The sequence below is a fragment of the Euleptes europaea genome, chromosome 7 (assembly GCF_029931775.1).
Source record: "Euleptes europaea isolate rEulEur1 chromosome 7, rEulEur1.hap1, whole genome shotgun sequence".
In the NCBI taxonomy this organism is placed as follows: Eukaryota; Metazoa; Chordata; class Lepidosauria; order Squamata; family Sphaerodactylidae; genus Euleptes; species Euleptes europaea.
The window spans coordinates 29115886-29229370 of NC_079318.1; the positions used below are offsets into that span (position 1 = coordinate 29115886).

Below are 113485 nucleotides of genomic sequence, written 5' to 3' on the forward strand. Positions count from 1 at the left end.
GCAAAACCTCCCATGCATAAATGGCATCTGCCTTGGATTTGCTACTCTATAGATGCACTTTCCCCCCATGAAATATTCTCACAACTCAACAATAAGCCCCCAATGCAGAGTTTTGAGCATTCGGATGGGAAAAACGCGCATCTACAGAGCGGCAAACCCAAGGCAAAACCTCCCATGCATAAATGGCATCTGCCTTGGATTTGCCCCTCTGTAGATGCGCATTTCCCCCATCCGAATGCTGAAAACTCTGCACGGGGGGGCTTATGGTTGAGTTGTGAGAATTCGGATGGGGGGAAACGCGCATCTACAGAGGGGCAAACCCAAGGCAAAACCTCCCGTGCATCAACGGCCCCGCTCTGCGACGGGAGGCCGGCCCCGCGCGAGCCCCAGCCGCCGCCGCCGCCGGGAGGCCCCGCCAAGGCCGGCGCTGCCCCTGCCCCGAGGCCCCCCCGCCGCCCCGCCGCGCCCTTACCGAAGAGGCTGTGGCTGCCGCCGTCCCAGGCGCAGGCGGCGCCGTCCCGCGCCCCGCGGCGGCGGAGGCAGGCGAGGAAGGGGAAGGCGGCGCCCCAGAGCGAGACGAGCAGGTCGCTGAGGCTGAGGTTGGCCAGCAAGAGGGTGGTGGGCGAGCGCAGCCGCTGGAAGCGCCCGTAGAGCACCAGCACCAGCAGGTTGTTGCACGAGCCCAGCGCGCCCAGGCTGGCCGCCAGCAGCGCCAGCAGCTCGGAGGTGCCGCCGCTGAACGGCGGGGACGCCTCCTCCGCCCGCTCGCCCGCCCGTCCCGACGCCTTCGGGGGGCTCCCGCCGCCGCCGCCGCCGCCGCCGCCGTGCCCCGAGTACATGGCACCGCCCGGGAAGCGCCGCGGCACCAGCGCTGCGCCCAGCCCCGCGCGGCCAGAGGCGGCGGCGGCTCTTGGAGCCAAGGGCGGAGCCAGCGGCCGGGGAGGGCTGCGGACAGGGTCGTCTGAACGGCGTCGCAGCCCCCCCCCACTCCCCCAGGCAAAGCGGGGCTGCTGGGGCCCTTCCCTGCGCGACCGCTCGCGGGAATCCAAATGCACAGTCTGATGCTACGACTAAAGATCGATTGGTGGGTGTGGGTGTGTGTTAAGTGCCGTCAAGTCGCTTCCGACTCATGGCGACCCTATGAATGAAAGTCCTCCAAAGTGTCCTGTCTTTGACAGCCTTGCTCAGATCTTGCAAATTGAAGGCTGTGGCTTCCTTTATTGAGCCCATCCATCTCTTGTTGGGTTTTCCTCTTTTCCTGCTGCCCTCTACTTTTCCTAACATGACGGTCTTTTCCAGTGAATTGGGGGGTGCTTCCAGCAAAATCCGTGTTTAGCCAAAGACCATTCGCGGCGGGGCGCCGTGTCGGTCTGTCTGCAGTAGTAGGGAAGGGCAAGAGTCCAGCAGCACCTTCAAGACTAACAGGAATATTTTCTGGTAGGGTGTGAGCTTTCGTGAGCCACAGCTCCCTTCTTCAGATACTGACTATTTTCTGGCAGGGGATGAGCTTTCGAGAGGCACAGCTCACTTCTTCAGATGCAGCTGGAATGTGAATCCGTCTGTCTTTAAGTAGAGGAGAGTGAATTCAGACAAGCATTCGTATGTAAATGGTAACAGTATGTCAATGTGAATAGCAGGCGTGATGGGATGAGGTGTGGTCTGCAGAAGAGCCTGTGATGTCCAGGGGAGAAATGGGTGTGGAGAAATCAGCATTGGTAATGAGCCATGAATGCAAGGTCTTTATTCAGCCCAGGTAAATGCATTGACTTTAGTTTGAATATTGGTAATGAGCCATGAATGCAAGGTCTTTATTCAGCCCAGGTAAATGCATTGACTTTAGTTTGAATATCAACTGTAATTCAGCAGTTTCTCTGAATTTCTCCACACCCATCTCCACATTTACATACTAATGCTTGTCTGAATTCACTCTCCTCTACTTAAAGACAGATGGATTCACATTCTAGCTGTATCTGAAGAAGTGAGCTGTGGCTCACAAAAGCTCATACCCTGCCAGAAAATATTCTTGTTAGTCTTGAAGGTGCTACTGGACTCTTGCACTTTTCTACTACTGCAGACAGACTAACACGGCTACCCACTGTGAATTATCTTCATCTCTCTTTAAGTAGAGGAGAGTGAATTCAGACAAGCATTAGTATGTCAATGGTAACAGTATGTAAATGTGAATAGCAGGCGTGATGGGATTAGGTGTGGTATGCAGAAGAGTCTGTGATGTCCAGGGGAGAGATGGGTGTGGAGAAATCAGCATTGGTAATGAGCCATGAATGCAAGGTCTTTATTCAGGTAAATGCATTGACTTTAGTTTGAATATCAACTGTAATACAGCAGTTTCTCTTTCCAATCTCCCTTTGAAATTCCTTTGTAAGAGAACTGCTACTCTTAAATCTGCAACAGAATGTCCTGGAAGGTTGAAATGTTCTCCCACTGGTTTTTGAATATTGTGGTTTCTGATGTCAGACTTATGTCCATTTAATCTTTGTCTAAGAGACTGACCTGTTTGTCCAATGTAGATTGTGGAAGGGCGTTGCTGGCATGTGATGGCATAAATCACATTAGAAGATGAGCAGGAGTATGAACCTGAGATAGTATGGCTGACATTGGTGGGTCCAGAGATGATGTTCCTAGAATCTATATGAGGGCAAAGTTGGCACCTTGGTTTGTTGCAGGCCTTGGTGCCAGAGTCCATGTTCCTGTTAAGTAGTTTATCATCATGGGTGAGAAGTTGTTTTAGGTTAGCCTAAAAATGTACATGTTTGCTAAAATTAAAGATCTATTTCTTGGTACTTCTGAAGTGCCCTGGTTGCCTTATAGAGTCCAATGAAGACAACTAGGAGGAGGTTAAAAAGAGCAACAGTTCTTTATTTAGCTAAACACAGACCTGGGGGTGAAAGAACCCACACATAAGATGCAGAGTTACTCCCCCGAGAAACAAAGGAAAGTCAGTATCATTTATTCATTCGTATGGGGCAGGCCCATGGCTGCTGACAAGCAGATTGATACACAAAAGCACCAATGCAAATTAAGTGTCTACTTCACTCTAATTAGCATAACCTATAGATATTGGCCGAAGGCGTCACTTAGTGAGTGCCTGATCTTGTGAGCTCGGTAACCAGAAACCACATTCCTGAAGATGAACGTAATTCGGAGCTCTCTACTGGTGAAAGGCCGTACCAAGCACAGAGAGCATGATTTGTTGGTTCATGGCTCCCGGATGCCAACTTCCCAAAGCTTCCATGTGTGTGCGTATGAATATATAGTGTTCTAAACCAGCCCTTATATCTGGGCATTACACTTCCAGCAAAATCAGTGTTTAGTAAAAGACATGCAGCGTGGTACCCCTTTCCTCCATGAATATGTCCACTCCCCTCTTAAAGCCCTCCAAGCTGGCAGCCATCACCACATCCTGGGGCAGGGAGTTCCACAATTTAACGATGTGTTGTGTGAAAAAATATTTCCTTTTATCTGTTTTGAATCTCTCACCCTCCAGCTTCAGCAGATGACCCCATGTTCTAGTATGGGAGAGGGAGAAACTGAGCCCCAGCCCCTCACATGAAGCTGCCTTCTATTGAACCAGACCCTTGGTCCATTGAAGTCAGTATTGTCTATTCAGGCCGGCAGCGGCTCTCCAGGGTCTCAGGCAGGGGTCTTTTACATCACCCACCTTTGGCCACTGAGCCATGGCCCCTCCCCAAATGTCAATCAATCAATCAATCAATCAGTCGACCTTTATTGGCATATTCTCAGAAATATAGCATAGACGGTAGACAAGAATCCTCAATCCATACATTTCTCATATAAACCCTCCCCAAATGTTCACATGAAGCTGCCTTCTACTGAATCAGACCCTTGGTCCATCGAGGTCAGTATTGTCTACTCAGGCCCGCAGTGGCTCTCCAGGGTCTCCGGCAGGGATCTTTTACATCACCCACCTTCTGCCACTGAGCCACAGCCCCTCCCCAAGTGTACTCATGAAGCTGCCTTCTACTGAACCAGACCCTTGGCCCATCGAGGTCAGTATTGTCTACTCAGGCCGGCAGCGGCTCTCCAGGGTCTCAGGCAGTGGTCTTTCACATCACCCACCTTCGGCCACTGAGCCTCAGCCCCTCCCCAAATGTACCCATGAAGCTGCCTTCTACTGAACCAGACCCTTGGCCTATCGAGGTCAGTATTGTCTACTCAGGCTGGCAGTGGCTCTCCAGGGTCTCAGGCAGGGGTCTTTCACATCACCCACCTTCTGCCACTGAGCCACAGCCCCTCCCCAGATGTACACATGAAGCTGCCTTCTACTGAATTCTACTGAATATTTTAATCCAAGCCTTCTTCCAAGAAGTTTAGGCATGCATTATTATTCTTCCCCTTCCCTCATACAACAACCTTGCAAGATAAGGAAGTCTGGCTGAGAGAGTGGCACAATTCACACATTGTCAACTTCCCACATAGGGATGCCAGCATCCCGTAGCATCTGGGGATCCCCTGGAATTACAGCTCATCTCCAGACTATAGAGATCAGTTCCCCTGGAGAAAATGGATACTTTGGAAGTGGCATTGTACCCTACTGAGGTCCCTGTCCTCCCCAGGCTTCCCCCACCCCAAATTTCCAGGTGTTTCCCAACCTGGAGCTGGCAATCTTACCCCCCATCCCCCGCCAGTGGCCCGGAAGGGCCTGGCAGCCCTATCCCCACATGGAATATAGGATGCCCCTATACAATGTTGTGCTCATCCCAGGATCAAAGGAAAAACCCTTTGATCTGATTCAAAGGAGGAAGTGCAAGGTGGCTGTAGGTAGATGCAACCAATCTGGGGACAGAGTGGAGCTAAGCTCCACCTTCCAAAATGGCAGAGCTAAGCTTTGTATTCCCTCCTCCCCTTTTAGACATGTAGGGGTTTTTTTCAGTCCCCAGCTGAACTGAGGTGTAGCTTTCACCTCCACTCAGGAGGAAAGGGGGGACTGCCAGACCATTGTGGGGGGCGGGGAGCCAGCTTGGTGTAGTGGTTAGGAACGGTGGTTTGGAGCGGTGGTCTCTAATCTGGAGAACCAGGTTTGATTCCTCACTCCTCCACATCAGGGGCAGACGCTAATCTGGTGAACCAGGTTGGTTTCGTCACTCCTACACATGAAGCCAACTGCGTGACCTTGGGCTAGTCACAGCTGTCTCAGCCCCACCTACCTCACAGGATGTCTGTTGTGGAGAGGGGAAGGGAAGGTGATTGTAAGCCGGTTTGAGTCTCCCTTAAGTGGTAGAGAAGGTCGGCATATAAAAACCAACTCTTCTTCTTCTTTACCACTCTTATCGTGTCAAAGGTTCTGCATCAATGTCACGGGGCAGGGATCAGGGGGCAGGGAATAGCAGCAAGGAGCACAGGGACGAGATGTAGAGGGCTGGGGAGGAGTGTCAACACTTTCTCAAAATCACAAATGGATTTCAATTATTTTGGTTCCCCGGTCATTGCATTTAGCTGTCCTCAGCATTTTTATCAAATTAATTGGAAAATTATTATATAACTCACAAAGATTGACGAAATGCCCTGGGACAATCTTTTTTGGCATGGCATCCGTTTAGAAACTACCATCTATTTTGATTGACAAAATGGGACAATGAAGTTTTAGGACATTAATTGAAATAAATGTTCAGGATGCTTTAAAAAAATGCTCCTGAAACAGATTATTTAAATGGGGCTTGACTTTCTAAATTGATTTTGTATGCATGAGTGAAGAGTAATACCAGTTTCTTTTCTGTCTGCTTAATGGACTTGTTAGAAGAGGGAGGAATAGCGAAACATTTTCGGCCACTAAAAAGTCTCTGGTCCGCTACCAATAAGTATTATGCATTCATTCTTCATTCACAAATTCCTGTAAGTCAATTAAAAGATCAGTTTCCTGGAAATCTGCAATGACTCCCAATTTGTAGAATCAACAAATGCTCATCTCTCTGCTTGCTCAGCAGACAGCTGGATTCATTCACATGAGAATTTATTTTAATGAGTTCTGTGTGTATTTGTGCCACTGAGTTTTCTGAATAGAGTGGTCAAGGCCCTGATAATTTCAAAGATAACAGTAAGATTCATAGAGAGCAAAACCCCTCAATTTGAAAACCAAAAGTTGTTCTTTAAACACTTATTAGTATGGATGATCTATATAAAATATTCTGAACCACTCTTGTTTGGTGAGTGACTGAAACTCAAATCAGAGCCCACATATTGTTTAATTTCTCATGGGGCTGGCTAATGATTTACAATAAATCACTGAAATTCTCCTATGGAACATCAGTCATATTTTTAAAAGATATTGTAATTTGATTATCTGGTTTTTAAAACTGATTTATAATTGACTTATAGCTGACTTCTTATTACTCAGAGACCATGCATGACACCTTTTGTTCTTCACCAAGCAGGGCAGGCCACAAGAATATTTCTTCATATCATCATAGAATTGTTAAATTTGAAGGAAATTTCCTATTCTAACTCCATTCTTAACCCCATCAATTCTCAGTTGTGGATTACAACAAACTCTTAGCTTATTCTGTTTGACTTGATATTTTGTGTTAGCCTACTTATCTGTAAAATAGGAATAATGGGATATAGGGTTGCCAGGTCCCTCTTCGCCACCGGCGAGAGGTTTTTGCGGCGGAGCCTGAGGAGGGCGAGGTTTGGGGAGGGAGGGACTTCAATGCCATAGAGTCCAATTGCCAGAGTGGCCATTTTTCTCCAAGGGAACTGATCTCCATCATCTGGAGATCAGTTGTAATAGCTGGAGATCTCCAGCAATTACCTGGAGGTTGACAACCCTTAAGGGTATAACATATATCACATGTATTTAATCCAGGTTTAAAATCCCATGAAGGGGGACCTTAATTTGGGCTTGCTAGCATCACAGGTAACCGGAGTTAGTTTCTCGGCAGGATTCTGTGTGCAGCAGGAGAGACGATTGAATCGTCCATGGTTCATACACATCCTGACAGTGTTGGTTAAAAGTGATATCTGGATGTAGCCCTTGTCTTTATGACCCAGGTTCAGCAGTGTGTGTGTGTGTGTGTGTGTAAAGTGCCTTCAAGTCGCAACCGACTTATGGCGACCCCTTTTGGGGTTTTCATGGCAAGAGACTAACAGAGGTGGTACAGATTATAAAAATGCACCACACTGTACCATCAGTTGTTTGGAAAGGGAGGAGTTAAATCTATTCCACCTACACCCCGTTCTCCCTTGCAAAAATCCAAAATCACTGCTTCTGTAAGAGGACCTTGGCAGCTACATCCAGGAGAGGAACCATGCGCAGTATTCATTTGCACACATTTATCTTCCAGCGAGAGAAATGCACTCAGAAGCCTGTACCAACACAGGTATTGCCCGTCATTGGGTCTGGAGAACAAGAAAATAGAGATAAACTATGTATTATGCACAACTATAACAAATCTAAAAATATTAGATGGATGTGATTTCTTTATACTTCTACATAATTTCTCTTGAAAAAGAGTCAGCATGAATCACATGAATGTCATATCTAGTAGCGGACAATGGAGGTGTCAGTTTGGATGATAATATTGTGGATTAATACGCAATTTTATTTGTAATTCCACTGAAATCCCACCTTTGGCCATCTCAAGGAGCCCGAGGTAACGTAAACAAGACTCCCAACCAGGCACTGATCGAACCCCCGATCTTATTTAACTTGGTTAATTTTGCTGTATCATGAGCTTTCTAGCACTGGCCTCAGGTTTTTGACATTAAAATTAGAAGAGAAGTTGGCTCCTCTGTTATTCCCATCACTTTGTGGAACTGTTTCCTATTGATTTCAGTAGCTTTAAGCATGTCTAAATGTCTGCTAGAATGTAACCAAGATGTATTTGTTCACATACTATATTCCTGTACTGTACCTTCTTAAAATTCCCAGTAAGGAATACATACAGAGTAGACGTGCTCGCATAGGCATTTCTTTTAATATTCATTTTCTTTGCGATTGGTTTCAGAAAAGCAAACAGTGGGGTGGGAGGGGAGCATATTTGTACCAGATAGAAGGGCCGATCCTCTTTTGCCTTGCTTTCAGCCATGATGAAACACATTTCTCGTTTCATAATTCATTTTGGATAGTCATGGTTGAATGCCCTGAGCAATACACCAAAATGGAATTTCTTTAATATTCATCTAAATATTTATGGGTTTTTATTGAAAACCTCATTTCTCAAAGAAGTAGACGTGAATGTACGCTTGTGAAATTGCTCTTACAGCAGATGTTCATTTTGAGGCCCCTCACTTTGGGTAAAATTGGTAGCTCAGTGATAGAGCATCTGCTTGGTGCAGAAAGGTACATGGTGCAATGCCTGGCATCTCCTGTCGAAAGGTAGTAAGTGATGCCAAAGACCTGAATGAGACCCTGGAGAGCCACTGCCAATCAGAGTAGATAGTACTGGCCTTGGTAGACTAATAATCTGACTCCATATAAGGCAGCTCCATGTGCTCATGTGTAAAGAACCTCTGGATATTGGTTGTAGCCTCAAGGTTACTATTCCCAGCCTCTTGTCCTGAAATTACAGTTGTTTATGCATAGGAGTTTTACCTGAGGTTCATTGCTTGCTGGACCCACAGTTTCCTGTTGGGAATCTATGCACCAGCAGTCTGCAAACTCAAATCAAGTCCCTGCCCCTTTAAATGCTGCTTTGTAATTGGCTTACTTTGTAGAGCTTACTGTGAGCGGAAATTCCCCCTCCAAAACCCAATTGCTGCATAAAAAAGCATTTTAAGAACAAAAAAAACATAAAAACAGAGCAATCTGAAAGGGAGGGGAGAAATCCAAGCCTAGGTTTTAAAATGCCTTTCTTCTGCTCAGAAAGGCCAATTATGCATGCTCACTTTACCCTTCTTTATTCCCCATTTCAGCCAGGATCAAAGCAACCTGGGTTGGGGAAAACTGTATGCATTGGCTTGAATGATCAGGGAATAAACTGTGTGCAAATCGGGGGCATGAATACAGGAAAGCAAGTCCCACCCCTTTAATTGCTGGTCTGTGATTGGCTCACCTCGTGAGAGAACATTTCCTTCCCCCCATGCCCAACTGCTGCATAAAAAAGCATTTTAAGAACAAAAAACAAAAAAATGGAGCCATTTGAAAGAAGGGGGGGCAAAACCCAAGCCTTATTTTAAAAAAGCCTTTCTTTCTCTCAGAAAGAGCTCCCAGGAAGCAGGAAGCATTTGAATCCCTGCCTCTTTACATGATGCTTTGCAATTGGCTATGAGAGAAACCAAGCTTGCATGTCCCGTGCTTTGCCTTATGCACAGAGATTTCACCCAGGCTGAGCTTAGGGGAGAGGGAAGAATCGGGTTAACAGAGGAATGGGAAGTTTCGGGATTTGTGAGGGCTGGCAGCGAGGTCATCTCTAACGGTCAGAAAACTCATGCATAACTCCAAGGAACAACCAAGATAAACCGGGAGCAAATGTGAGTGAAAGTACCCATGCATAAACGACCTACAACACTTTTTGCTCAGGGCATTCAACCATGACTATCCTTAGAAGGGTGCTTAGGATTGCACTATTATTCACCTGTCATCTGGGCTTTCTTCTCCCTGGCCTCAATTTTTTGGGTGTCCATCTTGTGGCTTTCCATTTCTCAATGTTTTCCTTCTCCCAGGCAGCACACACATACTTCCAGGGCCATAGCTTGCAGGGGGGGGGGGTGGCAAGGAGGGCAGCCGCTGCCCCTGTGGCATGCAGAGAGGGCGGCAGAACAGCCTCTCCTACAGGAGAAGTGGGCCGGGTAGGAGAGGCAGTACATGCAGGCTAGTACATGCAGCTAACTGGCTTTTTTTTTTTGCCAAGTTGCCTCACAGTGCTCATTGGAAGGACATGCGATCCGCCTTAATGAGCCGTGGAAAAGCACAAGATGGGCACAACATATTGAGGCTAGGGAGAGAAAGGCAAGATGATAGATTTTGATCATTATCAGGTCATGAAGGCCAAGAAAATGAGGAACTATTCTTCACCTGTCACTCCACCCATCACAAACAACTGTCCCCTTCCATTTATATAATTTATCCTGAGTAACCTGATAAGAACCTCTAGTCTTGCTAGTGATTACTAATTCCCGTTTAAATTGCATCAGCATCTGATTCGTGTCTTAAATACGTTCAAGGCTGAAGTGAATTCAGGGGTTCTTATCACAGGAGAACTGCTCACATAGGGTGTTTCAGAAATAGAGAAACACAAGAATACCTCTGCAGTGCTGGGTCCCTCTCTGGTCCTCCTCATCTCCTTTCCTGAGGATTCAGGTTCACTGGGCTGGAAAGAGGAGGTCACGACACTCTTTCCCTTTATGAAGTGTTTGGGTTTCATGGGCACTAAATCCAGAAGTGATAATCCAAATATAAACACTGAGATATAAAAATTTTCACATGCAGCCATATGTTGAACACATGCCCTTTATTCCTTTTAGAAAACTAACATAAGATTAAATATAAAATGCCCAGTAGCCTAGGGAGCAATCCTAAATAGCTGCACTCAGTATTAAACCCCAGGTTATTCAGTGGGCTTTATTTCAGGAAAGTGTCTTTAGGATTGCAGCTGTAGTGTATTCAGTACGGTTCCAGTTGTCCCATCTCTAAAGCATGACTGTAAACCTAGACAAGGGGCAGAAAAGGGCAAAGGGAGTGCTGTTAGGAAAACATCTAAAGCTTTTCAGATCAGGAAAAGGAAGACTGAGGAAGGGCATAGTAAAGGTTTATAAAATTGTGAATGGTCAGGCAGAAGTGGAGAGATAATTTCCCCCCCTCCATTCCCCATAATACAAGCACCAGTAAACTGGTCTAGCAGCAGATTCACAACAGGCAAGATTAAAAAAAAATCATACATCACATTAATTTACAGGGAATTTGCTGCCCCAGGCATCCTTATGGCTGTAAGCAAGCTGTTCTTTCAATTTGTTTCATGTCCCTTTTCTCCCGCCCTCAGGGTCAGACTAAGTAAGACTGCAAACACAGATCTTCCTATGTCTTTGAAAATAACTTTCAGGCATATGTGGCCCTGATTCGTATTGGGGCTGTGGGAAGAAGGGAGGTGTTTAACCCTTCCATCCCTGTATGAGTCAGTTCATTGCAATTTTTTCGTTAAAAGGGGGAAAAAAGACTTGCATCTTTTTGCCCCTTGTTTTTCATTAAAGGGCTAATAACTGCATGGGGATGCAGTTCCAGTTACCAAAAACGTCTGTGACCGGTGGAAGTAGGGTTGCCAGGTCCCTCTTTGCCACCGGCTAGAGGTTTTCGGGGCGGAGCCTGAGGAAGGCGGGGTTTGGGGAGGGGCTTCAATGCCCTAGAGTCCAATTGCCAAAGTGGCCATTTTCTCTAGGTGAACTGATCTCTATTGGCTGGAGATCAGTTGTAATAGCAGGAGATCTCCAGCTAGTACCTGGAGGTTGGCAGCTCTAGGTGGAAGAGCTAAACCCTCTCAACACTCCCATGTGGCTCTGAACTTCCGGTGCTGAGCTGGGCTGAGTGCTGCGTCTTCCCAGGGGCTCCTGGGGAGTATCCAAGTTTGCGTGTGATTTGGGGTGTTTTATTGCACCCCAACCCAGCCCTTGCAAGTGGGCTGAGAGGCAGGAATTCCCTGCAGCCATATATGCGGTTTGACCTCCTGAATACTCTGAGGTAGCTTTAATAAGCCCCCCGGAGTTTCAGACGTTTGGTCCCGTGGGCACGAAGGGATTGAAATCGCCAGCGCGCAACTTCGGCTTTAGACTCTACCCTCCAGCACCCTATAAACATCATAAGGACTACATTAAGATTAAAGCCTCACCTCCGGGCGCCCAAGTGAGTAGATAAGAATCCTTCGTCTTTCACTGGCGTCATCGAATAACAGGGGGTTGAAGAAAATATTCCTGGTAACCGTTTTTCTCCCTTAATTGAACTGGATGATTTTGTTGTATGAGATCCATCAGATAAAGCAGCAGGAGCCTTATCAAACTGATCAACTTAAATTAAAACAACGAGCTTGAATGATTGATGTAAGATCTGCCAATCCGACGCGTTCTTAAAGGAAGGGGAGGGAGGAACTTTTGAGAAGTTACATGAGGGGAAAAAAGGTCCTCCAGCCACGTGTACAACAAAGAGGATCCTTTGACCGGAAGACTCTGTGCTTTACCTCTCCACTGCTCTACAAATCAACAGGAAGAAGGTCGTAAGACCGGAAATTCGTCTTACTCGTGTTACACCAAAACCACTCCTGAAGGTAATAACCATAGAGAAGAGACGATAGAAGGTCTACGATTAGGTAATCCCTGGAATACTTCCTGGCTCAGCCGATCTAGAGCGTCTGGTAAAACTCGTTGGTATTTTTAACTTTAAAAAGTTTTTTTAAGTTTAAATACTTATTTTTTCAACCCGAAAAAGATATTAAGTTGGACAATAAAGTATTTTCTATTAACTACATGCTGGATTCCTGCTAGATGACCATCAAATTTTTAATAAAGTTACATACTCTGGAGCCTCTCCCTGATCTGGCTAACATAGCCCTGCTCTTATGAAATCAAAGGGAATTCTACTGAATTCAATCATGGAAAAAAAAGTACAGGACATGTTTGCTAAATATTCTGAGGCGACAATTAAACAATTAAAACAGATTTCTACACAGATGGCTCAATTGATTTCAGTGATGATGACTCTTGACCAATCATCACTGGTATGTAATCAGAAGTTGAATCTGGTTACAGAAGACATAAAAGTCTTGAAAATTCAAATGATGACTACAAATATGGACTTACAAGCAATGGATTCTTCTGCCCAAAAAGTTACGGAAGAATATCAGGATATAAAGAAGAAGACAGAAGTTCAAGAAAGTAACCAGCCGGCGACAAAGAGACCAGACATACAAGAAATGGACTTTTCATTTAAAAAAGACATGGAAGGACGTGTGGATACAAGGAAGAAGAGAGCAGATCAAGGAACACAGATTGAAGCCACGATGGGGATTAAGCCCAGAAAGAATTATTTTTGGATATGCACCTTGCCTGAGGAAATGAGAGAAAACAAAGAAATCTTGTTCCCATACCTGATTGACTTATTTCAGTTACAGAAGGAAGTATTAGACCATGGTTAAAGGATTGACTTAAATATGATTGCTGGATTGGAAGGCTTTGACAGTGTGGACGGGTGGCATGGCTATTTTAAATTTATGTTAAATGGAAAGGGACAAAGGTTTCAGAATAAAGGGATTAAATCATTTTAACGCTAGAACTGGTGGAGTTGGAGAAACTGGGGAAAAGGGGAGTATTGAAGGAATCATTGTGATAATGTACAAGATCTGGGAATAATGGAAGGCTACTTTTTATTTTGATCCAGAATGTAAAACTTTATAAAACATGAAACTTTAGAATGAAATTAATGTTAGGATCAGTATATGTTAACGAAGGCTAATAATACTTTATTAAGAGGTAGATGGAGGTGATGGGGAAGTTGTCATATTTTTTATGTTTAATGGTAATTAAGACAACAATCAATATAATTGCGATTGTGATATTATTTTTACGCTGTTGTCAAAATTATGGAGAATTTATAGCTTTAAAAAATCAATAAAAATTTATAAAAAAAAAAAAAAACACTCCCATGTGGCTCTGATCTGAATTGCAATTGTTCAAGTCTGAAGTTGCTGTTTTAAAAATTCTGGGACGATCCAATAAACAGCTGTTCGGGGTCTCCTGTGTCTCCTGTCTGAGGTCTCCTGTGTTTTGACCCTTATTTTCCTTTAAAAAGGTAAAGGTCCCCTGTGCAAGCACCGAGTCATTCCTGACCCAGGGGTGACATCACATCCCGATGTTTACTAGGCAGACTTTGTTTGCGGGTTGGTTTGCCAGTGCCTTCCCCAGTCATCTTTTCTTTACCCCCAGCAAGCTGGGTACTCATTTTACCGACCTCGGAAGGATGGAAGGCTGAGTCAACCTGGAGCCGGCTACCTGAAACCAACTTCCGTTGGGATCGAACTCAGGTCGTGAGCAGAGCTTGGACTGCAGGACTGTAGCTTACCACTCTGTGCCACGGGGCTGTATTTTCCTTTAGGTTTCCCTTAAAACTTCCCCAGAAATTCTAAGAGACAGTTACCACATTAAGAAAGTCTCAGGAATGAAGGCAGTGAGATGCAACTAGAGATTCACTGCAGAGCTCCCTCAGATGAATCAGACAGAGCTGGTTTGTCAGCTGGGTGATGCGAATTCTAAAATGCCATGATCAGCCACTGATCTTGATTCTTTGTGGCATCTGTTCCAAAGCAAAAAAATAGGCCCTGAGCTCCTTAACCATGGCTTGAACATTTAACATTTTGCTTTTCTCTTTTGTACGGTTAGCTTTTTGTTAGCCTTCAAGGCAGATAACAATCACCAACTCGGCTCTGCATCTATATATAGCTGAACCACATCAGACCTTTAAGGGAAAATGGAGGGTTTTTTTTTTTTTTTTTTTGGTGCGTTCTGTTACTGCCAAATCCTATGCGTTTTCTTTCTGCAAGTTGCTCCTATTGCGAACACATCGGCTCTATGGATTCAATAGGGGTGGAGTTATAATTATAGAAGTTAATTGGGCAAATGTGGAGACGAGTAGTTTTGTCTGCAACTGTGCAATTAAGCCCCATTGTGGGGGAAAATTGATTTCAAGGTTCTGAATCATCAGCGGCTGTGTCTTCTAGGCTAACTGGGGAACCTGTGATGTATCACCACAGAGACAGTTTGGAAATCCAGCCACCTCAATCTCCCCACTGAAGATTTTTTAATCTCATCAGGGTTTAAGAAGGCTAATTTCTTTTCCCCCATTTCCCCCCATTTTACTAAGGTCTGATTTACACATCATGCTGGCAAAGCAAAATCACTTACCCATTGGGTTGCCAACCTCCAGGTAGTAGCTGGAGATCTCCTGCTATTACAACTGATCTCCAGCCGACAGAGATCAGTTCCCCTGGAGAAAAATGGCCGCTCTGGCAATTGGACTCTATGGCATTGAAGTCCCTTCCCTCTCCAAACCCCGCTCTCCTAAAGCTCTGCCCCAAAAACCTCCCGCCGGTGGTGAAGAGGGCCCTGGCAACCCTACTTACCCAAAGGAACTTTGCATTTACCCTTCATCTCATTAAAACTGATCTGCAATCCACAGAAAGCTATGCATGCTTAATTAACATGCCAGTGGTCCATAAGTCAGGCTGGTGTTTAGGGTTTCCAACCTCCAGGTACTACTAGCTGGAGATCTCCTGCTGTTACAACTGATCTCCAGCTGATAGAGATCAGTTCCCCTGGAGAAAATGCCGCTTTGGCAATTGGACTCTATGGCATTGAAGTCCCTCCCCTCCCCAAACCCTGCCCTCCTCAGGCTCCGCCCCAAAAACCTCCCTCCGGTGTCAAAGAGGGACCTGGCAACCCTACTGCTGTTGCACTGGCATGCTAATTAAGCATATGTAGCTGATTTGCAGGGATAGCATCCCAGTTTAAATAAGATGCTGAGTGAGTGCAAAGTTCTGTAGTTCTGTTCCACCACTAACATATTTAAATCAGGACTGACAGTCAGCCACTCTCAACATTCTGTCCTTTACAGAGCATATTTATCCCCCATCATATCTGGGGAGTCCACCCACATAGGTAGAGACTCTTGCCTTCTCTGTTGGTGGCCGCCTTATGCGGCTTTCAGAATCTGCTAAAAACCAGCCATTTTATATGATGATTGAAGACGTCGTTGAAGTCAGAGAAGACCTCTTTGAAGTCACATTTGTGATTGGAAGAACTAAGTATTTACCCAAAGGTTTCCACACTCCTGCTGTTATAAGGATGATAGCAGTGTTAAGTCACAGAGTTTGCGACTATGTGCCATAAAATTCGCTTCAGGATCTGACCGCTTTTATTGGATTGGGAACTACATGAAGGATGTTCTGAAAGCCTTGGATTTTGAGGCTGCTAAGGATGGGTGACCACAAATTGTGGCCAGGTTTGGTAGCCATTTGTTGTTTTCTGCTAGCCAGCTGTAAAATCCAGTCCCACCACAAGACCACCTCTAACAATAAAATAATTCCTAGACTGATCAGACCTTATAATAACTGTGTTAATAACAGGGAACCAGTTCTTTAAATGTCTGGTCAGGCTCAAGTTATCCAATACCTCTCATTTTCTCTTTTTCAGAATCTGTGATTCCAATCCTAGTGAGTTTTGCAGCTTTAATATCTCCTGGAAGCTCAGGCAGTTGTGATGTGTCTGCTCCTACCTGCTTCCAGGTTTTGGACCATTTCCTGCCTTTTCCTGCATATGCATCAGTTCTTCATAGCCTAACTGGAATGCCAGCTTTTGTATCATTCCCTTGTCCCTTTACCAGCAATTTGCAGGTGATCGTATTTAGCTCCACGTCATGAAAACATGTCCATTTCTGCATATCAAGTAAAGGGACAGGAACAGGTTAAGTTTCTTTTTCTTGGCCAGTTGGCAACCCTGTGGACTCAGGCTCCTCTCTGTGGCTATAATCTTTTCTTCCTTTCGTGCATGTATATATTGTGTTGAAATGAAATGCACAATTTTTTCTACTTTGCTTTGAGCTGTGGCTCAATGGCGTGCAGAAGGTCCCAGGTTCAATCCCCGGCATCTCCAGTTAAAGGGACTAGGCAAGTAGGTGACATGAAGGACCTCCGCATGAGACCCTGGAGAGCCGCTGCCGGTCTGAGTAGACAATACTGACTTTGATGGACCAATGTTCTGATTCAGTTTAAGGCAACTTCATGTGTTCATGTGTGTGTTCCTCATTCTTTTTGCGGTTTTGTGCAACTGGTGTCCTATTTCACAGATCCAGCTGAGAACAGAACAAAAAGGAATGTCGCTCCCATGCAGTTGGATGGAGGAAGAAGACTGGGATCCCTGTATGTCCATTTCACCCCATGCCAATAGGTGTTCTGAGTCTCATTTGCAACAGCATTTCCTTTCCACCTTGTACCACCTTTTCTGAAGGCAAATGAATCCAGCAGCTTGCCGATGATGCTGGTTTGTGATCTAGGCTCAGTCCATGACCAATGAGACTCAATGAGGAGTTGTGACATCAGGCATTTGCTGGCACACCAGCCTGCTAGAGATGTCTTGCAGGTTAGTCCAGAGACCACTTTCCATTCACCTAAGCAACACTTCAGGTCATGCAGCCGCCATCTCCTCAACATCCACATCAAAGGGTGCAACTAAAAGAAGGCACACAAATAAAAGTAACTGTGTACAGAAAGAAGAACTTGCTGACTTTCATCCATCGCATCAAATAGCTGAATGTCTAGGAGAAAGATTCAAGAAGATGAAGACCGCCCTGACATTCCTGATGGAGTCCATTTTAAAAATTCCTTGAAGGAATTTCAAAGACTTGTTGACAAAATAGTAGTTCAGAAGAAAGAGGAAAGACTAGGATTGTACACAAAAGATGCTGGTAAGGAAAAATCTTTTTTCAGTGTCAATGTGTGTAATTTGAGGAAAGAAAGGAGAGTTGCAGTCTACATTTTCTCCCTCCTTACTTGCTCTACATTTAAAAAATATATTTCTTTTGGGGGACTGGGAAACCAGTTTCAGGAATAGGAATCTTGCTCAATCACAGAGAACCCACTTTGCTTGCAAAGGATTGTGGGTTTAAATCCCTGTGTTTATTAGGCTAGATGGCCATCTGTCAGCAATGCTGATTCTATAACCGTAGGCAGATCATGAGAGGGAGGGAACCCTTGGCCATCTTCTGGACATGAAGTATGGGTCACTGGGGTGTGTGTGTGTGGGGGAGGTAGTTCAGAATTTCCTGCATTGTGCAGGGGGTTGGACTAGATGACCTTGGTGGTCCCTTCCAACTCTATGATTCTAAGTAAGCAGGAGTTGGGAAAGGCTGTTTTGCATCTGAGACCCCGGGGAGCTGCTGCCAATCTGAATAGACAATACTGAGCTAGATGAACCAATAGTCTTAATCTATATAAGGCAGCTTCTTCAGAGCCAGTGTGGTGTAGTGGTTAAGAGTGGCAGACTCTAATCTGGATAACCAGTTTTGATTTCCCCACTCCTCGGGTGACCTTGGGCCAGTCACAGTTCTCTCAGAACTCTCTCAGCCTCACCTGCCTCACAAGATGCCTGTTGTGGGTGCGGGGAGGGAAGGTGATAGTAAGCCGCTTTGAGACTCCTCTCGGTAGAGAAAAGCGGGGTATAAAAACCAACTCTTCTTCTTCCTATGTTCACAATTTGCGGCTATATCCTTTTGAAAAGAAATGCTGAGATTTTCATACATAAAAATGTCAGTGTGAAAACAAAGTAGAAAATGAAATCACAAACTCTATGAAAATTGAGCAGAGAAGAGGGGAAGGAAAAAGGAAATGGGGACTCCTAGAATCAATATTTTGTTAGATTTGCATTTACATTCTGCGAGGTTGACTTTTATTTCATTGCAGAGGAAATGGATTATGATAAATTCTATGCTGCAGTCCAGGCTCTGTTTGGTCCAGAAGTGAAGTCTCAAGATGTTAAAACCTTCTATAGGAAGATCGGTAACAACCCAGATGTGCAGACAGAATGGTGTGAGGTACATTGGTTTGCTTGTTATGGTATGCTAGCATGCCTCAACCACACCAAAAATAAACCACCTAAGCTGTTTTCAGACATCTCATTAGGGTAGGGTTGCTAAGTACCTTTGCTCCACCGGCGGGAGCTTTGCGGGGGTGTGGCTGGGGGAGTGTGATACCCGTGCACACCCTGCACAACATGCATGTGCACCCCACACAACGCTCCAACGTCACTTACGGGTTTACCTGGAAGCAACGCGGACACTCCACCAATCTGCACCGAAATGCTATGGTTTTCATAGAGTTTCGCTAGAGGTTGCTAGAGCATCCATATCACTTCCAGATGTCAGTGCAGTGCGCAGGTTGCGTGCATGCACATCGCGCACCTCCCCCTCTACCTAGCTCTCTTTTGCCTGCCGACCCTCAGCTGGTTGGCGAGCAGCCCGGTGGATTGGTGGGCTTTGGCCCGCCCCCATCGGGCAATTGATAAGACCACATTAAGGGCCCGCTTATGCAAAGTTTGACACTGATGTGCTTACCAGCACCAGAACCACCTTTATTTACCACCAAAGTGTTAAGAGCAAGATTACAAGGCCCCTGACTGAGGGGTGTGTGGATGTGTGTGAATGTTACCTTCTCACACAGGGGGCAACTAAGGTTTGACCCTGCATCCTCTGATTTGGCAACCATGGAACAGGAAGTGTCCAGGGAGGATAGTTAGGGTTGCCAACCTCCAGGTACAACTAGCTGGAGATCTTCGGCTATTCCAACTGATATCCAGCCGATAGAGCTAAGCTCACCTGGAGAAAATGGCCGCTTTGGCACTTAGACTGTATGGCATTGAAGTCCCTCCCCTCCCCAAACCCTGGCCTCCTCAGGCTCCGCCCCAAAAATCTCCAGGTATTTCTCAACCCAGAGCTGGCAACCTTAAGGATAGTAGCTCTTCATTTATAACTGCAGCATAGGATTAAGGTGTCACCGAACTAGGGATGCTAGCCTCCAGCTCAGACCTGGGGATCCCGCAGAATTACAGCTCATCTCCAGAACACAGAGATCAGTTCCCCTGAAGAAAATGGATGCTTTGGAGGGTGGACTGTATGGCATTGTACCCCACTGAGGTCCCTGTCCTCCCCAGGCTCCATCCCCAAATCTCCAGAAGTTTCCCAACTTGGATCTGGCAACCCTATCTCCCCATCCCCTCCAGTGGCCGGGGGGGGGGGGTCAACCCTACACAGAACACATGTGTTTACACTTGTAGATAATTTGCCTGTATAATAGTAGTAATGCTTAATGAATTCTGGAATAATATGAAAATGTTTTGACTCCTTTGGGAGAATGAACTGGGCTCTGTACTATGAGAATGAGAAGTACTATCATCCAAAAGGTATGGGCTGCTGCATAAAATATGACCCTTTTCTGCTATTCTTGGAAAGACCACGATTATGACCGACAATGGCAGTTCTCAGGATACAGCAGTCGTTCAGCAAACTGTGCCATCAGCTTTGAAGGATCCATATGCATCACGATTAGGAAGCGTGGGTTCCCATGGCATTGCCATGAAGGAGCAGCGCTCCTTTAACAACTTCAGTATGGTACAACGTCCATGAGAATCTTCTGATGAAGATGTTCAGTTGAAACAGGATAAACTCTATCGGAAACCTGTTAAGGAATTTGAAGAGAATATTATGCATGGACATGTACTCTTGATATGTTAAATAACTGGATACTTACCTGACACCACGTGGAACTGAATTACCTCTGTGGTGACATGCCCTAAGTGGATGCATATGGAAACAATTGTACTATTGTGTCACATGTAACTTTATTGTTAAATTTATGTCTTTGGTATTATTATATTATTATAGTATTATGGTTGTGGTGCAGAGTGGTAAGCTGCAGTACTGCAGTCCAAGCTCTGCTCACTACCTGAGTTCGATCCCAACAGAAGTTGGTTTCAGGTAGCCGGCTCAAGGTCGACTCAGCTTTCATCCTTCCGAGGTCGGTAAAATGACTACCCAGCTTGCTGGGGGTAAAGGGAAGATGACTGGGGAAGGCACTGTCAAACCACCCCGTAAACAAAGTCTGCCTAGTAAATGTTGGGATGTGACGTCACCCCATGGGTCAGGAATGACCAGGTGCTTGCAGAGGGGACCTTTACCTTTTTTATGGTTGTTTAATTCTAATGAAACTCTATACATTGTTGAATTTGCCTGGGTTGCTTTGTTTTTGATAGCCTTGTACATTAAGCAGCTAAAGTTCCACTCCCTTTTTTTACGATCAGCTTTGGAGAGCAAGCCATGTTCTTAAAAAAAAAAAAAATGTCCTAGTGACCCCAAAGTGAATATATACGTACTCGGTCATGCTGTAAATCTAAAAAGCTGGTGCCTAAGAATAAGAATTCAGAAATCCTTTTCTGCAGTGCTCCCTGGGGTATCTTGTGCTGTTTAAATTTTTAAAGGCTACTTACCAATGGTCAGGAATTATAAATAACACAGGCATTTCAACTATGAGTTGTTCTGACAGAATGTAGATTTTTGCACTCCGGGGTCTTCCATTCACTCCCATTTGAGGTGATACAACCAGTTTTTGTGTTTAAAGTATTATGTTTCTGTAGCAATAAATGTTCGGGCCATTTTCAGCAGCACTTCATTTTGCTGCTCTTCATACAGTAGCTAGATAGGCATTCAGGTTCCAAGCGGCCCTCTTCAGATGAATGTACTACTGATTACAAAGCCTTTTCCACCAACTATATCAGTAGACCATAGCTTTATATATGACACTATTCACATTTGGAAAGTTGGTCTTAAATAGTTTTTTTCCCTTCTCTTCCTCTTTTCTCTAGCTAAGAGACTTTAAATGGACACTTGTCTTTGTTCTCCATAAAAGCCTTGTAGTAATAGGAAAAGAAAGAAAAAATGAGAAAAAATGGAGAAATGGGAGGCTATACCTCCCGTGTCTGTCTCCGTTTGGTATAGCCTTGAGCAGTTTAGCAGGAAAGGCATCGTATAAGAACAACTCTGGTGCAGCGTGGTGTAGTTAGGGTTGCCAACAGCCAGGTAGTAGCAGGAGATCTGCTAATTCAACTGATCGCCAGCCGATAGAGATCAGATCACCTGGAGAAAAATGGCCACTTTGGCAATTGAACTCTATGGCATTGAAGACCCTCCCCTCCCCAAACCTCGCCCTCCTCAGGCTCCACCCCAAAAATCTCCTGCTGGTTGCGAAGAGGGACCTGGCAACCCTAGGTGTAGTGGTTATTGTACTGTTATTGCCGAGATGTTCTGCCAGCATAGCTGAGATGGAGTACCTGTTCGGATTCTGAGCAGAGTAGGATTAACAAGGTGCCTCATCAATATTTGTTCCACTCCTTGCTTGATTGTGCAGTGTGCTCCCTTTTTGTGCAAAGCTCCTATTACCAAAGTCTCTCTGTATGTATTCTAAGGGCGAAAACGCAAGGTCGCTTTATCCTCCTTTAATCCCTGTTTCAGCCAGGATTCAGCCAGGATTGAACACATGCGTTTCGCCTAGTGTGCGTTCGATCCTGGCTAAAACAGGGATTAAAGGAGGATAAAGCGACCATGCGTTTTCGCCCTAAGTGTGCGTGACATGAGGCCAGAGAGATGTAGCCCACACCACCTGTCCTCATCTCTGATACATGGTGTTTAGAATAGCTGCGACTGGCGTGAGGCTTGGTTGGCGGCCTAAACCATGTGTGGCTGTTTAAGCGTGGTGTAAAGCAGGCAGTGCGGATTTGCTTTTCATTCTTTTTGAGTTCAAAGGGAGAATTTGTACTTAGGCCAGTACTGGTGCCAAAGGAAAAAATGTGGGCTGAGGGTGTATAGGACATTGAGTAAGCCCTGCTCCTCCCCTGGCACTGCCCATTTCTAGCCCCTATGCCACACAGTGTACTGCTGCCAGGTTTATGCCAGAATGGCATCAGTTGGATGCTACACTAATGTATCTCCACTTTATTCTGCTGTGGGGCTTAGTACCATCCTAAGCAGTTTCTGTTGGCTTTAGGGTTTCTCAGTAAGGGTACTGCCTGCTCCCTTGCTGAGCAGAAATTTTGGGCACTCTCATATCCCTGTTGGACATGAACCAGAATGAGATTCTTATTTATTTTAGGTGTACCTAAAATATTCCTAAAGTTGTCTAGAAAAGATTATGCTGCCTCTGGTTTGAGGGAATCCAATTTCGTATTTTTAGTTCTGGATTTTAAAAGTTTTCAGAATGGGCAGACAGATCACCCTAACTTTGTCTCCAAGAACAGCATTCTTTCTGTTTTCTGGGAATATAAAACAGAATATATTGTGAAGTTCATTTGTTTTTTCCATCCATTTTTTGGAGTTGACATCAGTCTGTAGTGGCGAAAAAGGCATTTGGAGGTGAAATGCCTGGTTGTCTTATAGTGTCCAATGATAGACAACAAGGAGGAGGTTAAGTTAAAAGCAACAGTTCTTTATTTAGCTAAACACAGACCTGGGGTGAAATAACCACAGATCAGATGCAGGGTTACTCACCAACAAACAAAGGAAAGTCAGTATTATTTATGCATTCGAATGGGGCAGGCCCATAGCTGCTGACAAGCAGATTGATACACAAAAGCACCAATACACATTAGGTGTCTACTGCACATTAATTAGCATAGCCTATAGATATTGCCCGAAGGCGTCACTAAGTGAGTGCTTGATCTTGTGAGCTTAGTAACCAGAAACCACATTCCTGAGGATTGAGGTAATTCAGAGCTCTCTACTGGTACGAGACAGTACCAGGCAAGCAAGTGTAAGCTGGTGGCAACCCACAGTCGTGGATGCCAACGTTCCCAAAGCTTCCATGTGTGTGCATATGAGTACATAGTATTTTATACCAGCCCTTATATCTGGGCATTACAGAGGTAGATTTAAAGATGTCTTGGTGCAACTTGAGCTACCTTGCTTCCAAAAGTTAAATCTTCCTCTTGATATGACATCTGAAATTCAGTCATGATTATGAACAGAGTTCACCAAATTTCCCATCAGAAGGGCTCTGACCAGACTGAGATTTCAGCCTTCTGTAGTTTTAGATAGTCATTTTAGGGATATGCATTTTAATCTAAGATTTTGAGGCAAATGAAGTTAAGGATTTGCCCTTTTACTTATTGAGTTGTATTGTTTGCAAGGAACATAGGCTCCTCAAACATATTCTTGCTGATACATCTATTTTGATCAAATTGACAAAAAATTTAATTCTGCTTGCCAGCAGCCAATCTGTAATTGAAAGGAAATGTGGAACAGTCTTGTTCTTCCTTTTTTGCTCTCCTCTTCTATTTCTTTTCACTGGTTTTCATAATTGTTCTCTATGGTTGGTTATGTATGCAGGTTTGTCTCACGATTCTCCCACAATTGCCCTGGTTCTCTGTCAGGGTTATGCATGACGTTCTCCTCCCTGTGGACTCAGCTCACTTCCATCCTGCAACTTCCCTGGGTTTTCCAATCCCTGTTTTATCCTGAAATTAAGTTATGTTCTGAGCTTATCTCGGATGTGAGAAGGTGCATAGTTCAGCCTCGAGTCACTCTTTCCACATCCCTACACACCCCCATTCTCCAACTACTACTCCTCCTTCATCATCAAATCACCCAAAATACTATTCAAAATCGCAGAGAGAGGTGGCGGAGGCTAGGATCGTACGTTCGCTCCCCCTCTGCCCCACTTTTTAGATATGACATAACGGGGGTGAGCAAATGCATGATCCTAGGCTCTGCTGGCTCTCTCTACCATTTTGATTAGTTTTGGGGTGATTTGATGATATATCGATATTATATCAGAGCAGCAGAAAAAAATTAAAAACCTGGTGAGAGGGTCCAGAGAAGGAGGCTTTTGTGTGTGCAACCATGGAGGGCTTTTCTCCGGCCTATGGAGCTGAGGCAGCCCCGCTCCTTCCTCCCCCATCCCTTTCTGGGCTTCCTGGGCTGCCGACGGCACCGCTAGCCCAGTGAGCCACCCTCTTCCATCTTTTATTTAACAGTGTTATTGTTTTGAACCATCTATTCTAGTCAGTTTCAGCAGTGTGTGTGCCACCAAAAACTCCTCCCATACACCCATTTTCTTTAGTGGATGCAAATCTGCACTCCATTTTGCGAGAATGATTGTGAAACGGCCACTCAAGGTGGGGAAGGGGGCTGGGTGACGTTTTTGTCAGAGTAAGCACTACTGCCAATGACAATGCAGTGTTTAAAGGGGCGGGGACTCAGGCACTTCCTGATTTGTGGTTATGCTTTGCTCCTGAGAATCCTAGGACTTTCTTTGCAACGAGCAACACCCATGCATAAGGTTTTCCAATCTCGAGGTATAAAAGTGTGAGACAAGAGAGGGATGAACCAGAGACATACGAACCAAACATAAATGACCTTTGTCTCTACATGCCAGTTATTGAAACACTGCATTTCTGATTCTATTTCTGTCACCTTTGACTTTTGCTTCTCATCTATCTTTAGTAATTTTAAGAGTTTCATTGGCCATTCATCAAAGCTTTTCATTTCTTTTGGCTACAGGAATAGTCTTTGCACATTCTTCCATAATATCTGTTCTTCCATAGCTCTTCCAGTTCCCATTCACTAGAACTTAGTATTACAAATATGTTCTTTACATGGTCTTTAAACACCTCAGCAATGTTATTTACAATTGCATTTTGGCAGCTGAATGTTTTGGTGTATTTCTTCAGCTTCATTCTAATTTTCAATATTAGCAATTCACTGTCTGTACCACCATCAGCTCCTGGTCTTGTTTTTGCAGAGAGAATAGATTATTTTCCAGCTTCTGCTTCCAATTATGTAATCAATTTGATGGTCTGACAAGGTGGTCTTGTCAAACATACATATATATAAACATTTGGCATGCTGTAGTCTTTTGAGCATTCAGGCTTTCAAAATCTTTTTTGGTATAATAATTCTGTGCTTTTTTGTTTTGTTTTTAGATTTTTGGCTATTTCGTAGTGGAAGGTGATGCTCTTGCTGCCCAACTTGATGAAGAAAACATGGTTTTCCTGGTATCCAAAAGGCAGCGGATTACAAAAAAAGGTTGGCTGTTTAGTTCCAAATAAAATATCTGTGTAATTTCTCATTAATATGGGTAGCACAATTGCGTTCAGATAGCTACTTTTGTTCTCGCACTGACCCATGTGTGTGTAAAGTGCCATCAAGTCACAGCTGACTTATAGTGACCCCAGCAAGGGTCTCTCAAGGCAAGTGACAAGCAGATGTGGTTTGTTATTGTCTTCCTCTGCAGAGTCTTCCTCAATGGCTTCCCTTCCAAGTCCCTACCCTGCTTAGCATCCAAGATCTGATGAGCTCGGGCTACACCATGCTGCCTTCCCTCCCTCTCATTGCCATGTGCTCCATTAAAAATGTCCTTTTAATCCTGGTTTCCCTCCATGATTAAGTAGTCATTCTTCCCAAATGAGTGGAACAGGTGATGCCCTTTGTCTCAGTTTCTTTATCCAAAATCCATGCCAAACTGTTGTTAACTTTACTTAAGATATTTCAATTAAGTGTCCTAAATTATTTTTATTATTTATTTTAATTAAAATTTGTATCTTGTCTTTTGCCCATCACCACAACAGCTTACAGGCGTTACTGAAACAAGATATAAAATTACATAAAAGCAAAAAAAGTATCAAAATACCAGTAGCAGCAAGAATGGTTAAAACAAATCCTTATCATGTACAATTAATAGGTCAGGCAAATAAAACTGTTTTTACTGAAGCCTAAAGTTCTTTTTCTTTATCACGGGCAGACATGTAAAAGGAAGAAGCGGCACACACAGCCCCTTCTCTGTAATGGTGCCTCATCCCTGGTTAGGGTTGCCAGGTCCCTCATTGCCATCGGCGGGAAGTTTTTGGGGCAGAGCCTGAGGAGGGTGGGGTTTGGGGAGGGACTTCAATGCCATAGAGTCCAGTTGCCAAAGCCGCTATTGTCTCCAGGGGAACTGATCTCTATCGGCTGGAGATCAATTCTAATAGCAGGAGATCGCCAGCCGCCACCTGGAGGTTGGCAACCCTGTCCCTGGTGCCACCCACCTAACCTCAGAAAGTGGGAACATCCAGAGTAGGGCCTCTAAGGAACGGTCAGGCAGGTTCATGTGGGAGCAGGCAGTCCTTCAGACATCCTGGTGGCAGGCCATTTAGTGCTTTATAGGTAGGGTTGCCAACTTCCAGGTACTAACTGGAGATCTCCTGCTGTTACAACTGATCTCCAGCCAATCGAGATCAGTTCGCCTGGAGAAAATGGCCACTTTGGCAGTTGGACTCCATGGCATTGAAGTCCCTCCCTTCCCCAAACCACACCCTCCTCAGGTTCTGCCCCCAAAACCTCCCACTGGTGGCAAAGAGGGGTCTGGCTACTCTATTTATAGGTCAACACCGGCACTTAGAGTTATGATTGCAAACAAGCTGGGAACCAAGACAGGTCTTGTACACAATCAATTCAACCCAATTAGCCATGATAGGGCAACAATAATTTAGTTATTTGGGGGGGGGGAATAGCCTTCATAAATAGTTTATGTAAACACACCTGCACACAACCAGATTTTTAAGAGCCAAAGTGCCTCATGGCAAAACGTCTCTCTTATGAAATGATCAGCCGGAGCTCCATTGATAGCAACAAGGTAGCACTCAAGAAAGTCCCAGAAGCAGAAGTGCTCAAGCTTTAATTAATTAACGTTTAATTAATTAATGTTCTTTAACCTCTAAAGACACTGCTGTATTAGCTGGAAAATGCACTGTATAACCCTGCTGCAAGACACAGAAAATGAACATCATCCACCTGCTCCTTTTTACATATTGATTCCTGTTTTCACATCTTTAAGCTTCTCTTTTCATAGACTCATAGAGTTGGAAGGGGCCCCAGAGGCCATCTAGTCCGACCCCCTGATCAATGCAGGATCAGCCTAGAGCCTCCCTGACAAGCGTTTGTCCAGCCTCTGCTTAAAGACTGGAGGAGTCCTCATAAAGCTGCTGTATCCCCAATGAAATGTCTGAAAGCTCCCATTCTGCTGTTAAATCCATGCCTTGAGCTCACTGCAGTGATAAACGGAAGGCAATGGTAAACCACCTCTGCTTAATCACTTGCCTAGAAAACCCTATGGGGTCACCTTAAGTTGGCTGTGATTTGTTGGTGCACCAGAGAGAGCAATGGAGTATCCTTTCTCTATGTAGAAAAATAAGTAACATGGCTGAATAAATAAGTTAAGTTACTGAAACCAGTGGTGCAGATTTGTTTCGGAGAGACCAGATACATAATACCGGGAAGCATTTTTAAGTGCCCTGAAGAGATACAAGCCCTCCAGATAACCCACCAGGTTATCCCGACAACCTGGTAAATGTTTACCACTACATTTGCCAACCATGGGAAGGGGGGGACTGAGGGGCAGGGTCATGGGTGGGTGGCAGTCAGCGATACTATGACATTGCTTCTGGGAAAACTCAAAAAGTGCTGTCACACCTCTCTAGGAATTGCCAGAAGCTCTATAGTAAAACCATAGCGTTTCCAGCAATTCCTAGAGAGGACAGATGTCATGTTTGAGTTTTCCCCGAAAGTGACATCGCTCCATCGGACCGGTGGTCATTTAAAAAAAATTCTCCTGCTGCCACGAGACGTGGGAAACAGAAGCTGGGGTGGGATATTCCCTGCCCTCATTTGGGACCTGGCAACCCTGTTTACCACAGAGTAGAAAAATATCACAGGTACTAACTGCATTAGCCATTGTTAATGTTAGATGTTTTCCGCCTTGTGTGAAACCCTTATTCCGGTTCTGGGGGTTATGAAGCACAACGTCTTCTGCCATGACAAGCAATTTTTTTGTGTGGTACATTTTCTACCCCAGGGTACATTGGAGTGTGGCTTGGGATATTAAAGTTTTTTTTTTTTTTTTGTTTCCAAACTGGGTTAAATCACAGGTGAGAGCTCCAATAATGGAAACAAGCATGGTGAGGTGAGGGCTATACTAGTTTCCTGACATGTCCATTCTAAATGGAGGGAATTTGATTTTGTATGAAGCTGAATTCAGTCATGTGATCCGTACCTGTGATCAGAAGTTTTAATTAAGCTTAATTAAGCCTCAGTTGCTGCAAAATCCTCCAAAATCATTAAGACGCTTAACGATATCCTGACAACGCCTACTATTGCCCTTGGCATTAAATCTGTTTAAATATAAGTACTTCAGTCTACCTGGTTAGGGTTCAGAGTGCCATATACTTAGTATCTATCTCAGTTTTATCTTTCCCTTTCTCCAAAAAGCACAGGGCAGCATATAGTAGGGTTGCCAACTTCCAGATAGGGCCTCGAGTTTTCCCTGAATTACTAATCATCTTTCAGATTTTCCCCTGGAGGAAATGACAGTTTCAGCAGGCAGACTCTTTAGTAAACCATAGAGTCAGGAAGAAACTAAAGTCCTAGATTAGTTACAAAAGGGTGGATGGCCTAGGACATCCAGTTCTCCTGTGGTTTACCATAGAGACTAGGTGAAACTGATCCTTGCTTGTAAAAGCCACTAAAGGCCAGAGGCCATCTGAAGATTAAGAGAAGAATGGGGCTGATGCTGGCTAGTATCTTCCAAGGTGCCTTCAAAGTGGATTTTCCTCCTTGACAAAACAATGATGACGATATTGAGAGGTTTTTTAGGTTGAGTGGAATGTATCTGGATAGTCACAGATTATACAAGTAAAAATATTTTGGATCAAAGAATTAGTATGACATACAGAACATATACCGTATATACTCAAGTATAAGCCGACCCGAGTATAAGCCAAGGCACCAAATTTTGCCTCAGAAAAGGGAAACCTGTATTGACCCGAGTATAAGCCGAGGGTCAATACTGCAGCACTCTCTCCATTTTAGAGCGGGAGGACGATCTCACCCCTGCCCCAGGTCGCCCTCCCGCCTGGGCTCCCGGGCCCTCAAGACCCACCCGACCCCAGCGCCATCCTACAGGGGGAGGGGGAAGAGCCCCTACTCACTGGGAGAGGCGATGCGCAGCAAGCCCGCTGATCGGCTGGCGAGCGGGAGGACCGGCCCTGGCCCCCGGGCTGGCCAGCCAGCCAGGACCGCGGGGAAAGGTGGGACGCGGCGTGGGGGGGAGAAACCGCCGCCGCTGCCACCACGCAGAAGGCGCGCTGGGCTGGGCTGGGGTGGGGGGTAAAGAAACTGCCGCCGCGCAGAAGGCATGCTGGGGTGGGGTGGGGGGAACGAAGCCGCCGCCGCGCAGAAGGTGCGCTGGGATGGGGTGGGGTGGGGGGGAAAGAAACCACCGCCGCTGCCGCCATGCAGAAGGCGCACTGGGGTGGGGTGGGGGATAAAGAAACTGCTGCTGCCGCCGCGCAGAAGGCACGCTGGGATGGGATGGGATGGGGTGGGGTGGTGGGGAACAAAGCCGCCACCGCCACGCAGAAGGCTCGCTGGGATGGGGTGGGGGAAAAAAAAACCGCCGCCGCTGCTGCCGCGCAGAAGGCGGGATGGGATGGGGTGGGGGGAAAAGAAGCTGCCGCTGCAGCTGCGGTAAGTCCCCCCTCCCTCCACCTACCGTATTGACCTGCATATAAGCCGAGTTGGGCTTTTTCAGCCCTTTTTTTGGGCTGAAAAACTCGGCTTATATGGGAGTATATACGGTACATACAGAACATATACATAAGAATCGACGAACGTGCGTTCGATCCTGGCTGAATCTTGGCTGAAACAGGGAATAAAGGAGGCGAATAAGGGCGAAAACGCACGGTCGCTTTAGCCTCCTTTATTTCCTGTTTCAGCCAGGATTCAGCCAGGATCGAACACACGTTTGGCAAAACGCATGCGTTCGATCCTGGCTGAATCCTGGCTGAAACAGGGAATAAAGGAGGCGAATAAGGGCAAAAACGCATGGTCACTTTAGTCTCCTTTATTCCCTATTTCAGCGAGGAATCAGCCAGGATTGAACGCATGTTTGGCAAAACGCATGCATTCGATCCAGGCTGAATCCTGGCTGAAACAGGGAATAAAGGAGGCTAAAGCGACCATGCGTTTTCGCCCTAAAGCGGCCATGCGTTTTCGCCCTAAGGGTTTAGACTGGGGGAGACCCAGATCCTAGTCCAGCACTCCAACCCTTATACCAGTCTGGCTCTGTGTATGAGCTTGGATATTTTTGTGAACTACTGTCCTACAGCTTCCCGTCCTTTCTTACATTGGTTGCCGCCCACACACTGCTCTGTGAGACTCTTTTCTTTCTTTCTGATAACTGCTTTTATGTTGTGGTGAGTCTAAGGTATTGTGAGTAACCAGAAGCCATGAATCACGGTGACAAAACATACAGGGAAATCTATCTTCCTATCATGCCCTGCATAAATTACTGGGATAATGGGCAGTTTAAATGGATAAACTGTGCCTACAGAATATCTCCCTTGATACAGACGTGGTGGTCTTGATAGCTGTAGTTTGGACCACAGCAGAAGCCAGATTAGAGTCAGGTGCATGTGTCAATCATAAAATTGACACATGCATACGTAATCATAAAAATGGAAGAAATATGCTTTTTTCCTTAGGACTATTTTTCATATAAGCACACATTTACAGATTTAATGGTTTAATCAATTAAAACTCATTAGTCAACTAAGATTCTATAATTAGGTGCCAGACTCAGGAAATAACTAACTATAAATCAACGTGTAAGTGTTTGATCCAGTGTTAGACTTTCTATTTATTCTCCTTTGTGATGAGTTAGGTCATCTAGAACTAGTCTAGGGACCACACTCTCTTTTTTTGAAGGGGCAATAATGTGAGTCTGACAAGCTTGGTCACAGTGACTGAGTTGTCAGAGACAAAAGAATGTTGAAGTATCTTAATGAGCATAGATTATTCCTAAATGGCCAATGCACATCAGCAAATTGCAGTTGGAATAGAGGAAAGGAATGGGAGTTTCTAGTTGGAGTTAGCTGGAGCTGGGGTGCAACTCGGGGTGGGGGGGAGGTCCAAGTTGCACTATTGTCCGTGGTCTTCTTGCAGCAGGAGTGCTTGAGGGTCTCCATTCTTGAACAGCTTGTATGTAAAGCAAATATTGGAAAGGCATCTTGAATGTCTACTGCTCTTCCATCCAAAGGAAACTGAATTCGGTAGAGCTGCTCATGGGACATCTCGCTAGGGATGCTACTATGTATGTGTTCAACATTGCCCTGGGCCTGTTATCTAAGGGTAATCTTCCTTCCTATATGGATTCTCTGGTTAGTCCAAAGTTATGTAGAATCTTTTTGCATTCAAAATTTAATTGCCCTTTTTCAATGGCTTGGCTGGGCCGTATGCTAAAGATCCCTTTTTCAGACCGGCTGTGTCCCTGCCCTCTTCAGACAGTGGACTCCTTGGTACATATCCTTTTGCACTGCCTTACATATACCAAATTAGGCTAAAATGGATGATACCATGTTTTAACAAATGGTCCACATCTTCTTGAGCAAATTTGGAGCAAAAGGTTCAATTCCTTAGAGGACTCTGACCCTCAGCGTACTTATTTTGTTGCTTGTTTTTTGGAGGCTGCAGAGAAGAGACGAAGGGAGGTGTTTTTAGAAATGGCTCTTATTTAAGTTTTATAATTTTATTGTTCAAGACATTAGTCTAAGGACAGGGGGAAAGAAAAAAAAAAGAATGTGTTCAACAGTCAAACTTACCGTGTTTGAAGGTGATAATTCATATAGCCAAGCATCCAACCTCTTCCGTTCTCATCAAACAACCATGAATGCCTGTCAAACAAGTTTGCCTCAGCGTTAAGGCTAAATTGATGAATATTGTCAATAAAAGACTGATGGAAGAATTTTGAGAGAATTGGAAATTATATTATGAATATGTGTTCAATTAAATATTGTGAAATAAACCTATAGAAGGGAAGCTTTTGTTAGCATACTAGAATACTAAATCACCTATTAACGGTAGTTCATCAATAGTGCAAAGCAGTGATATGTTATCTTTTCTGATTGAGGGATACTATATATGTACAATTGATTATTTGCTAGCCTTTATAGCAGCTGATATAGTAGCTGATAATTAAAAGTATTAAAAATGAAATGCTCCACGGATAATTTTGTATGAGGGGGAATATACTATTATAGAATGTAGTATTTTTGCTCATAGGGATGCAAAGGGAGATCTATTTAGGTTTGGGATAATATGCCACACATATGATTATGAAGTGTATAGTATAATGTGTGTGTGTATTGTTATGTTGGTTGTTTAAAGTAATAAAAATTTAATTTTAAAAATGTTTGTTTCAGAGATTTGGCAAAACTGCATGCACAAATTACTGATTCAGAGTGATTGGCAGCCATTAGCGTCCTTAGGGGCTACTTAGATGAACACCGTTTTATGAAAACACAACATTTATTTGTGATTTAAATTATTTGTAATTGTCTATTTAGATGGTAAGGATGGGAGGATAGTAGAACTCAGAACTCAGAATCAGACTTTATTTGTAGTCATAGACCATCAAATATGCCAAAAAATTGTAATTAAATATATACATAAATAGTTATGAACTAATAATACAAAAGACAAAGATGTAGTGGAAATTAAAAACTGGAATAAAGGTATTAAATCTTCCAAAGTATACATAAAACAGTAGAGATTCTAACTATAGATTGGTTATTCTAGAGCCTTAAGTGTATTTTGTCTTATTTTAGTTGCCAGCCAGGCAGATAGTAGAACTCAATCGGGCTGTGTGAGAGTGTTCACGCACGAAAAGCTATTTGTGCCATACTGTGTGGCCAGGAAGGAATGCAGTGAAGCAACCTACCAAACAGCCACAAAGGAATCAATTAGTGAAACCAATCATGGAAAAATCAGCTCCCTGTTTGTGACCGGTGAACTGGATATGAGCCCAATTTGTGGGTTATCAAGCATCACAACTACCATTGCTCAAGGGAATGAGGCACATTTTCACAACAAAATAAGTAGATCTGCTTAGAGCAGTCATATTATTTTAATCATTGGGAAATGACATATATAGAGAAGAAGAAACCATGTATGCCATCCTGGGCTCATTGGAAGAAGGGCAGGATAACAATGTGCTAGATACAAACAGCCCATTCCTGAAATAATGGTGTGTGGAGTCGGCAGGGAAGAGGCGCAGCTGCACCTCTTCCTAAGCTGATTCGCGCACGCTGTAAAACAAACAACAAAAAAGCCGTTTTGCAGCTTTTTTGTTTTACTGGGGCTCAGGGAAGGATATGCCCTATTGGAGGGCTGTCCAAGCAGCCTCCTCCCAAGTGGCAGAGGATCACTGAGTGGCTCACGTGCAGGTGTAACCCGTGTTCTGCCATCTCCATGCTACTCCAGCGGGTATCCTGGGAGTAGGTTGACATCAGGAGCATTGGGGTCAAATGATGTCACTGCTTCAGCCCACAGGCTGCACCAATGCATTTCAGCTGTGGCCAAAATTTCTCCAAAATAAAATCTTTCATTCAAATAAATTGTTCTGTCTAATGTTTTAATGTCACGTTGTTTAAAGCATCAATTGCTATTCCAAGTGTTGCCGACCTTGTCCCCCTCCCCACACTAAGCCCTGGAGTGGCAATTGCGCGATTACACACACTTATGCTGACAGCGGGGTCACGCCGCCTCAAAAAGACTTTCGCCCCCCCTTTCAGGAATGGGCTGATAGTATATTATTTGGCTGTGATTCCTTATTAATGTATATTCGGTGCACATTGATGTGTATATGTAACAATCTTATCAGACATACTAGTGGCAGCAGAAAACTCATATTCAAGTAACCGATTTTAGTAAAATGGAATTATATTGTTGTAAACCATTTTTATCACCTTGCACGAGCCTCTAAGTTAGATGATTTGTCTATTATTTTTAGTTGTTACCTAATTCCTTGACATTCTATTGTGTATTAAAAAAACCCAATCATTTTGTCTTTGGCAGGAGTCAAGAGACGTGATGTGATAAAGTGCATGGTAAAGATATCACAGCTGGACTTTTTGATAACAGCATCTCAGAAAGGAACACTGTCTATTTTTAACAGCCAGGTAATTTTGAAGCAACTTTCCATTTTCTTTATTGTGGTAACCTTTCCTAATATGCAAAGAAAGTGCAAGTGTTTCCTCCCACACTGAGCATAATTTTTGCTGACCTTCAGCTTGTTCTCTCTAATAGGCACCAGGCCATTATGCTTTCTGTTCCTAGAGAAATTAAATAGGCTATTCTCAGACAGGAATGGCACTTCCTTATGCTCGGGGAACTTCCCCAGGAATGCAAACAAAACAACTCATGAATTTTTAAAAAGACACACACCCCAAAAACCATAAGAACCTAAGAAAGGCCATGCTGGATCAGACCAAGACCCATCAAGTCCAGCAGTCTGTTCACATAGTGGCCAACCAGGTGCCTCTAGGAAGCCCACAAGCAAGACGACTGCATAAGCATTATCCTGTCTGTGTTCCACAGCACCTAATATAATAGGCATGCTCCTCTGATACTAGAGAGAATAGGTATGCATCATGACTAGTATTCATCCTCCATGAACATGTCCACTCCCCTCTTAAAGCCTTCCAAATTGGCAGCCATTACCACATCCTGGGGCAGGGAGTCCCACAATTTAACTATGTGTTGTGTGAAGATATACTTCCTTTTATCGGTTTTGAATCTCTCACCCTCCAACGTCAGCAGATGACCCCACATTCTAGTATTATGAGAGAGGGAGAACATCTCATCCCTGCCCACTCTCTCCATACCATGCATAATATATAATGTAACCTCTTAACTACCAGAGTACCTCTGAGCAGCTAGTGCTATCTTTCTCCACTGCTGGGAGATTCTTAAGTGCTAGGTTTCGACAGTGGTATGCCCCCATTCCACCACCTTATTTGGCTGCATATGTTGAGCCAACCTTGAACACAAAAAACTCTTACATCTGCAGAGCCTTAATGTCATTGTCCTGGGCAAGCTGTATTGTGATTTTAAAATAAAACAATTTTAATGATGAATTTATTCCACTTCCTAAAGAAATTGCCTGCTTCCCTGGAGCATGGGGCAGGAGCCATGACGAACAGTGCTCAGAAGAGCCACATGTGGCTCCCAAGCCACAGAGAACCACTGTTCTAGTATCTGGTGATTTGCAGAAAAATATACAGACCAGTTACAAAATCAGATTCCAAATACAAAAATCTTCATCGTGTATGCACTATGGTATGCAGGCAACACAGCGGCTTCTGCTGATGCCTGATCTCCCAAGGGCAACATGGTAATATCACATCCCCCCCCCACACACACACACTTTTGCATGAGTAGAAAACATTCCATTAAAGTTGACACTACTCACAAGAAAGCCCCAGGTATTTTCTCTTCATGCAGATCTACAAAGGAACAAGCTGCTCACATGACAATATAGTAAGGTGGTAAGTAGATATGCCCAAAGCAAAAGCATCATGTTCAGTGCATTTCCTGTAAGGAAGAGTGTGCAAGCATGCAAAGCAGAATATGTGTCCAGGTGTCAGTGTGAATGAAAGTATGCATATGCAAGCTTGTGGCAGCACACGCATGTAGGCGTATGAGAGTGAGTGTGAGACTATGCAAGTGTTCAAGTGTGCAATAATGTATATATACTTATGTATTGCGCTTGTGCTGGTTTGGCTTATGTCCTATTCACTGGTTATGAACAGGAAGTTGATCTTTCATTAAGCTGTTTGGATGTGTCCAAATGAATTTGGGTCATTACACAATTACAGTGATTTCTCATAGCAGTCACTTTCCCTTCCCTCACCACTTGTCCTCTGCCACTTCCAGTTTAAAAGGCAGACAATTAAAATGGAAAAATACATTTTAATTTAGACTTACTATTTAGATGTCTCTGTATGTCTTCAGTGTCTTCTCATTATTATCATGAGTTCATTTCTCCCTCCATTTACTGATACTGGAGAAGTGTACCACCTTAGCTAATTTTTTTTAAAGTTTGAGACAATGAACACTGTTGTGCCATGACATCAGAAATATGGCAGAAAGGGTGTAATAGTGTAATACTATTACATTTAAAAAGGTTTAATGGCAACTGGAGCAAGCCATTCAGAGGTTGACAAGTGGAACTGCAGCTGTAACAAACTGTGCTTGTACGATAAGTGACTATGACATAGGCACAAAACTCCTCAACACAGACTTTGAAAATGGTCTTCAGAGCGATCTGATCATTTTTGGCCAAGGGTGTTAAGAGAGTAAAAAAGTGCAGCATTCCTAGTTTTAATATTACTTTTGGTAACCAGTTTGCGAGTGATTTTGATACCAGGTGCTTTGGGGGGGGGAGAGAGAGAGAGAGAGAAGCCACGCTAATGAATCCCCTTGTTTACCATGTTATCTTTTAAAATGCTCAGCTCTGGTATAAGGCAGTCACAGCATACAAATATGAGCCCTCTGTGCCCGCTGTAACTTTACACATCTGTATCTCTAATATAAACTGCCTATTGACATTTGTGAAAGTGCAGTTATATTTCAAAGCAGCAATAACACACTCCGGGGTTTGATTTAAGGAGGCCATAAAGCGCATGATATGAGTATACAAAGTGGCGGTTCTTGTGGGTGGTTAAGCCGAACTGAGGAATTACTGAAGAAATGTATGGGGAAAGCAATTCCTCTGTCAGCAAGCATACCCTCCTTCTTGTGCACCAAGAGAAGTTGACATTCTTCAAAGTAGAGCTCTAAAAAATAAATTCCCCAAGTAGTTCAGACAGATCTTTGCTGCTTCTGTTTGCCTCAGACTTTCCACTGATGTCATGTTGACATCAGTGCCTCTGTTTCATTGCCAGTTTATTACCTTGTGCTTTGAAAGCTTCACGCAGAAGCGTTGAGTCATGCTAGCACAAACCTACCCGCTGTTTTGGAAATGATTAGGGCGCCACTGTAGCTAATCCTTTGGCAATCAATTACAGGCATTCTGAGCTGTGATTGTTGTTCATGTCTGGGAGAAAGTAGAAGAAGGGGATCTGGGGTGTGAACGAGCATCAGGTCTGACTGATGGGGAAGGCAGTGTGAGTCTGTGCCTGGCATCACTGCCCTTGGCTGGGTCCAAGCCAAGCAGGCCCTGCAGGAGGGCCAGCACTGCTGGGGCTTAGCTTGACTTGCTTCTGGCTGGCAACAATCCTTCAGGGTAGCAGCCCACAGGGAACTTTGCCAGCGAGTCAAAGGGTCAATCTGTCCCTTTGTGTGTATTGGGGAACAGACAGACTATTTATGGTTGGTTGTTAGCCACATGATCCAAGTGGAACTGCTCTGCGGCTTTTTTTGAGTTATTCATTATTGTTCCTCCGTTCAGGAGTCACCCCGCAGCCACTGCACACTTATCCCACATTTTCAAGAACCTCTTTTATCTTGATTTTTAATTTTGCCTCTATTTCAAAGTGAAGCTAATCAAGGGAATTCCTCTGAATAATTGTAGCTCTGGGTTTATCTTCTCTACCCCCTCCTGCCCCCATTCCTCTTTCTCCTTCCAGTCCTCCTCCTCCTTCCCAGCCCTAAGCTGGAGAAAACAAGATTGCTTTCGGGGAGTTTGACTGCAGCAGGATGCAGAACTGAAGGCTGGGCTTTCTCCAGCGCTGTATTTTTAGGTTCAGGTTTATAAACCCAAATTTTTCACACACAAAAATCCAGGAAAATCCAAATTAAGTATTTGGCTTTTTTTAGATTTTTCAAAAATTTCTGGGTCTAATAAACCCAAACCCGAAAAATACTGAATACAAAATTGTTGTACACCCCTACACTCAATAGCACTTCGTAAGAACATTTCTAGACCGCCTTGACATAAGACCATGCCAAGGCAGCCCACAACAAAAACACAACTACAGCCATAACTGTTGACATTGACATTTGAAAACATTTAAAAGATTAATATCAGCATTTAAAACCAGACATAAGTTTTAAATTAGATGTCCTTCTGAAATTAAACAAGTCCTTAACTGGCATTGAGAGGTCTGCGGGAGAAGGGGGGCAAGAAAAGCTTCAGCATGTAGGGAGGTCTTTGCATGGGTCCCAACCACATGTAACCTCAGAGAACATGCGTTTTGCAGCATAGCTGAGTCTCAGAGTACAGACAGGTGTTGGGCTGTACATTTGGCATATAGACACTCATCTGATAGCACATTGTTGTTTCCTACTGTCTTGCTTAGAAAAAAAAAAGATCAGCAGGGAGAACATTCCTTCATATTTTCTTGAGTTGAGCAGGCTGAAGAAATATAAGTTTTATTTCCAGCTACTTATTGCTGTGTTTTCTTTCCATTTTTCCAGATGAGAGTGATGACGACTACCAGCATTCCAGTAAGTCCTTTCTAACAAATTCAATTAAAATTAGAAGTTAATTAACTGAAATACTGAAAATGTTTTTTCAGTCTTTTAATTTCCCCCTGACATTGCATAGTGAAATGTTTGCTATTTGTCATTTGAGTATGATGATATAGTATAAACGTTTAGGTCTAAGGATGGATAAGAAAATGATATTACATAAAATATAACACGCCAACACACATTATTTCCTTATTCCCCTTTTAATCTTTGAGTTGTAGTAAGTGGTATTAAAGATCACTTCAGTAATCAGGTTTCTAAAATTAAAAAGTATATATGCCAATAAAGGCTGATTAATTGAAATTTTTTTAAAATAACACTAAAGTAAGTACAGGTTCAGCCAAATTCTGAAGTGGGGGGTAGATCAGCAGCGGCCAGGAGTGGCAGAACTATGCTGCCTCCTCAAAGGTTTCCCAGCTGCTGCAGAGATAAAAAAAGAGAGGTTTAAAAATAAAAATACTAAAAATGGGGGAAATGCCCCATTGAACAAAGTGAGGCTGCACCACCCAAAAAGGTGGCGCAGCCCTGCTGCAGCTCAACAGGGTGTTCCCTGGGCAAATGGGGTTAGGAAGCTGCCTAAAGGCAGCTCCGTCCCCAGGAAATGGTGCGGGCTTTCCGTTCAGGAAAAGCCCTGCCGGAGTGGCTGTGCTGGCAGTGGGGGCCAGTGGCTCCCGGACGTCAGCATGTTTGCCCCTGCGCCGGTGCAGATATTCCATAAGGTGGCACCTACGCCGGCGCGGGGTCACATCTGCTCCTAAGGACCTTCGCCCCCCCTTCAGAAATGGGCTGCCTGACTCTTTCTAATTGAATTGTGGTTTACTGACTAAAGCGCATCAATATATTAGCAATGCAATCCTAAACAGAGTTGCTCCCTCCTAAAATGATTGACTTTAGTGCCCTCAACTCATGTGTGGAGGTAATAGCCTCAAACTCTTGAACTGGGGGGGTTTTAGGTCGGTGTCTTAAATGCATCTGAAAAATAAACTGCAAGAATGATTGTGGAAGACTTTCAGCCCAAGGTCAATCCACTGTGGGGTTTCCAGGAGGTGGAATGAAACAATACAATAATGGGTCTCATCTGGCATTTCTATATTTTTGAGCATATAAAGCAAGGTTCTGATATGAAAAAGCTCATGTGGCTGAACAGTTTGTATAATGGAGTTCTGTCCCTCTGTTCTGAAAGTATGCCATCAGGTTTCATAAGCCCAGGTTTTGCTGACCTCTTTGTAGAATTTGTTCATATCTATGATGTATTTCAAAATTGGCTCTACGTTATAGTTGCTTTGGAACACACAGCGAATATTACTTTTAGTCATAGACTTAGGCACATCTTTAATGCCTTAAATAGATGGTATAAGAAGCACAGTATTTAAAGTTTGATAAAGAGGTTTTTTTATTCCATTATTCAAATTGCGATTTGTTCCATTATTCAATTGCCATTATTCAAATAGGTAACAAAAGGAGCCCTCTTATACATTAATTTATCATGGTATTCCCTATCTCTTCCAATAGTATATCAGTTTCAATTTATCAGTTTCCTCTGCTTTCAAAGCTCTGTTCAACCACTTGATGCATGAAATTCACGTTTATATTTCTAGAGTTTAGCAAAAATAATTTTTGCAGCCGTAAACAAGTTTTCACTAAGCCCATGGCTCTTAAGCATATCAGGGTTTTGAAAATAATTTAACCATCTTATAAATGGGTCAGATTCCAAAATGAATCCTGTTCTCTGATAAAACAGGTCAATCCAAAACAAAGTTACACCCATCTAAATCAATTTAAGTCAATGGGACTAGAATGGTATACATCTGTTAAGGATTGAACTACAAAGCCCTTTGTTCTAAAATTCCTGAATAAATTAGCATCCCTACCACATACACTTAAAATTAAAATAGGGCTTCCTGACAGTTCTGTCAACCAATAGGACATTAAATCTTTGTTAAATCTTTGTGGGCTAAGGAATAATCTATTCAATGATTTATTCTGTTTATGCTTCGCAGTCAGAGCTAAAATGAAAGACTGACAATACTGAAAATAAGGTTGCCAGCTCTGGGTTGGGAAATATCTGGAGATTTGGGGGCGTGGCCTGAGGACGGTGGGGTTTGGAGAAGGGAGGGACTTCAATCCCAGAAAGTCCAATTGCCAAAGAGGCCATTTTCTCCAGGGGAACGGATCTCTATCGGCTGGAGATCAGTTGTAACAGCAGGAGATCTCCGGCTAGTACCTGGAGGTTGGCAACCCTATTTGTGGTCCATACAATCGGCTGTTCCTGCAATAAAGTCTATCCTGAGGAAACAGTCAGAAGCCTTGAAAAAGAAATGGAGAGTTATCTAAGATACAGAACAAAAAGAATACAGTAGAGCCATTATTAAAACCTTGGAATGAATGCTCACACCGCTCTTTGAAAAAGGTTATTGGAAAGGGTAAGAAAATGGATAAAAATGTCTTGTTTGAAAGGCAAGCTCAATGGGTTATCAGATAACTAGTCTGGTACCTATTGGGGAAATAAGCCGTTTGATCTCATCCTACTGCTGTAAAAGCATCCAGACTAGGGCTGTCGATTCGGTTCCATCCAAAATGAAAAACAGCCGAATTTTCCCCGATTCGGCGGTTTCCAGTTTGGATAGAGCCAAAGTCAAAAAAGGCAGGAAAACTACGAGCCAAATTTGGCGAGTTCGGGCGGACGCCAAATAAATTTGGGCAAATTAGGCGTCCCCTAATCGGCATTCTCCCGTGGCCAATGGTGGCCAAACTGGGTCTTCTTCTGGCCAATCAGAGCAGGGATTCTCTCTTTTGAATTGGCCAGGAGAAGAGTATAATAACTCCCATCCCATCCCGTGTCTGTATTCCTTCCATTTTGGTGGTGCTGCTTGGCTTGCTGCTGCTCCTGAGAGATCCTGAGCTGTGCTGACCTTCTGCTGCTTGCTGGAACATCCACACAGTTTGATTTTGGGGGCTTTTCTCTATACCTTTTCTCATGTGTGTGTGTATGGGGGGGAGCAGATTCTGTGTGTGGGGGGAAGCAGATTCTGTGGTTGGGGGGGGAAGCCAAAGGGGGGCTGTTGCCTGTTCTGCCAGGGGGGTGCCCACTTGCCTCTGCGAGAGTGTGCGTTCTGCTTTTTCTGCCCATTGCCACCCTCGCCTGGAGTTGAGTGCGGTGGTGCGGCGTGAGTCTCCCTCCACTCGGCACCCATTCCGCCTCCTCCTTGGTTCGTTTGTTTGGGGTTGAGCCGAGCCGTACTGGTTTGAGGGGGTGCTGTTGCCTGTTCTGCCAGGGGGGGTGCCTGCTCACCTCTGCGGGAGTGTGCGTTCTGCTTTTTCTGCCCCCCATCAAGGGAGAGCTACCTCTGACAAGGATTTGGAATGGGAGAACTGACTTGTGAACTGGGCCCATAGGGTGTTCTGTATGTAGGGTTGCCAACCTACAGGTGGTGGCTGGAGATCTCCTGCAATTACAATTGATCTCTAGGTGACCAAGATCTGTCCCCCTGGAAAAAATGACTGCTTCAGAGGGTGGGTTCTATGGTGTTATACCCTGCTGAAGACCCTCCCCTCTCCAAACCCTGCCCTCCTCAGGCTCCACCCCCAAAATCTTCAGGTATTTCCCAACCTAGAGCTGGCAACCCTATCTGCAACCTCCAGGTAGTAGCTGGAGATCTCCTGATATTACAGCTGATCTCCAGCCGATCAAGATCAATTAACCTGGAGAAAATGGCCGCTTTACCACAAAGATGGCCCCCTGTCTGCCTCCCCTTCCCCAGATACTCAGCCACGTATCCGAGTGTGAGTCTCCCCGCTCCTCCGTTCACCTCTCCCTTCCGTCCGCTTCCAAAGATGGAGGAAATCTCGACCCCGGCGCTCTTAAACCCTTTTCCTGGCCCACCCTTCTTCCTACGTCATTCCACAAAGATGCACAGAGACTGGCTCTTTGTTCGCGCCACTGCAGCCAAATTCCCCCCGCCTTCCACTTCTTTGAAGGTGGGATGGGGTGGTCATTGGACTCTATGGCATTGATGTCCCTCCCCTCCCCAAACCCAGCCCTCCTCAGGCTTCGCCTTAAAAACCTCCCGCCAGTCATGAAGAGGGACCTGGCAACCCTAATGATGGGGAACTGAGAATACACCAAGATTGAGTTCGTAAAGGGGGTGATTGAGTTGGTAAAGGGGCAGCCCATTCCTGAGGGGAAGGGCTGCGCCGGTGACTGGAGGTAGCGCGGCTGCGCTGCCTCCAAAGGAGGTTTGGGTCCCCCCACTGAGGCCAAAACCTTCCCCTTACATGGAAAACTCGTTCAGCTGCTCCATTGGGTTGCACGGGGATACGCCACCTCAAAAGGTGGTGTATTTCCATGTAAGGGAAAGTGGGCATTCCCAGGCCAATAGGGCTTAGGAGGCTGCCTAAAGGTGGCTCCTCCACTGACCCTGCGCAAGAACTCCCTGGGAATACCTCTGGGAGGATGGCGCACAGAAGCGAACCGTCCAGACGCCGGCGCGAGGCTGTGCTGGTGTCACTGGATGGCACTGCGATGGCAGCGCCAGGAGGATGGCATCCACCCCGTAGGTGTCCATCTCACCCTGGGTGGTGTAAGTGGCACAGGCGCTGATGCAGGGGGCCTGAACACTGGCACAGGCCCTTCCAGGTCTCCTAAGGACTTATGGCCTTGAGGCTCAGGAATGGGCTGTCAGTAATGTTTTGAAAGCTCAGCCTGCTGCTAGGATTCCCAAGCTGCCTATGGAGGTGGAGTGAGTTTCACCCATATGCTGGGACTCTCTGCAGGGCCACCATTGCCTCTCTGCCCTGCAGCTTTGCCCTTTCCAGGCTACCACCTGCCCTCCCTTTGTTGGGGTTTCACACATCAGGCTCTGCCTGTCTGCTCTCTTAAGTTGCCTGGTGGGGCTTCCCAAGTGCCAGCTTTGAATCATAGAATCATAGAGTTGGAAGGGGCCACCAGGGTCATCTAGTCCAACCCCCTGCACAAAGCATGAAATTCACAACTACTTCCCCCCACCCCCACCCCAGTGACCCATGCCCAGAAGATGGCCAAGATGCCCTCCTTTGCTCACTGTGTTGTTCTGCTGCTGCTATCTGGATGTCCTGGGGCTCCCAGACTCCATTTCTACTCCTCTCAGCCTCTGCCTGCTATGTCTGACACTGGTTGGCAGGGCAATGGGCAGAAAACTGCTGAGAAAATCAGTGTTGTGCCAACAGCACAACGTCATTGAGGTGTATACTCTATACCAGAGGTTCCCAAACTTTTTGAGTCATGGAGCACATTTCAGGAGAGAAATTCGTCACCAAGCACTAATTTTCACCTAGCACCTATATACATAAACCGAATGACAGTAGTATTTTTCTTTCCAATGGCCATTTATGCTTGGTAATTAGCAGCGCGTTCCAGGCTGAAGTGCCCCGCATATATTTTTTAGTTTTTCATGCTCAACCGTCATTCAGGAAGTGACTGCAAAGCCGGCACATACCTGCTTCGCATTTCTTAAGAGCCACTTTAACGTGTTTGCTCCTCCCCCGCCTCGAAGAATCCCCTCAAGGAAGCATGCAAAATCACAGTCGCTCGTTAGCTATACAAACGGTGGTTGCTAATGGAAGGAACAAAGGAGCAGGCAAGTGTGGGGAGGTGGAATTTCTTCTTTTGTGTCGGGACTGTGAATAAGCATTTTAAAGGTCGCATTTTTAAAAAGAGCTTTGAGTGAGCATCAAAATTGATCCTGCATAAATGACCAATCTCTTCACTAGGAGATGTTCCGCTGAGCACCAAGTGCTCCGTGGAGAACAGTTTGGGAACCGCTGCTCTAAACCATACAGTTTGGGGTGAATCCTAGAGTGCAGCGATATTACTTCTGGGTATTTGGCAGAAGTGATGCCATATGTGTGACATCATGCCCCTCATCCCCACCTCCTTCTCCCATATATATAATGTTTCCTAAATAAATCTTTTAAAAGTGTGTTATACGGCTGCCTGCCTATCTCCCTTGGGTGTCAAATGCCTCAAATGTGCTCTTTCTGTGTCACTGCCTCTTTTCCTAGGAATGCTGCCCAAATGTCTGTTGCTGTTGTAGCTATGTTCTTCCTTCCTGGGTATGCCAAATACTTGCTCTACCCTGCTCTGCTACCGCCTGCCTGTTATTCCCCTGGGGAAAGTTGAGGCTTTGAAATGTGTTGGGGTCTTTTTATGAATACTGGTTTGCAACACCGCGGATGCTTTTTCTCTCTCTTTGTCGTCATCTTCCAAATCTAAAAATGTTGTATCTTTCATGGCCCTTGAGAGGAAAAATTGCACAAGTTCCCAGATACATTTAGGCTCAGTGCAACAGAGCAATCTCATTTTAAAAGGCTTTAAATAGATTTAGTGGTACAGCTGTAGTTCTCTCTGTTAACAAAATGCTCTGAAATTAGACACAACGTATTCTCTCATTCTTTATTCCTGCCATGAGGGGTCACGTCCTCCTGTCAGCACACTTTAATTGAGAAAGCTTCATTTTATATTGCTTATTAGTCTACCGTTGACCTTTTCTTGGCTGTGGTGTGAGCTGTGAGCTGTGGGCGCATCCCATTTCGGAACAGTTTTTCCTACTCAGTCTCACTAAATGTATCTTAAACCATCACAAATAGGGCTACGCTGCTAATCCCAGTAGGAATTAATTGGCATGGAAAGAAAGAGGGGTGTTGTGTATCTGAGTTGTTCTGAGAGGCTGAATAACGACACTATATATACATGGAGAACAATTGGATGCAGATTTTGTGCATCACTTACCTGGGGACCAACAGCTGCCAAGTTCTATTTTGAGCCCCTCTGAGTTGCTAGTCAGGCATTAAATTCAGTGATCTCTAACAGCTGCAGTTGACTCAACAGAGGGAGATAAATCAGTTCAACAGGATAAGTTCTGTTGCCTCCTCTTGATTCCTAAGCTTCATCTTCTGTTCTGAATGCATTTCCTAGGTGATCAAATTATTGGAACATGGATTTTATTAAAAACATTTTTCCCCATGGCAGGCCTATCTGATTCTCACTGTATTCATTTGGACGAGTTATATAATGTCACTGCATCCTCTTCCCTTTTAATATAGTTAGGTCTCGCATGATAGCCTCGAAAGAGATTCTGGGTACTCTGCCAGCTGTAGGAGTTCTCTCTTAAATTTGATTTAGAATCCTCTATACTACCTTTACAAACTGCTGTACTTTCTCTTGGTGCCACATAGAATGGGCAGATGTGAAATTAATTTCCAGTTTTATCGAAGAACAGGAGCGCTGGGCGGGTGTTATCACAAACTCAGCACTTCTGCCGATGTGAACGCTCGTCCTGACTGCAAAAATGTAATACATTTGAAACAGTCGATGTTTCCATTTCTAATTCGCTTGCTTGCTCAGATTGACTTTTTAAAAATTGTATTGTGTTAGATTTCAGCTTTAAGCAGCACCATGCTTTGAATTTCTCCAAACTATACTCATGAAAACTCTAAGTACATTCATAAATTTCAGACTGGATCTGTATAAACTGTAAATACTGTCTGAATTGGTTTTATAACCAAAGTACTTCATTTTGACATAAAGGCCTGATCATATATTAGAACAAGATGGTTGGGTGGTCTGTCCTGTCTCACCCTGCAGATGGGGGGACAGCTAAAGGGTGCAAAAGAGATAGAGGAAGGCTCTAAGGCAACTTCCTTCTGGACTAAAGAATGTCCAGTCTTCCACTCTGGCCTCTCTTATAGATAGGGTTGCCAATCTCTAGGTAATAGCTGGAGATCTCCTGCTATTACTACTGACCTACAGCTGATACAGATCAGTTCACCTGGAGAAAATGGCTGCTTTGGCAATTGGACTCTATGGCATTGAAGTCCCTCCCCAAACCCCGCCCTTCTCAGCCTCCACCCCAAAAACCTCCCGTCAGTGGCGAAGAGGCACCTGGCAACCCTACTTATAGATTCTTTAATTCCTAACCACCCATAGTCAGATATGGGGTGCGGGGGGACAAGCTTTGAATAAGATCATGATGCTTTGAATAAAGAATTGCTTTGAATAAAGGATTGGTAGCATGTAAGATATGCACTCCTGAAAGGTCTCTTATTTGGAAACCTGCTTGACCAAGGCTGTACTTATTTGTGTGATAAATACAGATCCCTTTTTCTTAGATATTTGGCTTGATAGACAAGACTCAGATGGAAGTTTATTTAACAGAAAATAAAGTATTTCATAGGGAAAAAGGCAAATAAGAGAGTTATAGATCAAATCAAGCCTGAACTGCCCCTAGAAGCTAAAAATGACTTAACTGAGGCTATCATATTTTGGTCACATTATGAGAAGACAAGAGTCACTGGAAAAGACAATAATGCTAGAAAAAGTTGAAGGCAACAGGAAAAGAGGAAGACTCAAAAGGAGATGGATTGACTCAATAAAGCAAGCCATGGTACTCAGTTTGCAAGACCTGAGCCAAGGCTTTTGGCTGAGATTATAACTGCCAAAAAGTGAACTCTAGCATGCTACAGTTCTATGCCTGTGATTAACGCTTTAATTACTCCCCATTTGTATTCATCAAATTGATGCAAAGATCTTCAGACATCAACTATGGAAGAACAGTTATTTCCTAACAAACCAGCAGAGGGGTTGATTCTGCCAATGTTTCTCTTTGATCAGGATAGTCCATGGATCAATGGATGTGATTATCTGTATCAGCTCAAGCGTGTGGTGGCCGTGACTGAAAGAACCATCATCATCTGGGATTACAAATCACAAGGGAGTGTTGTGGTACTATGCTGCGTCACACTGCTATTTCTAGCTCTTTAACTGAATGTGTTCTGACGTTGGTAGTGAAAGGCAGAAGGAAAAGTTAGGTTATACTGTTGAATATGTTTAATTTTAATAACACAGCTGGTAAAAAGCTGAGTGGCAGCATGGGCTGCTACAGTGGAAAACCTGGCATTCGTAATAAGTGATTATAAAGATTGACTGGCAATTACAGTTAGACCTGCAGTTAAATATCAAAGGTATATCTATACGAGAGCCAGCATAGTGTAGTGGTTAAAGTGTCGGACTAGGACCTGGGAAACCCAGGCTCAAATCCCCACTTACTCCATGGAAGCTTGCTGGATGACCTTGGGCCAGTCACTTACTCTCAGCCCTGACCCTGGCTAGTATTTGGATGGGAGACCTCCAAGGAAATACCAGGGTTGTGACACAGAGGCAGGCAATGGCAAACCACCTCCAAATGTCTTTTGCCTTGAAAACCCTATGGGGTCGCCATAAGTCAGCTGTGATTAGATGATAATGATGATGATAATATCTGTACCACAAATTCATAACTGTTTTATACCAGCCTAATTACCACCACCAGGAGCCCCGTGGCACAGAGTGGTAAACTGCAGTACTGCAGTCCAAGCTCTGCTCACGACCTGAGTTCGATCCCAACGGAAGTCGGTTTCAGGTAGCCGGCTCAAGGTTGACTCAGCCTTCCATCCTTCCGAGGTCGGTCAAATGAGTACCCAGCTTGCTGGGGGTAAAGGGAAGATGACTGGGGAAGGCACTGGCAAACCACCCCGTAAACAAAGTCTGCCTAGTAAACGTTGGGATGTGACGTCACCCCATGGGTCAGGAATGACCTGTTGCTTGCACAGGGGACTTTTACCTTTACCTTTAATTACCACCACCACCCAAGAATCCTGGGAAATCTTGTTTGGTGGGAGTGATGAGAATTCTCAAGAGTAGATTCCAGTAGCACCTTTAAAGACCAATACAATTTCCAGGGTATATGCTTTTGAGAGTCAAAGCTCCCTTCATTGCTTACAAGTAGGAATGGAAATCCCTGATCCCTTATATCCCAGAGAGAAGATGGGAGGGGTGTTGCAAAGAATTCTCAAGTTATAGAAACCTAGTCCTTCTCATAGAATGCTTTTCTCTTCTGGAAATATGATGGCTATAAAACCAGCTCAAGGTGGTGATGATCATATGATATGACCCAGGGGTTGAAACCTTAGACTTGCTAAGCATGTCTTCTACCTTGTCATTTTCTGGGTAACCTTTTACTGTTGAAGCCAGGGGTTGTTGTCAACAGGTTAATAGGATCAATGCCAAAGCGTCAAATAAAGAAGTGCTTTTATTTCACAGGATACTTGTTTTATCATCAAACCCATGGAACACTGTCTGCTGTGCGTCTGCTCAGTTTACCAACCAGCAGAACAGCTTGTGAAGGATGATATCTTAATGGGAGATGATGGAGGACATGTCAATTTGTTTACCTTGACAAGTGATGATTTTGGGCTAAAACAATCTAAAAAGAAAGCACATGTCCAGATTTTAGACTCTAAGAAATTCAGGCAGTAAGTCCAGTTATGTTGACGATTCTTATCACTGAGACTCATTCATTCATTCATTCATTCATTCATTCATTCATTCAATGCCTTTATTAGGCATTAACATAAATGGACAAAATTACAGAATCAAGTAAAACGGATTACATTAAAATAGCATTACTAAAAAGTACGAACAAGGTGTTCACGTATCCTTTGTACAGACAGCAAAAATCTGGCAACTTGTTGGGTGACAGAAGAGACTCTATTGGATAAAAGGTACATCACCAGGTGCTGATCTGAGAAACTCTGAACACTAAGCAGTAGGGGTTTAATATAGATATTTCTCGGCCTCATATAAAACTTACAATACAACAGCACATGGGTTAAGTGTTCAGGGACCCCAATCATACATGGACAATACCTGTCGTTGAGAGGGATTCCTTTGTATCTTCCTTGTAGGATAGCTGAAGGGAGTGTGTTAAGTCAATCACTGAGACTAAAAATGATAACATTGAATTTTGTTTTGAAAGAATCTACATGGGTTTGTGAGATCACCAGTAACGATTCCTGGTGACACAGAATCATTGAGTTGGAAGGGGCCATACAGTCCATCGAGTCCAACCCCCTGCTCAATGCAGGATCAGCCTAGAGCATCCCTGACAAGTGTTTGTCCAGCCTCTGCTTAAAGACTGTCTGTGAGGGCATTAAACGAGACAAACACCTGGAAGTGGGGCATACGAAAAATAGAAATCTTGGTGGACATGCATATAACCAATTGAGGCATATGTTAAAATTCACAGTAAAGAGGAGGCAATGCAATGACTGGGAAGAATATTTCAGAATCTTCAAATGGGCTTTCACAGTGGCCCTGTTCACATGTTACAGCGAATGCATGTACATCCTGCATGGGAATTGTATACATTTGATTGTAAAAAGAAGCCAATGTGTGTTCACTTTACCATTGAAACTGAAGACCAGTATCTGGAGAAATGTGAAGCTTTAATCACTCTTTCAGCTGTATGCATGTTGAATGTAGTGTAAGAAACATTCAACTTACATATAAAGAAAAATTAAGAGTTCACTGTAGACAGATTGCTCATGTGTTCACTGTATGTAAGCCGCTCTGAGCCTGACCTTGGCTGGGAAAGGGGCAACTTAAAAACAAATAAATAAACACGGCTGGCAATAAAGAGCATCATGGGAAAACTAGTAACCGTTTTGACAGGGCATTATCTGAAATGCAGAATGACACAGAAATGGGACTGTAATTGAGACAGCATGTGGGATTTGGTGCAGATTGTGCACATACTTGTGATTTTTAATGCACCTGAACACGCACAAAAAGAAATAGCCATACACATCCAAAGAGCCCTCCCCTCTTCCTGGGTAGGCAGATAGGGTACAAGTCTGTCAGATAATTTTGAAGGAATGCATAGCCTGAGATTCTCAGGGTAACGTGATGATGTATGCAATCACACACACACACACACACACACACACAAAGATTGAAGATAATCTCCCCACTCTTGGATCTGTACCAGCACAGCAAGGAAAATGATGCTTGTTTACTGACCTATGTGTGTGTTTTTATCCCCCAGTATTAGACGCAAGCTTCATGAAGACTGGGTTGTGAAAGTTAAGTACATTCCAGCCTTGAATTGTTTTGGATCCTGCTCTTTGGACAGCGTTCATTCTCTTGTTTTGGATGACTTAAAAAGACTGGAGGACAACTTGTAAGTCACATTTAGATAGTCACACTTACAGGATAGGACAATTTGAAAATGCTATTTAAAGGAATACTGATGTACATTAGTAACATTTTTCTTCTAAATGGCAGCTAATTCCAACTCAAAATTGTTAACTCCACCTCAAGATTAGCTATTCAGCGCCTGACAAAAAAGATCATTCATGTAACTGCCCATTTTACAAATTCCTTTGTAGCGCATACTACCAAAAAAGCCACTATCTTTCTTGTAACTATTAAGGCAAAGGAAAGCAATGTATACTTCATGAAATGTCTTGTATACACCCTCCATATTCATCTGAACATAACTTTGACATCTCCTGAATTGGCATTGACACATTGCTGGCAATTGCACTAAAATAAAACAAAAGTCCAGTGGCAGCTTAAAGACTAACAAGATTTATTTCAATATGAGCTTTTATGAGTCGCAGCTCACTTCAAATAGATATGGAAAGGGGAAATCATACTGGGAAATCTTATGGAGATTTACAGAGGGAAGAGCTGGGGAAATGCTATGGTATAATTCACACGAAGCCATGGCTGCCCCTCTTCAACCTTCCCCATAAAATTTCTCATTACAATTTTCCTCTCACACATCTATCTGAAAAAGTGAGCTGTGACTCATGAAAGCTTATACTGAAATAAATGCAGTTAGTTTTTAAGGTGTCAATTGGACTTTTGTTTTATTTTGCTGCAGCATACACAAGCTGCCCCTTTGCAGTTGGCTTCTGGTCTATGTAGTTTTCCTCTGCTGTGAAGCACTTGTCTGTTCAAAAAATGGAAATCCTAAAGTATGGAAAAATGGAAAGCCAAATGGAAACTGCTTCCCTTCGATGCTATGAAAGGCTCAGTGCCTTGACAACAGCAGTTCAGGTGAGTCGTGACGCCAGGCAACAGACCATCAGTGCCGTGATAGTGGCAGTGTCGATCTGTTAGGAGGAGGAAGAGGCCTTAAACCGAGTGCAGGCATTCCCATCTCCATGAAGTAGCCCTGGGGACAGCGCAGCGCTGATCTGTTGTGGAGGACAGTCAAAGTGAAGAGAGGGAAGTTGCCCACCTCCGGGTGGTACAAAAACACACACAACACGTGCTGTAATGTGTGTTGAATATAAAACCACAGTACTTATGATTAAATGCAATTGTAAGAAATTATTTCAAAAATTAACACTTCTAAACCCACCTTATGGATGTGTGTAAAAATAAACTATTCCAAGAATCGTGACTGTTGTGCTTCTATGATTTAACGTCGATCACCCACTTTATAATAGACTAAAGTGGGTGGTTGACATTAAATCATAAAAGCACAATAGTCACGATGTAATAAACTCTTTATACTAAAATCTCTTAAAATTTAAATAAACTCTCTTAACCTCAGCACTCATAGAATGCTACAAATATTACATCAAAGTCCACCAAACAGGTAAATGTCCATAATTATTTCCCGTTGACCAGTAGGTAAATATGTAGCTTGTATAGCCACCATAAACACGTGTAGTTTGGATAGCCACCATAAATGTTCCTGTTAACACGGATATGATGACTACCTGTGTCAATTTCAACTCGACTGAAGAAGCCTGAGTGAAATGGATGGTTACCGGAACTCCATCTCATCATTTTTTGATTGGTACATCCTTGCATTTGCATAAGTTCGTTGTCGATCCAAGCTTCATGTTTACGGTGTGATTCAAACCTCCTCCGGCGAGCTCAGCATTTTTAAGGGGGTTGTAAGATACAGTAAAAGATAGCAGCTGGAATGAAAGTTTGTGATCCCGTGTTTTTTTCACGATTGCAGACCTGTCAGGGATTTTTCTGTACCGAGAGGAGTCAATGCTTTCACATACTGTGGAAAGGCCAATATCATTGTTACCGGGGGTAAGTAAAATGGATTCAGTCCAGTAAATCTTGGTAATACTTTTGAACATTTCTTGGTTGCAGAAATGTTTACTGTAAGATATGTATTCCTCTCTTGCAAAGGAATCTAAACTGTTCCAAAACATTGAGGGCTCAAGTGAGGTACAACAAGCAAGGAAAGTGACATCCAAATTACACATGATATGGACATCCATGACTGGTCTTTTGACCATTTTCTGAAGGTCTATTTTTCCCTGCAGGGCAAACTGAAGCTGGGGGGTGGAATACAGAGGTGATGCAAAAATCAGCATGGTAAGCATTGTATTGGTGGTGGGAAGTGCCATCAAGTCACAGCTAACTTACAGTGACCCCATAGAGTTTTCAGGGCAGGAGAGGTGGTTTGCCATTCAGAGTTTTCAGAGGTGGTTTGCTATTGCCTGCCTCTGTGTAGCAACCCTTAACTTCCTTGGTGGTCTCCCATCCTGGTACTAACCTGGGCCAACCCTGCTTATTTTCCAAGATCTGACAAGGCTGGCTTGGGCCACCAGGTCAGCGAAAGCGTTTTATCCCTGTTACTATTAAATAGCATGCATGAGAAACTGGGTACCCAACTTGCTGGGGGGTAAAGTGTAGATGACTGGGGAAGGCACTGGCAAACCACCCCATAAACATAGTCTGCCTAGTAATGACCTGGTGCTTGCACAGGGGACTACCTTTACCTATGAGAAACTAGCAACATAGTGACTGGATTGTTAATTTGGCTTATTAATGATGATGTCTTAAATACCTTTTATTCACATCACCTAGAAGAATTATGGCATCTGGGGAGTGAGAGCAGAGAACATAGTGTTTCAGAAAGCCAACTTGGTGTAGTGGTTAAGAGTGGTGGTTTGGAGTGGTAGGCTCTGATCTGGCGAACTGGGTTTGATTCCCCACTCCTCCACTTGAGTGGCAGAGGCTAATCTGGTGAACTGGATTTGCATCCCCACTCCCACACATGAAGCCAGCTGAGTGACCTTGGGCTAGTCACACTCTCTCAGCCTCACCTACCTCACAGGGTGTCTGTTGTGGGGAGGGGAAGGAAAGCTGATTGTAAGCCAGTTTGATTCTTTGATTCAGTGGTAGAGAAAGTCTGCATATAAAAACCAACTCTTCTTCTTCATGCTCATTATCCATGCCAATAGAATTCTTAAAATGTTAAGTAATGAATGCTGTGGAAGCATGACTGTATTTCTAGTCTTCAGCTTATTTTAAACTTAATTAGCCTCCTCAGATTCTGACTAACATCTTGAGCTCTCCAAGCCAGTTCTATGACACACAGTGCCTCTTGATAAAAGCAGGAAACTATGAAATCACTTCTGATTCTTCCACACACACCTACCCACACAGCAGATCATTTCATTGTCTGAGGGGCAAGTGCTTTTCCTGCGTCACAGAAATTGACCCGGAGCGCCCACGTGCTGGGCTGTCGTTTTGAGCTGGTGACATCAAGGAAGAATAATAATACTTGTGTGCCGTCACTTTGCGTGTCGCCAGCTTCTAATGGCAGCCCGACTCATGGCGACCCCAGGCCCATGGGGTTTTCAAGGCAAGAGAAGAATAGAGAGGTTTGCCATTGCCTTCGTCTGCATGCCAGCCCTAGTCTTCTTTGGTGGTCTCCCATCCGTTTACTAACTGCAGCCGACCCTGCTTAACTTCCAACTCGGACAAACTTGAGCTAGCCTGGTCTTCTCAGTCTGCTACAAGAAAGATAGGAGCTTTACTTGTAATGTTAGGGATAAAAAGATTAGGGGTGGTGTTTGAGGAATGAGGAGTTTGGGGAGCAGAGGGAGCTCAGCGGGGGGGGGGGTGATGCCATAGAATCTACTCTCTGAAGCAGCCATTTCCTCATGTCTGTGGATGGCAACTGGCAGGAAATGGGGAGGCGGGGACCTGCAACCTGGAAGTGACGTTGTCATGCCTGGGACATTAGCATTTGCCCAAAACTCTGATCATAATTGCGACAAACCATGCGTAACCATGCTTCTCTGGTTTTTGAGTTTTTTTGCAATTTCCTGAGACTTTCCACCAGAAGATTTTATGAATGAGTAGGATAGTTGTAATAACATGAATACTTTGCAAATGATTGCTTAGGATTGTATCCTTGCTCTATGAAGGTCAGTATTATTGACCCTGGCTGGCAGCGGCTCCTCAGGTAGAGGTTTTTCACCTCACCAACTACCTGAGCCTTTCAACTGGAGATGTTTGTGCTTGAATCTAGTACCTTCTCCACGCAGAGTTTGGGGAGAATGCGACAGCGTCGCTTGATGTGATGATGTCGCTTCTGGGCCATGCCTGATGTGGCATCATTGTGCCAGGCAACACCAATCCCCCTCATTTTACCTCACATCCCCCCGCGCAGCAGAGGGACTGGAGGTCTTCTACTGAAGCAGAAGATCTGGTAACTCTCCTTCTGAGTGAAGACCTAGACATGAAATCACTGCCCGCCAGCCCCCCTCCCACGGTGACACTCTAAGACCTGAACAAATCTCTGTGATATATCCAAAAGTGGTCTCAGAGCTTCAGGAACACTTTCCCCTCCTCTGGCCCCACCGCCAAAAGCTCATGGGGAACGCAGGCCTGGCATCCTAATGTGTCACTGAACTAGGGTTGCCAACCTCCAGGTAGTAGCTGGAGATCTCCTGCTATTACAACTGATCTCCAGCCAATAGAGATCAGCTCACCTGGAGAAAATGGCCGCTTCAGCAATTGGACTCTATGGCATTGAAGGCCCTCCCTAAACCTCGCCCTCCTCCGGCTCCGCCTCCAAAACCTCCCGCCGGTGGCAAAGAGGGACCTGGCAACCCTACACTGAACCACAGTCCCTCCATTATTAGATCTAAAGAATAGCATTCTGCTTTTCGATACCTGGCAGCAGCTTCTTCACTCTAGAGGCAGAGAAGAAATAAAGGAAGAACTAGTGCTTGCTGGGAGGCCATTGTACTTGAGGGCCTTCTGTCTTCTGCTTTGTTTTCTTCTTTTACCTAAGTAGTTTATCGGAGTTGCTATGCAACCAACAAAATGGCAGCTGAGAGCCCATGACACAGTCTTATGAGATTTCCCCCCCACCCATAAATTATGATGTCTGCTCAAACATGGAAATTGCTTCAGCAGCTTCACATTTTAAAAAAAATCTCCTCGGTTTTTGTTCTCACGTTGTCTACATGTGTCTACATACCTGGGGATTGTCTACATACCTAGGGTCTACATTGTCTACATACCTGGGGATTCCCCCTATCCATGGGTGAACCTACCCCTTGCATAGGGTTGCCAACATCCAGGTGGTGGCAGGAGATCTCCTGCTGTTACAACTGATCTCCAGCCGATAGAGATCATCTGGAGAAAATGGCCGTTTGGGCAACTGGACTCTATGGCATTGAAGCCCTTCCCCTCCCCAATCCCCACCCTCCTCAGGCTCTGCCCCCAAAACCTCCCACCGGTAGCAAAGAGGAACCTGGCAATCCTACCCTTGCAGCATTTTTGATCCACACACAGGAGCCATGTTCAGAATTGGTTATATGAACTGAATTGTTATACAGCCCAGATATCACTGTTAGAGAAGGAATTTGTTTCTGATATCCCACAAACAAAAGGGGCGGACTGCATAACTGGCCAATTTCTCTTTGCAGGAGAGGACAAAGTCCTTCGTTTGTGGCATCCCAACATCAACACCAAGCCAGTGGGGAAGCTGATGGGGCACTTATTTAGCATTATGGAGATTGTCACCAATGAAAAAGATCAACACATTATTAGCCTTTCCTCTGGGAAGGTAAACTATTTTTCTTGAAGTTCATAAAAGTAGATAAAAGTCTTATTTAAGCCAGAAGGCTAAATCTTTACTGCATATTAGTCAGAGCCTTTTCCGTGATGGCACCCTCGGTTGTGAAATGCCCTCTTCTCTGCCATTTGCCTGACACCAAGTCTTTTCAGTTTTAAGCACCAGAGAAAACCCTTTTTTCATTTGTCCAGGCCAGAATCTGCAGCAGAGGTAGGGTTGCCAACCTCCAGGTACTAGCTAATACAACTGATCTCCAGCCGATAGAGATCAGTTCACCTGGAGAAAATGGCCTCTTTGGTAATTGGATTCTATGGCATTGAAATCCTTCCCCTCCCTAAACCCCGCCCTCCTTAGGCTCCACCCCAGAAATCTCCCGCTGGTGGCGAAGAAGGATCTGGCAACCCTAATCAGAGATCAGCAGGCTGGGGCATCTCCTGTGACTCCCAGACCAGCAGAGGGCTATGATTACTCAGAGATGCTTGGCTTGAATCATAGGGTATGAGCTTTCGTGAGCCACAGCTCACTTCTTCTGAAAGCTCATAATCCTACCAGAAAATATTTTTGTTAGTCTTTAAGGTGCTACTGGACTCTTGCCCTTTTCTACTAGAGGTTTAAAAAATACAGTTAGTTCACGTTACTGTGAGACTCAGGCCAGTAAGTTCTAAGGAAGCACATGATTCAGCTAGCTTAGTATACAGCTAGGGTTGCCAACCTCCAGGTACTAGCTGGAGATCTCCTGCTATTACAACTGATCTCCAGCCGATAGAGATTAGTTCACCTGGAGAAAATGGCTGCTTTGGCAATTGGACTCTGTGGCATCGAAATCCCTCCCCTCCCCAAAACCCACCCCCCTCAGGCTCCACCCCAAAAATTTTCAGGTATTTCCCAACCCGGAGCTGGCAACCCTACATATGGCGTGAATGTATTTGTGCTTGCAGTTCCAGTTTTCCAAAAATGGTGGCATTATTTTGGAGCTACAGTTGATTCCCATGTTAAAGGCTAAACGGAAACAAGAGTGTCTAGCTCACTATAGAAAACAATTATCCTTGTTCAGAGTATTTTGTATTGTATTTATCTTGCTTTACTAATTTTTCACCAGTCAGTAGTGGTCCACAGACACTCTAGTGGGATTGCCTGCTCTTTCAGATAGATCTTGTTTTCACCTGTGTTCTTCTGTGTATTGTAAGATACCTGTCTCTTTCACTGTTAGACCTTCAGATCTTTGCAGTACTTTCCTCCTTTCACCGTCTTCTTCTGTTCGTACCCAGGTATACCTCTGTCAAGTGAGGGTAACCCTTCAAGCATCTGATGGTGGATTCTGACAAAATCTTATGCCACAATCTACTGGTCTTTGTATGTGTGTTAAGTGCCGTCAAGTCACTTCCAAGTTATGGCGACCCTATGAATTAATGACCTCCAAAACTTCCTATCATGAGATGGATTGACTCAATGAAGAAAGCCACAGCCCACTTTATTGAGTCAATCCATCTCATGTTGGGGCTTCCACTTTTCCTGCTACCTTCAACTTTTTCTAGCATCATTGTCTTTTCCAGTGACTCTTGTCTTCTCATAATATGACCAAAGTACGATAGCCTCAGTTTCATCATATTAGCTTTTAGGGACAGTTCAGCCTTGATTTGATCTAGAACCCACTTATTTGTCTTTTTGGTGGTCCACGGTATCCGTAACACTCTCCTCCAACACCACTGATCTTTATTGTGGCACAAAAATCTCTTGTGTTGGCTGCAACAGACTAACATTGCTACCCATTTGCTTTTTGTATATTTTGTGGTGGATTCAAACAGCTACGTTTACATTTATTTAGATGCTCAGTGGCATCAAACATCTTCAATGATTCCTTTGAAATCTGGCTTCAGCGAGGAAACGGTGATCTTGCCTTTGGAGTTTTGACAATTACCATTTCAAAAACAAATGAACCCAATGCTCTAGGCCAAGTGTTCATCTGTCCATTTTCTATGTAGATGGTGAAAGAGAATTTTAATGATTCGTCCAATGTGAGGGTTTAATTTCAGACAATATTCCCTTCTTCTCTGGTACATTTCAAAAGCGCCGAACAACAATCTCCCTTTGCACCGTTTATGGCACAATGTTTCGCATAATTTGTGGGCACAGACTTCAACGCTGGGCTAACTGTGCCAAAATCCTATAGCTGGTTTTCTGTAGGGAGCACCTAAGCAGTCACTCGTGCTTTCAGCTACAATATTTAGCTCACTTACGCCTTTTTGAGTCACCCAGGATTACCTAAATCTTTATTTACTGGTATGCAGTTACATAGATGATTTTTAGCTCTTTACAAAAAATAAAAAAATAAAAAGCATGTTTATTTTTTCAACATTCTTGCTATATTCTAATGAAAATGTAATTGTTGGGCACGGGCAGCCGTTCCTAAAAGGGGGGTTGATGTGTGGCAGCCAGGAACAGTGCGGCCATGGTGCCTTCACAGAGACTTCCCAGCCGCCACGGAGGAAATAAAACAATTTAAAATGTCCAATGGGAAAAATGTCCCCATAGAAAACAGGAAGGCTATGCTGCCAAAAAAGGTGGCGTAGCATCTCTGCAACTCGAGGGGGCATTCCTGGGGTGAAAGGGAAGCCAGTGAAGGCGCGGGGGGGCAGAGGGGTTTAAAGACCCCTGCCCCTCTTCCCGGGACTCCTGGGAAGAGGGGGGATGGGTTGTCAAGCCCCTCTGTGCTGTCTGCACAGGCAGCGCAGAGGGGTTTAAAGACCCCCACCCCTCTGCTGCTGCCCTGAACCCCGAATTTGCCGAATTTATTCCCGAACACCCCGAACTCGCTGAATTCGGCTCCCTGTTTTCCCGCCTTTTTTGAGTTCGGTCCGTCCTGAACTAAAAACCGCCGAATCAGGGGAAAATCGGCTGTTTTTCAGTTCGGGATGAACCGAATCGACAGCCCTAATGCTTCCTAAAGGCAGCTCCGCCCCCTGCAACGCCCCCCAGGCTCCCACTTCCGGGATTTTGCTCCCGGCATGGCTGCGCTGGTGGCAGAGTCCCACACACCATGGTTGTTTTCCGTCGCCGGCATGAATGCCCGCTGTCCCGGGATGGGACTGACATCAGCGTGGGGTCATGCCAGTTCCTATGCCAATTTGGCCCCCCCTTCAGGATCGCACTCCATCATTCACTGTTTAGAAAGTCTATGCTAGGTCTTTTTTTGTAACTGAAACATTTTGGTTTGGAGCACTGTGTAGCCATGGAGATTCTGCAATATATGTTATTTCTTAAGGAAAATGGGGATCACATTCTTGCTTTTTAATGCAGCTGAGTTACTTTCCCATGATGAATAATTATTTTTACGATATGAATCATCTTAAATGAATCAGTGATGGATAATATGTTATTTTCAAGCACATGAGCCTTCTATGTGCCTAAGAGAATATGAGAACAGGACTTGACCACTACAACAGCTGAAAGACTGTTTTACACCTTGGGTTGCTGTGAACAGCTGAAGAATGTGAAGACTATTAAGGCAGAGACTGAGCTGGAAACAGAATCATTTCCTCAGTGCCTCAAAACAATTGCTATCCCAAGATTTGTGTTAATACTCACTGTATTTGACTCCCTCTACTTAAAAGCCCATTCTTTTCAGGATGTATTCATAGATAATTCTTTTTTCTAAACAAGCAGACAGAAGAATTGTAAGTGATTTATCCCTAGAAATCTCAGCCTTGGCTGTAGCAATTGTAATCTGTGTCAGCAGGGTTGCCAACTCCAGATTGGGAAATTCCTGGAGATCTGGGGGCAGAGTCTGAGGAGGGCGGAGTTGGGGGAAGGGGAGGGAACTATGCAGGGATGTAATGCCATAGAATTCACCCTGCAAAAGCTTCTATTTTATCCAGGGGAACTGATCTGTATAGTCTGGATAATTCTGGGAGATCTCCAGGCCGCATCTGAAGGATGGCAACCCTAGCTTTAGCATTGTTATATTGTAATCAAGATAACTGGAGAAAAAATATTCAGTGCATCTGATATGGTCATTTGCTACCAGGCTTTCATAGAAATTAGCTGTGCATTTAGAATGTTACAAGCAATACGTATAGGGTCCCTTCCCACGAAAAGACCCCAAGAAATTCCAGTATGGGAAAGTGAATATGATGGAGTAGACTCATCTTTCTTAGGAAGAAAGGCCAGTCGAGGATTTTTAGCTTAGAGGAACAGAGAGAATTTCATAGAGATTTACAAGATCATGAATAATTTTGAGAGGGTTATACAAGGAAAAAAATACTCGCTCTCCATCGGATACAATACCTGAGGATAATCCAGTGAAATGGTAACTGGCAGATAAATGAAAGGAAATACTTCACAGAATACAGAATTACTCTGGAATGTTGTGTTGGCTTTCACAAAAGATTAAATTTATGGTGTTTAAGCTTCTCAGTGACTACGAGATATGACAGCAGGAAATGAATCTTTCATGTACAGGGCTGATGTATCTTGAGTACCAGACGCCAGAGGCAGTCAAGAGGTCGTAAACCATAATCTGTAGAAAAACCAAAACAACTGAGCCTTTACAAAGTTTTGTTCTCATGTTCTTGCTGAGATTGAACTGATGAGGGACCTTTCTAGATTTTGGCCTAAGAATATTGACAGTTGCATCTTGTGCGGATCTATTATAGCATAAGAGCTGAGAGTTTCCAAAGAATCTCAGTTAAAGTATAAAACAGTAAAACAAAAATATGGAAAAGAAAACAGAGTAAGCATTTATGCCCTGCTTTTCTCCCTATTGAGGACCTCAAACAGCTTACACCATTATTCTCTACTCTCCAATTTATCTTCATAACATCCCTGTGGAGTAGGTTAGGCTGAGAGCGTGTGACTCAGCAAGCTCCCATGACAAAGTGGGGATTAGAACCTGGGTCTTCCAGTTACATAGCTGGGTAGTAGCTTAATTTTTTTGTTTTAGTTTTAGTTACTATGCCTGTTTAAAGCACACCACTGGCCTTTTCCACTTTGCCCATCAGTCTTTACTTAAATATTGAAGCTTCTTAAAACTTAATTACTATGAGGTTTAGGTTTTAATGTTTTTTTTAACGATTTTGAACTTGATTCTGTTATATAAGAGTGGCTAAAAAATCCTGTAAGTAAACAATAAGGTACATACTTTGCACGTCTCACTTACAAGTCTCGAATGCATTTTCTGGCATCTCCAGTTTAAAGGCTTTCTGGCAGCAGAAAAGACAACTGCCATAGATCTTTGACAACTGCTACGTCATGTCATAGCAGATAGAATGCTGGACTAGATGGATCTGTGTTCTGATGGGATAGGAGGCATTTCATATATTCAGAACCTCAGAGGAGGACATGTGAAGGGAATACAGCAAATAGCAAACAGATGCAGAAAAACAGACAGCCTGGAAAGGCCTTCAAAGTACAATTGTATGCAGAGCTACTTCCATCTAAGCCTGTCGATTACTGTGGGCTAAACTGGAGTAACTCTGCTTAGGATTCTTATCCTGTTAGTTTTGGCAACACACCAATGTTCAGAAGTAAGCCCTATGTAATTCAATGGGGGTTACTCCAAGTAGGATTGCCAGGTCCCTCTTCGCCATGCGTGGGAGGTTTTGGGGGCAGAGCCTGAGGAGGGCCTGGTTTAGCGAGGGGGGGGGGACTTCAATGCCATGGAGTCCAGTTGCCAAAGCGGCCATTTTTTCCAGGTGAACTGACCTCTATTGGCTGGAGATCAGTTGTAGCAGCAGGAGATCTCCAGCTAGCGCCTGGAGGTTGGCAACCTGACCTCCAAGGCAAATGCCATTAGCACTGCAGCCTTAAGATGGGGCTATAACGTCTGTGACCCCATCCTTGTCTTTTTAGAGGTACCATAGAAAGGACCCCAGGAGGTTGTATTCAACTGTCAGAGCTCTGCATCATATGGGCAGAGGTAGGTGGTTGGAATAGTCATCCTTTTGCCAAGGCAAACTTTATTTCTTGCCAAGGCTAGAATAATGCTGTTGCTGTGAAGATCAGCTTCCCCTCAGGGCTTTATCAATAGTCATCTCCAAACGTTCCAAATGCATGTTCTGGAATTTCTCAGTTATTCTTTGTGCTGGGGCTCATGCAATCATGCGTGTGCGGATTGTTAGATGCACAGTGATGGCACTAGCTCTCCCAGCAGCGCTTGCAGCAAACTGTGTCAGATTTACTCATGTCTAAAACTGTCACTTGCGTAATCGCTGCAATCCATGGCCGCAGGGAGAAGTAACAAACCAAGGAAGGAGAGGGAATTCTTATTCATGTCGCTCTCTGTGGAAGCTTTGGATTTTAGTTATGCAATAACCTTAAATGACACAGGCATGGTACGCTGAACCAGTATCAAGCAGCCACCCACAAGATATTTATTCTTGTCCATTACGAGATAGTAAAGAGACAGGGTTGCCAACCTCCAGGTATTAATCAAACCAGCTGACTCGGAAGCGAGTGCATTTTCGGTGTGGTGTGCAGGTTCCGCGCACCCACAACGGACTTATCTTTTGGAACAAGTTTGGTTTATATATAGTTAGAATTTTATAAGGGACATCGTTCTACTGAAGAAGAATTATCATAAGAACAGTGATATATCCGTGTGTATATATTTCCCTGCATAAACAACACAACAGCTTTCTAACATATTGTATAATAAGTGTATATGATGGTTTATCTTGTATAATAAGTATATGATTGAATACTTGAAGGTTTTTTCCTCTCAAAAGTAAAAGAAATAAGAGTGTTGGTGGCTGCGTACTGAATAATTCCTTAGCCGGTTGCCAAACCTCCAGGTATTAGCTCCTACCATTACAACTGGTCTCCGGCCGATAGAGATCGGTTCACCTGGAGAAAATGGACGCTATGGCAATTGGACACTATGGCATTGGTCCCTCCCCTCCCCAAACCCCGCCCTTTTCACCCCCCAAAACCTTCCGCCGGTGGCAAAGAGGGACCTGGCAACCCTATAAAGAGAGCTGGCACAATTTCATTGGAGAACTGTTGCACAAAGTCAAATCCCCTCGCATGAGAGCAGAATTCTGGGATTTTAAAAAAAGTACTCTTGCAGGGTGCCAGAATCTATAAGGGCCTTGCAAGCTCTGTGTAGAGCTTTGAATTTAGGGAATGTTCTGGTAAAAACATTAAGAGGAGCTTCTCTGGTATTTCAGCAAGTGAAGCTACTAACACCTTTTCACCTGGAATGTCTGTGTGGAAGCCAGTTGTATAATGGTTAATATGTTGCTTTTGGAATGCAGAAAACATAAGCACAGAAGGGGGCCCATCGTGGATCAGACCAGTGGTCCATCATCCTGTCCCACAGTTGTCCTGGGAGGCCACCAAGCAAGCTATAGAGGCCTCCCTTGGATGTTGCCTGCTATCACTAATATTCAGAGGTTTGTTGCATCTGGATGTGGAGGCGCTCTTTAGTCATCATGGCTAGTGGCCAATGGCCAGTGGCCACCAATGGACCTATCTTCCATGAGAAGGAAACTAGAGTTCAAACCCTTGTTTGGATCACAAACTCACCGTATGATCTTGGGCTTGGCATTCTCCCTTAGACTAATTTACCTCACAGTGTTGTTGCAATGGGAAAAAAATAGGATAACCTATCCATATATGGTATGTCATTCACTGACAACGCATTTCCAGTTAATGTATTCTATTGATACTTTTAATGACATTGTTGACCGGCTGACACCATGGCTAAGAACTCAAAGACCAGTGAAGATAGGCATAGCAAAAAACACCTGGTTCGACCACGAATGTAGGGAAATGAGGAAATCCCTCAGATACTTACAAGGTAGAGTCAGAATGGACAAATCCCCCTATTACATTGGAAGGCTGGCACAATTTCGCTATAAATATAAAAGCTTTTTGAAGCAAAAGAAATCACAGAATAATAGAGCACAGTGGGAAGAACTAGCCCTGTCCATCGCTAACAAAAATAATAAAAAATTATCCCAGATGTTTTAGATACAGTTGAGGGCCGAGTTAGATTTTTAATGGCAGACGTTAATTCGAAGATCACGCGTAGTGTGGCCTTTTATATCATGTTAGCTTCTAAGCTAAGGAAGAAATTTGTTGAAAATCAGACCCCAAAGTTGACAGAAAGAATAATTTAGGAGAACTATAACATTCAATCAATATGTATATATGTGGCTGTCTGTAACTTTTTAAAATTTTTATTCATGTAACCCTGGGTGTTGTGGGTTATATATTTTGTATGGTTTTAATCTGAACATTGTTAAGGTCTGTGACTAAAACATTAATAAATTGATTGATTGATGTATTCTAAGCGATTCCTTGTTAGAACTGATTAAATATTAGAAACAAAATTGTTTTCTGTCCTCAGTGGAGTATAACCAAAATCAAATTTGATTCTGGTCTTTCACTTACAACATCTAATTTCCATCGGCGTTAGAGGAACTGATTTAGAACACTTTTAGAAATTGTACATGAGGATTTATTTACATTGTAAGCCATCTTGAGTACCGCAAGGGAGAAAGGCAGCCAATGCATGTTTTAAATAAATAAATAAATAATATATTTGGTTTCCTTTCAGATTTTCAGAGTATGGGATATCCATACACTTTCACTGATGCAAATCTTCCATGATACTCAAGCAGGACCCAGAGATGCACAGATCTTTTCTATGGTATTTGACAATAACCACGGCGTACTCATTACAGGTATGCTTGTCTAACTGATGAGTGAGAAATTACCCCCTCTCTAGATATGCTAATAAATAATTATTAGCTTAATATTAGCTTAATTATTAGCTTAAAATTATTAGGTTAATATGCTAATAAATAATTGCCGCAGATACACATTATCTTTCGGTTGACTCGTCTAGACCAAATGATTCACGGAAATTTGAGGGAAACAAGCTGCTTGTTTTAAAGAATTAAAGTAACTTTATCCTATAATTTTGAGAATTCTAGGTTACATATGGCTGTCGTGGTTAGAACGGCGGACCAAAACTGGGGAGATGCTGGGCCAAATCCCCACTCTACCATAGAAGTTTGCTTGGTGACCTTGGGCCAGTCACTCTCTCTCTCTCGCTCGCTCATACCATCCTGAGCTCCTTGGAGGAAAGACAGGATTAAAATTCCCCTCCCCTCAGACACAAGCACTTTTCCACATAAACACTCCTTAAAATAACTTCTGTGATCAAGAGTTTGTGTTATTAGTTTATTGATTAAAGCAAATAGCACCTATTCCCACGAGCAGAGATCTGCCCCTGCCTTTCCTTCATCCTTTTGGAACAGGAGCTTCAAAAACCCAGAAAGCTCCACCTTTGCATCTGCGGGGGGTACCCATGTAGAAGCTGCCTACATTGTAGGTGGGGCTGCCAACCTCCAGGTACTAGCTGGAGATCTCCTGCTATTACAACTGATCTCCAGCTGATAAAGATCAGTTCACCTGGAGAAAATGGCCACTTTGGCAATTGGACTCTATGGCATTGAAGTCTCTCCCCTCTCCAAACCCGCCCTCCTCAGGCTCCATCCCAAAAACCTCCCACCAGTAGGGACCTGACAACCCTAATTGTAGGAGCATCCTTGACCTGGAATCACCCAACATGTTATGAAACCTACCAACCTTTTGTGATTGACATTGCCTTCCCCATTGAAGCCGTTTTGTGGTGGCAGCCACGACATTTTCTCCAATTTACAAAAGTGACCACATAGTCAACACAGTTGGAGATGACTGAGAAGATTCCAGTATGCCAGCCAATCTGGGTTTGTTTTTGAGTGAAGGTAGTACATTGAATATACAGCAAACTTTGCAATAGCAATCTTTTTAATTATTTACATTCTTTATACTCCTCCTTTCTTACTGAGGCTCAAAGCTAATTCCATGTGTAATTCAATACAATCAACAAGATGAGACATGCAATAAACAATGCAATAGGATTTGGATTGCAGAAATCTGAAACCAAGTAGAAATATGAACAGATGAAACAAGGCATAAGCATTAATATGACGCATTGAATTATGCAGAAATTATATAGTAGGACCTTTACAGTGACAGTACAAACTGTAAACACTCATATAGTCTCTAACCCTTTACCACAGTATCTTTCTGAACCATTTCAATACAGTAAAGCCCTATCACCTGCGTAAAAAAAGCCCTCCTGAATAATTCAGTTTTGCCTGATTTGCAGAAAGCTGGGACAGTGTGAGCCTTCTTGACCTCATCAGGCAGGCCATTCCATAAGGCCACAACAGAAAATTCATATGTATGGGTAGTTACAGACTTTGCCCATTTGTAGGGTAGCACCTGCAGAAGGCACTGTCATAGGGGGGGAATAGGGGGGAGAAGCCATTCCCCATAAGAGGGACCAAGGCCATGAATGTGATAGCCAATATCTTGAGTTGAGCCCAGTAATTGATGGTCAGCCAGTGGAGTGACTGCAGAGTGGGAATAATACCCATGCTCTGCCCAGTTCCCAATGACAAATGAGCTGCACAAACTGTAGTCTCTAAGTTGACTTTTAGGGGAGACCTATATAGAGTGCAGGAGGCCAGTGGCACAGAGTGGTAAACTGCAGTACTGCAGTCCAAGCTCTGCTCACCTGAGTTCGATCCCAACGGAAGTTGGTTTCAGGTAGCCTGCTCAAGGTTGACTCAGCCTTCCATCCTTCCAAGGAGGGTAAAATGAGTACCCAGCTTGCTGGGGGTAAAGGGAAGATGACTGGGGAAGACACTGGCAAACCACCCCATAAACAAAGTCTGCCTAGTCAACATCGGGATGTGACATCACCCCATGGGTCAGGAATGACCCAGTGCTTGCACAGGGGACCTTTACCTTTACCTTATATAGAGTGCATCACAGTAGTCTAGTCTTGAAGTTACCATGGCAGGGAACCAAGTGGCCAGATTGGGCCAGTCAAGGTAGGGGGGCATCTTGTGGGCTAAGCTGAGTTGGAAGGAAGCTTTTTTTTGCAGCTGCATTAACATGCTTCCCCAGCAGTAATGTTGGATCCAGTATAACCCCTAGGCTCTTAACTGAGTCAGCAAGGGTCAGCTGAACCCCATCAAAAGTGGGGACCATAATGTCCTTCAAGATCTCCACCTTCCTAGCCAGCATTAGCTCTTTCTTCTCAGTGTTTAGTTTCAGTTTGTTCATTCTTAGCCTTTTTAACCACAGCACCAGGAGATTTGGATAAGGAGATGTACAGCTAGGTATGGTCAGCATATTGATGACAGCCACCCCAAAACTACAAATGATTTGTCCAAAGGGCTTTACATAGAGATTGAAAAACATGGAGAATAGGATTGAGCCCTGTGGAACCTCACAGGATAGGTCCCACACAGATGGTAACTGGTCTCCAGTGGCAACCCTTTGAGTGTAGTCCATGAGGAATGGTTTGAACCACTCTAATCCACATCCTCTGAAACCTCCTTCTGCCTCCAAGCACCTCAACAAGATGCCATGGTCCACTGTATAAATCCAGGTGGAGCAACAAAGAAGCATGACCTTTGTCTACATTCAGATGGAGGTCATCAGCTAAAGCCAACAGGTCATCTCTGTCTGAAGCCAGACTGAAAATGGTCCATAGCAGATATGTGGGCCCCATTTTTTCCTCTGCTGGAAACAATGGAGGCTAGATGGGGCTCCCTTTTGGGGGGGCATAAAATTGGACCCTCTGACCCAAACTTTACCAAACTTGGGAGTTCTTCTAAAGAGAGTCACCCGCAGCAATGTTGCAAATTTGGTGCCTTTACCTTAAAAGATACAGCCCTCCAGAGCCCTGAAAATATTCCCCATAGGCTGTAATGGAACCAATTTTTTTTTTATTATTCCTGGAAAAAAACATACCGGTATGGGAATTTGGGAATATTCAGGTATCCCCGCAAAATTGGGGTCCCAAATCGAAATTTTCCCTTTTTTTTTTTTTGCACAACCCTATCCATAACTAGACCAGACAATGTATTAGGCATTTCTTCTGATGGACCGATGTTATAACCAGCATCTAGATCAGAACATATTCATATTTCTTTTCAAGCAGCATTCAATAGCAGGCAAAGTAACTGGTGTTCATGCTTTCTATCATGCATTAGGAACTATCTTTACCTTTTACCTTTTATCCCTTAGAAGCTCCTTGATCAATTGATCTTGAGCAGCATATATCTAGTGTTGGAGGGATATAAGGATTGAAACAAATCTTGCCACTGACAATGTAGCCTTGGGGTCCCTATCGCTTAGTAAAAAAGGCATTATGTAAGTCACAGAGGCATTGGATTTGTATATTAAAAGGGGGAAAATATAGTGCGATCGAAGTTCCTCGTAAAAACGGCATTCCAAAAGGGCATGGGCTAATGAGTCAATAGCGCCAGAAGAGCAAGAGCAGATCCTGTCTGAGTATGGTATATTCAGAATTCTGCCCTGCATTACCATAGAAGGGATTATGAACTATCTGAAATAAAGACTTAACATGTTTTCTAGTACAACCAGTGGCATAGTCATGAACAATTTTATGTATTTATCCATATTTTATGATCTACAGGATCAGCTGTCATTGATCTTTATCCTCTAACACGAATGATACAAGACACAAAGCAGGTCCCCCAGACACATGAAAGGAACATCAATGTGTTGTTATACAATACCGCCTTTCACCAAGTTCTTACAATCTGTTCTGAGTCTATTGTAAGAGTGAGTATAAATCGTGGCAACTTTTCAAATGCAAAATCTATTATTTTGAATAGATAAATTAAGAGCAATTAAGCAAGCGTTAAACAATAAACCGTTGCTTATTATGCACATCATCATTTTTGAAGCCATTTGGTGGGCTTAATTCTCCTAAGGATTGATGAACTATGATAAATAAATGATTTAGTTGTCGAGCAGTCATTTTTTTATGTTGAGAAACATTCAGCTGAACTGCAAACTCAAAGTAATTACTTTTGCTTGTCTGTTAAGCTACAGAAAGATGTTATTAATCAAAGTTCTTGGTCTTCCCTGTGGGTTACTCTCCCAGTTTTATCATTTTCTTCCCTAGCTTAATATTTTGTACAGCTTTAAGAAAGCAACAACAACATGTTAACTTTTATAGAGAAAATGAAACAACTAATATACTTGCTTAGGTTGGCATGCATGTAATTCATTTTACGTTTAGATCTGGGAACTGGAATCGGGGCAGCTAATATACCAGATTGAGGACGCCCATGGGCCTGGCATTGAGTTGACATGTGCAGCAACTGATAAAAATGGATTTCACCTTGCCACCGGAGCGTGCGACGGTAAAGCTATGAACTACTTGTTAACTGCAGTAACATCCAGCTTTAAAATAATGTATTGTTCTGTGGTAAGGATGGTGAGACTAAAATCCACATGACTGTACTCTGCAATCCAAAGTAATGCATTCTGGGAACAGTTTCACCAACTCTCTTACTGTTTGTGTAGACCATTCCTCAGACATAAAAGTTACCAAATGAGGACTGAGCTCCCCTCTCAAAAATTCACATAGCCCTACCGTGAAGAAAGCAAACACCAGTATAGCCCAGTTCTACTTTAGTCATATTGGACTCATTGGCCATTTTTGCATGGTAATTAGCAGTGCGTTCCAGGCTGAATTTCCCTGCATATTTTTTTGAATTTTGCACGCTGCACCGTCATTCTGTAAGTGACTGGAAAGCCGCCACATACCTGCTTCGCATTACTAAAGAGCCCATTTAACGCAACCTTTGGTGTTTGCCATGAAGAATCCCCCTCAAGGAACCATGCAAAACAACAGAGGCGCGTTAGCTATGCACATGCTGATGGCTATGCAAACAGGAACAAAGGAGCAGGTGAGTGGGGGGTAGAATTTCTCCTTTTGCGCCGGGACCATGAATAGGCATTTTAAAGTCGCATTTTAAAAAAGAGCTTTGAGCGAGCATCAAAATTGACCATGCAAAAATGGCCATTCGGTTCCCAAATAGATGTGTTTTGAAGTTACTGAGTGAAGTTTGAAAAGAATTTCACAGTTTCTCCTCAGCTTAAAGACTAGCACAACTATTGCGGGGTGAATTTTTCTAGGTAAGAGCCAGGCAATGCACTTTCTGATCAAAATACATGCCACAGTGACCCTCCTGCTTTGCTGCACATTCAGGGACTGTGAAAACATGGGACTTTGGCAGTGGACAACAACTGAAGACATTGCCTTTAGCCAAGGAAAGCATTGATAATGAACACTGGCTGATTCAGATGAGTTACCTGAAGGCTAGTGAGAGCAAACATGTGATCTTGCTGTTGGAGCACAGTGGAACAATCAAAATTGTTCAGGTATTTAGCATTTTAATATGTTTTTACTCTTTCATTTTGTAGTTATTAATTTTGACGGACACACAATCCTTCAAGGAATTCAATTTTTTACAGCGAGCCTTTAAAATGTTGCAAAAGGTGGATCTGCATTGCTAACAGCCCGTTCCTGAGCTGGAAGGGCAAAAGTCCTTTGGAGGCGGGCAAGGGCCTGTGGTGGCGTCCAAGGCCGCTTGCGCCACCCAGAGTGGCACAGACGCTGGCGTTGGGGCGCTCATGCCAGCCTCCCCATGCTGCCATGGCAGCGCAGCCCTGGCACGCAGGCTTGGCTTCCCACTGGCGTCCTGATGGCGCACCTCTGTGCACTGGTCATCCCAGGGGGCATTCCCAGGGCGTTCTGGGGCAGAGCCGCCTTTAGGTGGCTTCCTAACCCCCCTTCAGGCCGGGACCGCCTCCTTTGCCCTTACCTGCTGTTACGCCACCTTGTTAGGTGGCGTAGCCCTGTGGAACGCTATGGAGTGGTTCCACAGGGCTTGCAGGTAAAGGCAAGGTTTCGGCTTAGTGGGGAGGGGAATCCTCCTTTGGAGGCGGCATGGCGGCGCCACCTCCCGCCAATGGCTCAGCCCTCCCCCTTAGAAATGGGCTGCCCATTATCAATATTGTGCTTGCTTCATGTCACATCATAATATAATAGAGCACTACCATCTTCATATAGAGCTATAGTTTTATTCCAGATTGTCTACCAAATTAAATCAGTGTGATTGTTTATTCCTCCCCCCCTCCCATCTTTCTGCCCTTACTTTCCATTACATCCTTGCTCGTGGCCTTCCTTCCTCCAGTTTGGCCACATGCAGATGCGCAGAAGTCTTCTGCTGCCCTCAGCAACTTTCTTGGTGATCCCCTTGTTTGGAACTCCTTCCCAAAAGAGCCACACTGTTCTTTTTCTTATTTCAAATCTCTCTGCAAGACATACCTTTTCTGTGAGGTTTTTGGCATAGTCCCTCAAGCTTCATCCCCAACAGAAACTAACTGCTTAACATGTAAGTGCATTTTTTCCTATCTATGCCGTTACCCACGGTTTTCCATTTCCCTCCTTTTGTTGTTCTGCTCTCTGTTGAAACATAGATTGTAACTTCCATACAGCAGAAAATTTTCTTTTTGTTGATGTCACACTGAAAAGTGCTTTGGACCCTGAAGGCACAATATAAATATTTGTCATGCTATTAGGATACCGTAAGTGTCTGGATATTATTATTTTTTTATTCACTTGTCCAGCTCAGATAAATAATCCCAGTGTGGCAGATCCATTAACAAAAAGAACTCATAATGTTTTGCACAGTAATACGAAATGATTCATCAGTATTGCTGGTGGGAATCACTTTTGCCTCGCCCATTGTTTTAAGTCGAGATAGTTATTTCTTTAAAATATTTATATCCTGCCATATCTCAAGGCGGGTTATCAAAGCAATAACAAGTTGTAAACAACAAAAACAGGGTAACAGTCCAACAACAAGATAAAAACCATGAACAGGGTAAAAACACGGCCCAATCTGCGAAAGCAATTTACCCTTCCACCATGAAATAAAACCGTCTTACCTGCTGTGATGGACAGGAGGCTGTCCTGCCCTTGAAGGGAAAAACAGCCACTCAGCTGAAACTGTGGGTTTGTTACTCCAGCAGCCAATCAGCTTTCAGAAGGGGGACAGAATGCTGGAGGGAAGCACAAGGGCACTTGGTTCAGATCTGCCTCAGGGAGAGTGCAGTGATCGTTTTGGATCTGCTAAGCATAGGGCTGCCAGGTCCCTCTTCGCCACCAGTGGGAGATTTTTGGAGTGGAGCCTGAGGAGGGCAGAGTTTGGGGAGGGATGTCAATGCCATAGAGTCCAATTGCCAAATCAGCCGTTTTCTCCAGGTGAACTGCTCTCTGTTGGCTAGAGATCAGTTGTAACAGAGGAGATCTCCAGCTAGTACCTGGAGGTTGGCGACCCTAGCTCAGCAAGACAGCAGTTTGGAGGGTAGTTCTGCCTGGCAGCATGGCAGAGTTGTTCATCTGTACCTCTGTAAGAGGGTAGAGTGCCCAGTTGTGAAGCCTGTCTCTGAGGATGAGCTAAACAAATAAACCAATCGGCACTGAGGCGCTACAACTCACACTACCTACTATACAACAAAAGAAAAGCGACAGAATATTACAACACAATAGATATAATATAGAAATGTGCAAAGTGATCTATTATAACGTGTAACACATAAGGCAAAGATCACTTTGCCTTACGTGTTATGTGTTATGTGTTACATGTTATAATAGATCACTTTGCACATTTCTATATTATATATTGTGTGTTGTAATTTGTACATATTCTGTTGCTTCTCTTTTGTTGTATAGTAGGTAGTGTGAGTTGTAGAGCCTCAGTGCTGATTGGTTTATTTGTTTAGCTGCTTGTCTCTCAGCATAAGGTTTGGTTTGGTATTGTCTCTGATGATGAGTAGACATTGTACCATGTAGTCTGACTCTTGGGGAAGGGCTACGGGTGGAATCCGGTGTGCGTGAAAGTATCAAACCTAGAGGTTAGTCAGTGAAAGCCTGTTTGTACTAGGAAGCATTAAAGAGAATTCAGACCACAACTGAAGTCATAACTAGCTGAACTTAATGTGCCTTGGCCAGGTTTCTCCTTTGGCTTCCTGAAAACCCGCGCTGCTGATCTGTTCACTGAAAACAACCTGTAATAAATAAATCTTATTTGTTGTTTACTTACAACTCCTGCCTCAGTGATCTCCGTGTTCTTCTTGCTCACCACAAAACTTACTCCAAGCAGTGTATCCAAAGCCTTTACACTTGCTACCTTAAGAACACCTTGTAACTGAGGAGAAGGTTTACAGTTTAAGGCAAACCTGGTTCCACATATTAGAGGCTGGGTGGGTCCCTTAATTGGTAGAAAATGTCTGTCACACCTGCCTTCCTAAAACAGTGCTTTGGGAAGTGTTTCCCACCAGACCTTCTACCAGACATAATGGAAAGTAGCTATATAATTAATTACAGCACCAGATCCATATTCAGTCCAGGGATTGCCTGGTGTTCTACACTACATTAGTAGCTCCAGTAGAGCCAGCGAGGTGTAGTGGTTAAGAGCGGTGGCTTGGAACGGTGGCGTCTGATCTGGAGAACCGGGTTTGATTCCCCGCTCCTCCACATGAGCGGCGGAGGCTAATCTGGTGAACTGGATTTGTTTCCCCACTCCTACACACGAAGTCAGCTAGGTGACCTTGGGCTAGTCACAGCTCTGATAGAGCTCTCTCAGCCCCACCTACCTCACAGAGGTTCTGTTGTGGGGAGGGGAAGGGAAGGTGATGGCAAGCCAGTTTGAGTCTCCCTTTAGTGGTAGAGGAAGTCGACATATAAAAACCAGCTCTTCTTCTTCTTCCTTCTTCTTCTTTAATAGCATACCTTCTTATTGATAGCTTCTGCTGTTGAACAATAATGGAAATGTTGGTAATTGTTAGCAGTTTCTAAGGGCCACTTCACACATCACGGCAGCCCCCACGTGAACAACTCCAGAGGGCTTAGGGTTGCTGTCAGCCTAGAAATGCTCACCCTTGAGTCAAACAGAACTTCTGTGTGGGTGCATACCCATCAGTAGAGTAATACAGACAGCATTTGTTGAAATCATTGCAATCATGGAAGTTGTTGCGATGGTCATATGCACAATACAAAAGGGGAAGGTGAATCAACCTTCAATCGGAGCACAAACCGAGCCAAACCAGAAAAGTTTAAGAAGCAAAGTTTAGATTAAAACCAAGTATTTCTAAATTTAATCACAGAACCACTGATAAAGACCATACATTGACTTGTGTTTGATTACAGTTACATTGCTTATTAAAGGATGTTCTGTTTGTCTAGATTGTGTTGGTTTCAAAGAGCATCCTTGATTTTTATCTATATCTTTGCGTCTCATCCTTTTTTGGTTTGGTTTGGGGTCATACGTACAACACATTCAGTGAAATGCTCATTTTCACAAATGATGCTTCCATGTGAGTACTCTATCAATGTTTATCTCCTCGTCCTTCCTCCAAAGTCCCCTAAGAGTGTAATGGGCTATCAGATATGTGCATTGAGTACCAACGCTAAGGCTGCTGTTCGTATTATTCATCTTCAATACTGTATTGTTCATTTGCCAGTATAAGAGATATGCATTCCCCCCAAAAATGTCACATCAGAAACCTGAGAAACCTGTTAGAAACCTGAGAATTTCTCTCAAATATTTGATAAGATAAATTATTCAGTTTAATTGTCAAGTACCTATTTCCTGCTTTTCTTCAATGATTTGTTCTTCTAGAGTAATGAAGGTGAACCTCAGTTGGGTGTTACCTGGTGTCTTCCGGAAGCCCTGTCATTGGCTCTTCAAGGCAATCCGCTAATGCCCCTAAGATTGAGTCCCATTACTAGGAAAGCAAATGGATTTTTTCCAGATGTTCGATTACTGCCTGAGAAGGATCCTGAGGGAGCAGATATGGAGGTGAGATGTCTTTCCACACCTTTGGAGACCTCTAAATTCTACAAATGGTTAGGTAGCCATTAAGTTGCCTAACCAGAGTTTTAGGGCCTGGCTACATCTTATTATGTGAAAAGGGATATATGGGCAGTCCGGTCCTGAGGGCTGCTGGGGCTGTGGCAGCTGGCCGCTAGTGTAATAGCAAAGTTGCTAGTTGGTTCCCTAAGGCCATTCTGTGGTAGTGGGGGAACAACCAAGCACAGACCCATAGCGAGCACTCTATGGTCCCCAGCAGCTCTGGCAACACCCACCAATCCTGGAGCTGTGGCCAATGATGCCCCTCTGAGTTCCACAAACAAGCACAGCCAGCCAGTGTGGAAACAACTCCTTGATGTCACACCTTCTCACCTGCAGATGGATTGTCACAGCACAGTCAAGCTGCCAGAAAAAGACAAGACAGAGGCTGGGCTTGAACCCACAGCCCCAACACTCAATATGAGTGCCCTAACCACTGGGCTAAGCAGGCATCTGCAAAGGAGAAACATCATCAGGCATTCTCCGTTCCACTGCAGCTTTAATGTCACCACCAACCATATGGGGCTGGGCAAGGAACATCACAAACCCAGGCATGGCCTAGTGAGAAGTCACTGGGACAGCATGGCCAAGACCCCTGGTTTCACTTCCACATGGGAAGAGACCAGGCAATATCCCCCCACCGTTAACTGCAAAGGAGGGAAGGGACGGCCCAGCTGATGAGCCACCCAGGACTGGCATTTTGGCTGCCACACCCTTTCACAACCCTCTGTACCACATGCAAGGGCCTGTTGCCATCACCCTCCTTGCACCCCAGTTCCCCTCCATCCAGGGACCTCCCCTTGCAAAGGCACACATGTCCCCCCCCTCGGACCACTCCCCAGCCCGCCCCTCCTGTGAGCTGCACACAATAACCAGCGGCATGTGTGAGTGGGAAGTGGATGGGGACTGTGGAGGGATGGTCGTGGTTGCTGCTGCATAGTTCTTCAATCCTGCAAGACCATAGGTGCCACAGGTGTTTGGCCAGCAGTTTCACAAGGCACAGCTGCCAGTCAGCCCAGAACCCAGCTGTCGTTAGTCCTCTGCCTGGAGGGGAGGGGACACCTTGGCAACGGACCATGCTGCCAGCTTGATATGGAGCTCCCAGCATCCCTGACTATCCCCCCTCATCATGGGCAGCACTCCCAGGTAGACTTTCCTGGGTGTCCTAGGGCATATTGATGGGTGGCCTGGTGGGCATGCACACATCATTAGTCTTAGCTGTGATGCCCACATGGTTGGGGTGGGGCACAGGGTGAGTGCTAGGAGGAAGGGAATGGTGAGCAAAGATTCCCAATCCAAGGAAGTTGGCTCTCTGCCCCTACTTCCCTGTCAGGGGTGCAGTGCTTCCCCTTCCTTGGAGGCATGGGCTCAGCTCTTCAGTGTGTGCCTGTGGAGATGAAGTACCTGTTCAAATCCCCACACTGACGTGAAGGTCTGTGTGATCTTGGGCTAAGTATTCGTTTAGCCTAAACCAGCAGTTCCCAAACCATGCTCCACAGAGCACTTGGTGTTCCGCGCAATATCTCCTAATGCTCCGTGAAGAGATTGGAAAGGAAAATGCTATGTCATTCCGTTTAGTATAGAGGGGCTAGGAGAAAATTCGTGCTCCGTGACGAATTTCTGTCCTGAAAAGGGCTCCAGCCTCCATGACTCAAAATGTTTGGGAAGCGATGGCTTAAACGATCTCACAGGGTAGCTGTAAGGATAAAATGGACGGGAAGAGATCCATATATGCCATTCTTGGATGAACAGCAGGATGAAAATGTACAAAAATCTCCCATGATTCCTCCAAGGAATTCATGACAATGTACATGAGTTTCTGCTCCCTCATTTATCCTCAAAATCCATCCTGTGAGGTAGGCTAAGAGGAGAGATAGCGCCTGGCCTCAGGCCACCTTGTGTGCTCCAGGGACAAGGGGGGATCTGGACCTCTTACTTAGGGTTGCCAGGTCCTTCTTTGCCACAGGCAGGAGGTTTTTGGGGCGGAGCTTGAGGAGGGCAGGGTTTGGGGAGGGACATAGTGTCCATTTGCCAAAGCAGCCATTTTCTCCAGGTGAACTGATCTCTATCGGCTGGAGAACAGTTGTAATAGCAGAAGATCTCCAGTTACTACCTGGAAGTTGGCAACCCTACTCTTAGTCTAATACTCTACTGGTGGGTAGAGGTTCCCTTTCTTAAAATGCATGTGCAGTGCATAGTTTTAAGTGCTATATAATTGTTTTAGTTAATATGTATTATTATTTTAACCAGCAGCCTTGTCAGGGTTAGTAAGTCTTCTTTATGCATCCTTTAGACTCCTTTACCACCCGAAGCAAAAGTGAAGTGCTATGATGTGCTAAGAGTTGAAGGTTACAATTTGTTGGCAACTGCAAGTGCAAATGGTGCGATCATCATGTGGGATTTTGAATCAGCCGTCGCCAGACACATGTAAGTGTCAAAGGACACGGAGGAGCACCCACAGACAGAATAGACCTCAGTGTGGGAAATGCCATTGTTAGGAGAGTCCGCTCATATTTATTTGCTCACAAATGCTTTAACTCACTTCTCATACAAAATTTCAAAACAACACATCATCATCCCCATTAACATTTCTAAAAAATATATTAAATAATCATGATATAAAATTATATTAAAAACCTAAACATTAAATCAACAGGGCAATAAAACAACCATGAATGAAAGAACAGAAGAATCAATTAAGTAAATCCAAACCTTGATTTTTTTTTAAATAAATACATAGATCTTTACCATGTCCAGATAAGAGTGCCAACAGGCCTAGAGGGAAATGCCCTGTTTTTTAATTAGAGGTTGATGTTTAGAAATGGGCCTGCACATGAAGCTGCCTTTTACTCAATCAAACCATTGGACCATCAAGGTCAGTACTGTCTACTCAGATTGGCAGTGGCTATCCGGGGTTCCAAGCTGAGGTCTCTCACATCCTCTACTACCTGTTCTTTTAACTGGAGATGCCAGGGATTGAACCTGTGACCTTATACGTTCAAAGCAGATGTTCTGCCACTTAGCCACAGCCCCTCTCCAAGTTTAGCTGGCAGCTGAAGCTTTTCCTGGTTAGGTGGATAAATAAAATCACCTGATAAACAATATGCACTAAGGCTCTACTAAAGGGACAGAACATCCCCGCTTCCCCCCAGGCTCTCAATAGAGAGGAAGCCCGGCCGATCACTTCTGAGAGGGCATTCTAAAGCTTAGATGGCTACCAAGAGGGTCTATCTCCTCAGGCCACTCTGGATAGGTTGGTTATCTGCAGTAGGGCCTCCCCACTGATCCTGAATTTCAGTGAATCCATATGGGAATAAGCATTCCCTGAGATACATAAGACCAAGAGGATGTTTAGTACTTTATAGGTCAAAACCACTATCTTGAATTGGGCCTGGAAGCATACTGGTAGCCACTGTGGTTGTTCTAATATAGGTATTATGTGATTTTCCCTGACCTGGATGACCCAGGCTAGCCTGATCTCATCAGATCTCAGAAGCTAAGCAGGGACAGTTCTGGCTAGTACTTGGACGGGAGACCACGAAGGAATGCCAGGGTTGCTATGTAGAGGAAGGCCACGGCAAACCATCTCTGCCTTGAAAACCCTACTAGGTTGCCATAAGTCAGCTGCGGCTTGAAGGCACTTTACGCACGCACACATTATGTGTTTTTTGCCAAGTAATATCTGTTTGAAGTGGAGCAAAATACTGTTCCTGTTTCTGATTGTCTCCATTGTCATACCACCACACATAGAGCACATTACAGTAGTCTAACCAAGAGGTCACTGGGACATAAATGTTAGTAATCAGGTCTTTGTTTTACAGCAGAAGGCATTGCCAGCTAAAGTTAGTACAAGGTGTTCTGAGCTGCTTCCAGCACATGGAAATCCTGGAGCAGAGCTGGGTCCACCAGTACCCTCCCCCAAACTGTGAACATGATACAAGGAGACTATAACCCCCACCCAAAATGGACTGTCTCCTTCTAAACAGCCCTCTCTCATTCATTCCATTATGTTTGGATTGGGTTTGAGATTTTTCCAAAGCTCTGGTCCGTTACAGACTTCAGCCACAAATTCAGGACCGACTCGGACTCCCCTAAGGGACATAAAGGAGAGACTTTGGGCAAAGCTTATGATTTTCACGCTGAGGGAAGGAAGTTGAAGAGCTCTTTGCTTTTGTGAGAATGAGCCAAAGATCCTGGCCCTACTGCCTTTACTCAAGGCAGCCCGGTTACTAAATATTTGCCTCTGGACACAACGGCCAGTTAATTCTACCGCAGCACAGGTAGTGAGAGGGAATATTTAGCTGCTGCCATGTCATGAGGTATAATTTGACCATCTGCTCAGTGGGGCAGCTTCCTAGGGAATGTCTCAGAATATTGCACAAGAGGCAGAAGACATTGTTTCCCCCCATCCTCACCCTACTTATCTTAGCATACATAAATACATCTCTTCCTGCTTGATCACTTTCAACCTCAAAGGATGTTTACACAAGCACCGACGTTTCCCAGGGGAACAGCATGGCCTCTTTTTAGTCACCCTCAGGTTATAATGTCCCCTGGCAATGCTTAGTTAGGTTTCCCAAGTAAGTAAGGTTATGGATAAATGACTACCCTATTTCAACTTCCTTACATCTACCCTTTGCCTGGAAAAGCACAATTCCTTTCTAACGTTTCTCTTCAAAGAGGAAGAGACCAATTTCTCAGGAAAGAAATACTCTCTTTTGAAGTACAATTTTCACGCATAGGATTTTTTTTATTAAGACCATTCGTATTTTGCTGTTCCAGGGTTGCTTACATTCATTTTAAAAGCAGTAAAAATAGACAAGAAGAGCAACTTGGGGGGGGGGGGAAACAAGCCCATTCGGTTTGCAAGGCTCTCCCAACTCCTCGTATGGGTCTAGATACAACAAGCCTCAAATCATTCAGAAAAGCTCCAGGGGACAACTTTGTGTTAATGCAATGAGGACAGAGAATTATACTTTTCTCGCTGCCAGCACTGCCATGGAGTAGGCTCTAAAATAAACCCTCACCTGTGTCCAGTCCCTTACCCTGAATTTTGTCCCTGTCATGTCATTGTCCCAAGCTCCTCTGTAATCCAAGGGGCCAACCAGGCTCTGCTAAGAAGGGAAAGGCATTTTGGCATGATCATGTCCAGCATCAGGGCTGACCCTGTCCTAAAGATTGACCAGTGTTTCCACAGAATCACAGCCCCTGCCATTAGGAAATATGCCAAGAGTCATTAGAAACCCATCTGGATCTGGAGGGAGACTGTTTGGATCTGGAGGGAGACTGACGTCCACCCCAATGGAATGTCAGAACCCACATTACATCAGACCCTACAGAGTAGTTGCGTGTCCACACAAGACAATTCCTGTGATTGTTGCCACCTTCACATCCCCATCCTCCTGTCCAGACCCAAACACCAGACCCAGAGTGTGTCCTGCTAGATGCATGGAACTAGAAATTGTTGGAAACAGGGTTGCCAGCTGTCTGGAGGGGAAAAAAATCTCCTGTTCTTTAATAGAGACTCAGTGGGATGTAATTTAACAGGCGATGTTATTTACCTACATGCCATTAAAAGCTTCAGGTGCCCATTTCCACACATTAAGACCTGCTCAAAAGGTTTGTGAAAGATGGCAGCAATTCCTGTATGGCTGCTATGGGTGCGGGAAAGTCTGGATGTTCACGGTCCCACCCACATGGCAGCCATTCCCCCTCCAATCAAAGGCGGATCTACTGTGAAACTAATGAAGCTTAAGCTTCAGGGCCCCTAATCCTGGAGGAGCCCCCTGAAGTAACTTTTTTTAAAATGAGTGAATGTTTCAACAAAATCAATGGAGTTTTTGTAGTGATAGAATCATAAGCCAATGGATTGAAGTACTTAATGTTGACCTTAGAATATGCTCTAATACCCATTTCATATGGCCTCAAGATGTCCCTGTAATTGGTCAAATTTTAAAATTTTCTCACCCGAACCACCAGCTATAAGGGCTCTCTGAGCTCACCAGAATCTATTCATAGCCTGCATTTTGGCAGCTGGATCCTCGAATCCTTCACTAATGCAGGGCTTAATAGTTCTATTGTTTTATTTCATCACTGTATGGCCCATTTTCAAGGACTCCACCCCACCACCCTGTTCTCTGCCATTTGGGCCTCAAGGTCCTTGCAAGGGCAGCAAGGCCCTTTGGACCTTTTTGGATGTTGCCCTATTGTTGCTGGTTGCAAAGGGGCCCCCATAACAGTTCAAGCTTCAGGGCCCCCAAAATGTAGGTCCCCCACTGCCTACAATAGCCATTTCCTGCCCCTACCACCAAGGAGTTTTTAAATGACAACTCAATATCATTACATCAATATAATATCCTGACAATATGTGCAATAGGCACTCTGACTTCCTTCCTTTCATTTTTTAGAAGTACGTCTCTATCCCCTTTTTGTTGTGGAGATGCAAGGGGAAAGGCATACCACTGCAGTGAAAAGGGGCTAGAGAGACTTGCTTGTTACAGAAATGAAAGTTGGGAATCAGAGAACTGATTACACATATTGTTAGCACATTATATTGATATAACAATATTCAATTGCCAATTTAAAAAGCCCTGGTGGTGCGGGGAGAGGGATGGCTGTTACCGTGGGACCATGTAATGGGGAAACCTGCATGTGGAAGCCCCACTGCCACTGCTCTTATTGGCAGCTGCAGCAGTAACTGGGAAACTGTACATCTCTGTCCCCATGTGGAAAACACCCAAGTCTCTATTAAAGGAACAGGATATTTTTCCTCTACGCCCATCGACAACCTCTACAATCTGAATTATGTACCTTGGGAAGTAAAAATGATTACCAATGAATTATTTTAGAACTAATCTCTGGATCTCTGAGAGCTAGTGTGGTGTAGTGGTTAAGAGCAGGGGTTAGGAGTGCTAGACTCTAATCTGGAGAACCGGGTTTGATTCCCCACTCTTCCACATGAGCTCTCTCAGCCCCACCTACCTCACAGGGGTCTGTTGTGGGGAGGGGAAGGGAAAGCCAGTTTGATTCTTCCTTAAGTGGTAGAGAAATTCAGCATATAAAAACCAACTCTTATTCTTCTGGATTGTGCCTCACTTAATGTTTTAAAAACATGGACACAATCTTGGTCTTTCTCCATTGAAACCTATGTGAACATGTAACAGGCAGTGTGATTCCAGAAGGCCTATGGGGCAGTGTGTGGACCTTTTCAGCTGATTTGCATGTTTTCTCATACGTGCACTTAAAGTTTGGATACTGGCTGACCAGCCAGCACCTATTAAAATGTAATAGAGAAGCAGGCTGCTTACCACAACCCTTTGATTCCACGCAAGAGAAAGGTGTATTGTATCAAATGAGTGTGGAGAAATTACAGACAAAATATCTTTATTTCCAGATTCAAAGCTGCTCACGCTGATGAAACAAATGAACCTGAAATACTTGGAATCAATATGTTACTGTTCCTCTATCGAAGTGCTCTTTCTGTGAGGTAGGTAAATTGTATAAAAGGTTATGTGTTGAGTCCACTGTGTTAAGCTCTCCTAGATTAGGAACAGTGGCCTACAATTTTGCCTTTGATATGCCTCTCACCAAACTAGGGTTGCCAACCTCCAGGTACTAGCTGGAGATCTCCTGCTATTACAACTGCTGTCTTCCATGCAGGCAGCTGAGTCAGTCCTCCACCTACACTTCGGAGTCTCAGAGCGATGAAACTCCCATACAGGAGACAGAAGGAGGCGGTGTTGGCGGCAGCTCCGTAAGCATAAAGAGGGTATGTTTCCATTTTGGTTTCAGCAATTGTCAAGATTTTATGTGTGCACCACAGAGGTTTCTGATGCTTAAGGTTGCCAGCCTCCAGGTACTTGTCAGGCAGAAATGAGCAGGAATGGAACGCTCTTCCGGAGTGATAAGCGTTTTTGCCACTGGGTGGCTTCATCAGCCTTTCTTAAAAGAGTTCAAGAAACTCCAAAGAGTTCAAAAAGCTCCAACAGACTCTCTGCTCTCAACCGGGCTGTGTTTCTGTCTAGGTCATCTACAGTTTATAGTAGCCTTCAGGTACTAACTGGAGATCTCCCACTTTTACAACTGATCTCCAGCCGATAGAGATCAGCTCACCTGGCCGCCTTGAAGGTGGATTATACCCCATTGAAGTCCTTCCATGCTATAAAAGAATTCATCCTCTCATTTTTGTTTTAGTTTTTTATAAATGGTTAAAAGAAAAGAAAACATCAGAAGTTAAAAACAAGTCCACCACATATGATGAAAGGTGCCACCCACCTCTTTACATTTCCAACATTTTCCTTTATAATTACTATCCAGTTTCTCAATATCTTTTGGTGTAATGTACCATCAGTAAAACATATTGTACCGATTTTCTCTGTTTGGCTAGCTGTAAATGTTAAATCTTTTGTCCATAGGGTTTCCCAATGTTGGAGAGATATATCTTCCTCAAAATTTTGCATCCATCTAATCATACATGTTTTGACTTTTTCTGTTTCTGTGTCAAATTGAAGTAATAGCTTATAAATTCATCCTAATAAATTCATCTGAACATTTGATAATTATTTATGGTCCTCTTACCTCACTGAGATAATTAAGCTAGAAACTGTTTTCCATGATTGATTATCAGTGAGTGGAAGTTTAATTAATTTTTTTGTAGAGGTTACATATGTAAGATAAAGGCCTTATGTCATATTGTTATAGATCTGGAAAACTAAACGCTATCAGTAATGGCTCAACCTGCTGTTACGCTGCTTTATTCTGTTTCCTTACCCTATAATGTATACAAGTATATGTCTATGATTGCTTTATTGAAAATAAAAATATTGCACACAAAAGAACACAAAGAACTGAATTAGATTGAAGTGAGTAATACTGAACATTCTACAAGATCAACATGTCTGACCCCTAAATTAGTTTTAACCTCTACCGACATCCGTGCATAAAAGCAGGCACATGCCACATCCTACCTGCTCCTAATTCATCTATAGCAAATCTGAACGAATCATTTCCCATAAATCAATATACTAAAGTCCCATCGACAAACATGGTGTTTTAAAGAACGCCATCAGAGGGAGCAGAATGGACCTGTGGAAATATTCCTGTGCGGTGAAGTGTGGTTCGCTTTATGCAGATGAAGAGTCATTTCAAAACAGATAAATTACTGGCGCAAGTTGATATTTGGAGTGTAGAGTGCCAGCATTTCAATCTCCCCTGACTCTGGGGACCAGGCTATCTCCTAGTGACCCTTCATTTCATAGTTTTGTGGTCATACTTCTCAATTTTCTTTGATTTCATTTCACCTCGACACACATTTCCTCAGTTAGATTATTTCCCCAACATTTTATATGTGAAGACCAGTTTTAATGTTTTTGTATTTGTCATCTGGAATGGTGTGCCCTTGTCAGCAATGGTGGGAAGTGCTTTTTCTTAAATATCAGCAACTGGAGGCATCTTTCTTTGGGCTGCATCAACAGAAGTATAGTGTCCAGATCATTCAAAGTTATGGTATCGCTTTACTCTGCTCTGGTTATACCTCACCTAGAGTACTGTGTTCAGTTTTGGGCACCGCAATTTAAGAAAGATGTAGACAAGCTGGAACGTGTCAAGAGGAAAGCAACAAAGATGGTGAGGGGTCTGGAGACCAAGTCCTATGAGGAAAGGTTGAAGGAGCTGGGTATGTTTCGCCTGAAGAGGAGAAGACTGAGAGAGGATATGATAACCATCTTCAAGTACTTGAGGGGCTGTCATATATAGGATGGTGCCAAGTTGTTTTCTGTTGCCCAAGAAGGTTGGACCAGAACCAACGGGTTGAAATTAAATCAAAAGAGTTTCCGTCTAGACATTAGGAAGAATTTTCTAACAATTAGAGACACTGTCCTTCAGTGTTACTACTCTGAAGATGCCTGCCACAGTTGCTGGCGAAACGTAAGGAAAGAAAATTCCAAGACCACGGTTACACAGCCCAGATAACCTACAAGAACCAAATTAGAGCGGTTCCTTGGTGGAACAGGCTTCCTCGGGAGGTGGTAAGCGCTCCTTCCATGGAGGTTTTTAAGAAGAGGTTAGATGGCCATCTGTCAGCAATGCTGACTCTGTGACCTTGGGCAGATGATGAGAGGGAGGGCATCTTGGCCATCTTCTGGTCACTGGGGGTGGGGGTGGGGAGGTGTGAATTTCCTGAATTGTGCAGGGGGTTGGACTTGATGGCCCTGGTGGTCCCTTCCAACTCTATGATTCTACGTACACTGTCTAATTTCTAAATTCCTAATGTGATGTACATGCTATTGTATGATTTCAGGAAGCTGTTAAAAAAGAGCCATCCATTGCAATGAATACAGGTAAGGATTCAATATTTACATCTGGATGGGGCAGAATGGCTTTTATGTTAAATGGTGGGGGAATAAGAACTGTGGTAAAAAAGTAACAATGAATTTTATTCCAAAGTGGAAAGCCAAGGATTAGTAAAACTACGGGATTCAACTGTCTTGGAGAACAAGGGATTACTCAAAGAATTAGAAGATGAAGAACATAAATACATACCTATCCTTGCCTCTGCCCATGAAGATGGCTGCATTTATCTCTGGACCATCCAGGTAGGGTCTTTTGCATGGCTAGGCTTGTGAGACAAAATCCTTCAGTTGTGTTCTCAGCGAGTCAGCATATAAGAGGGATTTTTCTGTATTGTCTTTTTCTCCTGTCATCACCTTTCTCCATTCTTACAGAAAAATGTGAAAATATCTCAATTTTGCTTTTTTGTTTTTGTTTTAAAAAGGGTAAAGAAGGGCAAATAATACTTTATACTACATTATAGTCCAATCCATGAACCTCGTAAGCATCTAAGGAGCCCTTCCAACTTTACCTTAGCAGCCCCAATTCTCCGGAGGGAGGATGCTATCATGGAATATTCCCACAGGACCTGAGTTTTCTGATATTACTGGATCCGTGCAGGAAGGAGCCATGTTGCTGCAGCTTCCATGACACAAAGGCATTTTATGCATGGCGGTTTCCCTCGCTGTCGCCCCTCCAACAACTTTTGTCTTTGTTTTGATTACGCATGCTGTTTCCGACAATCAGAGGTCGCCTCCCTCTCCCCCTGTGTTCCCCAGGTTTTGCCCGGGTTTTCAGGGAACTGTTTTATGGGGAATTAGGGTTGCCAACCTCCAAGTGATGGCTGGAGATCTCCTGCTGTTGCAACTGATCTCCAGGTGACAGAGATCAGCTCCCCTGGAAAAAATGGTGGCTTTGATAAGTGGACTCTATGGCATTATATCCCATTGAAGTCCTTCTCCTCACCAAACTCCACCCTCCACAGGTTCTACCCCCAAAATCTCCAGGTATTTCCCAACCTGGAGCTGGCAACCCTACTTAGATATTTACATATTAATCTTAGTTCAAAGGTTAAACAAAACTTTAGAGCACTAGTGAAAATACAGAAAGGCTATTTTTTCATTCTTTTATAATTTGAGAATTAGCATTAATGCTCCCCAAATATGGATTTACTTAAGGAGAGTCATAGAAGTAATATCTACTAGGGCAAGAACTGGGAGCCTATAGATCTATGTTCTGCTAGGTCATGTGGTGAGCCATCAGAGCTAAAGGCCAGTGAGTTGCATGGACTGGGAAGTGACCCTAAACTCTCCAGTAACCCTACCTACCCAGGAAGAAGTACCAGATTAGGCAAGTCTTTGTACTTGGGTGAAACCCGTTTTCACTGTGTTGACCTCCTGACTTCTAATTCCTGGAAGGTGAGATTGCAGATGCCTGTTGGCAGGGTTGCCAGGCCCCTCTTTGCCACCAGCAGGAGCTTCGGTGGGGTGGGGTGGATGGGGGGCTGATTCACAAGTACGTCAAACCCAGAAGCAACAGGGAGACTCTAGCATATTCCTCCCAAAACTCTATGGTTTCCATCGTCCGTCCCCCCCTTTAGCTAACCTGCTATCCCCCGCTGGCCAACTGAGGGGCGGCGGCAGGCCTGTTAATTGGCGGGCAATTGCCCGTCATTAACAGGCATCTGGCAACCCTACATGTTGGTCATGCAGCATTTAAGGCCCTGCACTGGCCATAGCTCAGTAACAGGCATATGTTTTCCACATAGATGCTCCCAGGTTCAATTTCTAACTTCTTCAATTAAAACCGGTCTTGTGTAGCAATCCGGGGAGCTATTTCTGTTTGGGACACTGGAGAGCTACTTCCAGTTGAAGTAGATAGTTCTGGGCCACACAGAACACTTGTCTGATTCAGTACAAGTAAGCTTGATACGACTATATTCATGTAGGATTTGAAAACTCTGTTCTTTGTTATTGTGTGACAGCTATTTTTTTCTGTGTCATTGTAGCCGTTACATTAATTTGGTTGATGTTATAGTAATTGGGGTCTTTTGCATTATGTTGAAAGAACAAAAACTAGCGTATACCTTGTTTCAGCTTTTAGACATAATAACAAAGCCCATGTGATTAAAGAAATAATTAAATCTGACTAAGCCAGGATACAGATTGGTACGGTTTGTCAATCAAGTTAATTGAAATTTTAAAAAACAGAGAACAACTAAAAAGGATTAGTTCAACATTTGCTCATACATAAACGTTTGCGGTATGATGGAGACCAATATGATTCATCAGTCCTCCAAACCCTACAGTGAAAAATGCTGCATTGTTATGTTTTTGTTTGCATAGGGGGATCTACTGAGAGAAATTTTACCTTTTACAAAACTTCCTGCAATTCCTTTGACAGTTCTGTGTACTGACATATCTGCTAAAATGCTTTTTGCAGCTAACAAAGGTAAGCAATCATTTCTCAAACGTGCCCGTGTCACAGATTGCGAGGATAAAGAAACTAAAACTGAAACACAGGATCAAAGGCTAATTAAGACAAAATGATTACTGAATCCACAAGGGAACCTGTCTAATTTCCAACATTTCCAAGAAATAACAAATGCCACAGTTCACTAAAGAATAACCAGAGGTTTTCCACTATGAAGAACATAAGCCGTGTGGCAAATTACATTATGCTGATTTCCATAGATAACATTTCTTTATAGTTTTTTTTATAGTGATATTCTTTTTATGGTTTCATGATGTGTCCTGCCTCGAGGACTTTGGTAGCCTAAGAAGGTTATAACAAATGAGTTAATACATACATTTCTCAAAAAGCTCATAGGGTATATTGTATGTACAGCAAGTTGCCACCTCTGTGCAAAGCCGATCACGCCTAAGTTTCACATGTCACAACCATTACCCGTGTGCGCTAAGAAGGAGGGATGTGCATGGACTTTTATTTATACTTTGTTCTTTTTTTAAAAAAATCTGTTTCCTTTGTATCATTACATCATGCATTTGGTGTTTGCTTTAAATCAATTTGGTAGTTGTTTCCATGTATTTAAATGGGGCATTCTTTCCTACTTTAATTTCGCTCTACCAAATGGGATGAAATTCTCCGACACTGTACCCCTGAAATAAGGAAGCATACCTTCTATATTACAGGGGTGTAGGAGAAAACATCATCTCTGTATTATAGGCTATGAAAGGCACAGCATATTTTTGGCTTTTTCTCCCCATCTAAGAAAGATGAAATTTTCAGGTTTTGAAGCCTTCATCCGGGGGATCCCCCTTGTCCAAGCGCAGTCGGAGGGGGAGAAAAGAATCTCATTCTGGCAGGCCATTTCCCCCATTTTTGGGGAGACTTTCTACAATGCATTTGTTAGACTGGCAGAAATATTTACTGTTTGTGAGGGTCTCCTCTAATTTAGTCCCAAAGTGATTTGAGTAATATACAAAAGTAATAATACCGGTAATTGTTTATGAAAACAAATCTCCCTGATTGTAGAGCTGTAAAAAATTCCTCTCAAAATGAAAAAAGATCCACTTATTTTGAAGGGCTGGCCCATACATTTCATTGGTGGGTATGGGTGTGTGTGTGTGTGGGGGGGGGGTCCTATATTGTCATTTGGAAGTTCTCACACATATGTTTTGCCAAACATACTTGTTCTGCGGCTACTCTGCATGCAATCCATAGCTTTCCAATGCAGGTGCCCACAGTAAAACTGTGAAGTGTGCAATTTCATCATATATATACACACACATTTCCCTACACCATGTATGCCAATGTAGGGAAAATGTCATGTGCGAAGCAGAATGTAGAATCAGACAAATCTCTCCTGTTTGATACAAAAAACTCCAGGGGAGGAAGCCTTTTTGTAACTAAAAATAATTGTAACTGTACACATTCTACAGCATTGCAGTATTCTTGATTGATTGGAGATTGTTTGAATCTCCCTTAAGTGGTAAGCCAGTTTGAGTCTCCTTTAAGTGGTAGAGAAAGTCGCCATATAAAAACCAACTCTTCTTCTTCTACTGCCATCTTGGCTTTTATTTAGAGTTCATGAGTAATGTGATTATCCTGAGCTAGTTTTGTAATGTGAAAATACTATTTTAATAGGGGGGTTTTTCTCTTAACAGAGGGGCATGTCATACGATGGCATATTGGTTCATTCTTAGAAGATCCACTGGATACCAACAAGGTGAGAACATGGGAAAACAATTTTAAGAGCAATTTTTCCCCATTCATCTATTATTAGAAATGTTCAAACACCCACCAGCTGTTTCCTTGGCCCACCGGTCATGAGCAGGGAGTTGATCTCTCTCACTGGGCTGTTCAGTTGATCAAGAGAGGCACAGCCCTCTTTGGTGGGCCACTCCTCATGTGTAGCATGTTATAGTGTGGTGCAAATCCTCCTATCTTGCACTGTGCTGTACCATGCTACACAGAAGGAGTGGCCCAACAGCCGTGGACCTTTTGATGGACCCTCTACGCCAGGGATGGGGAACGTCAGGCCCAGGGGCTGTATGAGGCCCGTGAAATCATTTGGTCTAGTCCTTCATGGGTCCTGGCAGATCTCTAGCTCAGAAGGATGCTGTCCTGCCTGAATCTCTTGGGCCCAGCTAGGGACAGCAGAGCTCAAAAGTGAGTCACTCTGTGTGGGAGCCATCTCCGGTCGTGCCTCTTGGCTAAATGTTTGACCAAATATAGTAGGCTAATTTTAAGTTGATAATTTTGTATGGCCCGCAAATGATGTTATAAATATCCAAATGGCCCATGGCAGAAAAAAGGTTCCCCAACCCTGCTCTACGCACACATACCCTGCACCTCAAACTCCACCACCCCCTACCATTTTGCAGCTATATGTGGTTGCTCAGCGTGGGTCTCATGTACTTCCATTCTGAGAGGATGGATTAAATTGCATATGCTGCTGGCAAAGTTACCCCACCCGCTAGGTGAGCAATTACATGTCAGTTGGGTAACTGTTAAGTTGTCCCAACACCTATTCGTGGCCTCTGTTTCCTGCTATCCATCAAGGAGACCAAAATGCCCTATCACATGTTAATGGCTAAGGTTGCCAACCTCCAGGTATTAACTGGAGATCTCCTGCCGATAGAGATCAGTTCGCCTGGAGAAAATGGCCACTTTGGCAATTGGACTCTATGGCATTGAAGTCCCTCATAAGAACATAAGAAAGGCCCTGCTGGATCAGACCAAGGCCCATCAAGTCCAGCAGTCTGTTCACACAGTGGCCAACCAGGCACCTCTGGGAAGCCACAAACAAGACGACTGCAGCAGCACCATCCTGCCTGTGTTCCACAGCACCCAGGACAATAGGCGTGCTCCTCTGATACTAGAGAGAATAGGTATGCAGCACGACTAGTATCCATTCTAACTAACAGCCATGAATACCCCTTTCCTCCATGAATATGTCCCCTCCCCTCCCCTCCCCAAAGCCCACCCTCCTCAGGCTCCGCCCCCAAAACCTCCTGCCGGTGGCGAAGAGGGACCTGACAACCCTATTAATGGCTTTTTCTCCCCCGTAGCATGTGAAGCAACAACTTTGCTGGCGTGCTCATTCCACCAAAATAGTCAGCCTTTTCTATGATGAAGAAAGGGGCTTAGTCGTGACCGCCTCTACTGATGGCTCTGTCAGGTTAGTAATAGCTGACACACAACCTTGATTTAGAATTTGTCTAGTTGTGAACATATCGCCAGGGTTCCCATTGGCTTGATGGTGCCATGCCACAGTTTTGCATGCTGGGTACCCAAAAGTTTGGGTGAAATAAAATCCAGTTAAACAATGAAATGTATTCATTACAAAGGGCTCATGCAGACATTACAAACAAGACCTTATGGCAGCAAATACAGGGTTGATCATCGAAAGCTATGTGCCAAATGTGTTTCAGCCCCCGGGCCTTCTTCTGTGGTCTAGTGAAACATATTGTGCACACATAAACATAAACACATAGAACAATTTTGTATCAGCCCAGGTATGTGTTTTAAAAATACATATCTGGGCTGAGGCAAAATCGTTCTATTTGTTTAGTGGTTTTAGTAGACCACTGAAGGGGGCCTGGGGGATGAAACGCATTTGGCACGTGGTTTTAGATTAAAAGGTAAAGGTGTCGTGCAAGCACCGGGTCATTCCTGACCCATGGGGTGATGTCACATCCCTACGTTTACGAGGCAGACTTTGTTTACGGGGTGGTTTTCCAGTGGCTTCCCCAGTCATCTCCCCTTTACCCCCAGAAAGCTGGGTACTCATTTTACCGACTTCAGAAGGATGGAAGGCTGAGTCAACCTTGAGCCGGCTACCTGAAACCAACTTCCGTCGGGATCAAACTCAGGTTGTGAGCAGAGCTTGGACTGCAGAACTGCAGCTTACCACTCTGCGCCACGGGACGTTTTAGATTATCAACCCTATATTTGCTGCCCTAAGGGCTTGTTTTTAATGTATGCATGAGCCCTTTGTAATGAATATACTTCTTTGTTTAATTGAATTATATTTCACCCAACCTTTTGGGTACCCAACTTTGTTTTTAGGTTGCATCATTTCCCCTCTGTTTTGTACAGTTTTGCGCGTCACCATAAAATCAGTGAGATAGGATATGCATGTAAAGATGCAGCTCCTACTTGGGGAATGCATTGAATCAGCTTTTTCTAAAAGCAAGAGCACCACAGGCTGAAAAAATATGGTCAGCACAGCTGCAGGAATTGTGTGCACAAACTCTTAATACATTCTGGGATGAATGAAGAAAAGACTTAAGCCACTTCTCAGTTAAGCTATGCTCAAAACAAACAAACAGGAACCCATGGACACTGCAGGTTAAACAACTGTTAAACTTTCATGCCCCATCTTTCAGTTTGACATTGGTCTTGTGTCCATACAAGAATTTGGGAGGTGCAATTTTGCACAACACAAACCTGGTGAATTTCTGTCTGATGTATCCTGAAGGAACATTAAGGCACAGCAATCAGCGACTAGCTCAAAGACACTCAGTGAATCCATGCCAAGGAATTCTTAAGTACAGAGCTCAACTCAGCTCTCTCCCCACTTCACAGACACATGTACAACATACAGACACATGTATGATATACCTACAAATGTTATTGGTCTTATCTGAACACTTTGGTCATTTATGCATGGGTCGCTTTAATCTCCTTTATTCCCCATTTCAGCCAGGATCAAAGTAACCCGGGTTGGGGGAAACTGTATGCATTGGCTGGAATGATCAGGGACGAAACTGTGTGCTAATGGAAGCACGAATACAGAAAAGCAGTCTCCCAAGTTCAAATCAAGTCCCACCCCTTTAAATGCTGCTCTGTAATTGGCTGACTTTGCAGTACTCACCCTGACAGAAGATTTCTTTCCCCTCAAACCCAACTGCCGCATAAAAACATTTTAAGAACAAAAAAAACAAAAAGTGGAGCACTCTGAAAGAAAGGGAGGGGAAGAAATCCAAACCTCATTTTAAAAACACCTTTCTTTTGCTCAGTGAATCCCTGCCTCTTTACACACTGCTTCGTGATTGGCTGTGAGAGAAGCCAATCTTCTGTGCTTCCCATGTTTGGCTATCTCCATGCTGCCTTCAAGAGGGGTTTGGAAAAGGGTGGGGCGAAGCTCAACCCGAGAAAGTTGCACGCTCGCTTAGTGTTTCTGGAATGAGCCAGGAGGAACAGTTCAACTCGGGCCAGAAGAGGAATGGGAAAAGCCGGGTTCATTTTGCATTGAAACAGGGTTGAGCAGACAAGGAATGAGATAGCGTGCGTTCAGAAAAAATTGATCCTGGCTGAAGCGGAATAAAAGAGGTTAAAGAGACCATGCATAAATGACCTTTGTCTGAGCAACACTAAGGGTTAGAGATAAGTGTGATTAAAAATTTTCTTGACAAATCAAAGCCAACTCACTGGATGTTACAATCAGTCTGATTTTATAGATGGAGACCAATGAGGTTAGTGAATCCTCACATTCTGAAGTACAAGCAGGAGTAGTCCTTGTTTAGTACCAAGAACAACCATGGATTTTGCTAGTTCCATAAGACTCAATAATGAGAAAAAAGGTTAAACTGAAGTATTTGCTTTTGATACAGTGACATAATATGTTAAATCTCAGCATCTTGTTTACCTGGTCTCATAAAACTACATTTTATCAGTGAGTATTCCTGTCCAGTTAGGAATGCAGGATAAGAGGTATCTTGATTAATTTCTGCTTGGATGTTTATTACAATTGTCGCTATGGTGGAAAGGCACTGTGCCTTTTATGACATTTCTTTGGCTTTTTGAAAAAGGAAATCACTCAATAGTTGACATCTGAAAAGAACGTCCATGTTCAATTGCATGATCTCTCTCAATAACCGGTTGGAAGGGGATAGAGTAGGGTATGCTTTGAAAGAAAAGCAAACTTTGGGGGAAGAGGGTCCTCAGTTGGGGTTAATTCCCTGCCCCTACCCCACTAGGCTTTTCCCTCAAAGTGGTCTTCAGTGAAGGCTTTGAAAATGTTTTTTTTTCCCCGATGTTGCCATTGCACAAGGAATTCCATACCACCACCACAATCCCCCCCCAAAAGATATTTTTTATTACTCCATTGAATGTAGAATGTTTGTTCAAGTAATAAAATTAAGGTTTGGTGGGTTACAGTTTTTTTGTGTGTGGTAACCTCATTCTACAGGACCAAAGGAAAAATACAAATACAAAAGAGAACCTTCTAAAATTACCTTTTGACTGCAACAAACCTTTTCCAATGTGTTCTCTCTCCCCACCCACCACCTAGACCTCCCCTCACCAAAATAATCAGCTTTGCTGCTACTATCACCGTCACTTATTTTTCCATTCAGTTCAGCAGACATAACCTTGTTTTCTTTTGAGCACTCTGGGGAAAACATTCAAAATACACTTATATATAACCATATATATATATATATATATATATGCCTTGCTCTACAAAGTTACAGTGGGTACTTAGACACAACAGGGTTTTAATAATGCATAGCAAATGTTCACAAAATGAGTAAGAGCAGGATCATTTCTGAAGTTTTCAAATAAAGTTAAATATGGGACGTAAAGGTAAAGGTCCCCTGTGCAAGCACCTGGTCATTCCTGACCCATGGGGTGTCGTCACATCCCGACGTTTCCAAGACAGGCTTTGTTTTATGGGGTGGTTTGCCAGTGTCTTCCCCAGTCATCTTCCCTTTACCCCCAGCAAGCTGGGTACTCATTTTGCCGACCTCGGAAGGATAGAAGGCTGAGTCAACCTTGAGCCGGCTACTTGAAACCAACTTCCGTTGGGATCGAACTCAGGTCGTGAGCAGAGCTTGGACTGCAGTACTGCAGTTTACCACTCTGCGCCACGGGGCTCTTTATAAAAAATATGGGACATACTGAAGTATAAAATACTATTACAACCATGAAGAGCCTTTTCTTCAAATTAAGATATTGAAACTGCTGTAACTCCCATCCTTTCACAGTGGCTCTGATTGAAATTTGGTTAGCTTAAACCTGTCACCAAGTAGGTTGACCCTGCCATATTTCAGACAGATGAGACATAATGCCTGCATTTTATGAGGACTAGCATATTCAAGCACCTTAATGCTAAGACAGGGGTTTGTGGTTTAGCTAGTTTCCAATACTATCTTGAAACATTCAATTTAAAAGAATAAAATGTTGCTTATTTGGTTAGCATAACTGAGTTTGCTATTTTAATCCCAGTTTTCAGCCCAACATTGGCTGCTAAAGACGCTCATGGGAATCAACACTGGATACAAATGACAAATTTCTACACAGAATATTATTCAGGGAGGGGGTTCTAGCTGACTTGGATTCAGATGAGCTGGAGAGGTGCTTGACTGCTTCCTGGCTTCACTGATGGCTGCTGGAAGCTGGGGTAGGGTTGCCAACCTCCAGGTGGCTATTCAACAAAAAAGCAATCACTATGGCAAAATTTAATATTTTATATTATAACAAAAAAACAATGATATCAAAATAGTTGAAAAAAATTGTTATATTGGTTTTGTTTCTTCACAAATATAAAGATGTTCCGGGACTAAAAGTTCAAGACAGACCTCCGGTAGAAATTCTGTTTCACAACTTTCTTCAGTTGGAAATAATCAGTCCATAAGGAATAAATCAAAATTGTCCCAAATTATTAATCTTCTATATTCTTTTCATTCCAGATACTTCATTCTTTGAAGTTAATTGAAGAGTAGTGATGCTCAAAGGCTATCCCACGACGTTTTTCATTCTAATTATTTAAAAAAATTTTTACAAAGAAATATCATTGGGAAATATAACCATAATTAACATGCATGCAGCAATAACAATAAATACTCACCGACAACTTTTCACGTCTTCAAATTCATTAAGATGACTCCATGAGTCAATTCCTCATTTTAGAGTGGGATGTACAGGAGGGAACAGGTTCACACTTTTTCTTTAAAATATTATACATTTTAATGTCTTACCTTGGGCTTATTTCACAATTTATGTAGGCTGTGGCATGGATCCAGTGGATACTACATTGGCTATTTTGGTCAGCGGCGATTGTTTGAACTCTCGGAATCCGCAGATATCATTTTGCCTTGTGATGTAAATGACCTTCCCTTCACAATAAAAGAAGACAGCAAATATATGGAAAAAAGACAGAAGTTTGAATATCCCCTTGTGCTTGACCGGGAAAAGTAAGAGTGCACATATATTGTTCTGCATGGACTTGCAAGTCAGAAGTCATACAGTCCTAGAGTCAGAGACGTTCTTATAGCTATCTAGTCCACCCCGTAAGGCACAAAATTCAAAGCTAAAGCAAGTCTACACTTTCTACATAGATTAACCTACATGGCATTACCATGGCATAAAAGACCACCAAAGAACTGAGGCTTCATCCACTTTTCAAATCAGAAATAATAATCTGCCTTCCATTCAGAGTAATTACATCCATCTGTAAGAGGGTGATTTTTGCTGATTCCCCCCACTCTGTAAACAATATGCCAATCCTATTTATATTTATTTTGTTTCTATTTACCGTCCATTCTCTCACTTAAATTCAAGTTAGATCACACAATATAAAGCAAAGTAATCAGACGGCATAAGATTCTGTCGGGTTGAAATTAAGTCAAAAGAGTTTCCGTCTAGACATTAGGAAGATTTTTCTAACAGTTAGAGCGGTTCCTCAGTGGAACAGGCTTCCTCGGGAGGTGGTAAGCTCTCCTTCCCTGAAGGTTTTTAAGAGGGGGCTAGATGGCCATCTGTCAGCAATGCTGATTCTATGGCCTTAAGCAGATAATGAGAGGGAGGGCATCTTGGCCATCTTCTGGGCATGGAGTAGGGGGTCACTGGGGGTGTGGGGGGAAGGTAGTTGTGAATTTCCTGCATTGTGCAGGGGGTTGGACTAGATAAACCTGGTGGTCCCTTTCAACTCTATGATTCTATGATCCAATAAATGATGCAATCGGATGAGGATTACTAAAGTGCAAAAAACAATGCAAAAAGTATGCACATTGGAACGGACAACAATCCCGTTCCTTTTATAAAATGCATCCTCCTGAACCATTCCCTTTATAAAAATGCCCTTCTGAACAATCCTGATTTAAATAATCTGTGAAATGAGAGAAGTGTGGAAGCCTTTCTAACGGAGTCAGGCAGGGATTCCACAAGGTGGAAGCCACAGCAGAGAATGCACATGTATGTATGGGCGGCTGTCGATCTTATTTATGTGCCTGGTGGCACTTTCACTTTGCTCCAATTAGTGAAGCTGGCATGGTGGAGCTCAGCAGGAGAGGCAGTCTGGCAGATATGTGGGTGCAAGGCCATAAAGAACTTTGTAGGTGGTAACCAGAACCTTGAATTGAACCCAGTAACTGATAGGTAGCCAATAGAGTGATTGCAAAACGAGTGTTATACGTATAATCGGCCTCGCTCCTGAGAATAACAGCTGCAGCATTCCATATCAACTGGAGCTTTGGAGTTCACTTTAAGGACAGGCCCATGGTTAGGGTTGCCAACCTCCAGGTTGTAGCTGGAGATCTCCTGCTATTACAACTGACCTCCAGCCGATAGAGATCAGATCACCTGGAGAAAAATGGCCACTTTGGCAATTGGACTCTATGGCATTGAAGTCCCTCCCCTCCCCAAACCCTGCCCTCCTCAGGCTCCGCCCCCAAAACCTCCTGCTGATGGCGAAGAGGGACCTGGCAACTAGGGTTGCCAAGTGCCCGGTGGTGGGTAAAATCTTGCCAATCCACCAGGCTGCCCGCCAACCAGCAGGCAATGCGTGCACACGCGCACGCATGCTGCGCGCGCATCACTTCCGGGCTTACCCGGAAGTGACACGGGCGCTCTGGCAACCTCCACTAAAACTCTATGGAAACCATAGAGTTTTGTCTGAGATCACTAGAGTGTCCGCGTCACTCCCAGGTAAACCAGGAAGTGACATGGTGAGCGTCGCCCGCCAGTGGAGCTACGGGACCTGGCAAGCCTACTGCCAACCCTACCCATGGTAAAGAGAAATACGGTAGTCTAGCCGTGAGGTCACTGTGGCATGCATCCACATGACAAGATAAGCTGAATCAAGGTAGGGGTCCAGCTTGCAGACTACATGAAGATGGCAGAAAGCATCTTTTGCTGTTGAATTAACTTGCTTCTCTAGTAACAGTGCTGGGTTACCTCTAGGCTTTTAGCAGATTTCACAAGAGTCAGCTGAACTGCAACAAATGTGGGAAGCACAGTGTCCCTTAAGACTTCAGCCTTTCCAACCAGCATTACCCATCTTGTCAGGTTTCAGTTTCAACTGGTTCAGCCTCAGCCATTTAACCACAACAATCAGGCAGTGAATCAAGACCTCTACCACATCACCAGGCGATTTAGATAAAGAAACATAGCACTGGTGTATCACTGCAGCTAAGAAAATGAGCTGTGATCCCAGCAGTCCCCAGACTGCCCCAAACCCACTGAGTGGCCTTGAAGCTAACCACTCAGCCGTGGCCTCTCATAGGGTTGCCAACCTCCAGGTGGTGGCTGGAGATCTCCTGTTATTTCAACTGATCTTCAGGTGACGGAGAAAATGGCCTGGAGAAAATGGCTACTTTGGAAGGTGGACTCTATGGCATTATACCCCATTGAAGTCCCTCCCCTCCCAAACCTTGCCTTCCCCAGGCTCCACCCCCAAAATATCCAGGTATTTCCCAACCCGGAGCTGGCAACCCTAGTCTCTTGTCTCTGCTTGTGAAGATAATGCTGGGCCTTCTTGCAGAAGCTCTTGTAAGACGTACAGCAAGAAAATGTATGTGAAGCACTTGGAATACTGAACAGGTTTCATAAAACATTTATTATTATTAACAATGACCCAAAATATGTCTCACTGAATTCAGTCGGCCCTACGAGTATCCATAGCATTGCAGTCTTAAATGCTTTAACCTGGCACAGTTTTATGTCTTTGCATCTTGTATTATTTTGATGTTATTTAATTCATAGCACATACAATGATATAAATCTGCATGCTTGTTTGGTAAACATAATGTTTTTTTTTCCTGATCTCTCCTGTCTAAAAAAAACAAACAGGTGGAAGTCGCTGACTAGAAGTGCTTTATCTTTTAAAAAGCCTGGACACCTGGAAGTGGACCAGGATTTCAAGTTTTTCAAAGCTCTAGCTTCTCCTAAGGTACAGAGGTTTAATTTCTGCTTCAGGTCTCTTTTTCTGAATTTTCCTGACAGTGAAGAGGAAAAGGGTACTTGCACACACAACAATACAAGCACCACTGGCATTAACCCCAGTTGTAATCCAAATGTTAAAAACTGTATGGGATACACTGTACATTGTCATTTAAAATCTTTTTTCCTCAGCTTTCTGTCCCACACTAACAACATTCATGAGTGTACACACACACACAAAACATCTTAAAACTTTGTATTCCCAGCGATGTATTAAGAGTTTGAAAATGTTGCAAAAAACATCGCTTTAAAGGGTTTTTTGGATACCATGGCTTATAAATGGTTGGAAGACGTCTTCACAGCTGAAGGGACCAAAGTGCGAACAGTATTTTTTATAATGTTTTCAACGTCTTAATACATCAGTGGGAATACATAGAAAGTGCGAACAGTATTTTTTTATAACATATTCAAACTCTTAATACATTGCTGGGAATACAAGTGCGGTAACCCCCCTGCTTGTGCTAGTAATTCTGTAGCCCATGTCTGGGAAACGGGGGGGGGGACACCTAAAGAGCGTTCGTGCTCGATGCGAGTTGCTATTTTCCTCCCGCACTTCTGTCCATTCTAACGTCCAGAGACGTCTCTGAAACGCTTGCCTTCTGAGCGCACCTCCAATGAAAAGAGCGCTCCCAAGAGATAAGGGGGCGTGGAGGACCGCCGCCTAATCGTGATGTTGCTTGGGCTCCCCTCCACCTCACCCCTCACCCCTCGTCATTTCAGAACGCCTGCGTTGTATCGTCAGTGCATCCGGACGATAGGGCAATGGGCTCACCCCCACCCCCATCCTGTAGTTCTTGCACAAACCTTGGCGTTGGCCATTTATGCACGGGAGGTTTTGCCTTGGATTTGCCGCTCTCTAGATGCACGTTTTTCTCATCCGAATTCTCAAAAGTCTGCACGGGGGGCTTATTTTTGACTTCTGAGAAATCGGATGGGGAAAACGTGCATCTCGAGAGTGGCAAATCCAAGGCAAAACCTCCCGTGCATAATGGCCCAAAGTTGGAGGATGGGAGGATGTGATTGGGGGGGGAAGGGGGGGAGGTTGCTGCTTACATTATTTGGAGAGGACTGACCAGGAAGAGAGGAGTCAGAGGCAGCTGGGAGAAGTGGGCGTGGGCAGAGGGAAGGGTGCTCAAAACGTCTTGGCGTTATCGCACCCAAGGAGAAAACGTCATGGGAAAGGGGTAAGTTTTTAAAGCGTCATTTAACTGTTTTAGAAAACAGCGGGCATTATATGGCTCCAAAACGGCTTCATGACGAGAACGGGAAAATGTTGTGCGTAGGGGAAGGAATGCTCCGGGTTTTAAAGGGTTCAGAAACGTTCCCTGGAGTGAGTGCGATAAGCCCCCAAGATTCCTTTATTGTTTTGGATAAACTTCCTAGTCCAACTTTGAAGAACATAAAAACATTTTCACCACCAACTGTTGTGCTTACGGATATACATTTGCGGCCCCAGGAGCGAGAGAGAGAGCAATGGTACAGGGAGAACAGGCGACGGACGCCTCGTTGGGTAAAATGGCCACAGCTTTTATTGAGTACAATCACAGGAGCATTTGGTGCAGCATCAGGCCCAGATCCAGCTCGGGAAATACCCGGAAATTTTGGAGGTGGAGCCTGAGGAGGGTGGGGTTTGGAGAGGGGAGGGACTTCAATGTCATAGAGTCCAATTGCCAAAGCAGCCTTTTTCTCTAGGGAAACTGATCTCTGTCACCTGGGGATCAGTTGTCATAGCTCTCCACCCACCACCTGGAGGTTGGCAACTTGGCAACCCTACTGCCAACTGATGACACCCATCCCAGGCAGCCTTCTAGGGGAAACCATGCAGGATGGCAAGTCCTGGGCTCTACTCGGGCGTGAGCCTGTGTGCTGTTCCCTTACCACTAGAGCGGGGCAACAGCTCCCGAGCTGAGCATGCTACTGGATGGCCTAACCCCCAAGACCCCTTACAGGGGTCCCCAGACCAAGGGAGGCAGGCACAAAGGCTCAGACAGCCCCCCAAAATTGGATCTGGTCTGATGCCCAAACCACCTATGAAAAGCTGTGACTGGAGCAGACACTACACAAAAAACCCACAATGCCAATGCCAAAACCAAGGGGAGAGTGGGCAGCACAGTTAGGAAGGCCCCCTCCCCAGTGGAGGCCCCTTAACTCCTCTGGGAGTGGACCCCAGTGAAAACCTTGGGCCTCCACGTCCAGCTGCAGGCCACCGTTCCCTCCCAACTTGACCAGCTCCTGATTGGTCCCCTTTGGGGCAATGCCAATTGCTCCCGTTGCCAAGCCACTGACCAGGAGGCAGGTAAGAACCCCACCACCCCTCTCGAGCTCCCAAGCCTTCCCCCCCCACCCCCCGCCTGCAAAGAAGCCCTGGGTGAGTCCGGGGCTGTTGCTTGTGTTCAAATAACTGCAGGAAAAACAGTATTGCCCATAAATAATTATGTAAATATTGATAAAAGTTAAACAGTTGTCTTTTGTTTCTTTTTCTGGAACTGAAAAATGCATTAACGCTATTTCTTTCCCTGTCTTACAGATTTACAAATCTCCTCTGGAAAGTTTCAAATCTGGAAACAAAGATTTTGGTATTGTGTTTGGGTCAATACCTATCTACCGGGTGAGTTCAAAGTCCATCATGGGACCATCATGAAGATAGAAACATTAAAATGAAGCCATTTTGAAAATCATTGTCAGATTCTGACTTGCCCCCATTTGCTTCTCGATGCTATAATATTTTTGACTTTCTTTCAATGTTGCCCAAGTTTACTGTGAGGTTTTTTTTTCTTCCTCATATATCAACCTTTTGTAATATTCATCTTCCTCCTATCTCCCTTGTGACAGCCAGGAATATCAGAGCCATTGAAAGTCACCGGGCATTACACATGGGACTTCACCCAGCTGTGCTCAGCATAATACTCAGTTTTCTCTACAAGAAATATCGAGCTAAATTTAGCGGTAGATTGCCTCCTTGAAATACACATCCCTCCCTCCCTTGTATGCCCTGAGGAGAATCAATTTTGCATTCCCCCCATGTCTACCTTTACTTCCATCACATCTTTTAATTTCCTTTCTCTTTTTACACCATGCATCCTCAAAAGAGCAGATTCTGCCATCACAAGCTAGATCTCACCGGTTATTTTGAGGTCTGAACAGTGAACTGGGAAATCTCTTTTCACATTTGTTATGAACTTCACAGTGGACCTGAAACAAGCCACTCACTCTCCCTCAGTTCTGAAAATAGAGATCTTATCGACTACAGTTTTGATGTAACAGTTACCAAGAGATTGTGTGTGAAGCACTTTGAACCCACAAAAAAGTACCACTCACTTACCAACCTACCTTTTATCTGCTCCCCATCTGTCTCCACAGTGGGGACAAGGGTTGCCAACCTCCAGGTACTAGCTGGAGTATGCTACCTTCTCATATTTATGGTGTGGTCACTGATTCTTCTCTCCTTGTCCTATTGCTATATCTTCCTGCCCAATCTAGTCTTTACTAATTCTGTCTAGGCTCCCATGAATAGGCAACTGGTATCACCCTTCATGAGGTCTGGGTAAATAGGTTGGGGAAGGGAGATGGTCAAATCAACTTCTTGGCACGCTTTGCTGAGCCAGTGACTAGAACAGTTAATGGTCTAGATTTTTATGTGATGATTTCATATGAACAGGGAAAAAGAACTGCGAAACCTTTGAATCTAAGAAAAAGAATTTTTTAAGAGTTCATGCCACCTGGCTGCTCGACTGTGTCAGTTAGAGCTAACCAAAAACTGTTCCTGTTGATGTAATACTACAAAATCTTCTTATTTGTACTCCACCCCTCCAAGTTGCTCAGGGTGGTGTGCTCTCCTCTCCTTCATGTTATCCTCATGATGTGGAGGGGCAGGGTGACTGACCAAGGGAGCTCCATGGGTAGGGACTTGAACCTGATTCCCTAGTTCTAGTCTGAGTCTTACTGCTTCAACACAAATGCCCTCAACTGGCATTCCCTGGAGAGGATTTTCTAGTTGCTACAACCTGATTTGTATAATACTATAGGTGAATGATGGATAAGGGCAGAAAATGATAAAGGGCAGAAAATGATGCCTTCCAGCATCTTTGATATACTCAGAGTATATGTACTGGTTGGGGTGACAACTGCGACCTCATTCCAGGGTAGGAATGTGTCACAGTTTTATTCCACTGGTGTTTTTCATGCTCCAGAGACCATATTAACATTTAAACTTTAAGTTTATTTTGCAGTTATATAGGAGTTTTCTGTACCAATTTCTTTATGAGTCATCCAAGAATGTAATAAATTGTTTCTAAGCAACTGGGGACAGCAAGACTTTTTTTTATTTCCAGTTTGTTGGTATCAGGAATTTTGCATCATGCTTTTTGCCAGAGAAGCAATAAAACTGCATAAGATGTTTACATTGCATTCCCCATCATCTCACTATAAAATAGGAATCTCTCAGTTAAAGTAATGGGAGTTTTAAAAAAACCAATGTAAATTGAAGCAGTTTCACTGGTTCTAATTAGCATCCAACTTAAAAAAACACTTTATAATCATATGAGCAATTTCTATCTGATATCAAATAAGCAATTGAAAAATATTCCTCTTCCACTGAAAAAAATTATCATCATCTATATACAAATAGCGATGTTGGCTAAATTTGAGAATAGTTAAATCCAGTGACTGGAGGTGTGAACAGGCAAGACAGATTTTTCTACAAACCTGAACAACACCTCAGGTTTGCAGAAAAATCTGAAATCTAAAATAAATACATTGTGGATGTTTTAAAAAACCCAAAATTATAAAAGGCGCACTTATAATTTTAACAAATGGATTCTCTCAGTTGTTGGAATGCTGTGGTTGCCTAGCAACGTCTTGGTTTCAGTGAGTAAAAGGCAGGGGAAGGGGGAAAGGGTCCTGGAGCTGGCAACCCTAGCTAAACCTGACTCTGGAGTGTCTAACCTCCAGGTGGACTCTCAGATTTGCTATTAGAATATAAGATTGCAAAAAATTAATTTTTTTAGATACAGCAAACACGCATACCTAAGGAGTGTTTGTCACACCAGTGGAAAACCCAAGTGAAGCTGGGATTCTGGAAAAAAAATAGTTATTTTTAATAAGCATATCTGATAACTTACATGGAAGTAAGCGTGACTTTCGGTATTCTCTGGGAAAGTCTGGAAATATTAACTGTCAGGCTATTCAAGGTTGGTTGGCGTAGTTAGGCCTCAGGGGCTAGCTCCCCAAGTAAAAGAACAACTTGTTTTCCCTCAGATCCAAACAAATTGTATTCTTTAATTGATAAGAACATTAGAAAAAGGCAGAACTGGGTACAGGAGAACTGTCTTTGTTCTTATTCTATATTAATTCAAACTTAAAGTCTTCTAAGTCCTTTTCTGCCAGCATTTTCCTGGGGAACGGGATCTCTTCTTCCCTGGACTTTGATGTAGCAGCTACCTTTGTGGACTGGCTTTTGTCAGGCTGCTGGGGCTGAGCTCTCTCTACAACAATTCAGCCCTCCCTGGTCTACAGCTCTCTCAGCTTTCAGGCACCTTCCACCTCCTGAGGGAATTCTCTGCTGCAGGTATTGAGATTTCAGCTCTGTCCCTGTTTTCTGAAGTCCTTCACAACTCTTCCTCTGTCTGTCTAGGCTAGTTCTACTTATACATTGAAGGGGGGATTGAACATCTAACCTTTGATTGGTTCCCATCAAAGTTTGCTAAAGGGGCCAATAGGATTGCTATGTTCTCACCACTGTCTGGTTGGTTCTTGTCTAACTAGGCTAAGGGACCAATACGACAGCTCTATTTTCCCTCCTTCTCCTCTAATTGGTTAGCTTTACAAACTTTGAATTTGCATGAATGTTCAGCTTTCTAATGTATATAAAGTCCTTAAATTCCTTCTAATTTTTCCATTTATAATTATATATACAATTACATTTTTAAAAAATTTCTTCACACCAACTAGGGATGCTGCCTCTAGGTGGGACCTGGGGATCCCACAGAATTACAGCTCTTCTCCAGACTAGAGAGATCAGTTCCCCTGGAGAAAATGGATGCTTTGTAGGATGGACACTATGGCATTGTACACCACTAAAGTCTCTGTCATCCCCAGCCTCCATCTCCAAATTTCCAGGATTCTCCCAATTTGAAGCTGGCAACCCAACCCCCCAACCCTCTGCCATTGGACAGGGGGATCTGGCAACCCTTACACCAGCGTACACAGCCATCTTGAGCAGGACTACTCAGAATCCTATTCAGGACTGTTCAGTGGGCCTTAGTCCCAGGAAAGTGTTTCCTGGGACTAAGGCCCACTGCAATACTGGTGATATTCAACCCTTGCTTCCTCTCATCAGCCACCACTCCATTCCACAGTACGGTGGTGTGCTGAAGGTAACTGTGGTAGGTTTCATGCTTTTCAGTATTTTCAACTACTTGGATGGACGTTGCTAAGCCGTGTATCAGATTTGTAGAAGATACTCAATCAGGAGAAATGAGAGCACTGTAGAGGACAGATAATACATTCAAGTGATTTCAATAAACAGCTGGGTATTTAGAAGCAAAATAAACATCAGCATGGACAAATACACGCTCGCAGGAAAGAAATAAGTATCAAATTCTCTTGTGTAAGATGAGAGATAATTGAGTTGGGCAAGATTCGACCAGTAGACCCTTAGAGACCAGAAAGATTTCCAGGCATAAGCTTTTGAGAGTCAAAGCTCCCTCTGCCTGGAGCTTTGACTCTTGAAAGCTCATACCCTGAAAATCTTGATGGGATCTAAGGCGCTACTGGACTTGAATCTTGCTCTTCTACTGCAGTCCGACACAGATTACCGCCTGAAACTGCCTTGGGTGGCAACTGGAGATGCCAAGGATTAAACCTAGGACTGGCTCGCACGCAAAGCATGCTCTACCGCTGAGCCGCATCTCCTCCTCACCAAGGCAGTGCTGTGGCACAAAATGCCATTTTAGGTTATGCTAACAAAAACATCAGTTTTCCAGCTGTCCCAAAGTAGTAATAATACTGCTCATGTGTAAGACCTCTGGTTAAAAAAGCTGACTAATAAAAGGAAAGGAATAATACTGTTCTACTCAGCACAGCTAAAAGTTTCACTTTTGAAGTACAAGCTTCAGGCTGCTCAGTATAGAGGATGGCTAGATGCGGACTGGAACCCCGGATAGACTTTCACCTTATCCTACACAAGTTTACACAGAAGTCAGTGCGTTCAATAGGACTTACTTCCATGTCAGGGTGCCTATAAGTGTAGCCTGACTACTTCTGTGAATATTCGGTCAACATTATTTCGGAGTAAGCAAGTTCAGGACTGGGTTACAAAGACATGCTGGCAGTTCTTAAATACTGAGGGTGGGGAGAATTAATGGTTGTACAATCTGTCCACTAATGACAGTACAAGAGTAGTGGTTTTACAGTAAAGTGAGGCAGATACAGAAGCCATAAACCATAAACCGTGGGCAGCACATATATGCTTCATAGGGTTGCCAACCTCCAGGTCGCGTCTGGAGAGCTCCCACTATTGCAACTGATCTCAGGTGACATAGATCAGTTTCTCTGGATAAAATGGCCACTTTGGCAATTGGACTCTATGGCACTGAAGTCCCTCCCCTCTCCAAACCCTGTCCTCCTCAGGCTCCATCTCCAGAATCTCCAGGTATTTCACAACCCACAGCTGGCAACCCTAATGCTTCGAGATACGTACATTACATATAGCGGAATGAAACTACTTGCTGATGGGTCAAAATGTAGTGTAACACAGAGGTCTGAGTTTTAAGTTAATAAGGAAAGCCTCTTAGCTCTTGTTATAGGATCCCAATGTCCCTAAGTCATAGGTAGTCCTTAGGGTAGCACCGCTTGTGCAGGTTTCCTTTGAATGAGAAGCAGTGAAATCCTATGGTTCTAGGTTGCTTTGTTTACCAGTATACAAATAGAGAACCGATGGGAGTAAAGAGCCACTCCCACAACATCCCTAGAGAGACACCACACCCCAAGGTACTTCAGCCAACCCATAACTGCTCTGTGTGTGCTTCGTCAGTTCCAAACTTAAACCTGCTGTTTCTTCACATACAAGGACAACTCTGCCCCCTTTCTTCTGGAAGAGGTCGCCTCTTACAATAGGGTTGCCAACCTCCAGGTAGTAGCTGCAGAGCTCCTGCTATTACAACTGATCTCCAGCCAATAGAGATCAGTTCACCTGGAGAAAATGGCCGCTTTGGCAATTGGACTCTATGGCATTGAAGTCCTTCCCCTCCCCTGGTAACCCTATCTTACAAGCTCTTGGACACTCTTGAACACAGCCAACCCTCTCCTAACAAACATGTTGAGGAACATTAACATTCTTTTGTCGCAGGAACTGGTTTACCACCAAGCATGTTGTATTAGGCCAAATCTGTAAACCCTTTATATTCTGACAGCCATTTTAAACCCCCAGTGGTTCAGCAATGGAAGAAGCAATATAGAATTTTGTGTAGCGATGCCGCTAAATAAAGACTAATAATATCAGAAGGCCAATTAAGGGATTTTTCCTTAGTCCAGGTTTCATTAAATGTTTTCTCCATCCTGAAGCAGTACACATAATTCTTGATTTTTTTTTCTAAATTACTTATAAAAGGTTGTAAGTCCAACAAAGCTGAAAAATTTTCCTAGAAGGCGCATAGAACCAGATGGCTCTACTGACAGTATCCGAAGCAAGCGAAGCAAAATTATGGCACCTTCTAATACAGTAAGTGCATTAAGCATTTCTCCGGAGGGAGGGTTACTGCGAAGTACGAATGGGGAGAATTTGAATTGAAGTGCCAAAGAGGCTGAAAATAATTTGGTGGGCCTTTGTCATAGAATAAGCCCAGGCCAGTACTACTGGGGCCTAGTAACTTCTGACTCTGGCTGTAGTCAAGGTGTTTCCACTACTAAGCTTTCCCCTGGAAAAAAAAACCCTTCAACGAAATCTGAGCATCTTACCATTAAAAAAAATCACATACAGTTTTGATTAGATAGGCTTCAAAGAAATATAGCTGAATCTAAAGCAAGTGGAGGGTGGTTTGAAGGAAGGTTTGTGCAAATTGTGGTCAGCCGTATGGAAAAAATTTCCTTTCCCTACTTATGTTTAAAACCCAGGTTTCCTAAGACAGTTCAATACCTGATTAGCTGGTACTACCAATGAGATTCTGGAATTTATGGGGAGGATTTTATTTATCACATTCACAGAGAAGGAATTCGTTAGGTTACATGGCATTAAAATCAGCATAAACAATCATCTGCTCCTTGTCTTACAGGCATCACGTTTAACCATTGGAAGAAGCGTAAAAGGCCTTCAAGCTCCAATACAACCCTCACCTTCTTCTTCCCCCACTGTTCCCAAAACAAGCTCAAAAAAACCCATAAAACAGAGAAATGTGTTGCAGCCAAACTAGGTGAAAATAAAACGCTGATAATGGTGCAAAACCAACATTTTCCAATTTTTCCCCTTCAAACGAACAGGCATGCACATAGGGTTGCCAGCTACGGGCTGGGAAATACCTGGAGATTTTGGGGGCAGAGCCTGAGGAGAGTGGAGTTTGGGGAGGGGAGGGGCTTCAATGCCATAGAGTCCAACTGCTAAAGCAGCCACTTTTCCAGGTGAACTGATCTCTATCGGCTGGAGATCAGTTGTAATAGCGAGAGATCTCCATCCACCACCTGGAGGTTGGCAATCCGACATGCACAGCACCTAATGTGCATGCCCATCACTTCAGTGCTCTCTGCACAGTTCATTTCACAGTCGTGCTTCCTGTGATCAGAGTTGCAGAGAGATAATCCAAGGTCTGGGACAAAACATAGCCGTGGGGCCCTCTTGCATCACCCCAAATGCTGTCAGTAGGTAACATAGCCAATGTAAGTATGTTGAATATTGACACAGAGAGCATTTAATAATGATGAATTTGTTAATAACTATGAATACAGATCCATTAGATAGGCAAACTCATTTCTTATTTGATGCTGTATGCCTCTGCCCTGAAGGAGAACGGTCAAGCAGGCACACTTGTCTGTCCACCTTAAATAATACAAAGCTACCAATACACTGGTGGGCCTCAGCCTTGTGGGGCACCAGGCAGTCCCCCCCATATCTGCACCACTGCTTGCAGTTCCCATCTCTTCTGTCACTGCACTGAACAAGAGCAGAACATGAGAGCTGAGCCAGATCAGACCAAATGACCACCTACTGCAGGGTCATGTTTCCCCAACTGACTCCCAGGTGGTTTCTGGAAGCCTGTGAGAAGAGCACGCAGGAAAACCCTGTCTTCCCCAACATGCCTTCCCCAACTCTTGTTCCCCCTTTCTATTTTACCTCTTTGTATTTCTCACTACAACTGCAGTTCCGTCTTGTTTAGTCACAATTAGCGTTCTGGTGTCCTCCAATATTACTTAATGGTCACATTCTGACACACTGAAATGGCTTTAAGTGCACCGAATTCATAGACCATAGTGTGTACAGTGAGAGCAAACAGAGATAAAACAGTCAAAGAAGAAGATGCCCTAATACGACAGTTCCCAAGAGGCTTCTTCAGGATATACTAGTACTGGATAAAGAAAATACAAGTCTGCGCTTTTCCCACCTCCATTTTCATATGTGAATTTTATGAATCAAATGACAGGGCGCCAAACTCTTCACACCAAACTCTATTTGTATCTTGAGTGCTGACAGCTGTATAAAGGTAAAGATCCCCCGCACAAGCACCAGGTCATTCCTGACCCATGGGGTGATGTCACATCCCGACGTTTCCAAGGCAGACTTTGTTTGCGGGGTGGTTTGCCAGTGCCTTCCCCAGTCATCTTCCCTTTACCCCCAGCAAGCTGGATACTCATTTGACCGACCTCAGAAGGATGGAAGTCTGAGTCAACCTTGAGCAGGCTACCTGAAACCTACTTCCGTCGGGATCGAACTCAGGTCGTGAGCAGAGCTTTTGACTGCAGTACTGCAGCTTAACACTCTGTGCCACGGGGCTCCCTGACAGCTGTATAGGTTGTGTTTAAACTTTTAACCCTTTTCCCACTACTTTTCTACATCACCACCCCAGCCACTTATACCATCTGCAGGGGAGAACTTATAGGTACCTAGGATGTTTCAACAGGGACAAAAGCAGCTTGCGTGGGGTAGGGGGGTAATATTTTTCAGCAGAAAGAAGGCAAGAAGCATTAAAGGACCCCTCTAGCTTCACACCATTCTCCTTGAGAAATCCGTTTTCAGGCTGCACCTGGAAAACAAACAAAAAACTCTTTTACGATGACTATCCTCGAAAGAAGCCATATACACCTACTTGTTCTTATTGTTTGGATCTTACTGCCTTTAGGGTGAGACCATGTACTACCAGCTGAGCCATACTCATTGGGGGTCATAGCTCAGTGGTAGAGCAACCGCTTGGTGTGCAGAAGGTCCCAGGTTCAATTCCTGGAATCTCCAGTAAAAAGGGTCAAGTCACTGATGATTTGAAAAACCTCACCCTGGGACCCTGGAGAGCCATTGCCGGTCTGAGTAATCAATACTGATTTGGGAGAGACACTAATAGCCACTCTTGAGGGTGGAAGGGTAGTGGAGCTGATACACAGTCAGTATATGTTATAGGGGAAACCATTCACAGCAGGGAATCTCATTCTCTTTCTTACCTGTGTGGGGTTTGCTGAGAGAGATCCTGCCTGGGTTTATATAGTTCTTAGGAAAGCTGTGATTGGCTGCAGATTTACAATACAATGTTTATCCAGAAGTAAGCCCCACTTTATTCAATGGAGCTTACACTCAAGGAAGCATACATAGGATTGCAGCCATAGTATCTCAAGCTCCACTGTAGCTAAAGCCCTGTCCACAAGTTACGGTGAACACATGGACAACCCATTGTATGTATACACGATTGTTCTTTGTATGTGCAGTAATTCTCATGTTACAGTCAATGAAAGTACCTCTCAGTGTATGTTACAAACCCCACATTATCCAAGTACTAGTCCCAGTTTCACTGGTAAAATGAACGTGCATTGGCTTTTTCAACAGCTGTATAAATGTACAGGTGGGATATACTTGCGTTCGTTGTAATATGTGAATAGGACTTTTGTAGGAGTGAGGCAGGGATTTGTTTTCCATTGGGAGCAGATATTGAGTCTTATTGACACTCAAATCTCAGTGAGAAAGGAGGACAATAATTGAAGTAACTAAATTATATTTAAGCCACGATCAGATGAGCATGCCTATTATATTAGGTGCTTTGGAACACAGGCATGACAATGCTGCTGTAGTCTTGTTTGTGGGCTTCCTCGAGGCACCTGGTTGGCCACTGTGTGAACAAACTGACTGCTGTACTTGATGGACCTTGGTCTGATCCAGCATGTCCTTTCTTATGTTTGTTACCAGCGTGACATTATGCCAGCGCTGGAGTTAGATTGTGAGCTGAGGTGGCTTAGGTTGCTAAGTTCTGCTTTTCCCCCAGCATGCCCCCAGTATGTATAGGGCTGCCCATAACTGGCCCCCTATGCCAGCATGGCATTGGCGGGGAGCTACTCCAGCACAGGGGCTTAGTTTCAATCTTCCCTGTTTTCCAGAATGGCTTTAGGACTGCACCCCAAATCCCATGCTTTCATCAATATGCTTTTGACAGATAAAACATTTTCTTTGACATTCCACCTCACCCTTACAAGCCTCCTCCCAAGTCTTACAGCAACCTATTGATTTTTAAACCATGCAGCTATTTTTAGCCAGGATTTGACTAAGAGCTGCAGGTTTGATTGATGCTCCAACACCACAGAAGCAGAAGGTGATATGTGAAACATAGTATTTCTATCTTTAAACATATTTGCATACCTTTTACACTGCTGTTGGTCATCATGCACATTTCCAGTTACAGTTAGAAGTGGCAACTGTGTATTATATTTTTATCCCTTAAGTGGGTTTGTTAATTTAAATCTACTAAATATTTTGCGCACTAGGTACAGTAATATACAGATGCCCACAGATGAACAGCAATAATTACTGTTAGCAACCTGTGGTTTGTGTTGAATTCTTTCTTTAAAACAGTGTCACTAAAATACATATCATTCAGCTAGCCACTGACAGATTTAAATATGGTCCTTCCCTTCCTCATCTATAAAAGTTAAACAAAATACATATTAAGGTTGGAGCTTGCTTGGGAGTATTGTGTTGCACATTATCGAATGTCATTTTGATGCACATCATCGAATGTTCCAAGATGATAATCATGCATTCAGTCTAAACAGGTTGCCAAATTCATCATTATCTAAGGGATTGGCTTATGGAATTAAAGTCACAAACGACCCTGCATAATGGGAAAGTATGAAGCTCAAATGACACAAATATGTTTAAAGATAGAAATACACGTTTTGTGTGATTTGGCAGGGGTCTTCCACCAATGGTTCTCAAGTTGTCTCCCTACACTTTTCAGCTGTTCCAGCTGAACAAGGGGTCACGGCGGCTTTTGTCATAAAATAGTGACCAACTAATTTACAAAACTTAGGGTTGCCAGATCCCTCTTGGCCACCAGCAGGAGGTTTTTGGAGTGGAGCCTAGGAGGACATGGTTTGGGGAGGGGGAAGGACTTCAATGCCATAGAGTCCAATTGCCAAAGTGGCCATGTTCTCCAAGTGAACTGCTCTCTATCAGCCGGAGATTGGTTGTAATAGGAGATCTCCAGCTAGTACCTCTGCCTTGGAGACTTGCTGCGTGACCTCAGGCCAATCACACGCTCTCAGCCTCGACCTCCACGGAATACCAGGGACATATCTCTTGTCTTGAGAACCCTAAAGGGGCTGCTGTAAGTCGGCTGTGACTTGACGGCAAAAATAAGCGTGTAAAACGTTTTACGCCAGAAGCACCTCATAAATGCTAAGCGTTATTATTACAGCCTAAGGTTTTCTCCAGCCTGATCTCGTCCGATCTCAGAAGCTAAGCAGGGTCAGCCCTGGTTCGTATTTGGATGGGAGACCACCAAGGGATACCAGGGTTGCTGTGCAGAGGAAGGCACTGGCAAACCATTTATTCATGGAAGGTTTTGCATTGGATTTGCCACTCTTTAGATGCACTTTTTCCCCATCCATATTCTCAAAACTCAACAATAAGCCGCCATGCATTGTTTTGAGAATTCAGGTGGGGA

The 113485-nt window shown here is 43.9% G+C and overlaps 2 protein-coding genes across 2 annotated transcripts in view; one reads left to right on the plus strand and one right to left on the minus strand.

Annotated features, from left to right (window-relative positions):
- Positions 1 to 839, minus strand: part of OPN3 (opsin 3) — a 15331-nt gene extending 14492 nt beyond the window's left edge. Inside the window, exon 1 of the mRNA XM_056853340.1 lies at positions 473 to 839. Coding sequence (XP_056709318.1) covers positions 473 to 839 — 367 coding nt within the window. The remainder of the gene's footprint in view (positions 1 to 472) is intronic.
- A 16420-nt stretch (positions 840 to 17259) lies between these two features.
- WDR64 (WD repeat domain 64) lies at positions 17260 to 112824 on the plus strand. Its single transcript, XM_056853341.1, has 28 exons — positions 17260 to 17413; positions 18408 to 18538; positions 25471 to 25573; positions 34433 to 34536; positions 38777 to 38806; positions 47478 to 47588; positions 48945 to 49156; positions 50728 to 50862; positions 52666 to 52745; positions 56393 to 56532; positions 65099 to 65225; positions 69047 to 69195; positions 69659 to 69782; positions 70634 to 70806; positions 75114 to 75293; positions 77638 to 77771; positions 82738 to 82830; positions 83004 to 83112; positions 85642 to 85681; positions 85788 to 85936; positions 88016 to 88121; positions 89798 to 89859; positions 91205 to 91314; positions 96146 to 96334; positions 99210 to 99309; positions 101887 to 101967; positions 107968 to 108078; positions 112732 to 112824. Exons 1-28 carry the CDS (start codon positions 17260 to 17262, stop codon positions 112822 to 112824), a joined length of 3330 nt encoding a protein of 1109 aa, XP_056709319.1.
- The last annotated feature ends 661 nt before the right edge of the window (positions 112825 to 113485 follow it).

Excerpts from the sequence above, each read along its gene's own strand:
- WDR64 (XM_056853341.1), top strand. The coding sequence starts at position 17,260 with ATGTCTAGGAGAAAGATTCAAGAAGATGAAGACCGCCCTGACATTCCT. Across the intron at positions 38,807-47,477 it reads TGACGACTACCAGCATTCCA|GATAGTCCATGGATCAATGG; the intron begins GTAAGTCCTTTC and ends CTCTTTGATCAG. Across the intron at positions 85,937-88,015 it reads TTTATCTCTGGACCATCCAG|GGGGATCTACTGAGAGAAAT; the intron begins GTAGGGTCTTTT and ends TTGTTTGCATAG.